The sequence below is a fragment of the Rhinichthys klamathensis genome, unplaced genomic scaffold (genome assembly GCF_029890125.1).
Source record: "Rhinichthys klamathensis goyatoka isolate OS25496 unplaced genomic scaffold, OSU_Roscu_1.1 h1tg000386l_1, whole genome shotgun sequence".
In the NCBI taxonomy this organism is placed as follows: Eukaryota; Metazoa; Chordata; class Actinopteri; order Cypriniformes; family Leuciscidae; genus Rhinichthys; species Rhinichthys klamathensis.
Window position 1 is genome coordinate 1,546,001 of NW_026606890.1, and position 144,179 is coordinate 1,690,179.

At 38.6% G+C, this 144,179-nt stretch overlaps 3 protein-coding genes across 3 annotated transcripts; all 3 read right to left on the reverse strand.

The window, feature by feature from the left end:
• Positions 1-21,296: 21,296 nt before the first annotated feature.
• LOC130069844 (interferon-induced very large GTPase 1) lies at positions 21,297-27,178 on the reverse strand. The gene is made up of 2 exons (XM_056233987.1): positions 26,407-27,178; positions 21,297-26,015 (listed from the first exon to the last, which is right to left on the reverse strand). Exons 1-2 carry the CDS (start codon positions 26,860-26,862, stop codon positions 21,348-21,350), a joined length of 5,124 nt encoding a protein of 1,707 aa, XP_056089962.1. The 5' UTR covers positions 26,863-27,178; the 3' UTR covers positions 21,297-21,347.
• Positions 27,179-27,181: 3 nt separating this feature from the next.
• LOC130069870 (GTPase IMAP family member 9-like) lies at positions 27,182-28,336 on the reverse strand. Its single transcript, XM_056234020.1, has one exon. The coding sequence runs from the start codon at positions 28,334-28,336 to the stop codon at positions 27,182-27,184; it is 1,155 nt and encodes a 384-aa protein (XP_056089995.1).
• Positions 28,337-54,843: 26,507 nt separating this feature from the next.
• On the reverse strand, positions 54,844-72,691 carry LOC130069843 (interferon-induced very large GTPase 1). The gene is made up of 6 exons (XM_056233986.1): positions 72,644-72,691; positions 71,897-71,956; positions 70,696-71,394; positions 69,579-70,208; positions 63,667-65,051; positions 54,844-59,647 (listed from the first exon to the last, which is right to left on the reverse strand). Exons 1-6 carry the CDS (start codon positions 72,657-72,659, stop codon positions 54,950-54,952), a joined length of 7,488 nt encoding a protein of 2,495 aa, XP_056089961.1. The 5' UTR covers positions 72,660-72,691; the 3' UTR covers positions 54,844-54,949.
• Positions 72,692-144,179: the final 71,488 nt, after the last annotated feature.

Below are 144,179 nucleotides of genomic sequence, written 5' to 3' on the forward strand. Positions count from 1 at the left end.
CAATGTTCAATGATCCTACAAATAAGTTGCAGTTAATTTTAGCCATTATTGGACTTCTTATCCTTTGGCTCCCTCTAGTGAGCAACCTTTAGTGATTGGACACCTAATAATAATAATGCTTAAAGATGTATAAAAATGACAAAAGGGACACCCTATCCTAAATGGGTCTGGTGGAGGTATGCACATATTTCAGTGTTTTAATTAGCACCTTTTGTGCCAATAAGTTCTGCACATCCAAGACTGATCCACACATGGGATCAGCACAAATGTCCCAGTAGTTACACTTTTTACTCATAGTTGACTCTTTCCAATTTACCATGGAAAAAAATGACCGTCTGTTTTTCCATTCAGCTTAGTCCTGGACTGGATGAGGTTGCCTGTGAAAAATAATTCCTCCACATTGAGTATTTACCATTAACTCCCATAATCACTTAGGGATGACATGGCTGATCTCTGGCTGCGGTGTTGTCATCTTGAGACACTTTGTAAAAATCTGCCTGCAATCCAATACAAAAACACAGTTACAGGATGCCATGCAAACCAAGTGAAAATAATGGTGTAGATACAAAAGCATAATCTATAACAATTTTACCAAACCATCCCATTGCACAATAAAATTCCTAAAGGGGTCCTGTTATGCTATTTTCACTTTTTCAACTTTAGTTTGTGTGTAATGTTGCTGTTTGAGCTTAAAGACGATCTGCAAGGTCACAAAGCTCAAAGTCCACTCCAAAGTGTGTTATTCTCTTTAACAGAAAACTTGTTGGGACTACAATGCACTTCTTCCAGATCTTAGTCACAATGTCGTTCATTTTAATAATCCTCGCCCACAGAATACAAATTAAAGGGAGGACGAGGCCTGGTTGAGCTGTGCTAGAGAAGACAACGACCTGTGTTAGTAGTGTGTCTTTGCCATGTCGAAGAGATGCTGTTTTTTCCACCCCGGTTCCAAAATCCCTTTGTTTGGCCTTCCTGAGTTGGACGACCTTAAAATTTTTAACACTGTTTCTGAACATTATAACCTCAACGTTCAGCTTCCAGAACCTAAGAGAGTAAAATACCAGCTATGCACAAAAGCTTCACAAAAGATGGGGCAGTTCTCATTTTGTAGGGACAATTAGTTGCTTATGGATCACAACCTGTAACTATTGGCGCTTTTCCATTACCAGTACCAGCTCAGCTCGCCTCGACTCGCTTTTCGCTCCGTTTTCCATTACAGATAGTACCTCCGCAATAGTACCTGGTCGCCATAGCGACGCCACAGGAAACTGCCGTGACAATCTTCTACGCGACACACACCCGCTACCCACACACACACAGGACAATGGAGGAAATCGAGTGTATGCTGTTTTAATAGTAGTAATGGGTATATCACGCAATCTCTGGCCAAACTATTTAAAAATGGCGGGGTTATTCAGGATACTCCGTCTGGCGAGTGCAATGATGACGCAGTGAATAGTGACGATTCTCTCTGACCAATCAGCAGTCTGCATCGTTTTCACGTCACATTTTAGTATCGCCTCAGATCGCTCAGAACCTCGCCGGAGTTGAGTTGAGTTGAGTTTTGTTGAGTTTTCTATTAACAGTTCCGATTCTACATTTTTATGTTGTTGCTACGATGTAAACAAAGGGCGACGCTGTTTTGCTCCACTAGCCTACTAGCTAACATTACAGTGTTGATATAGTGTTTAGCTACAGGGCTCTCACTTTTGGAAGACTGTTCACCAAACTTTAGGAACTTACCACTCTGAAACGTCCTGTAAAATCAGTGCTTGCAAAGGTTCTCCACAACCCTCTTGTTTGTTTGTTTAAACATTCTCAGGATCTGAAGCGGGGCTTGAATTGTATGGCAAAACCATACCTGTCAACATTTGGTTTTCAAAATCCGGGATATGTCTCCGGCGGGGGGGGGGGGGGGGGGGGGGGTTGGGGTAAATGTACAACTTGTAACGACTGGAAATAAGGTGTGGCCCCTTTAAGATCTGTGCGCTCCCTGCAGTATTTTATTTTATTGTATGTGCCTGGGCCTCGAACACCTCTTTTAAAAGACAGTAATTACTGTCTGCGAACACCCCATGTATGCGGGTAATTTTTGTTCGATGCTAATTTTTATCTTATTTTGTTTAACGATGTGGACGGTAGAACGTGTGACAGACAGTTAGGCTACACGAGTTCGATTTGGGAATAAAGTGTGAGTTGTGAGATGCCAATCGCCTCCGTGTGTCTGTCTGGCCTCTGCATGCAATAACTTCAGTTGTGAGCTATCCCTAATCTTCCTGAAGCAACGCGTTACAAACTGTACTTCAGTTTCATTGCGGGGACACCACCTTCACCTGCCATCATGTCTATCGGCTCGCTTTCGGGTTAAACTTTTCGCGACTGCGCAACTGTGTTATAGGTTGCCAGGTTGAGGTGACAAACGGGTTGAAATTGTAAATGGTCTGTGGATTGTGTGAATATAATGCATTTAATACAATCTGGTAACTGGTCAACATTAGACAAACATATTGGTCCGATTATTCATAAAGGAGTATGTTTGGGCCATGCAAATTACGGGAGTTTCCCGGGAGAAATAACAAACCGGGAGGGGTCCGGGAGATAGGGCTAAAAAAACGGGAGAAACCCGGGAAAAACGGGAGTGTTGACAGGTATGGGCAAAACACTCAAAGCAGAATGAGTGTTTCCCAGAAGAATCGTTAGCCAACTATGGTTGCAAGTTCCCTCGTTATCAACATAGTTCAACGAGTCTGTGTTTCCCGAAAACAGCTCTCCACATGTGGTTAGAAGCAGTTTCTTGTTTGCAGACATGTGGACTCAAACCCTTATCTTGAGCAAAATATGTAAGCTGACATTTAGCACCATCTACGTATTTTATTTAGAATACATACAAATGTCATTTACGTCTTTTAGTTTGTCAAGAGATTTAAACCGTTGTTTTTGAAGAGTGCGCATGTGTGAACGGTCTCTACTACGTAAGAACAAGCCTATGATTTAATCTGGAAATAAAGCAAAATAAAAATGAGAAATTGTCCTCAGATGCCAGTCTGTAAATTATAGCAAAACATCTAAGATTAATTCGATCTCAAACAGATTAATTCAAATAAGTTATTACTCCACCACGTGCATGACATCATTAAACAACGTGGTTGAACGACCAATTCGCGACAGTACGGTTTCGGGAAACAGTCGCGACTAGCTAGTGGATTTCTTCAGCGATGCATCGTAGTATAGTTAAGCAGCGAGTTACGTTGTTGTATGGGAAACACACCCAGAGTGTTTGAGACAGACTGGGAAGAGAGGTGCTGCAACATTGTAAAATATGTGAAAAATAATAATAAACTTATTCTAGTACACCCCAAAAACAAAATCAAGACTTCGTAAAAGGGCATAATAGGACCTCTTCCAGGAGAGAAACAAGTTTTTCATGTTCAGTGTTGTCATTACTTGACAGATTTAGATAAACTGGTCTGTGATGATACTTGCCTTCCTGTTTTTCCAATAAATGACAGCAATGATGGCAGCAGTGATGACCACAGGGATGCCCAGTACAGCTGTGGTTATGCCAGCTGTGAATCCTGTACTGTAGATGGCAGGTGGTGTTGCTTCTGGGCTGACAGTACTGGATGGAGGCTCTGTAAAAGACAAACAGAACAAAAACGACTTTCAAGTGAGTTTCTGTTTAGCGTGAGACTAGATGTTTGATCGGATACTCCTAAGCAATCCGGATAAAAAATAAAAAAAAATCAATGGATCTATCAAGCTGTCTATCCATCCATCACCAAGTCAGGCTTACAACAACGTTTGTCTTGTCTAGTTCACAGCTACAATTAGATATTGCTGCACAAACTTTGGCAATGTAATTTGTACAATATTTCTGAGCAACGCAACACGAACAACAAGCTTCTTGACTGTCCTCACCTCATGACGCACAAGACATCACGATAAAGGTCATATGGATGGGTCATACAGAATGTTAGTTGAGTAAAAACTGTCTTCGTTATTCTACTTTTACTGCTAATTTAAACGTGATGTATACCGTACAGGTTCAGGTGTCGTTTTAGTTTACCGAAGACAAAAAAACTTTGCAATTGTGTAAAATGCATGGAATTGCATTTAATTAATTCCCAACGTTTTTAGATGCCCCAAAATAAATAAAAATATTTTTGATAACTGGAATAAACCTCTGTTACTGTCCTTTTATTACTGTGGAGTTCAGATGATGCAATACCACAATGTATTTCATCAGAAAAATCGAAGACATGCTTGTACTTACTATTCACGGTAACGTTGTAAATCTTGTTTTCCGGCTGTGTATCGCCCAGTTTGCAGACTTTGTAAAGCCCCGTTTGACTGAAGCTGACGTTCATCAGGATCAGTGTCACATTCTCTTCATCAGATATCAGTGAGACGCCAGAAATCAAGCACTCGATTCCACATGTTTTATTATGACAAGTTAGCTGTGCTATCAGATCATGTGAGGAGTCTTTGAGACGCGTAACCAAAACCTGAGGGTCTTCGTCCCACCTCTTAATATGAATAGAGATGGTGAGGTTTCCTCCTTCAGACACCGTTAGCGATTCGACACCATCATAATCACCATCAATAACAGCAGCAACAACAGCAATGCCTATAAAATATTTACACCGTAAATATACACTGTTTGCAAGTAAAGCAGATCCACTCACAAATTATACAAAAAATAAATAAATAAACCGGCACATGACTTACCAATAAAAAACGCTACAACGAGCAGCATCTTCCTTATCTTAGACTGAAACGTCTGGATTAAATGTAGCCGTCCTTTGATATGGCGACATATAGATTACATTTGGTGTTTTGTCGCTGATGGTTTACGCGAATTCCTCGAATCAGATGAAACCACTTCTTTGGAACTTCCTTCCATGTTCAACCACAGACACACCTCCACAGACACACCTCCACAGACGCCCCAACCCACACACACACACACACACACACCCACACACAACACACACGTGCCTGCGCAACCAATAGACATTGTAGGAGATAGACCGTTATTAACGCATAAGGAAAGATTTGTTTAACTGCTTTAAAACAATACATTTGGTAACCAAATGTCCTCAAAATGGGGATGAGGAATTGAAATAAATTACACTGAAACGATTATAAATGTTTGCTAAAATTCTTAGGCTACAATTAATCTGGTAATGTTAATAATAAAAATGATTTCATCAGGAAAATTATTAAGTAGTGTTAGTTTGGTTTAAAATACATTCCCCTTTCTGTGTGTCCCTTAAAGGGACAGTTCACCCTTTAGACAAACAGTCAGGTGCCCCACAACTGTTTGGTTATAATCATTATTCCTTTGTGTTCAACTGAACGGAGAAATTGATACAGGTTTGAGGGTGAGGAAATGATGAAAGAATATTTTTTTTTTGGCCGAACTATCCCTTTAACAATGTGTTAACCAACCACAGAAACTGTAAGTGATATTTTCTGACATTGAATTTCTGTAACGTGCTGGAGAAAGCAGGCGAAGCTCTAAATGCAAGGTTTTTTAAAAAAAATAATGTAACAAGGTAAATAAAGTAAAACAGATAATGCAGAACTCAAGGGAACAAAACCACGAGGATCAGAGAAGCAACTATTATAAAACAACTGACAAAGTAACAAGTGAAACACACGGCCTATAAATACACAGGGGCAAACAAGCTTAAGTAGGTAATGAAGAAACCAGATACACCTGGGGAGACGAATCAACATGAAAAACTACATAGGGCCACAAAACTTGGCACAAGACAGGAAATGACAAAAGTACACACAAGACAAGGGGAACACAAGACAGGAATCATGACAGTTTCAAGCTTTCGTTTGCACACTGTAAACACAAACCTATAGAATCAATAAAACTGAGGTAACAATTTGCACTCAATTTGTTCGGGTACAGATTCATCCTGCGTTGAGTAAAGACCTAGATTTAACAGCTATGGCACTATAACAAATTAGGTAAAGTATAAAGAGTATTATGATTTTTTTAATATACATGCATTTAAAATATAACTGCATAGCAAATGTTTGAAATGAACAAGAAGTTTGTTGTTTCTGCACTGACATTAGCACAGCTATTGCTCATTGAGTGGAACACACACTATAAACTTAATTCATAGCCATCCACAAACTAACCACAAGCTGTATGGATCACATGTAGCATCAAAATGCTAACTGCAAAAACTTCAACACAAACTAATTTAAATGTCACATTGTCAGTGAACAATAACATGACTTTACTCAAAAACACAAGGGTGAATTAATTTAATCAGAATGAGTATCCCTATGCCCTACTCACTCCCCTGAAATGGGGATTTTGTAGTAATGTGTGTATATATATCCAAAGCATTATGAACAGTCACAGGTGAAGTGAATATCTTTGACCATGTCTTAACAAGGCCACATATTAATGTCTGGGTAGGTTAGATGGTCAGCAAACAATCAGTTCTCGTAATCAACATGTATGCAGGAGGAATGGACAGGAATAAAGATCTGAGCGACTTTGAAAATAAGGGCCAAATTGTTATGGTAAGGCGACTGATCAGAGATTCTCTGAAACGGCAAGGCTTGTGTCAGTGGTGAGAATTTACCAACACTTTCTGAAGAGGGACAAACCAAAAACCTAGGACAGGGTGTTGGGCGCCCAATGAAGGCCACCCCATCTGGTCCGAGACAACAGAAGTTTTACTGTGGCACAAGTTGCACAAAATTTGAATGATGGTTATGGGAGGAATGCGTCACAACTGTATGGAGCTGGAGACCAATTAAAGTGCCTATGATGACCCTGTAAAGTTGTCAAAAAAGACATTTAAAAATATGACGATACCAGCATTTTCCCTCTAGTATTTTGAGTGCTGTTGAACGGATTCTTAAGCACCTCTGATTGGCCATTGCCTTTGTAAGGGTGGATTTCCTGCAGGGGTTCAGGCTGCAAGACTGCCGAATGACTAAAGAAACGTTGTCAGCAAGATGGTAGAAAAATGTACATATCTTGTCTATTACCACCCACTGCTACTTATACCAACAACGGAAATAAGCGCAGTTACAATAGTTTAATATGAGGGAGAGCATTGCTATAGAGAGTGACAAAATTGTATTGCAATTGGTAACACTTCAAATTCAATACCAAATCAAAACTAGTTAGCACATTATTTGTAATTGAAAATTGAACATTTGGTTATGGTTACACTTAAAATAGTTACAAAAATAGATGTTTGAGATACTCCACTTTTTTTGGAAATAGGCTCATTTTACAACTCCCCCAGAGTTAAACTGTTGAGTTTTACCGTTTTTGAATTCATTCAGCCGATCTCCGGTTCTGGCGGTACCACTTTTAGCATAGCTTAGCATACATCATTGAAGTGGACAAGACCATTAGCACTTCTCAAAAAAAAAAAGACCAAAGAGTTGTGATATTTTTCCTATTTAAAACTTCACTCTTCTGTAGTTACATCGTGCACTAAGACCGACGGAAAATGTAAAGTTGCAATTTTCTAGGCTGATATGGCTAGGAACTATACTCTCATTCCTGCGTAATAATCAAGAAACTTCACTGCCGTACCATGAGTGCAGCAGGCGTAAAGATATGACGCAGCGCCTGAAAACCTAATTTGCCGACTGAAACTACACAAACTCCGGTCACGTTGGAAGTTACCGAGCTGCCGAAATGCTAATGGTCTTGTCCACTTAAATGATGTATGCTAAGCTATGCTAAAAGTGGTACCGCCAGAACCGGAGATCGGCTGAATGGATTCAGAAACGGTAAAACTCAGTTTAACTCTGGGGGAGTTGTAAAATGAGCCTATTTCCATAAAAACGTGGAGTATCCCTTTAAAGTGATATATGGTGATTTATTGGAAACTGCTGGCAAATGGAGAGAAAGATGAAGATGGAAGAGTAATCCTTAACAGACAGCAGCAGATGATAGATGGTGTGGAAGTGGTGAGCACACACTTTGGGTTGATCGGGATAGCGTTGGCAGACACAGAAGAACCAGGAAACACTCTGGGAGATGACTGGGGAGACACAGGAGACCGGGAACGTAAGTAAGCGATAACTTCCGACCGATATTCTGTAACACAGGAAAGTAGTCTTTACTCAAACGAGACCAGACAATAATGAAGCTCGAGGTGTGTGCTTAAATGCTGTGGTTGATGATGATGAATGACTAGACTGGAATCAGGTGTGCGTAATCAGTACTCTGGAGATGGCGCTCTTTATGATTGGCTGCTGATTGAACCTGGTACGTCTGTTACAAAGAAAGGCACTCAGGGCATATAAGAGACAGAGCATCAGTTACAATCTTCTTTTATCCTGTCCCTGACCATGTGACTATGACCCAAATGTAAGATGTTGACTAATCAGATAATTACAACTTTCCCCACCGTACTACAGGTGAGACAATTCATAGACCCCCGAAGTACACACATCTTACAGGCCTTGATCACTATCAGCCCCTCTGTGTCTTTAGGAACTCCAAATGGTCCTTGTGGTAGAAAGAGGAGATGGAAAACAGTAAAGCAAATGTCTTTGTTCATTACAAATATCTTGGATTATTTTCAATCCTACACCTTCACACGCTCAAGTCTGTGATTTGCTACAATGATCAACAATGACATCTTTGACGCTCTTCACCGAGCGCTTACACAGATACACATGGGAGCGTTTTCAGCGGATCCCTAATATATCCACTGATAAATGCCGCTTTCAAACGCTCCCTTGTGTATCCATGTAAGCGCTCGGTGAAGAGCGTCAAAGATATGTTTTTGAAGCGTTGATCGTTGTAGCCAATCACAGACAGACTTTTGGCAACTCTATGACCCTTGTCTAAACCTTGCAACTGGACCTTGGAGCAACAGAAGAAGGTCATCTGGCCGATGAGTCCCGTTTTCTTCAGTGATGCACCAGGATCACTGTGGGACGAGACAGGCTGCGTTCCAGTCCACTTTTAGACACGCACTTGTGAACTTCCCTAAGCACTTCCCCTCGGGAGAATCCCTGCCGCCATTTTGAAGTGCGTTTCACTTCGTGAAGTGGACGAGGGAAGTTTATATGGACAGACCCTTGCTCCCTCGAATTTGACTGAGGGAGTGAGTCTACTGCATAAGTACACTTCAGGCAGCTCCATATATTACAATGCAACGCGATTGTGACGTCACAGCAGATCTTGTCTAATCATCACTATAAAAAACTCTATGATACATAATTATATATTTTTTATTTTAAAACAACCTAGACACACCTATATACATTTGGATGCTGCATTAAACAAATTCTCAAAGGGAAAACAAATTTAAATAATAAATCAACTCCATAGCTGATTCTAAGTGATCAAGGGCTTAGCACGTTCCAGTTCAGCCCATTGCAGTTTCCGCCAGTAGTGGGCACTCGTGCAGCATAAGCAATGACGTACATCCGAGTGAACGAGACGGAGGGAAGTTAGCGAGTGAAGGGCATGACAATTTTGGATTGGAACGCAGCCCCGGTGGAGGGAATGTGATGCTCTGGACAATGTTCTGCTGGGAAACCCCTTCATGTCAATGGTGTTCCCTGGTGGAAGTGAGCAGGATAATGCACATATTGTTTATCAGTGGATTGAGGAACATGATGAAGAGTTCAAGCTAGGTGTTGCCCTGACCTCCAAATTCCCCAGATCTAATCTAAGCATCTGTGAGACGTAATGAACCAACAAGTCCGTGCATCTGTGGGTCGGCGCTGTTTTGGCGGCACACAGAGGACCAACAGCATATTAGGCAGGTGCTCATAATATTTTGGCTCATTAGTGTATGTGTAGGCAATTGAGTTTTTAAGAAACACTCTGTGGTAAATGCCTTCATTCAGAACAGTCTAACAAAATTGATAGTCTTCAGTAAAACTTCATATAAAAAAAAAAAATTCAATAAAACAAACAAACAATGCTTCTAATGAACATGGAAAAAACACAAATCGTATAATGCTTCTCACAATTTGTTACAACAACAATAAATATAGCAGCAAACAAAATTATCTTTAATTGCAAAACTAAAAGCTTGTGTAAATAATTAGTTTATATAATTGCCTTGTATCTCAGAATCAGAATCACAACAATCTCCTTTGATAAGTTATAGGTTTGATAAGTTATAGGTTTTGATTGTCCCGAAAGAAGCAGCTGACTTTCAAAGAGAAATCATTCCCTCTTAATGTAAAAAACTAAAATAAATTTTTAACTCTAATAAAGTTATATATAAAAAAAAAAAAATTAGCTCATTACTAATTCACAAAAGCTACAGAGAGTGACTCGTGTGCTGTCGTTGCTTGTTGACAAGATGCAAGCGAATGAGCTACAGTGTCTGTATGAATACTTGAAAGATTAAAATAAATTAAGTTGCCCATTTATGTGCAAAAACACAAAATAAGTGTACTTTTACTGACATACTATTCAATACAATATATTAAAAGAGACATAAAATAGTCTTCGCTTTAATCATACAGCAAAATACAAGCATGTATGGCAACTTAAAATATGTTAATAAAATATAATATATTTTAACATTTAATGATCTACAAGAATTTTGCAGGTATATATTATTGTTATTACATAACAAGCTAATTATAAAAAACAAAGAAGATATTGTAAGTGTACAATGTTCCTAAAAGTAGTAGTTATTTAGCATGAATGTCAATTCAAAATTAGTGGACTTAACAGGATTGTTTATTGTTTGGCTCCCTCTAGTGAACAACCTTCAGTGCTCGGACCCTAATAATAATGCAAAAAGAGTCATAAAATGATAAATAGAACACATTATTGTCTCATGGAGTTCAAGAACATCATTAAAACACCTTTGTGCAAATACACTCTTAAAAATAAGACTTCTTTATTGGCATCGATGGTTCCATAAAGAACCAGTTCAACAAATGGAATCTTTCCATTGTTTGCTTATTCAAATGTTCTTCACAGTAAGAAAAAAAAAATAGTTCTTTAAAGAACTGTTGACCTGAAAGATTGTTCTGTGGCACAAACATAGACTCTTTATCCTCTTACAATCCTTGCCATTTTTGGGGATTTCCGCCTGGATTTGGCCTACCCAAATTAAAAAGCTTCCCATTCCCACATACGTTGGCCTAAATACACAGTTTTGGTGTCATTTTACAGTAAACCCTTTGCACTTTCATAAAACAGTGCTAAAAGTGATAAACATTTAAGTATATGTTGTCTGAGCTTTAATGAACACCAAAAAAAAGAGGCGCTTTTTAATTTTTTTATTTTAAATTCATTTTTGAAAGTTTATAACTCAGGCCCTGTGGGCTCTAGCTACCTGCAGACAAGTATGGCTATTTCCTCTAGATGACAGCAAACACTGGAAAAAAGAATTTTTTCTCTATAAAAAAAAAAGAAAAAGATATTCAAATAAATCTGAAGGGAGGAATATTACCTTTTTTTTATGTAATTTCCACCTACCCAAATCTAAACTCTGCTTATAGCCATACCCAGTGGTCCATATGCAATATTCCAGTGTAATTTGACAGAAAACCCTTTGAAATTATATAAAACACTGCTGAATGTGATTAATATTATAGTATATGCTGTCTGTGCTATAGTAAACAAAAAGAAAAAAATAGGCGCTTTATGATTTTGATCATTTTATTCTTTCAGAAGATACAAGACATCATTTGACATATTATTTGCCTAAAATCTGTGGTCTATTACAATCTAGAACAGGATCCTCATCCTCCAGATTTATATCATTCATTATATGGGCATCAGTTTTGACACCTGTGTTGTGCATCATCTCAACATCACCGGCCAGCCTCCTGGAGATGTGATGCCAGCTGTGCCAACACTGTGCCAACAGTGCCACATCTTCAATCTCCAATAGAACCTAAAACAAAGAAATCACTGTTTATACATAGTTTCTGCAGTGTAATAATGTCCATTTCACAATATCAAAATGTAGATTTACTGAAATGACAATTTTATTCAACTTATGCAAACTTGGAAACGATTGCGCAATCATACTTTCCATTTCCAATACATTTGACATTTATTTTCAAATAATAGTTTATCAGATTGGTTGCTGTGCTTTCACATTTCAAATTAACAATAACTTTATGTTAGTAAAAATGTAATGTAAAAATGTAAACGTAAATGCTGAAAACCAGGGTGTACACTTACCCAAACGCAGTCTTGAGAATGCGCACTCTCCAAAGTCCAAACTTCTCCAAATGGTCAATTTACAAACCAGTTACACATCCAAAGATCGCTTTTATCAATGCCATTGATGCTTTTATCTTTCTAGATGCAATTATAGAAATCAAAACAGTTCATATAAACTATAATAACACACGCGAACTCGCAGATTCTTTGTCAACTTTGTCGAGAGGCATCCAGCTGCAGCCCCGCAGACTCACTTCTCGCTAGACACCAGTGGCTGGACACCAGTGGATGGACAGCCTACGTCATTTCCGTATCGTCATTCACTTTTCAAATTTGACGCGCCATGCAGATGTCAGCGGTAAGAAAAAAAATATATAAACTGTCGATGATTTATAGGTCATGTCAGAATTCAAATGCACAAACTAGCTAGTTAAAAAATCGTCTTGTTTTCAAGGTACTTTTTCGTGTTTTTTAAAGGTATTAGTGCCCACATAGCAAAATTCAGTTGAATCAACGTTGAAATATGGTTTGGCAGAAATGTTGAAACTACGTTGAGGCCTAACATTGATCCGATGTTGAAAGTGTCCCCTCTACTTTTGTGTTGAATCAACATCGGATTTTCAACCATACTGACATTTAATCAATGGTGATTCAACCATCATCTAAATGAGAATCTACATTTAAATTTCAGTTGATTTTATGTTGAAATAATGTTACTTAATCAATGGTGAATCAACCATCATCTAATGAGAATCTACATATCAATTTAAGTTGATTTTATGTTGATTTTATGTTGAAATAATGTTACTGAATCAATATTTGTTCAACCATTATCTATGTAACGATCAAGTCCACTGGAAGCAAGTTGAGGTGAGAACCCAAACGCAATTTATTCCAAAAACAAGATAAACACAACAAAAGCATGACAAGGCATGGAAAACTCTAAACTAAAACAGGAACACAAACCAAGACTAGCGAACAAGATACTGGAGCCTGGGCATAGAACAAACAATACTCGACAAAGACACAGGGCAAACATGAGAGTTAAATACATACAGGACTAACGACGAGACAAGGGACACCTGTAAACATTTAAACAATCAACCAATGACAACATGACACAACAGACAAGGGAACACAAGGCAAGATCACATGACTAGAACAGGGGATCACATGACAGACAAGAACAGGAACAAGACACAAAACCCACACCGTGACAATCTAAAAGTTATAAAATTAATTTATATGCATTAATATAATATATATATATATATATATATATATATATATATATATATATATATATATATATATATTAAAATGAGTGATGGGCATTGTATCTTGCAGAACAATCAACATCAACCTCCATTGAAAATACACTCTATTTAGCAGTAGGCCTAAGACTGCCACCAACAATAGGACTAACCGTATAATAACAACAGACACATTTTGGATTCATTTAGTTATATGGATAAAAACATTTATTAGATATTTTTAAGATTTTTTTTTCTTTTTTTTTAATGCAACAAACAAAACATGAAGAACAAGGGGGTGATGCTATGTGTGTGAGTGGGCTTGTATGTGTGCAGGGCCATAGCACATCTGAAGAGGACACTGTGGGAGAGAAGCAGAGACAACATGTCAGCACTCACGATGAAACATTTTGCAGAGCAACTTATGCAACAGCTATTTAGTAATATTAGGAATATCAAATTCACTTACATCTAATTTTTCTTTAAGCCTCCTGCACGCCAAGGGGCGTAACGTAGCCAGTTCTTCACGATGTCACTGAAGGCCTGCTGTGTGAGCTTCCTGTCACACTGCCGAGAAGCAACTGAAAGACATGAATCCAAAATGGTTGTTTAAGGAATGATAACATACTCATTGCATCAGTTGGGTTGAAATAACTTGTTGCCAGCTGAAAACAGCACAAGGAATATTAAGTTAAACTCACCAAACATGCAGTCTTGCAGGCAAGTGTCCCTAAATGGCAGCTTGGCCTCACTGTGTTTGTACGCTTTCACTGCCCAACTAAATTTACAGGCCAGGCCGTTTGTTAAGGCTGCTGCCAGCATCCTCCTGATCATGCAGGTCGAGCTGGTGCCTCCCACCATGGCCAAGCGGACAATCTATTGAGATGTGAGGAAAAATGGATTTAAGTACAATTCCAGTTTGCCTGTTGATGTAACTCAATTGGAACACTGGTGTTAAAGGTCCGACCATGCGGAACATGGATAAAAAACAGTGAAATGTTAAAATGTTGAAAATGTAGAAATGTTGGGAAATCCATTACAGGAACATGACTCTCCATGAGCTAGGGGAAGGTGTAACATCTGTCTTTGCATGTTTAATAACATCTAGAGGACATAAGCTTTCAGAAAATGTAAGTTTTGAGTGGTATATTGGATTTCCCTAAATAGTAGAGTCTAAAATGTAAAGTCTTTCTACTTGATTCACAAGGCGAATCTCGATAATGACCGGCGTTCTATACATTATCCCTTACTTAACATTCTGATCAATGTTCAGCATGGTCAGACCTTTCAAAAACAATTGGTTTTGTTGGATTATGGGGTAGGGGGTGGGGTGCCCAGTAAGGCCCAACAGCACCTGGTAAGGCCCCGCCTAATATGCAGAATGTCTCATTATGCAGCTCAGTTTATCAAACAAATTACCATCTTTTGTCGGACTGCCTCTGTTTTTAAGAGGGCTTCGGCCTCATTAAAGTCCTCCTCGTTTGTGATAGGCAGCTGGACGGGGAACGGCTCTCGGCTTGTGGCTGGTCCACTAGCTGGGGTTCTACCCTCGGCCATTTCCCACATGATGAACTGCACATCTCGTGAATGTTCCTTCACCACCACTAGCACTTCGGCAAGCATCCCTGTCATCTTTTGGATGGCGAGGTCTTAAACAAGGGTAAAAACAAATTGTCATGAGATAAAAATGTGCAAAATACTTCTGTGGTTACATAGCACAACATTTTCTAATAGACTTGCCTTTCAAAAGCTGCCAATTTTCACCTTGTGGGGCACGAAATGGGGTGTGCATGGTCCCATACGGTGATATACTGGCACCTGCAAAACAAAGATATTAATTTATATATTGGGACCATCAACAAAACTTTGAGAGAGCAGATTGTGTTGTCAGCTACCAAAGGACGTCATTTTATGTCATGCTATGTCAATTTCATTGTGGAATTCTGTGTCCACGGCTGTACAAAAAGTGTTGCTGGAAGTATGGCATCATACCCTCTCTCTGTGGGACCTGCAGCTGGTGCGGTCCAGCGCCACCCTCCTTCTGTGGGACCTGCAGCTGGTGGTACGGCCCAGCGCCGCCGGCGGATGCTGCCATCATTTCTGACACACACAATAAGGAATGCAAAAGTCAGTGAATTAAATTATTTTACAAAAGACACATACAGAGGCTTATATGACTACTGGCCATTATTTGAGAGCTTACCATGGTGAAATTGTGCTGATGCATTTGATGCACTGGCACCTGCAAACATATCAAGGGACAAAACAGTTGTGTGAAACATGATTAGTTTTTGCACAACTCTCAACCTAAAAGCATGATCTAATTCTACAATACATTCAATTCAATGGTGTTTAGAGCCACCTGGGTTGTATGTTACAAAGAGGTAGGGTCAGTTACAGGGCAGAAATACATGTGACCTACCATTTCTTGCCAGTTGTGACCAGGATTCTGGAACTCTGACATTAGGCGGGCGTAAAACCTGTGGTATCTTCACCTCGCCAGATGGCTCATCAGAGTCAGAATCCATATACAGTGGATTTGGCCTGAATAAAAATAAACACATCAGTCCATTTTATATCAAGCGAGGCATCCAGCTGCAGCCCCGCAGACTCACTTCTCGCTAGACACCAGTGGCTGGACACCAGTGGATGGACAGCCTACGTCATTTCCGTATCGTCATTCACTTTTCAAATTTGACGCACCATGCAGATGTCAGCGGTAAGAAAAAAATATATAAACTGTCGATGATTTATAGGTCATGTCAGAATTCAAATGCACAACCTAGCTAGTTAAAAAATCGTCTTGTTTTCAAGGTACTTTGTCGTGTTTTTTAAAGGTATTAGTGAACTCTGGTGTGCCTCAATTCTAGAGCTAGGTTGCTACAATAGAACACTTGTACTCTAATATAGTTAAATATAAACATGCTCATTCTAATCATATTGTACATCTGTTCTTGCTTTAGGTGTGGTGAATGTCAAAAAACTGCCCCAGGCTGTAAGAGACATGTGTGTCCCTTTTAAAATTGTACAATGCAGAAATTGCAGATGTTCTTTCAAAGACTGGGTGGGGTAACGTTACCGTGGAAACGGAAGACGTGGAGACCTGCGAGGGTTTTATACAGACCCTGAATTTCCTGAGCATTGCCCAGACTGCCAGTTTTAGGGGGCAGGAATGAGGTGTGGTGTGTGCAATAGTTTATTTGGTCTATAGTCTATAGTTTATTCTCTTGAAATAGGGACTTCCCCCACAACCTTACAGGCCTGACTGTGGCATCTTCATTCTGATGGTCAGATTTGACTAATTTTACTAATTAGATTGTGTAATTTCCAATAAATATTGCAAAACCATGAAGTGTTAATTTGATCTGGATTGTTTGGTTAATTGTCTGAACATGTGAATCTACGTATATTTTAAAAACAGAAGTGGTTACATTTACAAAAAAGAAAAAAAAGAATTGAATATCCAAATGGGCAAGGCAAAAAACTGTGGTCAATTAACATGTACAAGTCTGTTGTATTGACACAACGTTATAGTCCATTGATCTAGGCTGAATTTAAGTCACAAAAAATAGTGATATGATCTGAACAATATATATTTTCAAGGTGGTTCTTGTGAATGCAGTTTGCATGAATTATTGGTGTTATAATATTAGGTATATAATTGAGAATTGTTTTATGTAAAGAGATATGATGAAGATCATATTTCAATTTGCACACAGCTTTTATATTATATATTTTAAGTCATAAAAGTAAAATGACAATACGGAAAAGACGTGTGCAATTAAGCTTGCAAAGAATGCTGTCTATCCACTGGTGAAAACAGAAAATAAATATGCTGTCTATCCACTGGTGAAAACAGAAAATAAATATGCTGTCTATCCACTGGTGAAAATATAAAATAAATATGCTGTCTATCCACTGGTGAAAACAGAAAATAAATATGCTGTCTATCCACTGGTGAAAATATAAAATAAATATGCTGTCTATCCAGAGGTGAAAACAGAAAATAAATATGCTGTCTATCCAGAGGTGAAAATAAAAAATAAATATGCTGTCTATCCAGAGGTGAAAACAGAAAATAAATATGCTGTCTATCCAGAGGTGAAAATAAAAAATAAATATGCTGTCTATCCAGAGGTGAAAACAGAAAATAAATATGCTGTCTATCCACTGGTGAAAATATAAAATAAATATGCTGTCTATCCAGAGGTGAAAACAGAAAATAAATATGCTGTCTATCCAGAGGTGAAAATAAAAAATAAATATATGTCTATCCAGAGGTGAAAATACAAAATAAATATATGTCTATCCAGATGTGAAAATATAAAATAAATATATGTCTATCCAGATGTGAAAATATAAAATAAATATGCTGTCTATCGAGTGAAAACAGAAAATAAATGTCTATCCAGAGGTGAAAACAGAAAATAAATATATGTCTATCCAGATGTGAAAACAGAAAATAAATATGTCTATCCAGAGGTGAAAACAGAAAATAAATATGCTGTCTATCCAGAGGTGAAAACAGAAAATAAATATGCTGTCTATCCAGAGGTGAAAATATATGTCTATCCAGAGGTGAAAATATAAAATAAATATTTCCACTTTTAAACGAACAAATTCAAATCGAAAGCAAATACCTTCTGATTATGTAATCCATATGAAAGGTGCATTTCTCTCTAAAGGCGCATCCGCTTTACAGTGGAGATGAAAATATGTTTGCAGTCGGCACTAACACTAGTTTATTAATAAACAATTAAAATGCCTCGTTATTGTTTCAGACACATTTATTATCATTAGCCTATAATCACCTGTAAATCACCTCTCTGTAGGCTATGGTTCCAGAGACATGGCTCTTCTTATTCAGCACTGCGGAAAAAATATCATCGGGTTCTAATTTGGCCTTAGAAAACCAGTAAAATCAACATGTTTTTCATATTAATTTGTGAATATTTAAAATGTTTAATAAAGGGGCAAAAAGTCATAAACAAAAATCTGAAAATTCGTCTATATTTTTTTTTTTTTTTTGCGCAGCATTTGGTGTGTAGTAGGCTACAGTTCAAATTGAAAATTTGTTGTTCAACTTTGCGCTTTAAAAATACAACAACCGTTCATTTTTCGTTTTTCACAGAGTGGCTGAAGAGTGTGACAGTGAAGGGCATCCTTTCTCCTTTATAGTCTTGACTCCCAGAATGTTATCTTTCTAGGCCAATGATGGTATTTCAACCATATGTGGAACATTCTTAGACTTGTTCATCATATTGTATCCTTGAGTGGAGGCATGTACCAACACTCTTTACCATTCCAATACAATTCCATACTTGAATAAGGTTTGTGTGTGCTCTTTTACCGTCATATGATGCTCACACACATCTTACGTAAGAGTAGGAGAGAGTAAAAAATAAGATGGGGGGGGGGGAGGGAGGGCGGGGGACCACAAGCAACATTAATTACCAGTTTTGGAAATGTTGTTTTGAATTTATAGCACCAGTGTGTAAGACTATGTTGTAGTGTGTGTATTTTTGAGGGCTTGTGTGTCCTGTCTGAGGGCAAAGTTTGGTTTTTCAGCAAGAGTGAATGGTTTTGAGTGTAGAGCTTCATTTTGACCTGAAAATAGGATGTTTGGGGAATTGGGTGAGACGTTATGGATTTGTGTTTACTGTTTTGAGAATACGAGGCATAGTTTCAAGAAATGTGTTTAAGCAATCGAGAAAAACTGTAATAATAATAATGTCTTGTGCGGTGGCTGCACGTCTATTCACATGTGCTATAAACCTACAAACGTCCAAAATCGCATAACATCGGTTAATGGAAACGCCGTCATTTCGCAATAGCTTTTTATCGATATTTAGAAAAAATCGCAAAAGTTTTGCGCAAATCTGTAATGGAAACGCGGCTAGTGTCAAAGTGGTTACATTCTTCATAGAGATGAACTACTGTACCATTTAATTACTTTGACTCTTTATCATTTAAAATTGACTGCATTTACATGCACCCTCATAATGTGAATCTTAATTGAATAAATTATTTATTATGAAAATTGTTTGTGAGGACCAATTTTTGTTGTTGAAATGAACTGAAATAATGAGATTAAGGCAACATTGCAATTAAGATTTACCTCGTGTAAACACAATGCTTTGACCAAACTGATGCGATTAAACTCAATCGTAGTAAAATATATGGTGCATGCCGATTTTAATCGCAATAAACAGGTAAAGACTTTAATCGCATCTATTTCACTCTGACCAAAGTGCGCATGTGCCTGTGAAGAACACGGATGATGTCGTCATATGCAGATTCATCAACAAAGCAGAGATGAAGAACACTTACATTTTTGAGATGCTGAAGAAACTGAATCCATGTTGACAACGTTGCGTGACATGCTTATAATGCAGTATATTGGTAGAAAACACCAAATTGAACACATTTTTAGTTGAGCTACCGGAAGAAGAAAAATCCAATGCGTCCATATAAATGTGTTTTGCATTTGACATAAGTAGAACAAAACCGTAAGCAGTAACACGTCTACTCTGCTCTACTCCAGGGGTATTCAATTAAAGTTTCAAGAGGTCCGGTCTCTATATTTCCTTCCCAGTGGAGCTCCAGACAATACTTTTTGGAGCAGTTATACATTTCCATCCGCAGCCGTAGTACTTTATAAAAGAAAAAATCCTAAACACTCAAAATAGTCATCAGAGATGAGAATCAGTTGGGAATCAGAAAGCAGTTCTCCCAACTGAATATGAATATTAAAAAAAGTTAGATCAGATGTTTTTTGTTTTTTTTTACATTTAGACACCTGTATGGCACATAGAAGAGGGACTCGGGACTGAGAAAACACACTAGGGGTTTACCTCTTAAGAAAACCATGGACCATTTTATAATTTGCACAAAGTAATATACAACATATATAATCTAATAATCAAAACTCTCATGAGGACAAAGCAAAGTTAACTTTCAAAGTTTTTTGGTTTTCCTTTGCCATCTCTAAATAATTTTCCAAATTATACCATTGTTTATTATGAAATACTCTTAATTTTCTGATAATATGGTAAACAAGAATGTCTAAAGGTGCCACGCATTAACTTGTCACAATCCTGGTTTAGTTTAATGGTTGTTGTCATCTTAATTCTATTATCTATTTAATATAATCTATAATGTATTTTAATATAATAAATAATTATATTTGCTGCATTCTCGTTTTCTGCAGCATTTTATCAAAAGTATCTATTTCCCCCTTCAATCAGGAATGCACAGGCGTGAGAAGAAACAGACACAGAAGACAGTGTCCATGTTTAAGCTTCTTCAGAGATTTATTGTTCAGATATAAGTATATATAATCAACACCAAGAATACATTAGTATAAAGAATATCATGAGCTAGCAGGCAAAGAATGTTTAAGCATCACCAGGAGAGGACGTCTCCATAGACGAGGAGCAGGGAGAGGGAGAAATGTATTGTATGTTAAGAGTAATGGACAGCCAGTACTTTACTATTTAACTGAGAACGGAGAGCAAGTTTTACTCTCAGAATGATGTATAATTTTCAACTCTGCATGCTTTTGGTTACTTTAATATAGTAAAATGCATTTTGTCATAGCTGCGAGTCTGAATAAATGACATTTGTAAAGCAGAACAATACATCTGGCAATACATCCACAAACTAGTGTAAAAGTAAATTAATGAAATAAAAATGTACATATTATATTCTTCAAATATCTACTGTCTTTAAGTATAGATCAGTTTCTGCTGTGTTGAACAGAACATTTTGATTATCTTTCTTTTAAAATGTTGAATTTATTCTGTGAACTCCTTCTATGAGCAGTTTTAATGTGCTATATTTAGTTTAGTATATGCCTCGCTCACTCACTGAAGTATGGACCTAATCTCATTTCAGCTGAGTATTGTGTATCAGAGTCCTTGTTAATTGTTTCATTAAATGTATTTATCCAGACTCTCAATAGCTTCATCTTGAGAGTATCTTCTCCATTCAGCTGGAATCTTGCCTTGTCCCTGATAGGTTTTTCCATAGTGCTTTTCCAGATCTTCCTGGAATTCACACACAAACCACTTCCAGTACGGCAGCTCAGAGAGATCAGGGGTGATACTCCATGCAGAATATTTAGGACCTCCTTTTCTGTATTTCTTCCAGAGGACTGAATCATCTGAGCTATTTGGACAGAAAGATCGATCACTGGCTACTGCTGATGTGCAGATGCTGAGAGATAGGTTTATTGTTCCTCTGTAAAACCACCCATTCAGTCCATTATTACGATGGAAAGGAACACTGTGATCTCCAGGATGGTCTTCTATTGTGTTTGTGCAGATCGCTCCACAGAAAGGACACTGAACCCAACAGCACTGACAGAGGTGATCGATCAGAAGCTCATCTGGTCTGTCTGTGTGTTCCAGCTTTACTGGGAACGTTTCTGTGCTGAATTTACTGCGTATGTCAGATATTATAGAAGGAAGTTCTTCTCTAATCACATCTTCTAGGAAGCTGACATTAACATCATCATGATTCACTCCAGTGAGGTTATTTAGAGAGAATACCAGCACACCAGAGAGTTGGAGTGCAAATTGACGCAACCATATATCAGCACCTATATTAAACAAATTGGTGAATTCATGTGCTGCGTTTGTGATCTTCTGCTGCAGCTGTTTAATGCTGTTTTCCATCTTGGGTCGAACACTGTCTTTAAATCTTTTAGAGATGTATTGACTGACTTCATCTCTGATGAAATTCTTGAAGTGTTCTTTGGGGTTTTTAATGTAGGTCATATAAGCTTTGAAATCATGTTTTTCTGCCAGTCTCCTCAAGATGTGTTTCTCCAGTTTTGATCGGTTCCCATTTAGTGATTCACAGTTTGTTCTCATTTCATCTGCTAAAGCTCTGGCAGTTTTTTTGTAGATATTCTGCTGAATGGGCTCTTTAAGTTTATTACAAACAAATTCACCAAAAACAGCAGTTGATGATGCTCCTTGACAGTATTTCTGGAAAATCCTGTAATACTCTTCTCTCTTTCTCTCAAAATAAAGAACAGGATCATTGGCTTCCCTGAACATTTTGTATTGATCAGTGAATGTCTTGTTTGTTCTGTGACATATGAAAAGTACCAGATCCACAAAGAATTTACTCTTAAACACATATTTCACTTTTGCTCCTTCCTCATGCTGTGTTAATCTTGCCTTTATGTAATCTATGAGTTGTTGAATGCAGCTGTTGCTGTAGCCCATCTTTGAAATGTTATATGACAGAATCATTTTATCAGTTTGTTCAGCGATGTCTGTGATTAAAGATCTTATCTGGACTTCATCCTCTTCAGATAAAACAAGACCAATCATCTCTTTAGCTCCTTTGTACATATTTTTTAAGGGTGCTGTATATCCACTGGATTTCTTTAACTTCACATATTCTGAATAGCTTGGCAAATAGATCATATCTTTCTGCTCACTGCTCTCTTTCATACGGTCTAAAGGGAGACTTTTATAGTTCTGAATGAGGATGTTTTTCACATCTCCTAATATATCAATATCTTTGACTGAAGGAGTGTCTCTGATGATCTCAGCTGTCTGTTGTTTCCAAAAAGAATCAAACTGTGTTTTCATGAAATTTTCATCATTTCCTTGTTCTTTGAATTTTAAAGCAAGTTCTTTGCTCTTTTTAAAGAGTGTGTTTTCATGATGTGTCCTCTCAGCATCCATCTTTTTCTTCAGGTGACGCTGCTGAAGAACCCCATTTAATTTCCTCTTAGTTTCTCTCACAATGTTTTCTTGAAGCTGTTTGATTTTTATCTCAAAGAAACCTTTCCACTGACTCAATAAAGTTGCGTCTCTGTCTTTCTCAAAGAATACAGCCATGGTCTTTTTCACTTCTTCACTTTTGGCATTCAGTTCTGTTTGAAGATCGGCTTCCTCAACACTATGAATTGCTTCATTTTCTATTTTGTTGTGAAGCTTGTGTTCAATGTCCAGCATGGCACTCCGAAGGCTCCATGTCCACTTGCTGTATTCAGTCTCTAGTTTCTTGTATGTTGCGATTTCCAGGGAATTTTTGAAGCTGAACACAAATTGTTCATTAAGCAAAGCCTCCCACAGATCTTGAATACGGTCTCTTAGGTGTGTCAGCATTATGCCATCTGATGTTGAAGCATGTGTTTGGATAGTTTGCTTCAGTTCTTGAATGTTCTCACAGTAGTCTGGGTTTGGTGGTGCCATGGGTGGGCTGCCCTCCCACAGCTGAGCAAAATACTTCACATCTTTCTGTACATCAAACGCAATCACATCACTGAATCTTTCTGCATCACAGATTTCCTCTTTAGCAGCGAGTTTTGTCATATCATCCAGTTTCTCCAGCAGTCGTCTCCTTCCCTCCATGTTTTTCTCTCCAGCTGTGATATCTGAGACATTCTGATGAACAAATATGCAGCTGGGTTTCAGTCTGACGTTCTTCATCCTCATGAAGGCCTGAACAACAATCTGAAGGATGTCCTGCATCTCAGATGGGTTTTCTCCAAAGATGTTGATCAGGGTCATATTTCCAAGACCGACAAAAAATGTGGCCATTTCATTGTCACGATGTGTTGTTGACCTTCCAGCCAGTTCTGGTGCACGAAGTCCTTCTGTATCAACAACCAAAATATAGTCAAACTTCAGCTCAGTTTTCATCTCCTCTGATATTTTGACTAGATGCATGAAAGCTCCTTTAGTGCATCTTCCAGCACTGACGGCAAACTGCAGTCCAAACATGGCATTCAGCATGGTGGATTTCCCAGAGCTCTGAGTCCCTAAAACAGACAGTACAAAGACTTTCTGGTCTCCCAGTTTCTTAACAAGTTCATCTAGAACAGCAGTGACCCAGGTCAGGGGAATATGAGCAGCATCTCCATCCATCAGCTCCATTGGAAATCCAGAGGTCATCATCTCTGCTGCAAGACTCGGGAGAGAACAGAAGTCAAACTGCAGATTGTTTTTCTTGTACTTCTTCACAGATGAACACGATTCATAGATCTGACCAAACTCTCTCAGGATGTGCTCAAAGCCAAAACATGTACTATTGATTTGCACTGATATTTTTTCCAGGTTTGTTTGTTCATGCTGCAGTTGATCTAGTTTGTCAGGCTTTTTTTTTAGTGCTGAGAGTTCATGCCATTTCTTGTCATACTCTTTATGAAGATCAAAGAGCTTTTCTGAAGTGTAGTCATCCAACAGTTTCATCATCCATCTGAGGAAATAGTTTTTTTCATTGTCTCTCTGTGATTTCATTGTTTCAATAAATGTTTTCATGAACTCACTCAGTCCTTTGGCCACTTGCTTTTCTCTTATTTCTCTCATGTTCTTGAGTTTGGTACTTTTATCTTCCTCTAGATTTTCTCCTTCTAGATGATGCAGCTCTTTGTTGATTTTACACCAGTCATGCCACAGTTTCCCCTGACAGGGCAGGATTGTTTCTTTCACTGTTGATGGATCCTTTCCTCTTAGTAATCCCATGATCTGGACCGCTGCCTCTTTCCCTATCCGACACTCTGGATCCTCCTCATCTACTCTGATCCCTGTGTGTTTGGCCACATCTTCAAGTCTGAAGGTCATTTTCTGCTCAGTCAGAGTCATTTTGATAGTCTCTCTAATCTGATTAGATAAATCAGATTGGTTTTTGTCCATAAGACCAATTATGAATTTTCCATTCCCCCGTTCAGTTTCATCACAGTGATTGTCAATGAGGAGACAAATGAGAGGCTGGGGAGATTTGAAGAGTGATCTCACCAAATTCTGGTAGTGGTTCTTCTTTTCAAAATCTGGTAAGAAGAGGACGTTTACTGAAGCCATGCTGGTCAGAATCTCATATTGTTTCTCATTGGCTGCTGCATCACCATGAAGATTACAGAAAGCAACACAGTCATCAAATGAATCTGTCTTTTTCCCAGAAGGGCAGTACCAGGCGATCTCCACCACTCCGTCCATCAGTAATCTGGTTCTGCTGCTGCCTGAGCAATTCCTGTGGAAGAACGTGTGGTTTCTCTCATTGATGAGGCCGTTTATCAGCTGAGACTTAGAGGAAGACACTGAACCAAACCTGAAGAAAGCCACCATTGGAGTCTCAGCCTTGTAGACCGGTTGAGTTTGACTGATGAATTCATTATTTGAGTCTTTCTTCTTCCAGCTCTTGTTGATTTGTCTGAATGTCCAGAGAGGAAACTCAATCTGTTGTGTGAATGGATCAGGAACAAGCAGAGGCAGTGAATACTGACACTGTGAGAGTTTAGTCACTATCAGCTGCTTCAGGAGACCATCGGCACAATGAAACACGGCCATCTGAACATCCATTGGGTGAATATCAGGGTTTGCACTGTCTTTCTTTCTGTGTTTTATGGCTGTGTATCTTGCTCTGTAGTTCAAGTTAATCAGCTTTTGTAGGAATGAGTTTACCAGTTCATTCTCTTCCAGTGGCTCCTGAGACTGAAATGAAGACTTGGTGATTTGAAGAATGTCTGCCGTTTTCATTTTATCTTGACGTTTTTTTGTCAGATCTAGATTATCATAGAGATCTTTGAGCTGTTCATTGGGTTTTGGTCCAAGCTTTTGGTTTTGACGAGTTTCTTCTTTCTGTAAATACATTCACATACAACAAATAAATGTAATTTGTTATTGTCACTTTAGCAGAGATAATAGCCTCATACACAGATTAGAAAGAAAAAAATATATTATAATGAAGAACTACGACAGTGAAAATTTAGATAAGAAATAGTTTTGCCATAAGTATTTTGGAGATTATAAACAAAATTAATTAAACCTGTCCTTTGAAAGGGATGAAAATGTAATTCTCTGTATAATATATTCGCAGGTCCAGTGTGTAGAATATGATTGTAGGTTGTAAATGTGTAGTATTGTCCATACAGAAAAAAAAAAGTGAATGAGGGAATCTGAACTCAACTCTTAATGGTTATACTGTAAAACCTGTAAATGCTCCTGACCCTTGATTTACATGGACACTCACCTGTAGAGAAGAGGCTGTTTGAGAGCAGATTATCATGTTCTCCATTTCTTTTCTTCTGTCTTCTTCATAGTTTGAAGGTTTTGCTCTCTTTAGTTCATCTTGCTTCTGTTGTTCTATTAACTTAATTTTGTCTTCATAAATCTTACATTGTTCTTCCTCCCACTTCATCCTCTCATCTTGCATCTGTTTTAGCATTTCCTCCTGACGTTTCTGCATTTGTTCCTCTTTTTCTTTGATGCCTTTTCTATATCGTTCTTCTTTTTCATTCAATTCTTCCTCTCTTCTCCTCCTCTCTGTGTCATGATTCTGTCTTTCTTCCTCCATGATCATCTTCATCTTTTCTATTCCTACTTCATGTTTGACCTGAAGATCTTCTTTCTCTCTTTTTATTCCCTCAATCTCTCTTTTGATTTCATCTCTCTCTTCTTTAAGTCTCTGATAAGATTCATCCCACATTTTATTTTCTTTCTCCCTCCTTTTCTCAAATTCTTCTTCTCCTCTGTTTTTCCTCTTGTATCTTTTTCTCCCATTTCTCTTGTTCTATTTTAATTTCTCTTTTGTATTGTTCTTCATTCACTCTGATTTCTTCTTCTCTCTTCCTCCTCTCTATGTCATGATTCTGTCTTTCTTCCTCCATCATCATCTTCATCTTTTCTATTCCTACTTCATGTTTGACCTGAAGATCTTCTTTCTCTCTTTTTATTCCCTCAATCTCTCTTTTGATTTCATCTCTCTCTTCTTTAAGTCTCTGATAAGATTCATCCCACATTTTATTTTATTTCTCCCTCCTTTTCTCAAATTCTTCTTCTCCTCTCTGTTTTTCCTCTTGTATCTTTTTCTCCCATTTCTCTTGTTCTATTTTAATTTCTCTTTTGTATTGTTCTTCATTCACTCTGATTTCTTCTTCTCTCTTCCTCCTCTCTATGTCATGATTCTGTCTTTCTTCCTCCATCATCATCTTCATCTTTTCCATTTCTACTTCATGTTTGACCTGAAGATCTTCTTTCTCTGTTTTTATTCTCTCGTTCTCTCTTTTGATTTCATCTCTCTCTTCTTTAAGTCTCTGATAAGATTCATCCCACATGTTTTGTTCTTTCTCCCTCCTTTTCTCAAATTCTTCTTCTCTTCTCTTCTTCTCTGCATCATGAATGTTTCTTTCTTCCTCAATCTTCATCTTTATTTTCTCTTTCTCTTCTGCATGTTTGGCCAGCAGTTCTTCTCTCTCTCTCGTCAGTTCGTCCATTTTGTCCATTAGCTTCTTCATTTGTGCTTCTTGTTTCTCTCTTTCCATCTGTCTGAACATCTTACATGAGTAGTAACTCCCTCCATTTGCTGTCACCATGTCGTTGATTTTCTGCAGTAATGTAGACACCTGCACACGGTCTCCAGTCGCATTATTATTGAACACATGATATCTGTTTCCACACTGTCCGATGAGCTTCATCAAAGCAGATCCAGGTTTATCCAGATACTCTTCAATGGTCTTCTTCTTCAGATTATCTCCTCTGGTGAAGAGCACAATAGTGTACATCAGGGAGTTTTCACCAAAAGTCTGCTGAATTTTCTTCACTGTGTTTTCCTCCTCCTGAGTGAATCGTCCCAGTGGTATCAGTAACAGAAACACATGTGGTCCAGGCAGAATCATGGAGATGCAGTTGCTGATTTCTCTCTGGATCTCTTCATGACTAACTTTAGTATCAAACAGTCCTGGAGTGTCAATCACAGTAATGAGTCTGCCATCAATCTCAGCCGTCTCTCTCTGACACTCTTTAGTAACTGACTCTTGAGACATGTCTTCTTTAAATGCTTCTCTCCCTAAGATGGTGTTTCCGGTTGCACTCTTCCCAACTCCAGTTTTTCCCAGCAGGACAATCCTCACATCATCTGAATCCTCTATTGCATCTGAAAAAGAGAAAACTGCTTGAGTCATTCTGCTAGTCTTTTAAAGTCATGTCCCACAAACATTTAGGAGCAATCTGTCCGAATTATTACTAATACAAAAGACCAAACTGAAATTGAATTTGACATAATTATGTGAATGTTTTATTGTGACATTTAGAAAATGTATCCTTGACAATTTCCTGAAATTACTTCTCAAACTAACATTTCTTTATGGCTTACTGAAACTGATTTTAATTTCTGTTTAATTTCTGTTGAGATCTGATTCCAAAACAATTCTTTATTGAGCATCATAACTTAGGTGGACCATAACCAAATTCTGCTTAAAGATTCTCCATATAAGCCATAAAGTCACTGCAGAAAAGATGAAAAAAGAAGGTTATAAGGTCTGAGTCTGTCAGGGTTCTGTCACTTCTGTCTAGTCTATTTTGTGATAGATAGAGCCCTGACACTCCTGTTATGTCTTGTCTGTGTTTCATGTAGCTGTGTGCTTTCATGTTGTCATGTTTTGTGTGAACACGTGGCTTATGAGTTTTCTCATTGGCTACATGTTCATGTCTCGTTTTGTGAGCACATGGCTGGTGATTTGTTTTACTGGCCATGTGCTTGTGTTTTTGTCATGTTTGGCACATGGCTTGTCATGTTTTATTTATTTATTTAAACAGGAAGAGACTCATTGAGATTAAAAATCTCTTTTTCAAGAGTGTCCTGGCCAAGACAGGCAGTAGTAGGCCACTATACCACACATACAGTACATACAAACATAAAATATGCAAAAACACTAGAAACATAAAACAACTGACACAGCAAATCTTTCAAAATCAACCACAATCCTAAAAACACGTTTGGTAAAACATCTGCAGCCAGATGTGGCTGCCTCCATGTCAATCAACAACCTCTTAAAAGCGACCAATGAGACGAGCTCAGTAAGTTTCATGGATTTCTGTAAATTGTTCCAAGCAGAGGGAGCCACGGAGCTGCTGCTACTACCAACAGTCGCTTCAGGTGCTTCACTCTCTTGCTGAGCTCCATCTCAATCTCAATCTCCCCCCTTCTATGTCATCTTTTTAAAGAAGCTTCCTATTTTTGGTAATTTATTAATTAATTTGTCAAATTCCTCTTTTCGTTTGCGCTTTTGAAAGCTACTTTTGTGTTTGTAATTTGCCGACTCCATATCTGTCTCAAGTTCAAAGTTTATTACTGATTTGCACGCAATACATGTTCACCCGGGGATTCCCCAGTCCCAATTCGAAACAAATGACACCCAAATCCATCATTGTTCATTTCAAACATGTATTTAATGATCAGTAAAATATGTTGTTGTCATTATTTATTCAAATAAATTCGCTAAAAATTTAAATGCGATCAGACTAAAAGTAGTAAAATGTGATAGGGGGCCCCGCCCCTGGCTGTCAATCAATATCTTCCAGTCACGCGGGCCCCTGATTGGTCCGGGCCCGTAAGCATCCGCGTACCCTGCTTACCAATAGTTAGGCCTATACGCCTGTGAACATCACCATAGTCAAGTACATACATAAATGTGTCAGCGACCAGCCTATTTCTAGATTTGAACGAAAGGCAGGATTTGATTCTGAAGTAAAATCCTAATTTAAGTTTTAATCTTTTTGCTAGCTGCTGAATATGAAGGCTAAAAGAGAGAGATTCATCAATTAAAATACCAAGATATCTGTACTTAGAAACACGTTCAATTTTCGTACCCTGTGAAGTAAGGATTGACGGGAGATTTGACTTAGATTTTGAATTTGAAAAAAGCATGACTTTAGTTTTATCTGCGTTTAAAACAAGTTTTAAATCATAAACATTATGTTGAAGCGTATTAAAAGCAAGTTGTAACTGGGAGAGGGCCCGGTCTGCGGTGGGTGCAGAGCAATACAATACAGTGTCATCAGCATAAAAATGAAATTTTACATCAGACACGTTATGATCAATGTTATTTATATAAAGGATGAATAGTAGTGGCCCCAGGACTGACCCCTGGGGCACGCCTTTTGTTATTTGGAGGTAGCGAGAAGTGCAACCCTCTGCCTGCCATGTGCTCTCCTGTCGATTGTCTAGCCCCTCTCATCTTGTTACCTTGTTATTAATTTGCCCCACCTGTCCTCCTACGTTACCTGCTTTGTTTGCTCTCCCTATTTATTCTCCTTGTGTTTTCAGTCCTGTGCTGGTTTGTTGTCTAAAGCAGAGGTCTTCAACCCTGCTCCTGAAGGACCCCCAACACTGCACATTTTCTTTGTCTCCTTAATCAAACACACCTGATTCAACTCATAAACTCATTAACCCATGTGATAATGAGCTGATGAGTTGAATCAGGTAGTGGTGGGCAGATCGAGGCTTCGTGAAGCAATGAAACAGTTGAACCAAATGGTCCATATTTTTTCGAGGCTTCGAATCAATCCGACACCCGTCTCAACGGTGACACCTAGTGGTCACTCGCAGGTGTTGATCTGAAACAACCTTGACGAGCCATTAAAAAATGTGTTGTTTTTTTATGTGAATCTTGTAACCTACAGTATAGGCTCCTCACTGTGCATAATGTTATTTTGGTCCTGCAAAATGAATATTAATAAAAGAAATCAAGCCACAATGTCTCACTTTTTTAGAGATTTTTATACAAAAATATTAATTTCTCTGCTGTTGAAGGACTTAGCCTACTTCTTTTTTTTACAGATAATTTCTCCAGCCTTTGAAAAAATCCTCTCACAAGGGACACTTGTTGCTGGCATGCAAAGATATTTTTTTAGCTAGGACATACAAATGAGAAAAGATTACTGCTCTCTCTTTCCAGTAAGTTAGTGGATCATGAGTTCTGGGCAAATATATGAATCTATCTATCAATCTAGATATGTATCTATTAATGTGTCACTATATGTATACTCTGTCTGTCTCTAGCCTATCAGTCGTGTTGTGTAAATTTAAATGTAAGCCTAAATAGCCTATAACTAATCAAATCGCACTATGTCACTATATCACCAAAATCCGCTATCTCAAAATCAAACTCGATCCTCTCACAAAAACCCACGAGGTCAATATGCGTTGATTTCACTTTTATAAAAGATGTGCGATTGTGTGGTCTGTTCCCGACCGTGTCAATCAAACGCTGATTCGGCGGATCACACCTGATGAAACAGTGAAACACTTTGAGGCTTCGTTTGGCCATAGTCACGTGACATAGGTGTTTTGAATCACGCTTCGGATCAGTGTTTCGAAACATCTGCGTTTCGGGATCTCGCAAAGCTTCAGAACGACTGTTTCGCGTCAGCCATCCCTAGAATCAGGTGTGTTTGATTAGGGAGACAAAGAAAACGTGCAGTGTTGGGGGTCCTTCAGGAGCAGGGTTGAAGACCTCTCTGGGGGGTCGCCTCCTCTGCTGCCTTGGCAAGGGGTGCCCCCTTGCAATTTGTTTGTGATGTGGCAGGCTGGTCCTCTCTGCACACATTTATAAGATTTTATAGTTTGGATGTTCATGCCACTTCGGGCTCTCACGTCCATGAGTCGACATCACAAGCTAATGTCTAGGGATTTCTTGCGTTCTTGTGAGCACACCTGCACAACCGTAAGGAGTCCAGACACCTTCAAGCACGGCGGTGTGGGCATTATCGTTCCCAATGCGCTAAGAAGCGCCGCTTTGATTGTAGCTTTTAAAAGGGAATGTTCCGGGTTACTTGACTGTAACCCTGTTCCCTGAAAAAGTGGAACGAGATGCTGTGCTGCATTGCCGTGCTGATGATGTCCCAGGACTGCTCTTCAGACAAAATATCCTGACTTTGCACCTGTGGCTCATCTAATTATAGCCTCGTGTCGCAGGTGCACGCTGATGACGTCACCGACCGAGGCTATATTACCTCCGGGTCGATTCCATCGACGTGTTTACACACTATATTCACAGCAGGTCACGATTAAAGACGTTCCCAATGCACTAAGCAGCACAGCATCTCGTTCTGCTTTTTCAGGGAACAGGTTTACAGTCAAGTAACCCGAAACATTTAATTGCAATAGGCTAATTTATTCAACAACAAAAAATGAATTTCCTTTCGACCAAAAGGTGGCGCTCTTCCGAAACCTTTTGAGTACATTCAGGACATGGTGATGAAGACACATACTGAGTTTCGTAATGGTATACCAATGCATTCGTAAAGTGTAGCATTTAATATCATGATATTATATTGTACCATTTGCTTGTTTTGTTCTATTATAACACCATCAAGAGGCAAAAACACAAAAAAAATTGTGTCCTCAGAGTGTCATGTATACATGATACATGTGTCAAATTTGGTGAAAATATCTAATTTTGTTTTGGAGTTATAGATATTTATATTTATGAGAGCATAAAAAAATGCCCCATGGATAACTTTGTTTGCATTTTTTTGCGACATTATGTGGCTTAGTAAATATCACAGTAATATTTAACTTTATTAACTTAAGAAAATCTCTGAATATCATTTACTTGATTTTTTTAGTTAAACATACTAAAATAATTGACAAAATCCTACAGTTAATTTTATCTCAAATTTACAGAGATCTTTAATTTTTTTCACTAAAAGAATTTAGTATTTGACTAACCAAATATTTGTGAAATTTCTATCAAAATATTTGAGAATGGAGAATTAAACTGATCTGTTTCAAGAACCACAAATATTACTTAATTCAAATCAATATCATTAATATATTTAACACACTCTTAAGAAATTGAGTAAGTTTACTCAATTAAAACAATGCTCCCCTCCCCCCACCCTCTGACGGTTGAGTGAGCGGGGGCTGTTTGAACTCTCTCCAGTCTCCAATCCAGGGGTGCGTTTCCCAAAAGCATAGTTAGCCAACTATGTGTGGCAGGATAAGTGATGTTGCCCTCCTATTGGCCCTGGTTAAGTGTGGCTTTGGCAAACCAATGAGGTGGAAGCGGCCGCAATATTTAAGGACCTTTATTTTGATGGGTGTACGGGTCCTCGTAAGTCTGGGTTCTTCCCTTCCTGGCATTCTCGTCTCTTCAGAGTCTAGTTAGAGCGTGTCTGGCGGTGTTGGCATTGTAGCGGAGTTCACTCTAAGGTATGTTGATATTTGCACAAAATTTGGATTGCTTGCATTTGGGGTAGGCCTATTTATGATATGTTCAGCAGTAACAACACGTTAGCAGGTGTGTGAACGCTGGCCAGTAGAGAGAGCCGCAGCACCTGTTGTGAGTAACCATGCAGCTTTGCGTTTTGTGGTTGTTCTACCTAAATCGTAAGTATGGCTGCGTTCACACTTAATGCTCAATTCCGATTTTTTTTTTTTTTTTATTCGATTATTATTATTTTTTTTTGCAAGGCCGTTCACATTTCCAATTAAATGCGACCTTTTGTGATCTCCTGTGTGAACGTGAACGTGAATGTGAAATGACCCAGAAGTGACCCGCAAGTGTAACGGAGGCCAGCTAGTAGTTGCTGTGCGAGTAAACCTCACTCCTCTGATCTCAATAGGCGCTCTAGCGACAGATGCTAGAGGCTGCAGTCTTTAGCCTTCTTGTTAGAGCGCCTGACTCTCACGCCCGAGACCCGCTCAGAGCGGGGTGAGAAGGACCCGGGTGGAGGGGTTACACATGCGCAGAGTACTCGTTGTTTGCGGAAGTAGCTAAACATGGATGTCAACAGTGGAGCTCGTTTAGTGATAGGCTATTAAAGTTTTTTTCCCTTAGGAGCCAGCACAGTTACAATTCTCATTCCCGCCTACTTCAACGCAGAATTATGACGTTTGTCGCATATCAATGACGTGCGGGTCGGATATATGTGACCTGGCCGCTCAGACTGAAGTCGCATTTCAAAAGATCGGATACGTATCAGATCTGGACCACATACCCAAGTGGCCTGGGTCGCATTTGAAAAGATCGGATCTGTGTCGTTCAGACTGTCATGAAAGGATCAGATACAGGCCGCATAGGGGCAAAAAAATCGGAATTGGGTCGTTTCAGCCTGCAGTGTGAACGTAGCCTATGTCTCTCCCTCGTTCACATTGGGGGTGCGGTTTAGTTTGACTTGTGCCTTTTTGTTGAAGGTAAATGGGGAATGGAACATCACTATCTCTCTAAGCCCGGCCTAACTGAAGACGCTACATGTGACACCGCTGCTGTTTTGCTTCCCGGCAACATTTTCTTTGTTTTGCTTTTTGGCAACATTCTTCTTTTTTTTTTTTCTTTTTTTTTCACACGTGCATCTGTGCTAGAGCTTGGTTAGTTTTGCGGGTCGCTTGGACTGTTATTTTACAGGCATTGCGTTCGCCAGGCTGCATACCAGATTCATTTTGCTTTGTTTACAAAACTAGTTTAGTTGGTTTCTTTTTGTTTGCGCTGGGTTGTTTTCAAAATCTTTTTTTTTTTTTTGTGATTTTGGTTTATTTTGCTAACAGTGGGTTTATTTTGTTGCTAATTAGTTCTGTTTTTGTTTTATTCTTTGTGGTTATTTCTTTCTGTGACGTATTTTGATTTTCTTTCTTTCTGGTGATGCATTTTATTCTAAATTGTTTATTCCTCTTTCATCCCTGGTCCTGTTAGTCTGGTGCCACTTAGGCATGGATTATCTGCCTTTGCTGCAGGGGGTGCTGTCAGGTGGCCTGAGTGTTATAGCCGCCATAATATTGTGGCTATATTAAATCAAAACATCTGTTTGAGATCGAATTAACAGCGTTAATTCGATCTCAAACAGATTCATTAAAAGAAGTTATTACTCCACCATGTGCCTGATGTCATAAACCAAGGTGGTTTTGCGACAATATGGTTTCGGGAAACAGTCGCGACTAGTTAGTTGATTTCTCCAATGATGCATTGAACTATGGTAGTGAAGCAGTGAGTTACATAGTTGTACGGGAAATGCACCCCGGACCAGTTCTCTCTTCTCAGCGTCGCAGAATGAGCTATATGCACGCATAACTTCCGCGTTTGATGCAAGGATGCTCTTGCGTTTCCGGTTGGGGAGATTTAAAGCGGAGGAAAACCGAGGAAAACGGGATTATAGCAGAGTCTTCAAAATTTACTGTCCTCTCGTCTTTGAAACGAAACTTTAATACGTTTAGATGTAATTTTATATATAGTTATGTTTAATTAATATAATAAACAAAGAAGCATTTAAACAAAATGAGGGGTGTCTGTTTTGTCTGTTTTTGTGACTAACGTTTCTTTAGTATAGCAATAGAGTATAAAAACCCATATAAATTCTCGGTATAGCATTGGACTCTACGATCGGCGGAAGTAATCCAGCATCCTTAGACCTTCACCGGAAATATCGCCGTGCATAGAGCCCATTGGTGCATTTCCTCTGTGAAATTCAGGTGTGTATGTGTTTGAGATCAGGACTAGGGAAATGGGCTGACTCCTGTACTTCATTTACATGCCACATGTAAATCCCTGCCACCTCTATATAAATCCCTCCCCCTTGAAAGGTAAATAAACTACACTGCAAAGGCCTGTTCACACTGGGACGAATTTTGCGCGCGATATTCGCCGACGTTTAACGCCTCGTGACTAAACAAAGGGCGCCAATGTGAGTGTGCACACCGACACGAAAAACCCACGCATAAAAGCGTAATTTTTTAAAAAACGCCTCGGGTTTGTTTTTTTGGTTTGACGCGCCGCGTCAACAACTATCCGACCAATGAGATTGGAGCTTTTGCTCACGTGTCTGGAGCTTCTGAAGTTACAGTAAAACACAACTTGGGGGCGCTCAAACACAAAACGGTCTTTCCGAGCACACATACGTAACGGCGAAGAAGATATACGCCAAGTAGCGTCTACACTGCCGGGAAGAAATAAGACGAGGAAGATGCAAGGTAAGATGAATGTAGAGCTGCTGGTCTCGTTGGTGTCGGAACATAAAGAACTATATGACAAACGCAACAGCGACTACAAAAATCTTGATAAAAGAGAACTGTTATGGAGTGGTATTGCAGAGCAAATGGGCCTTGATGGTGAGTTTCATTTCACTTTTAAATTGGTCTTTCATGTACATAGGCTTGTAACTTTTTATGTTTTACATTAAGCGCCATCTAATGTCAGGGAATGAATTTGCATGTTCACTCGGCTCATCGTCAGCGAAAATCGCTTGGGTGTGAACACAAAAAACGCGTTGAAAAACGCTGGCGAATAACGCGCGCCGATATTCGTCCCGGTGTAGGCTCCTTAAAGTTCCCTTAGTTAGACTTGGATGACTACAGCGACACACAGCGAGTTCTCAGGTCTCTGCTTCGACGGAGGAAAAGTTTTCAACAATACCCTCAATATTTATATGATTTAATGGTTTGTCACTTTTGACCAATAGGTTGCGCAGTTACGAAATTGATGTGGTGTGGTCAGAGTGAGGTGACAATGACATACAAAAGCCTTATTTAGACGGTAATTGTTTCTCAGGGGGACGCATGGTATTTTCACCTTTTACAGGGGTTAGTCTGATTTTATTGCCGTACGAATCCAGAATGTCAGTATTTTTCTGCCACCATCCACGTAAAAATCCCCGGCCGAAATACCTACTGTTTTTTGACAAACACCAAGATCGTGTGGTGATTTAATTGCCGTCCGAATCCACATCTCTGAGTTTACAAGAAGAAATTCACTGTTTAAATCCTTTTGGGCCACTGCAGAGCACCGTATGATAAGTGTTGAGCTTCGCTGTAATTTGCACGCATTTTATTTACACATTTATTACAGAAATGTTGGAAAGTTTTTACAAAACCAATATTTCATCACCGCTCCACCACAGCAGCGGGAAGATGTTAAGAACAAAAACAGCCAAAGTTACATCTCAATTTTCAGCCATTGAATTAATGCATACATTAATTAAATAATTATATTTTATTTACAGACAACAATATGAAACATGAATAAATGAGTAAAAGAATGAATAAAAGCAACCATCACAATGAATAAATGAATACAACACATGAAACAAAGCTTTATTCAAACTTATTCAAACCATCACATATTTACCACATCCTACTGCTCTCTACAGATGTGCCAATTTTGCAGCTTTATTCTGATGAATCAGCTGACCACCGTGCCCACCTTCACCTGTCTGCTGTCCATCATGTCTGCATTCAGACTGGAATCTGATCATGGGGAAAAGGACATCGAGGCAATCCTTGTCCCTGTAACATCCAGACAAGATTCACGTTACCTCTGTGATTTATGTGCTCAATACTACATTTACATGTAGAGGAACATTAAATGTTCCTCAGTTTATCAACAGTACTAATGGACAAAAAGAAGAGATAACTTTGTGTTTAGTTACTTTATGTAGATTTGTTTACATTACTTGCATTCATGTAATGTAAACCGTGTTAACAACAGTGAACTATATATATTAGCACACATACAGATGTTTACTTCACATCTATTAGATGTAATTCTTCTCGAAGATTTTCCAGCCAGATATTAAATAGACATTTAAGCTAGTAATCGTATTTGAGATATATATGGTTTAAAATGTGTGTAAATCCATTTTGGAGACGTAAGTGCATGTGCTTATAGAGCTCCCCTGTTAGCTATACATAATAAAATGTGTTTTTACTGGAAAATCACAAATATACTATTCTATTTCGCGTTACACCTTAAAAAATTCAACAGTTAACTCTACAGTAGTTAAAACAAGTAACCGTGTTTTTGGTGTGTAATACTCACATTTGAAAACACCCACTTCGCCGTTCTTCATCATGTTCGATTATGACGTTTCCTGTTCTTCTTCTTTATTACGTATCCTCTCCCGTGGCCTCATGGGATAGAAAAGTATCGCTGTACGAGCTCTTCAGAATCGGGGTGGAAGCAGTAAGCCAGCCGGGAACATCTCGCCTACTCTTTTATGAGTACTGAGGTTTCGCACATACTACTCCTTTCACGTACTGTTTTCTCCTACTATATAGTAGGAAAGTAGGAATATTCGGATGCACTATTAGTATGTGTACGTCCGAATCTTGTGAGAATTAGTACGTCACACTCACTATGGTAATTCTCACCTACTCTTTTATGAATACTAAGGATTCTGACACACTTATTCGCTCGCCTACTGCTTTTTCCCTATTAAATATGGGAAGTATGCGGTTTCAGACGCAACCAATGAACACATGACACATTCACAAGAGGAACACGTGGCAGGATCACATGAGGGTAAGGGAATCACATGACAAGAAGTGAAACTTGACTGACATGAAACATGAACCAAAACAAGACAATCTGCTGCTTTTTACAATATAGTTACACTATTATAAATCAATTACAAAATACTATCCCTATGTAGCCTATATGAGTGTTGTAAAGATAAAATGCTACACCATTTGAAGAATTTAAGTTAATTAAATGTTACTGAAAATTGTGCTATCGTATGATTTCACATGGTGACACAATAATAATAACTCATTATTATTAATTAAGCTTCACATTTACCACATGCCTCACTGCCTTAATATTCAGTGCAATTTGAAAGAAAATGTATGCAACTGCTTCATTAGATTACAATAGAAGAAAAGTGCATTTCCGTAAAGCAGGACTTTATCCTACCTGTACCGACATTTTCCAAAATTTATTAGATAAGATTTTATTCTTACCTGAACTGGACGCCATTACATGTTCGTAACAAAATCAAAAGAAAAAGTTTGTTTGGTAACGTTAGACGAATGATGGAGAAGAGAACATGCCTGTATGTGTCGTGTTGTGTGGGTGTGCTCTTTAATACCCTCCACTCCACCCTCAATACTCGCAAAAGTGGTTTAAAGCTTTCATATTTAATCTTTTACACAAGCAGTCGTTAAAATTATCTTGTTTTGTCTGATCGCGCACATATCAGAATGAACTTCTATGACGGTGCCGAAAACTTTAAAACACGCCTTTAACATAATTACGCCATAATTATCTTACAAAGGAGCACACGATGTTTCCCAATGTTTTCCCAAATGTTTTCAATGACATTTAAGCTAGTAATCGTATTTGAGATATATATGGTTTAAAATGTGTGTAAATCTATTTTGGAGACGTAAGTGCATGTGCTTATAGAGCTCCCCTGTTAGCTATACATAATAAAACGTGTTTTTACGGGAAAATCACAAATATACAATAGCTTGGTTTCAGTCACGTGATTATGATGACGCGCGAAATTCAGATGGAGGGCAGGGAGTGAAGAGCGCAATGGACGAGATGGAGGAAAGTCCGTACTGTACTACTTTACACGCTATTACAAGAGAAAGATATAAACAAAAAATCAAATATATGTTGGACGTGATCCTTACGTTATGAAGAGGAGCGATTTTTCAACTGAATTGAAAGATTTTCCTGCCATCGAGGCGGTAGATATCAGCAACTACCTCGTCTTACAGACATATTTTGACTTTACAAAGTTCGGAAACGTTACACGTTACACAAACATAGCCACTTAAGTTGTATTAACTCACCTTTGACGAAGTGATCACTGCACACACGGGCATTTTCCCATTCGGCTCCTCCTGACCGCAGACGTAGGTTTGCAAGCCGTTTTTCCGGAGTTTTTCGGTCAATTTCTTGCATTTCCCCCCCTTATGAACAACAACTTTTGGTACACGATAAAAACTCCTCGTGGTTTGATCGATTTAAGTAACCATAAACGACGCAAAACATAGGCATTTTGAGTTTGTTATAGTGCTTTCTAAATACAGCAAATCACTTCCTGCCCTCCATTTGCATTTCGCGCCATGGCAACGCAGTGGCGTGACGTCATATGAAAACAAGCTATTCTATTTCGCGTTACACCTTAAAAAATTCAACAGTTAACTCTACAGTAGTTAAAACAAGTAACCGTGTTTTTGGTGTGTAATACTCACATTTGAAAACACCCACTTCGCCGTTCTTCATCATGTTCGATTATGACGTTTCCTGTTCTTCTTCTTTATTACGTATCCTCTCCCGTGGCCTCATGGGATAGAAAAGTATCGCTGTACGAGCTCTTCAGAATCGGGGTGGAAGCAGTAAGCCAGCCGGGAACATCTCGCCTACTCTTTTATGATGAGTACTGAGGTTTCGCACATACTACTCCTTTCACGTACTGTTTTCTCCTACTATATAGTAGGAAAGTAGGAATATTCGGATGCACTATTAGTATGTGTACGTCCGAATCTTGTGAGAATTAGTACGTCACACTCACTATGGTAATTCTCACCTACTCTTTTATGAATACTAAGGATTCTGACACACTTATTCGCTCGCCTACTGCTTTTTCCCTATTAAATATGGGAAGTATGCGGTTTCAGACGCAACCAATGAACACATGACACATTCACAAGGGGAACACGTGCCAGGATGACATGAGGGCAAGGGAATCACATGACAAGAAGTGAAACCTGACTGACATGAAACATGAACCAAAACAAGACAATCTGCTGCTTTTTACAATATAGTTACTGTCAGGAATCAATCAAGCTCAGCTCAATCCACCACTCAGCGTTCACTCTCACCGGAATACTAATCACCTGCACCTGTTAACAATCATCAGTCAGCTCTATAAATACACTCATCTCACGATCAGTCTTTGTCAAGTCTCCAACAGGAACAGACCATTACCCTTGTCACTCTCAAGTCTCTGATGCATCCAGTACCCGCAAAGTAACGTATACTTACCTGTGAAATACTAACCTCTGTATCCTTGTTCTGATGTCTCCAGAATCCTTGCCTGAATCCAAGTATCCTGAGATCCAGTATTCCTTTGAGTATCCTGAATTCCTCCTGAGTCTCACTTACTAGTGATCGCATCTGAAAAGAGAAAAGACAAGTATTACCGAACTGAGATTGTTTGACAGAAACTAACCTGAAGAGGATCTGCTCACCTGTGATCTTCCCCGCATTCAGTAATCTGCACCGAATCCACTTCTGAACTCTGATTACTTACCTTTGCACTTATATCACTTAAATAAAACATTGTTTGGATTCACTTACCTCTGTCTCCGTCCCTGTATCCTGACAGAAGACTTGACCCAAAAGAAAAACAATAAGGGGAAGAGTATGGTTCCTACGCAATCTGCAACCACCTCAGCGAATCCTGTGCAACCCACCGCCAGCACAAACACCGCTTCCTCTCTAGTGTGCTTCGCTAACCCAGCGTCCCGTCCAGCGCCATTCTCCGGTCGGGCGGAGGATTGCAACGGGTTTCTCTTGCAATGTTCACTTGCTTTGGAGCAACAAGCCCAGCTATATCCCACTGAGAGATCAAGAGTTGCTTTTATTATCCAGCAGTTGTCCGGAGCAGCTTTGAGATGGGCTGAAGCTTTGTGGATGCAGGAATCTACGGTGACTACTACCGTTCAAGAATTCGTGAAACATTTTAAAGAAGTTTTCAGATGTCCTGTTGATGATTCATCCATCAGTGATAAATTGTTACAATTGCGTCAAGGGAAAAAATCAATTGCTGAGTACTCCCTGGAATTTCGCACTCTGGCTTCTAACAGTGGGTGGAACGAAACTGCTCTCATTTCTGTCCATCGACGTGGTCTTAATCCTGCCCTCCGTCTTCAGCTCGCGATTTATGATGAAAGTCTGGGGGTTGAGAAATTCATACAGCAAGCTATCCGTGTGCATCAAAGGTCTCAGGGTTGCTATCGTGAAATTCCACCACCCAAGTCACCATCTAAAATTCCTGCTGGGTATTCCTCTGAAGAAACTGCAGAGAAGATGCAGGTGGATACCCATCACATATCTCAAGCTGAGCGTAATAGACGACACGAGTTGAAATTATGCCTGTACTGTGGTATGAAGGGACATTTTCTTCGTTCATGTCCAACCAGACCTCCGAGAATGCTGGTGAGCTCAGTCGTCACATCCATCAATGTGTCAGCCCCGTTAACGATACCAGTAATTCTGCTACAGCCATTGTGGACTCAGGATCCGCAGGAGATTTCATCTCTGGCCAGCTCTGTCAAAGACTCCAACTCCAAAAGTGTTCCACTCCGAAACCTTACGCCATCCATGCAGTAACAGGAGAAGTCATCAATCAGGGGTACGTAAATTGTAAGATCAACCCTATCTTACTCTGTGTTGAAGACAATCATCATGAACTGTTTGAACCATTTGTCCTTGAGAATAGTCAGTCTGATCTTATCCTTGGTCGTCCTTGGTTGATACGACATCAACCGAATATCAACTGGAAATCTGGGAAGATTTTGACTTGGGGGTGCATGTGCTCATCCGTAAAGGAAGAAGTTCTAGTCTCGTCCAATGCCAACCTACCTGATACCATCCCAGTAAACTCTACTTCCATTGAGAGCCCCATTGAAAATCTCTCTGTATCCATCCCATCATGCTATTCTCAATTCTCCGACGTATTCAATCCTGTCGAAGCAGCAAAGCTACCCCGCCATCGAACCTGGGACTGTGCCATCGACTTACTTCCTGGTGAATCCATCCCAAAGGGTCGAATTTATTTTTTGTCAATCCCTGAACAAGACGCCATGAAGCGATATATTGAAGAAGCTCTAGAACAGGGATATATTCGACCTTCCACTTCACCCGCCGCTGCCAGTTTTTTCTTTGTCCCAAAGAAGGATGGGGGTTTACGACCTTGCATTGACTACAAAGCCTTAAATAAAGTTACTGTGAAGTTCAGCTATCCGCTCCCATTGATTCCTTCGTCACTTGAACAACTTCAAGAGGCCACGATCTTCACCAAGCTGGATTTAAGGAGTGCGTATAACCTCATTAGAATCCGAGAGGGCGATGAGTGGAAGATCGCGTTCATTACACCAGCAGGGCACTACGAATATCTGGTTATGCCATATGGATTGGTAAATGCTCCTTCTGTATTCCAAAGTTTCATGGATGAAATCTTCCGAGATTATTTGAATCAGTTTGTTATAATTTACATCGACGACATCTTGATCTACTCAAGGGAAGAACACCAACGACACGTCTCCCAGGTACTCCAACGATTACGAGAATTCTCCCTGTTCCTGAAAGCGGAAAAGTGCTTGTTCCATCAAGCTTCAGTGGAATTCCTTGGTTATCACCTCAGTGCGAAAGGAGTAGCAATGGATGATCGTAAGACAAAAGCTATCACTTCCTGGCCCATTCCACAGTCCATTAACCCCCGGAGCTGTGTGGAGCACTTTTATCATAGATGGATGCACTTTTATGGACTTCGAAACAGAAACCGGCCATTCACTGCCATTAAAAAGCTTGGGAGAGCCAGGACTTTTTTTTTTATATAACTCTGATTGTATTCGTCTGAAAGAAGAATGTCATATACACCTAGGATGGCTTCAGGGTGAGTAAATCATGGGCTAATTTAAATTTTTGGGTGAACTATTCCTTTAAACTGCATAATATCAGCATCATACCATATGTATAAATGCAGTTATAATAGTCATTACAATTAAAGTCTTATCATAACTGGTAACACCTGAAAGCCAAAGAAAAAAAAATATTGGTATTTTTTACTTTCTTTAGACAATATATAACATCACTCAATATTATTTTAAATACTATGGTAAATTGGTAATGCCGTAAATGCCTGTCACGACATTACCTTCGCTGACTTCTTTTATAATATAACTTTTTTTAACATAGTAAAATCTATATCGTTCTCAACAAAAGTATTGTTTAGCGTAAAATATGTTGAAGATTAGCGAACAGGCTGTCGATTACTTAAATGATAAGGTGTTTCCTCACAAAAGAGGTTTATTCAGTGTAGTGATGCCTCCTCTCCATTGACATCCATTAAAAAACAGCCTCTGCTCTCCTTCCCTGCATAACAAAGTTAGCATTTTGCAACGCATTCTCACCCCAAGGCGTCACTAAAATGACAATTTTGACCATGCTTCAATATTCGACGCTTTAGGCACCCTTTAGCGTCAGTTACATGACGCGATCCTAGGGCGTCATCTTACTGACGCTTTACCTAAGCGTCAGTTAGATGACGCGGGTAGGTTTAGGTCTGGGGTAGGGTTAGGATTAGATAGCGTCATCTAACTGACGTTAAAGGTAAAGCGTCAGCAAGATGACGCCCTAGGATCGCGTCATGTAACTGACGCTAAAGGGTGCCTAAAGCGTCGAATATTGAAGCATGGTCAAAATGATTCCCAAGGCGTCAGTTTCATGACGCCTAGGGATGAGAATGGGCTGCATTTTTGGATAAAGGTTGCAGGCTTGTCATCTAATGGCTTTGGCTCAACCATAGACTGTAAAAAATAAAGCTCAACGCTAGAGAATACCCATAATGCACTGTGAGAGTCGAGCTCTGAATGAAGTCCTGCGTCTGACCAGGAGATGAACCATCCATTTCCAAACCACGCTGGCCCAGGTAGCCTATACATTTCCCTTTTTAACTGATTATTAAATTAATTAAGGTATATGCTAGTTTCCATGTCAGAATTCAATATAAATATTTTAATTGCTACCGGAGCTGCCAGTTTGCTAAGTTTCAAATGACTATTATTAAACAGCAAGGACAAACTTATGCAATATCTGCAGCCCTTCCGGCACACTCAGTATCCGAATTCACTCACTAGTTTTCATTCACTCCTTCAAGTGGACTATATTAAAGCAATGTAAGGGGATATTGAATGAGGGTATATGGGGCGATTTTGAACCTTTACTGTCTATGTTTCGAACACAGCATCAGTTCACTCAGAATGGAGACACAACTACAAAATGGCCGACACCTGACATCGTACAGTGGATAGGGAGCGAACACAGCTTCGTGTCATCTCATGAAGCAGATGGAGTGTTTTCGACTGTACGTTACCACTTCTATTTCGGCAGCACAAGATCAGAACTCGTTTTTGATCATTTCTTCGGTCAAGAAAGATTCAGAGTTTGGACACTTTCCGTCATGTCATTTGAGTATCCGACATGCGCACTTCAAGCTGACAGAACACATGCTGTTTTTATATGCCGGTACTGTGAGGAGCCCGGAAATAGGGCAAAAACATGCTGTTTCGATCGATTTATGCTTGCTTAAGCCGCTTATGTCATTCTCAGATAAAGGGAAACGGGTTAACACATTGACAGGACCACACGCTTTGTCGATTTATTAAGCATAATCGGGTTAAGAACGTGCATGCAGACGGGGCTTAGCATACAGCTAACCCGTTAACTTAGCACGTTCTATTTTTCACAGTTCTTTAATTTTAGCACATTCTTTTAATCACAGATTATCTTTCGTTTAATCGTTTAATTCTGAACGCCCAAATAATAAAGCGCGAAACAATAGCCTACACTGATCTATAGATCAGTGGAAAAATAAACCATATATATTTAATACTATTACAATCATTATATTTTTTTAAACAGCCTCGTATGAGAAATGATTTTCCGTAAAAAAAAATACATTTTGAACACTAGTCTTACCTGCAATGAGATATAGCGTCTTATAAATAAACATTGTACTCTTGTTGTGGCAGGATTGTTGATGTTCACTGCTTCACTTGCCGAATCAAAAAGACAGCGCGTATAAAGGTGAGCCTACCTGTCAGCAGCAGAACCTTCCCCACGTATAATGTCAGCCTATACCTGTTTGCCGGAAGTGATTTCCTAACTAAAATGTATGTTAAAAGTAAGTTTAAATATATATATATTCATTTATGTTAACTTTATTTGTTAAATTAACTGTTTGTCGTTCTAAAAGTTTTTTTTTTTTTTTTTTATTGTTTTTATGTGATCGCGAATACATTACTGCTGTAATTGGATCCAGCCCATGGCGGACGTGTCGCGAGGTTCCAGAATGTAGAAAGATCGCAAAACTGTGTTTTATGACGCTTTAACAATGAAATTATACTCTTCAAGTTCGCTATCCATTCCGTCGTGATAATAATTTATGTTTTTGTTGTCTTAGACTATGTTTTGTAAAAGTAGATTTAATGTAGCAGGCCCATACCTGTCTCTGACATGGGCTACAGGCACAACTTACCACACATGAGCTCATAGGCTACACCCTTTTACCCCGCTGTAACCTATAACTCTTAAACACTCAAATACACTCGTCTGTCTGCTGTACGAGAGCTGCTGTTCACTGCGGGTTCCTCCCTTGCTTCCTCTCTGCAAACTAGTTTTTATGTAAATAACACCACAGCGCATTTTCCTTTTTTTCCACCTGCAATGTTGATGCGATACTCACCTAATTATTGACTCAGTGCTCAACATTGTCTCAGTAGTGATCAACAGCATAAACGCAAATATGTTCCTCTTATACAAATTACACAAGAAATTGGCATTTTGAAGTTTGCCACTTTATATTTTATAGATGCTTCACAGTAGCTAATACAGCAATCCAATAATCCAAGAATTCAAAATTAATTTTGTTGAATGTGTTCTGTCATTTAATGAGAAACACTGTAAACATACAGTGACTAGAGAAGAAAATGTGATCGCACTGTATTCTTTTCACAAACTTTTGAACAAGTCGATTTCAGATACTTAAGGTAATTTAATTAATGCATTACCAAATAAGATTTTCTTTCCTAAGTCTTTCCAAACACGTTTTACTATGAAAATAAATTTAAACATTTTACAAAATGTAAACGCTCGTTTGACTAAATGTAGCTACCATAAGTAGGCCTACATCAAAAGTACCGTAAGGTACATACAAAATATAAAATTTGTGCTTATGATTTGTCACAATTTTCAACATCTCCTGAAACCAAAACAGTTTTGTGTGAGGAATTAAACCAGAATTTAAGTTAAAGCATCATTAAGGCTGACGAACGATAATGGTCTTTTTATTCAAAGCACGCACGCTTGAATGCTGATCCACTTCAGCACTATCCCATAAACACACACACACACACACAAATCACAAAGCAATTTGACTGGTTTGTGTTGTTACAAATTTGGAACACAAAATGAGAAAAAAGTACAAAAATAAAAGCTTTAATGATATTAACATGTCATTGAATATGTTTTTGCTGTTCTTGTTGCATTTACATGTCTTTTACCAGCAGATGTCCTCAGCATGCTACGTTTCGAGCGCATCTAAACAGTGGATCTAGCTAGTCTATAGAGAACTAGATGTGCATTTAAAAATAAAATAAATAATTTAATAAATGGACACAAAAGTATAGTTTGTTTTGTTTTGTGTGTGTCTGTGTGTGTGCGCGCGTGCGTGCCTGCTACTTAATCATGGAAATCACATGTTTTTATTGTTTCACGTGTCATTATTCTTTCTTTTTCAGATTTCAGAAAACCCAAAGGAAAAGAGGTCGTCCGATGCCAGCCAGATTTTTAAAACCTGACCCGTTGGACCGCTTGTAGTCACAATGACATCAGACTTCTAAAACTAATGTTATTTTTAAAGGTTTTAATGCTTTTGTCCGTCTTGTCCCAGTTTTTTTTTTTTTTTTTAAGAATGATCTTTTAAATCTTTTTGTTGATTGTGTTAAACTGATAATATATAAATAAAATGGGTGTCATTTATATTTAACCAAAGGTGTCATTTATATTTAAAAGATTTAATGAAATGTCATCATTGTTTCAACATTATTTATGAGTGCAAAAATTGATTTCGAACCAAGATCACTTTCTAATGTTAATTCAATGCAAGCGTTGACGCATTAACATTGACTCAACATTGTTTCAATGATTACATGCTATCTGGGTTACTGGTTGTCCTTCATCCTCAATAAACAAGCTACAATTAGTCCAAAATGCAGCTGCCAGAGTTCTTACTAGGTCAAGAAAATATGATCATATAACACCGGTTTTATCTACACAAAGTATTGCTACTGACCTGTGTATTGTATTTAACTAATATTATATTGCCTTATAATCCATCACGCTCTTTAAGATCCCAAAACTCTGGGCTTCTGGTATTTAGCATAACTAAGTCCACTAAAGGAGGGAGAGCGTTTTCACATTTGGCTCCTCTGGAATAGCTTTCCTGATGATGTTCAGGCTCAGACTCGCTGTCCCAGTTTAAAGACGCATCTCTTTAGCCAAACACTCACATAATGCATCTCTAACCTTATCAGTTATATCAGATCAAATGCACATGATTATATTTTGACTGAAATCTTATGAACAGCATCTACACGTCCATCTGAAGTCTATGAAGACTTCAGATGATCATAACTCCAGTGAAGACTTCAGATGATCATAACTCCAGTGAAGACTTCAGATGATCATAACTCCAGTGAAGACTTCAGATGATCATAACTCCAGTGAAGACTTCAGATGATCATAACTCCTGTGAAGACTTCAGATGATCATAACTCCAGTGAAGACTTCAGATGATCATAACTCCAGTGAAGACTTCAGATGATCATAACTCCAGTGAAGACTTCAGATGATCATAACTCCAGTGAAGACTTCAGATGATCATAACTCCTGTGAAGACTTCAGATGATCATAACTCCAGTGAAGACTTCAGATGATCATAACTCCAGTGAAGACTTCAGATGATCATAACACCTGTGAAGACTTCAGATGATCATAACTCCAGTGAAGACTTCAGATGATCATAACTCCAGTGAAGACTTCAGATGATCATAACTCCAGTGAAGACTTCAGATGATCATAACTCCAGTGAAGACTTCAGATGATCATAACTCCATTGAAGACTTCAGAAGATCATAACTCCAGTGAAGACTTCAGATGATCATAAATCCAGTGAAGACTTCAGATGATCATAACTCCAGTGAAGACTTCAGATGATCATAACTCCAGTGAAGACTTCAGATGATCATAACTCCTGTGAAGACTTCAGATGATCATAACTCCATTGAAGACTTCAGATGATCATAACTCCTGTGAAGACTTCAGATGATCATAACTCCATTGAAGACTTCAGATGATCATAACTCCAGTGAAGACTTCAGATGATCATAACTCCTGTGAAGACTTCAGATGATCATAACTCCATTGAAGACTTCAGATGATCATAACTCCAGTGAAGACTTCAGATGATCATAACTCCTGTGAAGACTTCAGATGATCATAACTCCTGTGAAGACTTCAGATGATCATAACTCCATTGAAGACTTCAGATGATCATAACTCCAGTGAAGACTTCAGATGATCATAACTCCTGTGAAGACTTCAGATGATCATAACTCCATTGAAGACTTCAGATGATCATAACTCCTGTGAAGACTTCAGATGATCATAACTCCTGTGAAGACTTCAGATGATCATAACTCCTGTGAAGACTTCAGATGATCATAACTCCTGTGAAGACTTCAGATGATCATAACTCCAGTGAAGACTTCAGATGATCATAACTCCTGTGAAGACTTCAGATGATCATAACTCCTGTGAAGACTTCAGATGATCATAACTCCTGTGAAGACTTCAGATGATCGTAACTCCTGTGAAGACTTCAGATGATCGTTACTCCTGTGAAGACTTCAGATGATCGTAACTCCAGTGAAGACTTCAGATGATCGTAACTCCTGTGAAGACTTCAGATGATCGTAACTCCAGTGAAGACTTCAGATGATCGTAACTCCAGTGAAGACTTCAGATGATCATAACTCCTGTGAAGACTTCAGATGATCATAACTCCATTGAAGACTTCAGATGATCATAACTCCTGTGAAGACTTCAGATGATCATAAATCCAGTGAAGACTTCAGATGATCATAACTCCAGTGAAGACTTCAGATGATCATAACTCCTGTGAAGACTTCAGATGATCATAACTCCTGTGAAGACTTCAGATGATCATAACTCCAGTGAAGACTTCAGATGATCATAACTCCTGTGAAGACTTCAGATGATCATAACTCCTGTGAAGACTTCAGATGATCATAACTCCTGTGAAGACTTCAGATGATCATAACTCCAGTGAAGACTTCAGATGATCATAACTCCAGTGAAGACTTCAGATGATCATAACTCCAGTGAAGACTTCAGATGATCATAAATCCAGTGAAGACTTCAGATGATCATAACTCCAGTGAAGACTTCAGATGATCATAACTCAGACTTCAGATGATCATAACTCCTGTGAAGACTTCAGATGATCATAACTCCAGTGAAGACTTCAGATGATCATAAATCCAGTGAAGACTTCAGATGATCATAACTCCAGTGAAGACTTCAGATGATCGTAACTCCAGTGAAGACTTCAGATGATCATAACTCCTGTGAAGACTTCAGATGATCATAACTCCTGTGAAGACTTCAGATGATCATAACTCCTGTGAAGACTTCAGATGATCATAACTCCATTGAAGACTTCAGAAGATCATAACTCCAGTGAAGACTTCAGATGATCATAAATCCAGTGAAGACTTCAGATGATCATAACTCCAGTGAAGACTTCAGATGATCATAACTCCATTGAAGACTTCAGATGATCATAACTCCATTGAAGACTTCAGATTATCATAACTCCTGTGAAGACTTCAGATGATCATAACTCCAGTGAAGACTTCAGATGATCATAACTCCTGTGAAGACTTCAGATGATCGTAACTCCAGTGAAGACTTCAGATGATCATAACTCCTGTGAAGACTTCAGATGATCATAACTCCAGTGAAGACTTCAGATGATCATAACTCCTGTGAAGACTTCAGATGATCATAACTCCTGTGAAGACTTCAGATGATCATAACTCCTGTGAAGACTTCAGATGATCATAACTCCTGTGAAGACTTCAGATGATCATAACTCCTTTGAAGACTTCAGATGATCATAACTCCATTGAAGACTTCAGAAGATCATAACTCCAGTGAAGACTTCAGATGATCATAAATCCAGTGAAGACTTCAGATGATCATAACTCCAGTGAAGACTTCAGATGATCATAACTCCAGTGAAGACTTCAGATGATCATAACTCCATTGAAGACTTCAGATGATCATAACTCCTGTGAAGACTTCAGATGATCGTAACTCCAGTGAAGACTTCAGATGATCATAACTCCTGTGAAGACTTCAGATGATCATAACTCCTGTGAAGACTTCAGATGATCATAACTCCAGTGAAGACTTCAGATGATCATAACTCCTGTGAAGACTTCAGATGATCATAACTCCTGTGAAGACTTCAGATGATCATAACTCCTGTGAAGACTTCAGATGATCATAACACCTGCGAAGACTTCAGATGATCATAACACCTGTGAAGACTTCAGATGATCATAACTCCAGTGAAGACTTCAGATGATCATAACTCCTGTGAAGACTTCAGATGATCATAACACCTGCGAAGACTTCAGATGATCATAACTCCTGCGAAGACTTCAGATGATCATAACTCATGTGAAGACTTCAGATGATCATAACTCCTGTGAAGACTTCAGATGATCATAACTCCTGTGAAGACTTCAGATGATCATATATCCTGTGAAGACTTCAGATGATCATAACTCCTGTGAAGACTTCAGATGATCATAACTCCTGTGAAGACTTCAGATGATCATAACTCCTGTGAAGACTTCAGATGATCATAACTCCAGTGAAGACTTCAGATGATCGTAACTCCAGTGAAGACTTCAGATGATCATAACTCCTGTGAAGACTTCAGATGATCATAACTCCATTGAAGACTTCAGATGATCATAACTCCAGTGAAGACTTCAGATGATCATAAATCCAGTGAAGACTTCAGATGATCATAACTCCAGTGAAGACTTCAGATGATCATAACTCCTGTGAAGACTTCAGATGATCATAACTCCTGTGAAGACTTCAGATGATCATAACTCCTGTGAAGACTTCAGATGATCATAACTCCAGTGAAGACTTCAGATGATCATAACTCCAGTGAAGACTTCAGATGATCATAACTTCAGTGAAGACTTCAGATGATCATAAATCCAGTGAAGACTTCAGATGATCGTAACTCCAGTGAAGACTTCAGATGATCGTAACACCAGTGAAGACTTCAGATGATCATAACTCCAGTGAAGACTTCAGATGATCATAACTCCAGTGAAGACTTCAGATGATCATAACTCAGACTTCAGATGATCATAACTCCAGTGAAGACTTCAGATGATCATAACTCAGACTTCAGATGATCATAACTCCAGTGAAGACTTCAGATGATCATAACTCCTGTGAAGACTTCAGATGATCATAACTCCTGTGAAGACTTCAGATGATCATAACTCCTGTGAAGACTTCAGATGATCATAACTGATCATAACAGTGAAGACTTCAGATGATCATAACTCAGACTTCAGATGATCATAACTCAGACTTCAGATGATCATAACACCTGTGAAGACTTCAGATGATCATAACTCCTGTGAAGACTTCAGATGATCATAACTCCAGTGAAGACTTCAGATGATCATAACTCCAGTGAAGACTTCAGATGATCATAACTCAGACTTCAGATGATCATAACTCCTGTGAAGACTTCAGATGATCATAACTCCAGTGAAGACTTCAGATGATCATAACTCCAGTGAAGACTTCAGATGATCATAACTCAGACTTCAGATGATCATAACTCAGACTTCAGATGATCATAACACCTGTGAAGACTTCAGATGATCATAACTCCAGTGAAGACTTCAGATGATCGTAACTCCAGTGAAGACTTCAGATGATCATAACTCCAGTGAAGACTTCAGATGATCATAACTCCAGTGAAGACTTCAGATGATCATAACTCCAGTGAAGACTTCAGATGATCATAACTCCAGTGAAGACTTCAGATGATCATAACACCTGTGAAGACTTCAGATGATCATAACTCCTGTGAAGACTTCAGATGATCATAACTCCTGTGAAGACTTCAGATGATCATAACTCCTGTGAAGACTTCAGATGATCATAACTCCAGTGAAGAGATGATTTCAACTCCTGCGAAGACTTTAGATGACGCAAACTCTGAATCTACATGCACCACTGAAAAACAATTCTATATATATTAATCATTTGTAAACAACATGTATATATTACTTGAATAAGCTCATTGTTTTTGTCGTATTTCTGAAATACATAACTTGGACACAGTCACCGTAACAGATCACTCTAAATTGTAATTTAGAAGCATTCATTTTCTGTAAAGCTGATTTGAAATGATTTGTATTGTGAAAATCACTTTACAAATAAATGTGAATTGTTTTGCAGTGTGTCCTTTTATTATATTTAACTATAATATTTCACGAGTTCACACTTACATCAATTAAACAGAGTAAAGATTATGCGTATTTGGCGTGCTGTCCGGGGGGAGGGCTCCGAGCTCGGAATTTTGCCCGAACCCAGAGTACTCCCCCCGTTGTTGTAAGAGTATTAGGACTATAAGTGAGGAGATGGGGTGGTGGAGGGATGCTGTTAAACTGTCAATGAACGGAGGTAAGTTTGCTGTATATATACACAGCGCTTAACTCGTTGATTAAGCACCACTCGTGTCTAATTAGGTTTGATTATCTAAATGTGCTCCACGTGTGTTTAATTAGGTTTAATTATCTGAACGTGCTCCTCCCGAACTTTGTTAATAAAACATCATTTAACTTTAACCCTATTGTTATTTAAGTAGAGTAAATACAGTCAAATCTACAGAATATAGAGTTTTTCAGGAATGTCTCAAAGGAGGCAGTTAAAAAAAATTATGCATAAAGCTAAATATATCAGCTCAAACCAGCAGTATTGGAGATTTTTTTTACTTATTTCTTTATATTCTACATACATATTTTAACCATTTGTTTATATCCTGCATTATAAACATAGTAAGTCTTGCAGGTACTTTCCAAACCAAGCAAATTGCATTCAAGCATTTGTTTATGGCATTTGCTTATATCAAACACAAAGCAATATTTTGTCCTGCTTAAATCTATGCAAAAATGAGTACTTATAGTTTAAACTAGGCAAATAGTATTTCTTACAACAGGGGCTTTCACACCACAGCATTTGGAGCAGAAATGAATCTGTTTCGGTTTATTTGGTGCGAATGCATTTTTCCAAACCCAGTGCTCACCATCAAGTCCACTTGAAAAAGTATAGGCTGGGGTTCAGTTCATGTTAAATCTGGTGGTTTGAATGTAATCTGCCATGAACCACAGAAATGAACTGCTCTTGATGATTGTGAGGTTATTTCTCAATGCCCCAAATATTCTCAGCTCATTTAATCAGGAATGCACAGGCGTGGGAAGAAATAGACACAGAAGACAGTGTCCATGTTTAAGCTTCTTCAGAGATTTATTGTTCAGCTGGGTATATACATACTAAACACCAAGGATACATTAGTATAAAGAATATCATGAGCTAACAGGTAGATAATGCTTAAGGAACACCAGGCAAGGGTGTCTCCATAGATGAGGAGCAGAGAGGAGGAGAAATGGTATAGTATGTAAGAGTAATGCACAGCCAGTACTTTTCTAATGAAGTATAATCTTCAACTTTGCATGCTTTTGGTTACTTTAATATAGTGAAATGCATTTAGTCATAGCTGCATGTCTCTGAATAAATGGCATACAATACATCTGCCAATACACCCACAGGAGACAAACTAATGTGAAAGATAATAAAATAAGAATTTACATTTTCGGTATATTCTTCAAACATCTACTGTCTTTAACTATATATCAGTATATCAACATTTTGATTATATATTTCTTTAAAATATTGAATCTATTCTGTGAACTACTTCTTTGAGCAGTTTCAATACGCTATATTTAGTTTAGTATATGCAACGTTCACTGAAGTGTGGGACATAATCTCATTTCAGCTGTGTATTGTGTATCAGAGTCCTTGTTCATTGTTTCATTAAATGTATTCATCCAGACTCTCAATAGCTTCCTCTTGAGAGTATCTTCTCCATTCAGCTGGAATCTGGCCACGTCCCTGATAGGTTTTTCCATAGTGCTTTTCCAGATCTTTCTTGAATTCACACACAAACCACTTCCAGTACGGCAGCTCAGAGAGATCAGGGGTGATACTCCATGCAGAATATTTAGGACCTCCTTTTCTGTATTGCTTCCAGAGGACTGTATCATCTGAGCTTTTTGGATAGAAAGATCGATCACTGGCTACTGCTGATGTGCAGATGCTGAGAGATAGGTTTGTTGTTCCTCTGTAACGCCACCCATTCAGTCCAGTATTACGATGGAAAGGAACACTGTGATCTCCAGGATGGTCTTCTATTGTGTTTGTGCAGATCGCTCCACAGAAAGGACACTGAACCCAACAGCACTGACAGAGGTGATCGATCAGAAGCTCATCTGGTCTGTCTGTGTGTTCCAGCTTTACTGGGAACGTTTCTGTGCTGAATTTACTGCGTATGTCAGATATTATAGAAGGAAGTTCTTTCTTTATCACTTCTTCTAGGAAGCTGACATCAACATCATCATGATTCACTCCAGTGAGGTCCCTTACAGAGAATACCAGCTCATCAGAGAGTTGTTGTGTGAAATGACACAACCACTGATCAGCTTCTCCATTAGTCTCTTTAACATGTTTAGTGGATTCATGTGCTGCGTTTGTGATCTTCTGCTCCAGCAGTTTAATGCTATTTTCCATCTTGGGTCGAACACTATCTTCAAATCTTTCAGTGATATATTGACTGACTTCATCTCTGATGAAATCCTTGAAGTGTTCTTTGGGATTTTTAATGTATGTGATGTATGCATCAAAATCCTCCTCTTCTGCCAATGTTCTCAAGATATGTTTCTCCAGTTTTGATCTGTTTCCATTTAGTGATTCACAGTTTGTTCTCATTTCATCTGCTAAATCTCTGGCAGTTTTTTTGTAGATATTCTGCTGAATGGGCTCTTTAAGTTTATTACAAACAAAATCACCAAAGATAGTAGCTGATTTAGCTCCTTTACAGTATTTCTGAAAAATTCTAATGTACTCCTGACTTTTCCTCTCAAAATAAAGAACAGGATCATTGGCTTCCCTGAACATTTTGTACTGGTCAGTGAATGTCTTGTTTGTTCTGTGACATATGAAAAGTACCAGATCCATGAAGAATTCACTCTTAAACACATATTTCACATTTGGTTCTTCCTCGTGCTGCATTATTCTTGTCTTTATGTAATCTACAAGTTGTTGAATGTAGCTGTTGTTGTAGCCCATCTTTGAAATGTTATATGATTGAATCATTTTATCTGTGTGTTCAGCGATGTCTGTGATTAAAGATCTTATCTGGGCTTCATCCTCTTTAGATAAAACGTGACCAAACATCTCTTTAGCTCCTTTGAGCATATTTTTTAAAGGTGCTGTATATCCACTGGATTTCTTCAAATGTACATATTTTGAATAGCTTGGCAAAGAGATCATATCTTTCTGCTTACTGCTCTCTTTCATACGGTCTAAAGGAAGACTTGCATGGGTCTCACTGAACAGCATTTTCACATCCTTTAATATGTCAATATCTTTGACTAAAGGAGTGTCTCTGATGATCTCAGCTGTCTGTTGTTTCCAAAAGGAATCAAACTGTGTTTTCATGAAATTTTCATCATTTGCTTGTTCTTTGAATTTTAAGACAAGTTCTTTGCTCTTTTCAAAGAGTGTGTTTTCATGATGTGTCCTCTCAGCATCAATCTTTTTCTTCAGGTGACGCTGCTGAAGAACCCCATTTAATTTCCTCTTAGTTTCTCTCACAATGTTTTCTTGAAGCTGTTTGATTTTTATCTCAAAGAAACCTTTCCACTGATTCAGTACAGCTGCGTCTCTGTCTTTCTTAAAGAATTCAGTCATTGTCTTTTTCACTTCTTCACTTTTTGCATTCAGTTCTCTTTCAAGATAAAATTCGTCAATGTCATGAATTGCTTCATTTTCTATTTTGTTGTGAAGCTTGTTTTCAATGTCCAGCATGGCACTCCGAAGGCTCCAGGCCCACTTGCTGTATTCAGTCTCTAGTTTCTTGTATGTTGAGATTTCCAGAGAATTTTTGAAGCTGAACACAAATTGTTCATTAAGCAAAGCTTCCCAGAGATCTTTAGTACGGTCTCTTAGGTGCGTCAGCATTATGCCATCTGATTTTGAAGCGTGTTTAAGAATAGTTTGCTTCAGTTCTTGAATGTTCTCGCAGTAGTCTGGGTTTGGTGGTGCCATGGGTGGGCTGCCCTCCCACAGCTGAGCAAAATACTTCACATCATTCTGTACATCAAACGCAATCACATCACTGAATCCTTCTGCATCACATATTTCCTCTTTAGCAGCGATTTTTGTCATTTCATCCAGTTTCTCCTGCAGTCGTCTCCTTCCCTCCATGTTTTTCTCTCCAGCTGTGATATCAGAGACATTCTGGTGAACAAATATGCAGCTGGGTTTCAGTCTGACGTTCTTCATCCTCATGAAGGCCTGAACAACAATCTGAAGGATGTCCTGCATCTCAGATGGGTTTTCTCCAAAGATGTTGATCAGGGTCATATTTCCAAGACCAACAACAAATGTGGCCATTTCATTGTCACGATGTGTTGTTGACCTTCCAGCCAGTTCTGGTGCACGAAGTCCTTCTGTATCAACAACCAAAATATAGTCAAACTTCAGCTCAGTTTTCATCTCCTCTGATATTTTGACCAGCTGCATGAAAGCTCCTTTAGTGCATCTTCCAGCACTGACGGCAAACTGCAGTCCAAACATGGCATTCAGCATGGTGGATTTCCCAGAGCTCTGAATCCCTAGAATAGACAGTACAAAGATTCTGGTCTTCTTTCCCAGTTTCTTAACAAGTTCATCTAGAACAGCAGTGACCCAGGTCAGAGGAATATGAGCAGCATCTCCATCCATCAGCTCCATTGGAAATCCAGAGATCATCATCTCTGCTGCAAGACTCGGGAGAGAACAGAAGTCAAACTGCAGATTGTTTTTCTTGTACTTCTTCACAGATGACCACGATTCATAGATCTGACCAAACTCTCTCAGGATGTGCTCCAAGCCAAATGTTGTTCTATTAATTTGCTCTGATATGTTTTCCAGGTTTGTTTGTTCATGCTGCAGTTGATCTAGTTTATCAGGCCTTTTTTTCAGTGCTGAGAGTTCATGCCATTTCTTGTCATACTCTTTATGAAGTCTTAAGAGCTTCTCTGAAGTGAAGTCATTCAACAGGTTCATCATCCATCTGAGGACATAGTTCTTTTCATTGTCTCTCTGTGATTTCATTGTTTCAATAAATGTTTTCATGAACTCACTCCGTCCTTGGGCCACTTGGTTTTCTCTTATTTCTCTCATGATCTTGAGTTTGGTACTTTTATCTTCCTCTAGATTTTCTCCTTCTAGATGATGCAGCTCTTTGTTGATTTTACACCAGTCATGCCACAGTTTCCCCTGACAGGGCAGGTTTGTTTCTTTCACTGTTGATGGATCCTTTCCTCTCAGTAATCCCATGATCTGATCCGCTGCCTCTTTCCCTCTCGAACACGCTGGATCCTCCTCATCTACTCTTATTCCTGTGTGTTTGGCCACATCTTCAACTTTGAAGGTAATTTTCTGCTTGCTCAAACTCACTCTGATCATCTCCCTTATCTGATTAGATACATCAGATAGGTTTTTGTCCAAAAGCCCAATTATGAATTTGCCATTCCCCAGTTCAGTTTCATCACAGTTATTGTCAGTGAGCAGACAAATGATAGGCAGAGGAGATTTGAAGAGTGATCTCACCAAACCCTTGTAGTGGTTCTTCTGTCCAAAATCTGGTAAGAAGAGGATGTTCATGGTAGCCATACTGGTCAGAATCTCATATTGTTTCTCATTGGCTGCAGCATCACCATGAAGATTACAGAAAGCAACACAGTCATCAAATGAATCTGTCTTTTTCCCAGATGGGCAGTACCAGGCGATCTCCACCACTCCGTCCATCAGTAATCTGGTTCTGCTGCTGCCTGAACAGTTCCTGTGGAAGAACGTGTGGTGTTTCTCGTTGATGAGGCTGTTTATCAGCTGAGACTTAGAGGAAGACACTGAACCAAACCTGAAGAAAGCCACCATTGGGGTCTCAGCCTTGTAGACCGGTTGAGTTTGACTGATGATTTCATTATTGGAGTCTTTCTTTTTCCAGCTCTTGTCGATTTGACTTAATGTCCAGAGAGGAAACTCAATCTGCTGTGTAAATGGATCAGGAACAAGCAGAGGCAGTGAATACTGACACTGAGAGAGTTTAGTCACCATCAACTGCTTCAGGAAACCATCAGCACAATGAAACACGGCCATCTGAACATCCATTGGGTGAATATCAGGGTTGTAGCTTGCTTTATTTTTTTTACCTTCTTTCTTTCTGTGTTTTATGACTGTGTATCTTGCTCTGTAGTCCATGTTAATCAGCTTTTGTAGGAATGAGTTTACCAGTTTATTCTCTTCCTGTGGCTCCTGAGACTGAAATGAAGACTTGGTGATTTGAAGAATGTCTGCTGTTTTCATTTTATCTTGATGTCTTTTTTTCAGATCTAGTCTATCATAGAGTTCTTCGAGCTGTTCATTGGGTTTTTGTCCAACCTTTGGGCTTTGACCAGTTTCATCTTTCTGTAAATAAATGAATACATTCATATATAAAAACTAATTTGTTATTGTGCCACAAAAGAAGAAGAACTACAGTAATTCAATTTTAGATAAGCATGTTATAGGGCCTGTTTACACCAGGGCTTAAAAACGAGAAGAAGAAAAAATCGGTTCACTCAGAGCAGAATCCTTATTTTAAAGTTTCTGCTCTGTGTCCCTTCTATAAATTTGCAGTTCCGAAAATGGTTTGATTATAAAAAAAATCCGGTTAATAAAGTTTTTTTTTTTTTTGCCTATACTTTATACCAGAACTTGAATAGAACTGTATACTAAATAGCTTTTTACTAGAGCTTGTGACTAAACTAAAGATCCTCAAGTCGGCAAAGTTGATAAAGCAGCTCCACCCCCCTCAATCGTGAATGAAGTCCTGCTCGCATTTTGGAGAACGTGTCTGCTTGTTTGCAGTGCAAGGGTAAATAAAGAACTAGGTCTTTGAAAAAGTAGGCCTACAGCGTTTTCATTATTCAAGAAACACAATGTGTGTAAATCCTAATGTTTTATGTATTTGAGTAGCCGAGAAGAGTGTCAGTCTGGTATTTGTCCTCTAATACAGCCTGTGCATAGCACTTTTGGCCAAATGTATTAAACGACAGGAAAAACTGAGTACCCACATAGCTTCAATAAACTTTTTGCCTGTTAGCGAGGCACTCTGTTTCAACGCCTAGGAGGGAGCAATACCCTTACTTAGGAGGAGCTCACCACCCAGGTGGGCAAGTGCACCTTAGGAAAACTTTCACCGTAGTGGGCCAACCTCTGCTTTGAAACAGCCTTCCCTTCTGCTGGTTTCTGTATCAGACAAGAGCCGGTCTGAGGTCCAGGCTTTGCATTCTGTGCGCGTAAAACCGCAATGGAGCGGACAGACAGAGAAAAGCCAGGGCTGGGTCAGCCACCTGAACCTCCGCGTCCAGTTTTTGAACGCGGGTGCCATCACCCCGTCCCTGAAATGTATTCAGGGGAAGCCAGGAAGGCTGTCGAGGAGAACTAGGTCTGGTTGGGCTAATAAGGGGCAACTATCAAGACCTGCTCCTCTCCTGACTTAGCACAGTAGGTGCAAGTGACATGCGCGCACAAGACAGGAGCACTGCTATACACTAGTGTGAAGATCACTGAGCTTCAGGAGCATCTCTGCTCAACACCTGAGTGTGATAAAATTCACTGAGCTTCAGGAGCATCTCTGCTCAACACCTAAGTGTGATAAAAATTCATTGAGCTTCAGGAGCATTTCTGCTCAACACCTGAGTGTGATGAATTTCACTGAGCTTCAGGAGCATTTTTGCTCAAAACCTGAGTGTGATGAAAATCACTGAACTTGAGCAGGCGCCAAGCGACAATGAATCGCATATCCGCATTCTTAGAAGGCTCACTGGGGAACGCATTTCTGCGGAGCCCCGAGGTCAGCTGAGAGCCAGTGTCTGTCCAAGGTATGTCCGCTTAGACAGAAACACAACTGGCAGAAGGACGAGTTTGGAGAGGCAAACAGATGTAACTGTGCGGCCCCGAAGTGGTCCCTGCCCATTTGGACCGCCAGGGGATGGAGTCTCCACTCTCCCTGGCCACAGCTGTCGTGAGGCTCGTTGGCGGTACGATTGAGCAGGTTGGAAGAAATAGTGGAATGAAGCGACCTCAGAAGCTTCTGACTCCAAGGAGGAGGTGACGGGCGAGTTGTAATATGCGAGGGAAGCTTAGCGCAATGGTCGCGGTGTTGTCTTTTCAGACCAGTACCAGCTCGCTGAGCAGTGGTGGCTCAAAGTGAGGTGAACTGCAACAACTCGAGGTAACGTATACCAATGAAGTAGGAGGTCGCCCAGGCCTGCGTTAAAGCATGCCCTTTGTACATGGCCCCTCAGTCGGTGTTAGTGGACCTCGTTCTAGGAGCGGTTTGGCCCATAGAAACCAAAGGTCTGAGGGTTTGGCGTGCCGCTCTGCCACGGTCACTTCGGGACTCGATCATAAAGCTAGTACTGAAGCGGTCTTCACATGGAGGAAGCCATAGCGACTGTGGCTGCCATTTGCCTCAGGAGCCTCTGAGAGTTCTTTCAGTGGGACCCTTTCTCACTTCAAGCACCAGCTGAACACACTCTTTTTGAAGAGACGTGTTGGGCTGAGTTCTTCTCCTGAACTGAAAAAGAGATACTCAGCCCGTGGGCGAGATTACTCTCCCAGTTGACCTGAAAACCCAACTGGCTATGGAGCACTCGAATGGTAGGACTTGTACTGATACTTTGCACCTTCGAACGCAAGAACACAGGGGCCAGGGAACCACAGACATACCCGAGGTGGGGCAGCGAGGTGGAGGACAGGGACCCGGCTTGGAAGGCCCGGACGCGGCCCGAAGCAAGGTCTGAGTGTGGTGCACGACACTTACCTGTCTCCACGAGAATGCCAGGGATGAGTGAGAAGGAGGATGACCGGGTCCTCGAACCGCACCCAGCTGCCATGCTGGTGAACAAGAGGGGGCTGAGGGGTGCAAGGCTTTACAGGGTCACACACCGCCAGACTTGCCCTCTTGGGACCCAGGAACAGAGGAATTTTCTCTTTATTTGAAGTGTGGGTACCGCTTGCTCCACTTCTTTTGGGAACCAGTGGTGGAGCAGACACACACACAAACAAAGACTCCATCCGGCCCTCACCCGGGGGGAGGGAGTGGATCAGTGACCAACTCTAAGAGCATCCTCCTCCATTCCTGAGCAGCCCGCTCCGGAATACTTTCGCTGTCGCTTGCCACCTGGCTTGGGAGTGCCTGGAGCGGGATGTCCCGGATGGCCTCCATCTGCGCTTGGGCGGCAGAGAACTGTTGGACCCAGTTCTCCGCCGCATCGCCGACCAGCCCAACCTGGAAAATTGGGGAGACCAGGAACTGAACCTTGTCCGCATCCGCCATATCAACCAGGCTGAGCCAGGGATGGTGCTCCTGGACCATTAAGGGGACATCGCCAGACCGATCGCGCACGCCACGATACTCGTGCCCCAGAGGGCGAGGTCTGAAGCACTGCGGTGCTTGTACTGATGCACAGGTCTGAAGCACAGGTGGTGCTCTCACCTATGGGCGCACGGTCTGGGCTACCCTCGTGCATGTCCACGGGTGCCCTGGCATGTCCATGGGTGCCCGGAACGGACGAGAACTCACAGGCCTTAGGGGGAAGACTAGGATCCCCCCAAAAGGCAGCGGCTGCCCGACACAGGTGCAGTTTCTGGCAGAGAAAGGTGCCGTCCACAACCTGGTAAGCTCTCCATGCACTTCAGGAAAGAAAGGCACTGGGGCGGCAAGCTGAGAACCAGCGCGGCCCGCCCCGAAATACCTATCCTCCAACCGAGACCGTGGAGGGTTCCACGGTGGAGGGTACCACTCGAGCCCGGCAGCCTGGGCGGCCCGTTTTAGCATAGCTGACATTTCTGGATCTGGCTCGGACAATGTTACACTTCCAGAGGGAGATAACACAGCCGAGTCGTCATCTCCAGAGGCCAGCTCACCCTCCGATGATGCAATCGACATCTTATCCTCTGGGGGAACCCCAATTGAAACGGCTGATCGATCCATTACAGAGGGACCAGCACGTTTAACAGGAATTCCATCGGCTGCGGTGTGATGGAGGAGTGATGTGCCCACAGGGAATGGTTACCGGGTGAGACATCCATCACTATCCTTCGATCACCCATCCCATACGGCACCCGGGGGTGGGGCGTGGTCGTGGGGACTCGCGCTTCGCTTCCCCTCCCATCTCTTTATGTGACACTCCCACTTTCCCCTTGTCCATCCCATGAATGCATATGCATGACACGAAAAGCGCATTTTGCCATTTTCAGTTCCCGCGACAGGCAGTCTGCGCTTTCATCTCGGTGCATCCCATTCGTACATACGTCGCCATGGTTTTATGCGCACTTTGCGAAACAAATACGCCTAAAGTGGGCGCAAAAGCGTTAGTATATCTGGCCCTAAGTCCTCTAAATGCTCCTGACCTTAGTTGTAATTTACATTGACTTACCTTTAGAGAAGAGGCTGTTTGAGAGCAGCACATTTTCATGTTCTCTATGTCTTTTCTTATGTCTTCTTCATTGTCCGGTGGTTTTAGTCTCTTTAGTTCATCTTGCTTCTGTTGTTCTATTGACTCCATTTTGTCTTCGTACATTTTACATTGTTGTTCTCTCAGAGATTTCTCATGCTGGATTGCCTTTGAGAGCATCTCATGTTGTTTTAGCATTTCCGCCTGATGTTTCTGCATTTGTTCCTCCTTTTCTTTTATCTCTTTACTGTATCTTTTATTTTTTTCACTAAATTCTTCCAATTTTCTACTCTTCTCTTTGTTATGATTCTGTATTTCTTCAACCATCATCTTCTTCATCTTTTCTATTTCTACTTTATGTTTGTCCTGAAGATCTTCTTTCTCTCTTTCTATTTTCTCCTTTTCTCTCTTGATTTCCTCTCTTTCTTTTTTAATTTTTTCATCACATTCATCCCTTAAGTTTTGTTCTTTCTTCCTCCTTGTCCCATCCTCTTCTTCCCTTCTCTGTATTTCCTCTTGTAGCTTTGCCTCCAGTTTCTCTTGTTTTGTTTTGTATTGTTCTTCAATCTTTTTAAATTCTTCTTCTCCTCTTCTCTTCTTCTCTGCACCATGATTCTTTCCATCTTTCTTCAACTTCATCTTCAATTTTTCATTCTCTTTTTCATGTTTGACCAGCAGTTCTTCTCTCTCTCTGTTCAGTTGTTCCACTTTGTCCATTAGCATCTTCATCTGTGCTTCTTGTTTTTCTTTTTCCATCTGCTTGAACATCTTACATGTGTAATAACTTCCTCCATTTGTTGTCAAGATATCATTGATTTTTTGCAGTAATATAGACACCTGCATACGGTCTCTTGTCTCATTATTATTGAACACATGGTATCTGTTTCCACACTGTCCGATAAGGTTCATCAAAGCAGATCCTGGTTTTCCCAGGTAGTCTTCAATGGTCTTCTTCTTTATATCATCTCCTCTGGTGAAGAGCACCATAGTGTACATTAGGGAGTTTTCACCAAAAGTCTCTTGAATGATCTTGACAGCATTTTCCTCCTCCTGAGTGAAACGTCCCAGTGGTATCAGTAACAGAAACACATGTGGTCCAGGCAGAATCATGGAGATGCAGTTGCTGATTTCTGTCTGGATCTCTTTATGACTGTGTTTAGTATCAAACAGTCCTGGAGTGTCAATCACAGTAATCTGTCTGCCATCAATTTCAGCCGTCTCTCTCTGACACTCTTTAGTAATGGACTCTTGAGACATGTCTTCTTTAAATACTTCTCTCCCTAAGATGGTGTTTCCTGTTGCACTCTTCCCAACTCCAGTTTTTCCCAGCAGGACAATCCTCACATCATCTGAAACCTCTCTTGAATCTGAAAAAGAGAAAAGAGTCATGCTGCTAGTCTTTTAAAATCAAATCCTACGAACATTTAGGAGCAATCTGTCTGAATTATTACTAATACAAAAGAACAAACTGAAATCAAATAAATTGTGAATTTGAATAATTATGTAAATGTTTTGAGTTGCATGAAGTAAATGTATTTAATACATCATCCCTGACAGTTTCCTGAAATTATTTCTCTAAACTAACATTTCTTTATGGCTTACTGAAACGGGTTTTAAACTCTGTTTGGTGGGTGTTGCGATCTGATTCCAAAACAATTATAAATGCATCTAAATTTTCCAGCAACTGTGTAGGGTTGTAAGTCTTTATTGAGCATTAGTTAGGTGGGCCATGGTCAAATTCTGCTTTAAAATACATAATTCTACATAAAAGTCATAGAGTCACTACAGAAAAGTTGAAAACAGATTATGTTTAGGTCTGAGCCACAGCCTCTCCTGGTCTTTTGGAGATTTTGTGTGCAATGGTCTGACTGGGATTATGTGCACTTTATCCCCATTCCAGTAGTGAATGTCTCCTTAACTACTCCCAGATCCACATGTTTTATCATTTCACGAGGTTGTGATAGGAATAGTTAGAACTAGAAGTGAGGAGATGGGGTGGTGGAGGGATGCTGATAAACTCTGAGTCAGAGCCGAGCGTAACTCTGAGTCAGCGGTGGTCCAGCAGTAGTGGCAAGGGGACTACGTCCTCTGTTCCCTCCTTCAGGGAACGATGGGTTGCATACGCAACCAGGACGTTCCCTTTCAGTCGAGAACGTCAGACGTAGTCGACGTCGACTGAATGGGGATCAACCATTGAAAGCGCCACTAAAGCTGCCACCTTCAGTGCCTAGACAAAAGCCTCCTGATCCCCCCACAATTTAAGGCGGAGAAGGGACAGGGCTTAGGCCAGGGAAGTCACTGCTGTTCCTACAGGACCACTGGGAAAGCGTTCCTTGAACATAAAAGGAAGGGACGCTGCGGAAGCCACATCCTGCCCGAAGGAAGGTAACATGGAGAATACACATATGAACTGGGCGGAAGACCGGGCAGTACAAAATATGGAATGTCACTGGGGTGGCTCCAGCCTATGACAGGGGGAGACTCAACCGGACAGTGACGGCAGAGCAGGCTCTGGCAAGGGAAGACACAGGCTCGCCGCATGGAGCCGTACCGTGGAAGAATACATATATGGGATCACCGTAGGGATCGCAACATATGGACCCAGCCTAACACAGGTTCCACAATGCTTACGAGTGATAGGCCTAGCACCGGATGCTCCGCCACGTCCAATGATGAAGGGATGTGGAGGAACTCAACAGGGTTCGGTTAAAGGGAACTTAACTGGAGCAGAATTGGCGCACGTATCCAGTCCATAGGAGGGGAATGGCGCAGCAAGCCGACACTTCGAATCGGGCTCACGGTGAAACTGGCTTCATGAGAAGGGAAGCCCACAGGAAGCAGCGGTTTGACTAAGGGTGTCACCCAGCCCCCAACTATAGAATCTGTCAGAGAAGCACTCTGTGTCAACGCCTAGTCGGGAGCACACACTCACTCAGAGGAGCTCACCACCTAAGTGGACACGTGCATCTTGGGATTTTCACCAAGATGAAGGCAGCCACCATTCAGTGGGCCAACCTCGCTTGGAAACAGCCTTCCCTCTCTGCTGATTTCCTTTACAGATAAGAGCTGGTCTGAGGTCCTAAGGCTTGCGTTCTGTGCACGTATCACCGCAAATGAAGCGGACGGACAGAGAAAGCCAGGGCTGGGTCTGCCTCCTCCGGGGCAGCGCTTACAGGCTCACTACCTTATCCCACCTTTAGGGAGAGGTAGGAACCTTGGGCACATATCCAGGCCGGGGTCTCAGCTCGTGAGAGTTAGTCGGCCCGAATTCCAGGCTCGTTGACCGAAAGCGAGCAAGTCCCTACCCTCTAGTAAAGACCACGCGAGCAAGAGAACTGTTTCAAAAAAGAATTTTTAACTCACTGTCTGCAGTGGCTCAGGGGCGGTCTCTGCAGTGCAGTAGCACCAGAGATAGGCCCAAGAGGATAAAGAGGGGTGCAAGGCAGATTCCCTTGGTCCCTAAGGACCATTCTTCTGCATCATGATGTGCGTCAAGAAAAACAGAGGCAACATCATTTTGAGGGTGGAGGAAAACAGCCTACTCCAACCCATCTTGCAGGAAAGAAAGAACTGAAATGACCGAACGCCTTCAGAGAAGACTCACTTAACGAATAGCTTCCACTTCTATTTGCCGTAAGCACAACTTCCTTTTTTTAGGGAGTGCTTGCAGAAGTGATGGTAACTACCACATAGTTCTATGGTAGTCACCTGAACCTCCGTGTCCACTTTAGGACCGGCCTGGAATCTCTCCAGGGGTCTGAACGCGGGTGCCATCATGCCCCGTCCCTGAAATGTATTCAGGGGAAGTCAGGAAGGGCTGTCAAGGGGAACTAGGTATGGTTGAGTCAATAAGGGGTAACTATCAAGACCTGCTCCACTCCTGACCTAGCACAGTAGGTGCAAGCGACATAAAACATGCCCTTTGTACATGGCCCCTCAGTCAGTGAGGGTTTGGCAGCAGGCCGGGATGATCTGTTGTCACACAGGGCGTGCTGCTCTGCCACAGTCACCTCGGGACTCGATCATGAAGCTAGTACTGAGGCGGTCTTCATATGGAGGGAGCCAAGCGGCTGCGTCTGCCAGAAACGCACAGGTGAATGCACGGATCTTGAAAAAGACGAAATTGCTCTTTCAGGAAATAGGACCCGTCACCAGTGCCGGAGCACACAGGGGAATGACCACAACAACACTGAACAGTGAACTGAAACAGTGAAGCACTCACTTTTCCTCCCTCTAACCAGCCGTCAACAAACACAAACATATAGAAATTTGTTGCTGTTAAAACAGCAGTTAAGAGCTCAAAGCTCGCGATCACCGCTGCACTGTGCTGTAGAAACCACCAACACTGGGAGAGTCTTCCAGAAGAACACGACACACTCACTTGTTGTAAACAACAGCACTCTTCAGAGACATCAAACGATCGGCTCCAAAGTGAAAGGCAACTAGTGCGTGCATCCACTTCCGTATTTATACCCGCGCCGCGGGGGCGGAGTGTGTGATGTAAATCACACACGCCAATTGCATTGGCTCATTCAATAGTACTCGAAAATGCAAAGAAACGAAAAGCAGGTCCCAGGCACTCAGTCAAGTTTTCAATGAGGAGAAGGATAAAGTTAAAAAGCCTTTATTTAGTATGGCTTAAATCATTTTAAAGGTACACAAGCCAACATGTTTCGACCAACCAGTCGACGTCGACTACGCCTGATGTTCTTGACTGAAAGGGAACCTTGCATATGAAACACACCTTTTTATTTTTTTAAGCAGTTATCTGTCTATGGGTTGTTGCTTTACTTACCTATTTATGTTTGTTTTATTAGATAAAGATGAAGTGTAATGGTAAGATTACATTTTTTTAATACATTAGTGACCGGAAAATTGCGTGTTTGAATTTGTCCTTACCATTATGGAAGCTGTGGTTTTAAGTTACTTCAAAACAGAAATACATATTAACTTTAAGTTCCTAAGCGATTTTTCTGATAAATCGCAGGACAGTGATGACAATAAGTTCTGTGTACCTTACTGATTCTGTGTGCGACTTTGCGTGCGAGCAACTGTGTGTGTGTGTGTGTGTGTGTGTGTGTGTGTGTGTGTGTGTGTGTGTGTGTGTGTGTTTAAGCTACAAGGAAGCAACGACAAATCACTTGTACAGAAAACTGTTAAAAACGTGTATTCCCCAGATCAATATTGATCCTAATGGCATAAACTGTTAAAATAAAATTTTACCAAGGACAGAAAACGAGAGGGATTTGCGCTGTGCTCTCACAGGTTTGAGCCGACAGGGGTGGAGAGCGTGAGCTGATCGGGACTGAATCTGCTGCGGTGGCCTGACACTGGAGGAAGGCCTGTTCCTTTTTGGGAAGATGGCGGCATTGCCCGAGACGCGAGTTTAGTGCTCGATGGGCCTTATTGTCCCTTTCTCTATGGCAGAGATAATTGAATGGGCGGGATTAGAGAAAGACGCGGAAGGAAATCACGGATGTTTCCCCCTGCGTGGGTGGGTGAGGGTCTCGGTGTGCGGGGACATGTTTGTTTGGCTGATGCTTGCGAGATAACAGCAAGGGATCGGCGGCGGTGATAGGCAGAGGAGAATCGCTCCTTGAACTGGAGGTTTTGCGGCAGTTGATTCCTCCAGGATGAAAAATTCTTCATCGGACGGGAAGAGCTTGATTTCGGATATGTTGGGAACTTAGGGCGGGGCCAAATGCTGATAAACTGTCAACGAACTGAGGTAAGACTGCTGTGTGTCTACCTCTTTTGTCGTTAATTAAGTTGATTTACTGAATGCGCTCTTCTCGTTTTAATTAGGTTAATTATCTGAACGTGCTCCTCCCGAACTTTGTTAATAAAACATAATTTAAAGTGGGTGAGAGACATAGACATTTTCTGATTATTACCTTGCTGTTGAATCTGTGTGTCTAATGAGATTATTTTCTTACTCATTTCTTCAAATTTCTCTATTTGTGCATCCAAAAATGTTTCTGTGGAAAAACTAATTCCATAATTTTCTTCCATCATCTGCTCCAGTTTAGTCACCAACACGGACACTTGTGGGTTTGGACCAAGGAAATTATGTCTTCCCCCAAAACACTCAATGACAGACTTCGTTGTTTCATTCTGTTCTTCTGTCTCATGCTCTGACTTCTGGATTATGAGGACCATGGTGTGGATGTTGATCTTAGAGCTGAATATTTTTTGGATCTTCTCTGTTTCTGTTTTGTCTTCATCAGTAAGTGGACCATCAGGAATAATGAAGAGGAAAACATGAACTCCAGGATCACAGAGAGACACACAGCGGAGAGCCTGACGCATCACTTCCTCCTGTGAGAGTGGAGTCAGAGCTGGAAGCTCCACCAGAGAGATCAGACGTCCATGAGCTTCTCCTTCCAGCTTCACACACTCTGAGATGAGCTCGGGTCTTCTGTCTCTCCGGTCCAGGAGAAGGTTTGATATGGATGCTTTTAATCTTCTGTCACTCCCACACAGAACCACATTCAGCTTCGGCAAAACATTGACACTCTCTGCCACTGAAAAACAAACATGGAAATAATTTAGTGGGTTAATTACATGAGTTACATAAAAATTGCCATGTGATTTATACAATTTATTAATTAGAATTGTATGATCACCTCTTCAATAATTATTAATAAATCTTCAACAGCCATTATACAATGTGCAACACCATTTAGCTAATGTACATTGAAATAGGAAATTAAGTTTCCACCCTAATCTGTTAAACAGTATAATGATGTTTATTAAAGTTTTTTTTTTTTTTCAGTTTATCTTTTCCAAATCTCCCCAAATGGATATAAGCAGTAAAATAAAAAAATATTTAAAAAGGAGTATCTAAGTTTATTGTATGAGTTTGTTGTAGATATTATAAAATGACAGTACTGTTTTTGTATTATCATTTATCATTATAAACCAATTTTTATTTTCTCAAATTAGTCTTTCTCTTGAAGGGAGTGATGTGTATGTGCGGGTTAAATTAACTTTCTTGCCAACAATACTTACACAAGTTATTTCTTTGGAAAGCAACTTCCTTTTTCTCTTTGTTGCTCTGTTTGATTTTTCCATCATCTTCAAGATCAAGATCTCCCTCTTCTTCTGCTGTGACTGAACTTCTAGATCTGCTCTGCTCTTCATCCTCTGATGCTTCTCTTGCTTCCTCATACAAGTCACAGATAAGAAATTGGACCTGGTTTTCTTTGAGTATCTTCTGAACTCTTTCAAGTACCTCAGAGTGCAATCCTGATTTTCTTTCATCGAACTGAAGATGTCCACCTCTGCACTCTTTTATGAATTGATGAATTGTGTCATTGTGTATCTCTTCATCATTATTCAACACTATAGTGTGTTTAAGAGCCTCATAACTGAATACATTCAGCACATATTTCACTCTGTTTCTGTCATTCTTACTGAAGTCGTTCTGCTGCAGGACAAGTATGATCACATGAGGTCCAGGAGCAGACAGATCCACACACTCTTTCACTCCCTGTGTGATCTGAGAGACTGACAGATTTGGTTGCAGCAGTTGAGGAGCGTTGATGACTCTGACGTCTCTGTCCTTCAGTTTTCCTCTGTGTTTCTCTGTGTGCAGCTCTACATCAGCAGGAGTTTTACTCTCAAACGCTGCTCTTCCTAAGATGAAGTTTCCCACTCTGCTGTTTTCTGCTACATTCTTCCCCAGCAGAACAATCCTCAAATCACTCACTGGAACAGAGAAGACAAATAACAGTAATACTCAACCAAGTCCATGAACATGGCAGATTTCAGATTGTATACTTCAGTTCCTGGACCAGCCGAGTAACTGGCATTGAGAAGAGTTATGCTAACACATTCTTTTCTCTAGGTATAAACCTCCCTGATACACAGTTTCTCAAGGATTTTGATTATATTTGCAGCATTGATTATTATGAATTATCATATAATTGTTGACTTAATATCGGGTCGGTCAAGAGATGGTCCAAAATAATGGTAATTTAAAATTTCACAAATTCTGTTACCAAATTCTATTTTCATTTTTATTTATTAAAGAAATAATTCACACAAGAAGAACAATTTGTCAACATTTATTATTCCACCTCTGTATTATACTCTTTCTTTCATAAAATACAAAAGGTGATTGCCTGAATGGGGATAAGTAAATTACTTAATTTTTTTTTCAATACTAATTACATCTGAACAATAGGTTTTTGTTGTTGTTGTTTTTTACCACCAGTCATGATAATGGCTTCCTTGTCTGGGGGATCTTTGTTTTGTCTTTGAAGGCTCCCTGCAGATAAAACAAAGCAAAATTGAACACAACATTGACAAGTGGGGGGAAAATTTATAAAAATAAATGAAACTATCAATATATTTTATTGGTCGATTGGTCGCATATTGATGGATAAATATGCTTGTTTTTATTTCTAGCTTTTATTTCTATTCAAAATGCTTCTATTTTTTTTTTTTGTGGCAAATGAGTGGGTGGATCACTTTTTATTCTGCCAAACATACTCCAAAGGTTTTAAAAATGAATCTGCTTCTTTTTACAATATGGGCAAAATACTAGCCCTATAGCCTACAAGTGCTGTGAAGATAAAATAGTACACCATTTGATGAAGTTGGTAATTTAATTAAATGTTACTGAAATTGTGCTAGCCTACCGTATGATTTCACATGGTGACAAACTTTGCCTTATTATTATTAATTAGGCCTATATTACATTTACCACATGCCTCGCTGCCTTACTATTCACGCAATTTTAAAGAAAATGTATTCGATCAAACTGCGTTGCTCCATTACATTGATAGGAGAAAAGTGCACTTCCATAAAGCAGGCCTTATCCTACTTGTACCGACATATTTTCCAGCATTAATAGGCCTATATTTACTGTATTATTTAATAAAATACTATTTTTCTGTAAGGATTTCAGTTTTAGTGTGTTAAACACATTTATTTGGTCTGATTTTATTCTTACCTGAACTGGACGCCATTACATGTTCGTAACAAAATCGAAAGAAAAAGTTCGTTTGGTAGAAAATGGAGAAGAAAACACAGCTGTATGTGTCGTGTCATGTGGGTGTGCTCTCTGATACTCTCCACCCTCAAAAATACTCGCAAAGGTGGCAATCCGTAAAATTATCTTGTTTTCTTAAACGATGTTTAGTCTGATCGCGCACAGATCCGCCCGAGCTTCTGTGACGATGCCGATAACTTTATAAATCAGCCGTTAACATCATTACCCCGTACATCTTACAATGGAGCACATGATGTTTCCCGAAGTTTTCTATTTAACGTTATAAAGGTTGATTCTTGTATTACTGTCATTTGGTTTTGAAACACCTGCTAGCACAACTCGGCACGATATGAGATTAATTGCGTTGTTTTACTATTCAAACAGAGACCAGATTTCATAACAAAAACGTTTCCACTTTTCTAATCCACCACAGCAATTTCAATATTAATCAAACATATTCAAATACCCACGTCTGAACTACTGCGCATAATTTGAAGCCTTACCGTATGTAAACAGCCTCCTCTGATGACCTTTTTCGCGTGATGATGACGCATTTTAACGGTCATCAGCATCTTAAATCCTTAAAAATAAAAGTATTTTATTATTATTATTTTTACCTATGTACATTTATAACACTGGGCTTTTATAAAATAGTTAAGCCCTACTGCTGTAAGGGTGTTACTAAGCGGCTGTGGGAGTGATGGACGGTATAAAGTTGACATCTTTCTCTCTTCTGAAGTTACTTCTGACTGCCATTATCAATCAGAAGAGAGCTCTATTTTTTTCTTCATCTTTTTGAAAGTTCTAAAAACACAATTGTGGAGTTTTTCTTTTGCTATTTGAGCAAAAGGGAACACAGAAAAATACATTTATGTTGTCTCTCATTCACCATAGCCTATATGGAGTTTACCCATATGACGACTTCCGCTTCTGAGAAACCTGGAAATTTGAAAAGGGTGATAACGTGATCATCAAACATTAAACAGTGTGTAAATCAAAACTGCTTAATGTTTCCAAATGAAATGAAGCATAACACATGAAGAGAAAACGACTGTGAAGCTTTGGGGGTGTTGGACTCGATCTACTCCATCTGTGTTTTGATCATTTTTCTGAATCTGATCAAGGCGTACTAATGCCGCATTCCAGGCAACCTGTAACCCGTGTTTTTCCAACCTTATACCCGTGAAAGTGCACTGGAACGGCAGTCAAACCTGTGACTTCCCACCCGTGAACTTGTACTAGATCGATGTACTCCCAGTTACGAGCTCTGACGTCTCTCTCTGACACTCTTTAGTCAGTAACTAACCCTGCCTGGAACACGGCATTAGTTTTTGACAAAAATGAGATTTTCTCAACTTTTTTGTTTAAAATGTTGCCTTTCTTTATGAAACTTAGCAACTTTCAAGTGTTGATAAAAAAGGATGCATGAAGCAAAAAAAAAATTTTTTTAATTAAAGTACAGTTAAAGGTATTTTTTCAAGTAGGCCTACAAAAAATAACATTTGAACATATAGTAGCCTATAAGTACACTCTACTGCAAGTGCAAAAATAATATACAGGTCCTTCTCAAAAAATTAGCATATTGTGATAAAGTTCATTATTTTCCATGATGTAATGATAAAAATTAAACTTTCATATATTTTAGATTCATTGCACACCAACTGAAATATTTCAGGTCTTTTATTGTTTTAATACTGATGATTTTGGCATACAGCTCATGAAAACCCAAAATTCCTATCTCAAAAAATTAGCATAGTTCATCCGACCAATAAAAGAAGTGTTTTTAATACAAAAAAAAAAAGTCAACCTTCAAATAATTATGTTCAGTTATGCACTCAATACTTGGTGGGGAATCCTTTTGCAGAAATGACTGCTTCAATGCGGCGTGGCATGGAGGCAATCAGCCTGTGGCACTGCTGAGGTGTTATGGAGGCCCAGGATGCTTCGATAGCGGCCTTAAGCTCATCCAGAGTGTTGGGTCTTGCGTCTCTCAACTTTCTCTTCACAATATCCCACAGATTCTCTATGGGGTTCAGGTCAGGAGAGTTGGCAGGCCAATTGAGCACAGTAATACCATGGTCAGTAAACCATTTACCAGTGGTTTTGGCACTGTGAGCAGGTGCCAGGTCGTGCTGAAAAATGAAATCTTCATCTCCATAAAGCTTTTCAGCAGATGGAAGCATGAAGTGCTCCAAAATCTCCTGATAGCTAGCCGCATTGACCCTGCCCTTGATAAAACACAGTGGACCAACACCAGCAGCTGACATGGCACCCCAGACCATCACTGACTGTGGGTACTTGACACTGGACTTCAGGCATTTTGGCATTTCCTTCGTCCAGACTCTGGCACCTTGATTTCCAAATGACATGCAAAATTTGTGAGAAGCAGAAGCAGAAGTCCAGTGCTGCTTCTCTGCAGCCCATCAGGCGCTTCTGCTGCTGTTTCTGGTTCAAAAGTGGCTTGACCTGGGGAATGCGGCACCTGTAGTCCATTTCCTGCACACGCCTGTGCACGGTGGCTCTGGATGTTTCTACTCCAGACTCAGTCCACTGCTTCCGCAGGTCCCCCAAGGTCTGGAATCGGTCCTTCTCCACAATCTTCCTCAGGGTCCGGTCACCTCTTCTCGTTGTGCAGCGTTTTTTGCCACACTTTTTCCTTCCCACAGACTTCCCACTGAGGTGCCTTGATACAGCACTCTAGGAACAGCCTATTTGTTCAGAAATGTCTTTCTGTGTCTTACCCTCTTGCTTGAGGGTGTCAATGATGGCCTTCTGGACAGCAGTCAGGTCGGCAGTCTTACCCATGATTGCGGTTTTGTGTAATGAAACAGGCTGGGAGTTTTTAAAAGCCTCAGGAATCTTTTGCAGGTGTTTAGAGTTAATTAGTTGATTCAGATGATTAGGTTAATAGCTCGTTTAGAGAACCTTTTCATGATATGCTAATTTTTTGAGATAGGAATTTTGGGTTTTCATGAGCTGTATGCCAAAATCATCAGTATTAAAACAATAAAAGACCTGAAATATTTCAGTTGGTGTGCAATGAATCTAAAATATATGAAAGTTGAATTTTTATCATTACATTATGGAAAATAATTAACTTTATCACAATATGCTAATTTTTTTAGAAGGACCTGTATAAATAGTAAACTATAAGAATAATGTTAAGTTCAAAGAAAACTTGTAGTATAAAACCACTAAACTAGTAGTTTATTGAGAGTACACTAAAAGAAAACTTGCATTTATACTTGCAGTATAAATCTACTAAACTATAGTTTACTGAGAGTACACTAAAAGAAAACTTGTAGTATAAAACTACTAAACTAGTAGTTTACTGAGAGTATACTTCAAAGTGTACTTTCATAAACTAAAAATGTTGTATTAAAATAGTAAACTACTACCCATAAGTTCACTTGCAATGAGTAACGTAATTATGAACTTAGTTGTGCACTTAAAGTTTACTGTTACACTTATAGTTCACTTAAAACATATTATATACTAAAAGTGGGCCAATTAAGTCCCAAGCGGTATTAAAGTCAGGTCAGTGCTGCTTTATTTATTTTGTTATAGTTACAATTATCTATCTATCTATAGCCTGCCTACAGTATGTATATATATTCATTAATTTATTTGACATTTTTGAAGGTTTTGAAACTCGCGAAAGCTCAATACAACCAAAGATAAATATCCATATATTATCAGAGAGGTGGTATTAACATTGTTTAATTCTAATAAACTTAACATTAAGTGTAATGCTAATAACATGGCATAAATAAATAGTGAATGTTATATTATGAAATTGAGTTTGAATCACTGATAAGTCAGAAAGAGAAAAGCTGTGATTAATTGTTGAGAGGTTTTGGTGCCATCTAATGGATTCAGTAGATTCATCATCACCCGTGTCACTTCCTGATGAAACTCAGTTACAATCTCTGAATGTTCATCAGACGAGCTCGAGCTCCAGGTGCATTATCAAGATTAATAACATCACTTATATTAATATCTAATGCCTGTTCAAATGTGGGTTTACATCATGTTTTTCATCAGTGTGGATGGTAAGGTATTTTAAATCTTATATTGTTTCTATTCTTCTGTGGTCACGGCTGCATAACTAATACTAATAAATTTATAAATTTTATAAAAAATGTAATAAATTTGTCTAACATGAAATTGTTTGCAACATCTCAGAAAGTTATTGTTAATTCAGCTGCTGTGCTACAGAAACCTGTTTATTTTTATCAGTTACACAAACTTTAAATTGCACACCATGACATATTTTTAGTAAATGAGATGGATGGAAAGATTAGATAGATAGATAGATAGATAGATAGATAGATAGATAGATAGATAGATAGATAGATAGATAGATAGATAGATAGATAGATAGATAGATAGATAAATATAAATTAGATAGATAGATAGATAGATAGATAGATAGATAGATAGATAGATAGATAAATAGAAATTAGATAGATAGATAGATAGATAGATAGATAGATAGATAGATAGATAGATAGATAGATAGATAGATAGATAGATATAAATTAGATAGATAAATATAAATTAGATAGATAGATAGATAGATAGATAGATAGACAGATAGATAGATAGATAGATAGATAGATAGATAGATAGATAGATAGATAGATAGATAGATAGATAGATAGATAGATAGATAGATAGATAGATATAAATTAGATAGATAGATAGATAGAAATTAGATAGATAGATAGATAGATAGATATAAATTAGATAGATAAATATAAATTAGATAGATAGATAGATAGATAGATAGATAGATAGATAGATAGATAGATAGATATAAATTAGATAGATAAATATAAATTAGATAGATAGATAGATAGATAGATAGATAGATAGATAGATAGATAGATAGATAGATAGATAGATAGATAGATAGATAGATAGATAGATAGATAGATAGATAGCCACATCCTGCCTCAAGTAGGCCTATTTCCTTTGTGGTTTCTGCATAATGTAGGCTACTGCTAAACAACATCTAGTTTGGATGGCAATAGTTTTTTTAAATGTAACTCAAATCAAACCCGTGTTCATGTTGTTCAGTGTGTGGACAGACTGATGTTTATAAAACAGTTCAAGTGAAGGAGGGAGAAGTCCTAAATCTACATCCAGAAGTTGATCTGACGGACAACTTTCAAATATTGTGGTCTTATGAAAGAGACGATCTAAGTACTCGTGTCGCACAGATGCATCAAGGGAAAACTTACACACATTATGATGAGAGATTCGCTGGCAGAGTGCAGATTGACCAAACCACTGGAGCTTTATCCATCTCAAACATCAGGACCAATGAATCTGGACCCTTTCAAGCATTCATTATCAATACACAGATCTCAAAGCGGAAATTCAATGTGGCTGTATATGGTAAGTTTTATTTGTAATAAACAATACTAATGCAAGAAGTGTCAGATCTGGTAATATTGGCCTATTAAATATGTGTGTTTCATCTCGTCCTAAAGCACCCGTCTCATCAGTTACTGTACAACAATCTACAGTCCTTCTGTCCGCCTTATTCTCCACTGATGATTCAGAGCAAGGTGAGACCTACTTTTGTGTTTGTAGTCTGACAGACCAATAGACAGATAAGACTTTTAGATTTGAGCCCATGTTAAGTCTATAAAGACTGTTTTGCCTTTGAACTGTCGACAGGTTCATCACCGACGAGCAACACGACCAGCAGCAACCAGACGAGAGCGCTTTACCCTCCAAACACAGGTATAAAACACGACCACACGAAGCTTCCGGCCACAATACCCTCTGTGCAGCTTCTGTCTCTACAAACACATGTAATAACAGATGTTTATGCATAAGTCTCTTCTGTTTCAGACTGTGCAGAGCGCTGTGGAGTCACTGAGGCTCTGGTTCGACTAGTTCTGTCTGGTCTGGTGGGAATCGCCACTGTTTTCTTTCTGGTTGATCATGTGAGGTCCTGTTAACCTCTGTGTGATGATGATACTTTCATGAAATGTCATTCAACTTTGACATTAAAGTGAGTTTGCCGGAAGGAATTGCCAATTGATAATGTTATTGACTGCCGGCCCATAAAGAGAAACAATTAATATGAAATCACAATTATTAGATTGTCGCACAACACATTGTATAACAAGATGTTTCTCTGGCATTTCCTTGTAAATTAAAATAAAAAAACATTTTAGATTTGTGTTTGTCTTCCAGAAGTTCTGAAATGCCAAACCATATGAAATATGTTGCAGTATATACAAACTATAAGAGACACTGCTTTTACTTTCCTGCACAGTTTATTTTAAATCAACTTCTTAATCACTTTATCATATTATGGGTGGAGCTAACAGGTCTTTCTCAATAATTGTAACCCAAAACAAACTTGCGGTCACGTTGTTTCTCTGCATGTACTCGATGTTATAATACCATAATATTAGAAAGTTAATTTAATATAAACCGTATTAAACTTTTGCAACTTTTTATTTACTTGTCCCATTAATTTGTTTAAAGGGATAGTTCACCCAAAAATGAAAACTCTGTCATTAATTTCTTACCCTCATGTCGTTCGTTTTTAAATGTTCTTTCGTTCATCTTCAGAACACAAATGAAGATATTTTTGATGAAATCTGAGAGTTTCTGTCCCTCCATTGACAGATACACAATACCACTTTTAACGCTTCAAAGACTTTGTAAAGAGATTTTAAAACTAATCATGAATAATTAACATATGAATTGAGCGGTTTAGTCCAGATTTTCTGAAGAAACATGGGAAACAGTTTATATGGGAATAAAAGCCTAAATTCAAAGGCCACGTCTTCAAAGTTTGAGCCGAGTGTCGTCGTTTTGGGGAATCAGGAAACAAAAAAGCAAAAGTTTATTGAATAATCTTAGTTGACTTAGACGTTCAACAGGTGTTGAATAAAAAAGCAATAAAAAGGCAATAACACATTTCTGCTTTAATGCAAATGCCATTTAATGCAAAGACATTTCATAAAAATATATTTTGACAATTAAATTGTTTACAACATGTGCAAAAGTTTACAAAAATACTATTAAGTCTTCTTCCATACATTTACAACAGACACACACACACACACACAGCATTGAACTGGCAAGACAACAACCTAACCTGGTGGAAATTTTAGCGCCAATTAGGATTAGCGCTAACTAAAAAAAAACAAAAATAAACTCATTATGTGAGAATAAACTCTCATAATACATTTTGAAGGATAAATAATTGAGAATAAAATAAGTTTGCTGAGTAATTAATAAATGACTAACTTGGACAATAAATCACTACAAAAGTGACTTTGTTACGTTAAAATGCTACAATTAAAAAAAATCAGCAGCAGAGGAAAATATTTATAGATCTTGCAACAGTTCAATAGAATCTATTTTATTTGTTTCTCACATATTATAATCAAAGGTGGAAAGAAACATTTTTTTTTGTTTTGTTGGTTTGTTCCCAGAGACTAATAAACAAAAAATAAACACTCGATCCCATGCAGACCCCCCCTCCCTCTCTCTCTCTCTCTCTCTCTCTCTCTCTCTCTCTCTCTCTCTCTCTCTCTCTCTCTCTCTCTCTCTCTCTCTCTCTCTCTCTCTCTCTCTCTCTCTCTCTCTCTCTCTCTCTCTCTCTCTCTCTCTCTCTCTCTCTCTCTCTCTATATATATATATATATATATATATTTTTTTTTTTACTTCATGTTTAAATAAGCTAAAAAAGTACTACATGCACTTTTTTAACCTAGTTTTAACCTATTAGCTACGGTTAGGTTAAATCATAACATTAGCAGTAGCTATGGTTGGGTTATAACCGTAGAAGTAGTTATTAAAATTATGCCAATGCATTAAATGATCAAATATCAGTAGACGTTTGAAAAAAGCAGGATTTTTTCCCCAGTTTCCACCTTTGATTATATCAGATAAAGTTATTTTTAAAAAAAATCATTTATTCTATTTATTCTATTCATTTGTTGTTTTCTGGCCAGCTTATTTACATAAGCAGTTTAAGTGATTTCAAAAGATCAACTAAACCAATAAACCATTATTTTTTCTGATATTTATTTTTTTGTCAATTTATTTTGCCCATGTTACTATTATTGGTTCGATTGGTTATACATCAATATTGGTAGAGCTCTAATAATTTCTTTATCTAATGAAGTGCAAATTTAAAAAAATTAAAAAAAAAACAGCATAAACATTAAATCAATAAAACTGCATTGGCTGCATATCTCTTTATAAGATAAAATACATTAATGGAAACACTTTATTTTCATGTTACTCTGGACCCAATTTACTCAAAGTTTGCAGTTATTAAAAATCAAAAAATGTTTTAGCTGATCTATTAATGTGGTCTATTGAGGATTGCGCAATTCATGTGCGCAAAATGGCACATACTATGTAATTGTTTGCAGATCTCTGTAATATGTAATTTGGATATTCCTCTGTTTGCACACAAAATACAGGGAGATGTCAATGCAAATAGAGTATCCGATCAACAGCTGACATTAAATAGGATTTGATATGTCAAACTGTTTTATAAAGTATAAATATATTTTTCTGCAAGTATTCTTTGACAATCATCCACTATACATCCATAACTTGCACACAATTAGGTTGATCAGTTAAAGTGCGGAAGACACTAAGTCCCCTTTATTTGGCATCTTAGTAAATCAGAGCCTAAGAGAAATAACTTCAACAAGCTCCAAAATGGAGGACAGAGCTTTTTTCACAGTGTACTGTAACTTGCATCCTTCATAAGAAATACGAATAGACGAAATGTAACTTCATATTTAAAAAACGCTATTCCACATCATAAAAAGAATAAATAGAAATAAATGCTTTAGGTTAAAACACAGGAATCATGTCACCTGTGAATTTGTAAACTATTGCACATTACTGTATTGCACCGAAGGACAGTGTTGTTCTGCACTTCATGGTCCCCAGTACATCTACATTTAGTCATTTAGCAGACGCTTTTATCCAAAGGGACTAAAGTCAAGTCACCGTGAAGAGGCAAACACAACTCAAGAAGTGCTTAAAATACAAAGTTCAGGCATTGCTCAGAGTAGCATAAACCAGACAAGGAAGGATTTAAGAAAAGGAAAAAAAGTCTCTTCGATGTTAAGTGGTCACGGAGGAGATGAGTTTTCAGCTGCCGGATAGGGATGGGAAGATCATTCCACCAGCGTGGAACCGTGAATGAGAACGTTCTGGAGTGATTTTGTGGCTCTCTGTGATGGTACCACGAGCCGTCGCTCATTGACCCTCCTACATTTGGTCTTCTTTTTCTCACACTTCATCTGTTATGAGAAAAATTACAAATTATCAAACAAAATGTGTAATTATTGAATTCAACAATTTGTGAGGATCTTGTACGTAGAGCTAAGGGAGTAAAACGTCCTCATTGATATGAAAATATCATGCAACATATACTCCTGGGTAGTGTTGGACCAGCCATTCGTAAGTTCTAACTTAAAGGTGCTGTACTGTAACTTTTTCCCTCTACTAAAGCATAAAAATACCATAATATGTTTGCATATATTGAGGAAACATGCTATGTTCACATACTCGTTTCTCTGAAAAACACTTCTACAACCAGTTATTTTACTTTGGAATGTGCGTTTCCAGGCTGGAATGTTTGTTTTTGTTTTGGTCTGTGAAACTGCACGTCTCCAATTTTCATTGTCAATTGCGCTCGTTCCTGTTGCGTGTGCTCAAACTGGCGACCCGTGTGAGCGTCGAGTCTGAGGAGGCGGGAGAAACGTCGATCTCCGATATTTTGAATTGGACTGCAGTATCTTTTGACCACTAGTTCATTCTTACAGACTGCAGCTTTAAATTGGAACGTACTAAAAGTCCACACTATAGGCTTAGTAACTACTTACTAGTTTGTAACTAACTCTGAACTTTATTCACATGCACCATTAGTTCTTATGTCAGAAAGTCATAAACTCTCAGTAAAGTAATGCTTAGTCGCATAATATGCCGTTTATTCTCAAATGATCCAATAGCGGCCTTCAAATACATGAGCAGAAGTTGTTTAAATGTTGTGAATTTCAGCTTATCCTTTAATCTAACTATCTTTGCCTCACGTAACTAACAGTAAAAGATAATTTCATTAAAAATTTCCATTAAAGACTAACATCATGACTATCATAAGAGTCTGTATATGTAAATAACATTCAGAAACTGTATTTTAAACTAAATTATTGAGTAAATTGATGTACACAGAGTAGGACGGGTTTGTGTTGTAGAGCCACTAACAAAGCAAGTTTATTCTTCATAATGTTCTCTCTCTTAAAATATTGTCGGGTAAAAGAGCTTATCGATGCAGTTCGCTCTGTCTGCTATTTTATTCCAACAGTTCTCCTGATCGGAGGCTGCCGTAAATATTTTCTATATTATACGTAGAGTTACGCATCAGCAAAGTTTAACCCTTGTGTTCTGTTCGAATTCTGTGTACACCCCTTATGGACCGGGTCAAATTGACCCTAATTGGATTCAATACAATTCCTCAAAAATCACACTATGAAAAACAACAAAGATTTAGATACAAACTGTAAACTTTTAATATCAACATTTGTCAAACATTAGAAAAACATTATATCTGAAAATATGATTTATGAAAATGTTTTTAAAACATTTTTTAAAACAGTTTTGTTTTGACAAAACTGGAAAATAAACAGTATACTGATTTTTTTGCATATATTTTTTGTTACTTTTTTTTTTTTTACATTTTGTGCTTTGAACATCGTAACTGAACCAAAAAAAACTGGCTGTATAATGAAAATTTTTCATTTTCCTAAGTTAACTTTCCCTAGTTTCCTAAGACCTATTTTCCTAGTTTCATTATTCACTCACTGGGAAGTGAGAAACCAAACATAACAAAAACATAAATCAAATAAATGTTTTTTATTTATTTTTTGGCTCTGTGAAGCTGCCTTTGAAAATCCTACATAAAAGTTTTGGTTAAAAGCTAGGTATTTTAGATATTTTGAATATTGAAATGAGAGCTTATTTTACTATCTGTGTCTGACAAAGATTTTCATCTGTAATTTGCAAATAATTCTGAACACTGTAATCTTAGCTTTTTCAAGTGTGTTTGGTTAGGGTTAGAGCACTTTTAGATGCACTTGCACGTTAGAACTGGAGTTGAAGTGCCCTGACATACAGAAATAAATGTTTTTTTTTTGTGTCTGTACAGTTGCTTTTGAATGGCTGTCTATGAGGGTCAAATTGACCCGCGAACATCACGAACGTAACAGTAATTTTGTTTGTATATGTCAAAACACATCAGCATGTTGAAACTTTGCATGGATGGTCATCATGATAAATGAGAAAAAGTCACAAAATATCAAGCAAAAAAACAAAGGTTAACCAGTATTTCCAACAACTTGAAAATCGAAACGGGTCAAATTGACCCGCAACATAACACAAGGGTTAATGGTGCAACACAAAAATATTTAGTAGTGTGTAAGTTGTGCTCATTTACATCAAAACTAGGCTAAGTTGTTACTTAGGAGCATCAGCCGGATGTAAACTTAGACTGGATGTAAAACATCTACGCAGAGTTAATACCCGTTTCACCTTCTAGACGTCGTGCTGCCTCTGTTTTTATGTTATTTTAACTAATGTTTAAGTTATCTTAACAGCTTTGAAATACATGTTAAAACTGTTGAATCATTTTACTGTAATAAAAAGATAATATTGTACGGTACCGCATAATTACAAAACCAAAGTGAATAACTGTACAAATTAAGTTATAAATTAAGCAGAAATCTGAATTCAGATTTCATAATGAACACTTTTATATTTGTAATACATTAGTTAGGGTCTCTCATCCGTCCACTGATCTGATATTTCCTACTGTAATTAAGTTGAATGCAAGTCACTCACACTTTTAATACGCAGGAAATAATAACCTAACAACGTGAACGGCGTCTATCACTGCTGTAGATTGGATGGATGAGCACATCTAGATGCAACAGGTGTAAACACTGATCACAAGGCTGGCAGTAGCTGAGCTTGGCTTATGGCTTATAGCCAACATTACTTACAAGCTGTTTTTATGCCCCTGATTTGTAATTCACAACTGCTTAATGAAACATACTTGGGTTTGGCACGAAAACGTCCATCTCTCGGGGATTTTCCACCTGCTGGTCTGGCTCTCGGTTGCAAAACTTCTGCAAATCAATCAATATTAAAATGTATTTAATTATTGTGACAAATAAGCACTTCAAAAAGAACAGCAAGTGTGACTGTTCAAGTGTATATGATTCATACTATATTCAACAATAAAACATGTGAACACCAGTGAACTCTGAAAACAGCTCATTAAGACATCTGAAGTCATATGATATATAGATATATAGAATACAGATGATCTCAAAGCTAAAACACACGGACTAAAAGCCACAAAATATGCCAATCCAGTTAAAATAATAATAATAATAATAATAATAATAATAATGCAAGCAGCAACATAAGCAATGTTGTTACGCAAATAAACCATGGACAAAATGTTTAGGACACTTATAAATGATCCTGTAATTTATTTTCTTCCTAAAGAAAGTTTTAAATGAGCAAAGCAAACCATGTTCCTGCTGTGATACTCACCCTTTGGAGAGATCTGAAGGCTTCAGTTATTGCATCTCGTCCAGCTCTTCTAGCAATTGTAAAAACTAGTGCAGCTACAAGAGCTATAGCTCCTATAATTCCAAAAGCTATGCCCACTTTAGCTCCAGTAGACATAGACAGTGCCTTTCCAGTGTCTTCAGGTATTTTGGTAGTGTGGAACGGCTCTGTAAGGTACAGCAAGAACAAAAACCATTAAAGGAGTTTAAAAAAACATTTTTCAACTTTCTTCAAATGTTGTTCTCATGATTGAAGACTGTCATAAAAAAAATGTATGACCTCTAACCCTATTATGGCCTCCTGTACCACCTAGAATACTCCTAGCAATTATGAATAGCACTTCCACATTTAGGAATGTGAACAGTAACACAGTGTTTGCATTAGATGTGAGTAACATGGAGCGACACATCAAAAGACCCTAATATAATCAGTAATGCAGAAACACTTGATGTGGTGCGCTGTGATGCGATGAGCCACCAACACCAGTAATATTTATATTTCTGACATACTTCATGCATATGCACTACTTCCGATAACAGAACAAATGTATTTGGAAGATTGACCTCGTCCAGGTTAACAGCCTTAAAGGATTAGTTCACTTTTTAAAAAACTTTTGCTGATAATTTACTCACCCACATGTCATCCAAGATGTCCATGTCTTTCTTTCTTCAGTCGAAAAGAAATTAAGGTTTTTGATGAAAACATTCCAGGATTTTCCTCCATATAATGGACTTCACTGGGAACCAGACGGTTCAAGGTCCAAAAGACAGTTTCAGTGCAGCTTCAAAGGGCTTTAAACGACACCAGACGATGAATAAGGGTCTTATCTAGCGAAACCATCGGTCATTTAAAAAATAAATTTAAAAAGTTTAAGTTTTATAAGCACAAATGCTCACCTTGCTCTGTTCTGTGATGCGTGTTCGTGACTCTCCTGTTCGAACTCGTTCATCAAAATGAACAAATCTTTTTTTCCGAGTAATTTGGTTCGTTGAATGAACCAAATGACTCGAAAAAAGATTCGTTCATTTTGATGAACGAGTTCGAACAGGAGAGTCGAGCAAGGTGAGCATTTGTGCTTATAAAACTTAAACTGTTTTATTTATTTTTGAAATGGCCGCTGGTTTCGTTAGATAAGACCCTTATTCATCGTCTGGTAGCGTTTAAAGCCCTTTGAAGCTGCACTGAAACTGTCTTTTGGACCTTGAACCGTCTGGGTCCTGTTGAAGTCCATTATATGGAGGAAAATCCTGGAATGTTTTCATCAAAAACCTTAATTTCTTTTCGACTGAAGAAAGACATGGACATCTTGGATGACATGTGGGTGAGTAAATTATAGGCTAAAGTTGTTGTTTTTAAGTGAACTAACCCTTTAAGCTGCTGCAGTGCGTGTGGACATGGAGTAAAACATGTGACATGATCATGATCTGCAATATCAGTGATATAAGATCAGCTGCTGAGTTTAATCAGTACCGTTCTGTGTGACGCTTGGGATGTCGGTTTCATCTGGCACAGCAGTTGTTGTAGGGGTCGAGGAAACATCTGAACCAAGAACACAGGAAGAGTTATTCATTAAAACATTATTTACATTGCTAAGGATGGCAATAGTACCAGTATTTAAAGTTTATACTAAAAACAAAAAAAATTACAGTTTTTTTCCCCATTTCTAAATGTTAACCGGTACTACTTATACCTGAATATTTTTAGCATTGTTTACTTCAATTAGACTGTTTATTTGAATTACTTGAGAAAACCTGAAGCTTTTTACTTGTTCATATTTCTAATAATATGCAACTTTTTAAATGAGTGTGTTTAAATAGCATATTACGTTTTGCTAAATATCAAAATTGTTATTGAGAATTGTACAAATGCACTGGTAGTATTGAAGGGTATATGGCTCTCTTATAATCTAGTATCTGTAACGTAATTTTTTTGGTTGAATCTGTCAGATTTTCAAAATGCTCACCTTCAACAAGAGTGAAATTCTGTAGAGGAGATCCATTCAAATACATCAAATTGAATCCATTTAGGTATGCATCATACCGATACAAGTTACTACTGTTGTACAGAACCAAATATCCTGATTGATTTTTGAAGCAATTCACACAATAACTAATTGTGCAGATCCCATCGACACAGAAGTATTGTCCAGCAATCTCATTTGTGCCACTTTTTTGCACAATCAATTGATCATCCTTTGCCAGTTGATCCGTTTCGATGAGTTTCTGGCTGTAGGTTTTGCCCTCACTCGTCCCAGCACAGGTCCAGGGGAGCAGCAGCCCTGTAACAAACACACACAGATCAAAACCTCACAAAATCTGCAAAGTAAACTAACAGACATGCATGTGGTATTAGTGTGTCATGAAACACCTGATTTCGGTAATCTTTTACTCAGTTAAGAATAGAAACCAATAGCAACCAAAACTTTTTGGTTTGAATCCCTCGTGATATTTTTTTAATTTGTTTGTTTGTTTATTTATTTATTTTTGCTAAATGTCTTTTGTGGTCTCATCCACACATGCACATTTGGTTTATAACATAACTGCAATAAAAGTGATAGCCTAGTTAAACATTACTTGTTTAAATATATATATATATATATATATGATGCATTTTATTTGATCAGTTTGACAGAATTTTTTTAATCAAAGTGCCATGGTAGGTCAAACTAACTTTACTGAAAATGTTAATTTCATGTCATATCTGAAAGCCAGGTTATGTTTTTCCTAATATATGTCATTATTAGCACATTTTACACATGGGGAAAACCAATTGCTTAGTCAATAATTCAAGAAAGTCCAGACTTTAAAGCTCTTGCTAACTTGTACTTGGCCATATGAAAAAGTATTATAGTTCTTGTAATTGTTTAACTGTGGTATTTGTTAAGGATATAATTAAAGGTAAGACCACTGATGGCTCCTCATTACCATGTTTAGGCCAATGATTAAAAAAATGTCTTTAGTGAAAAAAATCTATTCCCTTAATAAATTATCAATGATAAATTCAGGTTAGTCAAAAATTAAATAGGTGGTTAGGAGTAGTTTAAAAAGCTTTCTGATTTAAGTTGGTGCAGGATGATATTTTTAACTTTTTTTAACAGGATGAACGCTGGCCATCGACTAAAATAACTAGCTTCCGGCAGAAGGTCGTACGCATCGATTTACGCCAAAAGAGTAACCCACCCTTGAACTTGACGTACAGCGTAAATCGATGCGTACGGCCGTCTGCCGGAAGCTAGTTATTTTAGTCGATAAAGTTTTAAATATGGATATTTTTCTTACACGAACGCATCGCTTCACTTCAGAAGGCCTTTATTAACACCCGAAGCAACTTTTATCATAGATGGATACATTTTTATGGACTTCGAAACAGAAACTGGCCATTCACTGCCATTATAAAGCTTGGAAGAGCCAGGACATTTTTTAATATAACTCTGATTGTATTCGTCTGAAAGAAGAATGTCATATACACCTAGGATGGCTTCAGGGTGAGGAAATCATGGGCTAATTTAAATTTTTGGGTGAACTATTCCTTTAAACTGCATAATATCAGCATCATATCATATGTATAATGCAGTTATAATAGTCATTACAATTAAAGTCTTATCATAACTGGTAACACCTGAAAGCCAAAGAAAAAAAATATTGGTATTTTTTACTTTCTTTAGACAATATATAACTTCACTCAATAATATATTAAATACTACGGTAAATTGGTAATGCTATAAATGCCTGTCTGTCGCTACACATTACCTTCTCTGACTTCGCTTATAATATAACTTTTTTAACATAGTAAAATCTATATCGTTAGCATTTTTGGATAAAGGTTGCAGGCTTGTCATCTAATGGCTTTGGCTCAACGCTAGAGAATACCCATAATGCACTGTGAGAGTCGAGCTCTGAATGAAGTCCCGCGTCTGACCAGGAGATGGCGCCGCAGGTGAACCATCCATTTCCAAACCACGCTGGCCCAGGTAGCCTATACATTTTCCTTTTTAATTGATTATTAAATTAATTAAGGTATATGCTAGTTTCCATGTCAGAATTCAAGATAAATATTTTCATTGCTACCGGTTTGCTAAGTTTCAAATGACTATTATTAAACAGCAAGGACAAACGTATGCAATATCTGCAGCCCTTCCGGCACACTCAGTATCCGAATTCACTCACTAGTAAAGCAATGTAAGGGGATATTGAATGAGGGTATATGGGGCGATTCCGAACCTTTATTTTACTGTGTGTTTCGAACACACACAGCATCAGTTCACTTCACTCAGAATGGAGACAACTACAAAAATGGCCGACACCTGACGTAGCCTAGTGGATAGGGAGCTGATAGGGAGCGAACACATCAGCTTCGTGTCATCTCACGCAGCAGATCGTGTTTTCGACTGTACCACTTCTATTTCGGCAGCACAAGATCAGAACTCGTTTTTAATAATTTCTTGGGTCAAGAAAGATTCAGAGTTTGGACGCTTTCCATCCCGTCATTTAAATATCCGACATGCGCACTTCAAGCTGACAGAACACATGTGCTGTTTTTACATGCCGGGTGCTGTGAGGACCCCGGAAATAGGGCAAAAAAATGCTGTTTCGATCGATTTATGCTTGCTTAAGCTGCTTATGACATTCTCCGATAAAGGAAGACGGGTTACTGACAGGACCACACGCTTTGTCGATTTATTAAGCATAATCGGGTTAAGAACGTGCATGCAGACGGGGCTGAGCATACAGCATAGGCCTACATTCTTTCACAGTTCTTTTTAGCACATTCTTTCAAATACAGACTATCTTTAATCGTTTAATTCTGAACGCGCAAATAATAAAGCGCTAAACAATAGCCTACACTGATCTATATAGATCAGTGGAAAATTAAACCCTATATATTTAATAGGCTACTATTACAATTTATATATTTTTTTAAAACAGCGTCGTATGAGAAATGATTTTCCACAAAAAAAAAAAGTCTTACCTGCAATGATATATAGCGGCCAATAATTAAGCATTGCACCCTTCTTTTGTTGTTGCGATGTTCACTGCTTCACTTGCCGTATGAGCCTATCTGTCAGCACGCTTCCCCACGGCATGATTTTTCTTTCCCAAACCACTTCAGCGGAAATCCCGCCCTGCAACCGATTTCATTGGTTTAGGTTGTTACAGTGACGGGGAGGTTTAGGGATCAGTGTTTGGTGTAGGCAATCAGTAGGCTACAGTGATTGACATCAGGCCCGGATTGGCCATCTGGCAATTCTGGCACATGCCAGAAGGGCCGGTGTGATTTTCTATTGTTTTGGGCCGAGCTGACCACGTTGCTGCACCTTTATCGCAAAAAAGTTTTTACGCTGGCATGAGGAGGTTTTTCAGGCAATTCGAAAAAGGAATATTTCGTAAAACTGCAATGGAAACAGTTTTTGCGCATTTACAGTCACCTGAAGACGCGGTGTGTTTGGGGTCCGTGATATACGCAAATAATAGGCTAATAAATATCATCATTATTATAACAGTTATTAGGCTACATATTTAGAAGACGCTTTTATCCAAAAAAAGGAACAAAGCAATTCGTCAAATGTCATTCATAATGGTTAGACAATAATAATACAGGGCTAAGATTATCACAAATAAACACAAGATTTTGACGCATATCCAAGTGTTTGCTGAGCGCGCATGGCACGGAGGCGCGGCCGCGAACACTTGCTTTTTCCTATCAACAGTAGAAACAACTTAAAATAGGCCTACTCTATAATTTCTGGTCATACAGAAAATAATAATACATTATTCGCCACTATGATTTTATTTGTGTAAACTCACAATAACAAGAAAACGTTGTGCTTTTGTAAAATAAAATAAAACAATCATGCGCGCTTTCATGATCTCCGTGAACTGGAGCGCGAGAACTGAAACAAAGTATAGCCTATGTAGGCTAAAGCTTGAAGTGTCCACTTTAAAACGAACAAATTCGAATCGAAAGCTAATACATTCTGATGATGTAATCCTTATGAAAGGTGTATTTCTCTCTAAAGGTGCATTCGCGCGGCGCGCCTCAGCGGAGATGGAGATATGTTTTTAGCCGACACTGATTTAGAAAACAATAGTTTATTAATAAACAATTAAAATGCCTCGTTATTTTTCAGACAGATTTATTATCATTAGCCTATAACTCACCTAAATCACCTTGTGGTTCCAGAGACATAAATATGGCTCTTCTCATTCAGCACTGCGGGAAAAATATAATTTCCAGGTTCTAATTTGCCCTTAGAAAACCATTAAAATCTACATTTTTTTCGTATTAAGTTGTGAATATTTTAAATGTTTAATAAAGGGGCAAAAAGTCAAAGAAACATCTGAAATTTAGTCGATATATTATTATTTTTGCACAGCATTTGTGTACAGTTCAAATTTAAAAAAAAATTGCTGGTTAACTTTGCATTTTAAATTAAAAAAATCACCGTTCATTTTTCGTTTTGCAATACGGGTTAAAAAAGGAAAAACGAATGGACACAAATGTACACTGACCGTTTGGACAGAGTTCTTTATTAAATTCATAAAATAAACAATAATTAGGCTTCAGGAATACTGGATTCTAAACCTCAAAGAAATGCCACAATCAAGACCTCGGGGGAGAAATGAGAGAGAAACACCCAGAAACTCCTTAGCAGTATGCGTCTTTCCCTGCCATTAATGCTTGGATAACACACCACGTCTCATTCCATTAATAATAATAATAATGTCTAGTGTGGTGGTGGCTGATAGACCCGTTGCCATGATGTTTAAATGACTTATCGCGAGAGAAAAAAAGGACGTTGTATCGCATAACATCAGTTAATGGAAACGCCGTCATTTCGCAATAGTTTTTTATCGACATTTAGAAAAAATCGCAAAAGTTTTGCGCAAATCTGTAATGGAAACGCGCCTAAATTGCTGCCTTGTATGGTGTGTCTCAGTGGGAAAAATGTTAAGATTCTGGGGACGTTTTTTAACGTCATCAATTAGTTGGGCCGGTGAAAACCACAAATGCCAGGGCCGAATTTTGGTCCCAGTCCGGCCCTGATTGACATGACCAATGAAAACTTTAGAATCAGCTGCAGGGCGGGATTTCCGCTGAAGGGGTTTGGGAAAAAAATCACGCTTCCCCACGTATAACGTCATAGCCCATAGACATGTATTTATTGGGTGCTTCTCATTTCTTATTTGTGCATCCTCGTTTCCTTTCCTCGCTTCCTTTCCTCGTGTCTCAGCTCCACCCCCTGTAGGACGCGAGGGAATGCTGCAAGGAAAAAAAAACGAGGACGGAGGAATTGAATGAAAGCTTTTTTATACATTGGAATACTTGATCACTCGAGCGTCACTTCACTGCGTCATCGCAAGCCCGTAGGCAGGGGGGGTTCGGGTGGTTCGAACGAACCCCCCTCACTGCCAAAGGTCCAGAATTTAAGTCGTAAAAAAAAAAAAAAAAAAAAAATGTTTATGTGATTATTGTCATCATTGTTTTAATCAATGCTTGTGACAAATATTCTTGGTTGCTGTTTCAAATTAATATGATTATTGTGTAGCTGGACGTGTGTGTGTGCGCCGCGCGTGCAGTTCAGAGAGCGTTCTCGCAATACACTTTTCAAACCAACGGCGAAGAAGCATCGCATCTGAATGATAGGGCTGGGGATCGACTCGAGTCCAAAAAGAATCGATTCCTCGATTCCGAGGCGTTGGGAATTGAGAGTCGAATCCAAAGGTTGAAAATGCAATGGTTGGAATCGATTCCGGGGAATGATCTTACTCGTTGTAGTTTAGGACAAGTAATAAATCTGATTTATGAAATCAATCGACAAAAACAATCAAATTAACTTTTAAGTTATTAAATTCAAGTTCACGCAAACGTTTCCGTCTGCTGCGGCTGTCTGTCATTCATTCTCCATTCAGCGTTCAAACAGCGCGTTGCGTTCAGTTACGACAGTCAACATGATGAAACTCCCTCCAAGATGATTCACTGTTACTATTATTAGGCTATACTTGATCTGTAGATAAAGCTCTATGGTTTTGCATAAAATGACTATATTGCTGGACTGCATTGCTGTATCTTAACCATGTTCCTTTGTTAGAACACAGGAGAGCACTATCATTCTTCACGCGCACAGTAACTGACATTTAAAACTGTTAAAATAAAAGGCTCAATAAACTATTGTATAGATAGACGGCAAAAAATGCATCTCAAAATGCATCAGATTGATGCTTTAAAATATGGAATATTTAAAATTTTCTCACGGGGGAGGGAGCCCCCGGACCCCCCTAGAGGGGTAATATCCTTCTCACCTGGGGGAGGAGTTATATATATACTCATTTACATTTATCTGACGCTTTTATCCAAAGCGACTTACAATTGCTATAGGCCTATATGTCAGAGGTCGCACGCCTCTGGAGCAACTAGGGGTTAAGTGTCTTGCTCAGGGACACATTGGTGTCTCGCAGTGGATTCGAACCCAGGTCTCTCACACCAAAGGCATGTGTCTAATCCACTGCACCATCACCACCCCTAAATAAATATATATATATATATATGTATATATATGTATATTTATTTTTATTTATTTTATTAAAAGGATTTCTATATTTTATCCACTCAATAGACTACAATATAATAGCCATATAAACGTAGAGTAATTATAATAATAAAATATTTTAGGTGCATCAAAAAGCGTGCTCATTAACCAGCAGACAAGCTAATCCAGCACAAATTAGAGCATAAAAGGTCACCAAAATTAAGTATTTGAACCTCATAATTAAATACAAAAGGAGGAAAAAAACTGCAAAAATGTCCACTTTTTGAAAAAAAGAACCCCCCCTTTCAATAGGCTGGCTACGGACCTGCATCGGCAGTGCTCAAAGGATCTGCCCTTATGTTGTTAAGGTTTGTTTATTTAAGAAATTCATAATAAATAATAATAAAGCAAGATACCTTGTTGAAATATGTGAGTTGTGTGGTTTATGTAAACTACAAAAGTAAAGTATAAATTCGAATGATTGTGACAGATGTGAAGGGGGAGGAGAATCGATACGTGCGTCATGTTTAGTCGATAAAACTCTTCCGCAAAGGGTACACCTGTGTATCTCTGGAAGCCTCCTCACTCCCGCTCACTCCTCGGTCCTCGCCTCCTCGCGGTGCAATTAGAGAATTGAGATGTCCTTCAAGATGGCTGAGCTCGATTGGTTTCCGGGTCATAGGATGGAGGACGGAGGAGCGAGGAGACGAGGAGGGATATTGAGAAGCACCCATTATGGCTGCGTCCGAAACCGCATACTCAATGAGTAGGTACTTAATTTCAATGAGTACTTACTTAACGAGCGCTAAAAGAGTAGGTACTTTATAGCCAAATCTCGTTGAGTATGAATGCGATCCGGACATCATCCGCCATGTTGACGTTATCATGTGACCTACGACGCGTTATCACAAGCGCAACAACTTAAAAGATGAACGACACGTTTAATTAATCTTTCTGTAAATATCTTGATATTGATGAAACTTGCTCATTGTGTGATATTGTTGAAGAAACAGCTGCCAATTTATTTTGTGAATACATTTAGGGTTGATTTAAGTTGTTATATTTTAAACCCGACTTATATGTGACCCACAGTTTTATCCTTATAACGATATTTTTTTTCTTAAGAAACCCCAAAATCGTCATCTCTCGTTGTTAATTTCTTTATTTTATACCCAAAAAGTTTCTCCTTTAAGTTTTCCTCTTTTCTTGATGAATTTACCTCTCGTTTCATCCCTCATACTTATAACAACAAAACAATTTTTAATGTATTATGAAGAACTATTTAAAGATATTTAGCCTTGTTATTGTTCTTTTTTCCTGTGTATAAATATCATATTATGATGTACACAAACCAATGATCTTTGTTTTCTGTTTTGTCATTATGATTGTTCATTGTTAGATACAATGGTATCTTTCCATGATCTTTTTCTTTATGTAATAAGTTTAAATTATATGAGCGACAGGTGCACTAACACTTCATAACATCAGTAACCCGACAGCACAACCTAGAACAGTTTTCCTCGGCGTTTGTAATGTCTGCACAAGGAGACGGGCCGATGCTCGAAGACCTCTCCTGTGGAGAAAACTGTTGACTTTATACTCGAAAAATGTAAGTATCGCTCCTTAAAAATTAATATTAGCCTACCTCAGAATGAATCGCATTGTTAGCCCACCCCAAAACTTAAACAAAATAATATTAAATGCTGACCAATACTTAATTATATTACTTTTTTTTATATACTAAATTATATAATTTAATTTATAAGTTATTTGAATACACGCGAACATCTCAATTGTAAGTCAAGCAATGAATTAATTAAATAAATATATTTCATATACTGACAACAATAAGAAATATGCATAAATGAGTAAAAGATCAAATAAAAGTAACCATCACACAAAAAAACAAATGCATATACAATTCAACAACACATGAAACAAATCTTTATTCAAACTACAAGCATGTATTTACAGGCGCTGAACCCTACATCTACTGCCATCTCAACACAGCGGTTCCCATTCTGCGGCTTTACTCTGATGAATTCACCAGAGGTGAGCGTGCCTTCGTGCCGGAGCTTGTTGCTGCGCTGCGTTTCACAGTCTGAGGCGATAAGGCCGGTGGAGAGATGGAGGGACTCATCCATGGCACCGTTTCAGGATTCAGCTCTGGGCTCCTCATCCTCAGTGCTCACACCAGTCTGAATAAAAACACGATTAGTTACTTTATAGATTTGTTTATTTACCTTATTTACAGCACATTTGTCTAATGTCAACACCCTGCTGAAAAAAACAATAGAAACCATTACAGAATTCCCAATGGTTTTAATTGTTAACGGCTGGTGGTTTGTAATGGTTTTGTAGTGGAAACCATTAGGAATTCTGTAATGGTTTCTATTGTTTTTTTCAGCAGGGCAGTGTTGACAACAGTGAATTAACGTTATCCTATAATGCCACACATACATCACTCAGATGTCTTTTTCATGTTGTGATGTGCTCATCTGCAATATGTCATTACAATATTTTCCTTTCAGATGTAAATAGACGCTTTAAATAAGCGTGTTTAAGATGTATATGGTTATGTAAATCCACTTTAGAGACGTTACGTGTGCTTAGAGCTCCCCTGTTAGCTAGGTATACAAAACATGTTTTTACAGCAAAATCACAACTATACTATACTGTCTAACTACTTTACACCTTCAACAGTTAAAACGTTTACTCTATAGTAGTTTAACACGAACCGTGTTTACTCACATTTGAAAAACCCCGCGTCGCTGATCTCCGCGATTGTTGATAATGACGTATGCTCTCGCGTGGCCTCCTGGGATAGATGAGTATCCACAGTATCCATCGGTTGAGCACTCAAAAATCTGGGCTGAAGCAGTAAGGCATCCGGGAACTTCTCGCCTACTCTTTTATGAATACTGATGTTTCGAACGTACTGCTTCCTTCACGTACTGTTTTCGCCTACTATATAGTAGGAAAGTAGGCATATTCGAACGCACTTAAGTCGGAATCTCGCGATAATTAGTACGTCACCCAGGTAATTCTCGCCTACTCTTTTATGATTCGTACATACTTTTCGCTCGCCTACTCTTTTTCCCATACTATATAGTAGGGAAGTATGCGGTTTCGGACGCAGCCAGAGTCTAGTCACAGCCTACCTGTTTGACGGAAGTGATTTTCTAACTAAATTTTAAGTTAAAAGTTTAAATATTTGTTTCATGTTACATTTTATTTATGTAAAATTAACGTTCTATTATTTATTCGTTATTTATAAGTTCTATGAATTATTCGTTCTAAAAGTAGGCCTAATTGTATTAATTATTTGAAATGTTATGGCGAATAGGCCTACATACTGCTGTAATTTGATCCAGCCCATAGCGGACGCGTCGCGAGGTTCCAGAATGTTCTAGAAAGATCGCAAAACTGTGTTTTATGCACTGATCTATATAGTATGACATTATATAGATCAGTGGTTTTATGACGCTTTACCAATGAAATTATACTCTTTAGGTTCACCATCCATTTCGTCGTGATAATAATTTATGTTTTTGTTGTCGTAGCCTCTTTTGGCTTTAATATAAGTTTAATAAGTAAGTTTAATATAGCAGGCCCAACTGTCTTTGACACTGGGCTAAAGGCACAACTTAACACACATAAGTTAATATATATGCTTACACCCTTTTACCCCGCTGTAACCTATTCTCTTAAACACTCAAATGCACTCACCTGTCTGTCTGCTGTAGCCTACCAGAGCTGCTGTTCACTGCGGGTTCCTCCCTTACTTGCTCTCTGCAAACTAGCTTATAACACCACAGCGCTTTTTCATTTTTTTTTCCACCTGCATTATTGATGCGATAGGCCTACTCGAGTTATTGACTCAGTGCTCAACATTGTCTCAGTAGTGATCAACAGCATAAACGCAAATATTTTCCTCTTATCTGCAAATTACATAGCCTATAGGAAATTGGCATTTGGGAGTTTGCCACTTTATATAGATGCTTCACAGTAATACTACAGCAATCCATTAATTCATAATTAATGTGTTCTGTCATTTAATGAGAAACACTGTAAACAGCTACAGTGACTAGAGAAGAAAATGGGATCACTTTCTTTTCACAAACTTTTGAGTCTATTTCGTAAATGCTTAATAAATGCATTACCTCAAATAAGATTTTCTTTCTTAAGTCTTTCCAAACACGTTTTACTTACTTTCTTCCATGAAAAAAAATTGAAACATTTCACAAAATGTAAAAGCTATTTGACTACCATAAGTAGGCCTACATCAAAAGTAGGCTACCGTATGGTACATAAAAAAATATATAAAATTTGTGCTTATGACTTGTCACAATGTTCAACATCTGAAACCAAGACAGTTTTGTGTGTGGAATTAAACCAAAATTTAAGTTAAAGCTGCACCATTAAGGCTGACGAACGATAATGGTCTTTTTATTCAAAGCACGCACGCTCGAATGTTGATCCACTTCAGCACTATCCCATAAACACACACACACAAATCACAAAGCAATTTGACTGGTTTTTGTTGTAACAAATTTGGAACACAAAATGAGAAAAAAGTACAAAAATAATAGCTTTAATGATATTAACATGTCATTGAATATGTTTTTGCTGTTCTTGTTGCATTTACATGTCTTTTACCAGCAGATGTCCTCAGCATGCTACGTTTCGAGCGCATCTGAACAGTGAATCTAGCTAGTCTAGTGCAGAGCCATAGAGAGAAAGAGTTGCGACACTCCCATAGGGAACTTTGGAATGCGGAAGTAACGCGTGTCGTGGAGCAGCCAATAGTTCCAAACACTGATAGTTTCTCCATTGAACCCCATTCATTTTCAATGCTTCCGAAGTACGCTCGCTGGTAAATTAATGAATTTACTGTATTTTTTTTTACTTTTACACACATTAGCCGACCTCTCGTGAATCTAGTCTGTAGTTATATTTTATGTAGCCAGTTTTAGTAAATGTTTATTGGAAGATAATAGGTTAATTGCAGCGAAAGCTTACGTGACCCACACTTCACTAACGTTAGCTAACTGGTAACCTGATGTATATAATATATAATATTTTTAATAATATTTTATGTGTATATATATACACTCACCGGCCACTTTATTAGGTACCCCATGCTAGTAACGGGTTGGACCCCCTTTTGCCTTCAGAACTGCCTCAATTCTTCGTGGCATAGATTCAACAAGGTGCTGGAAGCATTCCTCAGGGACTTTGGTCCATATTGACATGATGGCATCACACAGTTGCCGCAGATTTGTCGGCTGCACATCCATGATGCGAATCTCCCGTTCCACCACATCCCAAAGATGCTCTATTGGGTTGAGATCTGGTGACTGTGGAGGCCATTTTAGTACAGTGAACTCATTGTCATGTTCAAGAAACCAATTTGAAATGATTAGAGCCTTGTGACATGGTGGAAGTAGCCATCAGAGGATGGGTACATGGTGGCCATAAAGGGATGGACATGGTCAGAAACAATGCTCAGGTAGGCCGTGGCATTTAAACGATGCCCAATTGGCACTAAGGGGCCTAAAGTGTGCCAGGAAAACATCCCCCACACCATTACACCACCACCACCAGCCTGCACAGTGGTAACAAGGCATGATGGTTCCATGTTCTCATTCTGTTTACGCCAAATTCTGACTGGATGTTTTTTCTTTTTCGGACCATTCTCTGTAAACCCTAGAGATGGTTGTGCGTGAAAATCCCAGTAGATTAGCAGTTTCTGAAATACTCAGACCAGCCCTTCTGGCACCAACAATCATGCCACGTTCAAAGTCACTCAAATCAACTTTCTTCCCCATACTGATGCTCGGTTTGAACTGCAGGAGATTGTCTTGACCATGTCTACATGCCTAAATGCACTGAGTTGCCGCCATGTGATTGGCTGCTTAGAAATTAAGTGTTAACGAGCAGTTGGACAGGTGTACCTAATAAAGTGGCCGGTGAGTGTATATATATATATAGCCTATATATAATATTATATACATACACACACACACACACACACACACACACACACACACACACACACACACACACACACACACACACACACACACACACACACACACACAATTCATTTATTTAAATGGGTTAGGGTTATGCATGTGCTTATATGTATTTAGGAACATAGTTAATTCACTCATTAACTATCTCTCCGGTTTAATTTTATGAAGAATATTTTTCGGTTGAATATTTACCGAACATTGCTGTATAGTCGTTGCTTTCTACGTTATGGGAGCAGTCTATTTCCCTCCTAAATCATTCATTTGTACATGCACAGCGTAATTATTTATATTTTATGTTGGTTGGAGTTCTGAACGGACTGCAGACCTCTTTGCGTGATCACGAAGGTAGGCTAATGGCTGAATCGGAATTTATAAGCAAGATCACGGGAATCAATAGCCTAATACAGCCCAGTTGTGCTAAAATAAATATCATGAGACGTCCATCATCAGATGAATGACATGGAAAAGTTAAGTTAGAGCCGCTAAAGCCAGTGCTACTACCCATGCGAACATGAACACTAAGCTTTTCCCTCCAAAAATATAGCCTAAAACGTATCTTAAGTTGTCACCCTGCCTCTCCAAATGCAAAACTGACATTAACAAAATGCAATAACAGCTTAAAAAGTACTTGGGTGTGTGTTTTATTTTATATTTACCGTTTAATAATGCAATCGCTGCTGTCTGTCCATAGAAGAACATGACAGCCCGCGTAGGTTTTGGAACTATTGGGGCTTACATGAACCACGTGACAGCCGTCGCGGTGACATCAAAGCGTGTCGCAACTCTTTCTCTCTATGGCTCTGGTCTAGTGTAATCTGTCTAATCAAACAGTGAATTTAGCTGACGAAGTCAATAGTGGAATAAAAACAACGCCTAGTCAACACTTTTATTTATATATGTCACAGGTCGGGGGGGCCAAGCCAGACTGCACCCACCCCTCAGACCCAGGACCACCTTGAGGAGCGTACCAGAGACCAGACAGACAAGTGGGATTAAAATAAACGATCTTTATTGAATAATAAAAAGAAGATTAAAAGTCTTGACGTGCGCTGGTGTCTTTGTCCAGGAAGGGGGACCTGCCCTTGGACCCTGGAGAGCAAGAGGTTCAACTGCCGTCCCAGCAGCAGGTAAGTATCTGGGTAAGTCAACCTTCTCGGGTGCGATGCAGGCGGACAGATGCCCGGACAGGACGGGACCGGGACCAAGGACTAGAAGGGGACTCTTCCACCGGACAAGTAAGTGGCGGGTACGTATACCTCTCAGGAAGGCCAGCGGGCAGAGGGGCCTCACTGGAGGACAGGTGGGTGAATAGGTCAGATGCTCTTGGGCCGTTGGTCGTTCCGAATATGGTCAGCACGGGGGCAGTAAGCCAGGATGAGTCCTTCCCTCAGTACATTCCAAATACTTTGGAAGACAAACTAAAACCAAAAAAAAGGAAAAATCCAAGATGGCGGCATGTATGGTCTGATGTGTGTTTGTCCCCTTTATCTATACTCATTTATACTCATTTTTGTTTGCTTTTATACTCATATATGGAGTAAAAAAATTTAGCAGTTTCAATGATTGAGCTCTTTGGTTTTTAGATGAAATAATTTTTTAGTAGATCATGGACTACTTCGCTGCAAAAAAGCTTCCATCTCCAGGCTCTACTTGGATCCTGAGGCCTTGTTAGCCTCTCTAGGCCCTAGCAGTCCAGCTACCATCTTGAGACTCCAGGCTCTGCTTGGATATTGAGGCCCTCCTAGCCTCTCCAGGACCTAACAACCCAGCTTCCATCTTCAGGCTCTACTTGGATCTTGAGGCCCTGGTAGCCTCTCTAGGCCTTAGCAGCCCAGCTACCATCTCTAGGCTCCAGGCCCTAGCAGTCTAGCTACCATCCTCCTTCGCTAGCCCAGCTCTAACCCTGCTACCATCTCTAGGCTTCAGGCCCTAGCAGCCCAGCTATTGTCTCTAGGCGCTGTTTGGATCCTGTGGACCTGCTAGCCCTTCCAGGCTTCACTTGGATCTTGAGGTTCTGCTAGCTTCTCTAGGCCCTAGCAGCCCAGCTAACATCTCCAAGCTCTGCGTGGATCCTGAGGCCCGGTCAGCTCCTTCGGGTTTTGCTAACATCTTCTGCTAACATGGCTCTTCTTTTAATGTTGCTTTGTTCATTGTTTGTGCAAAATCTAAGATCAAGTGATTTACACTGGGTGAGTACATCTTACAACATTTGTGGCTCTTTGGACATAGCCGGATTCAACTGTTCAGCCTTTGTGCATTCCCCTCAAATGCCAAAAGAGTTGGCAGAGGACTTAAATTTAGCCTGGTTTCTACCCAGAGATATTCTTCAGCTTCAAAATCTTTTGATTTTAAATTACTATTTTGCATTTGATGACAGACATTTCTGGGACTCTCATTTTAAAAACTCTACAGATCTTTCGTATACTGATGGTAAACAGAGATGGTTAATATTTTTATTGCTGCTTTTATCTGGCAATGTGCAGCCAAATCCAGGCCCTGAGTTGCAGTGCATTCCATTGCCATCTGATGTGAAATCCATGTCTGGTTTGAGTGTAATTCACCTAAATGTTCGCAGTTTGTTACCCAAAATGGATCTGCTTAGAATTTGGGTGAATTTAACAGATTCAGATATTGATGTGCTATCTGAAACCTGGCTGACAAAATCAATCACTGATATGGACATTGGAATGGATGGTTATAACGTGTTTCGTGCTGACAGATTAAGGAAGGGTGGTGGGGTTGCTATTTATGTTAAATCTAAATTTAATGTGAAGTTAGTCCATTCAGAATCAATCGGTAAGCAGCTGGAATTTTTGGCAGTGAAGGTGGAGTTGGCCAAGGGCCTTTATGTTACTGTTGTTGGGTGTTATAGGCCTCCCTCTGCCCTGAGTACTGCATTGCAGACTCTTATTCAACTCTTATCCAGATTGGACTACTCTGAAATTATTTTAGCAGGTGATCTAAACTGGGACTGGCTGAAACCTTGTTCAGATGAATTTAAGTCATTTTGTGATTCTGTCAATTTTACACAGTTAATCAATTCTCCCACTCGTTTAAATCTTAAGTGCCATGAGAAATCCACCTTAATTGATTTAATTTTGACTAATGTCCCGCACAAATTTTCTGCTGTTGGTGTTTATTGCAATGACCTAAGTGACCACTGCGTTATTGCTGCTGTAAGGAATACTAAGTTGCCTAAATGTAAACCTCGCGTAATATGTAAGAGGAATCTCAAAAAATTTAATGAACAGGGCTTTTGCCATGATTTGTTTAATTGTGATTGGAGTAGAATAGAGCTGATTCCCGATGTGGAGTCAGCCTGGATCTTTTTCCGGGATAGTTTTCTGCAAGTAATAAATAGACACGCCCCACTAAAGAGATTCAGAGTTAAGGGGCGGAATAATCCCTGGTTTTCCTCTGAGCTTGGAGATATTCTTCATGACCGCAATTTAGCTTGGGCCAAAGCAAGAAAAACGGGCTCTTCGTCTGATTGGCTTGTTTTTAGACAGCTAAGAAATAAATGTTCTTCTTTTATTAAGAAAGCAAAATCTGATTTTTATCTGTCAGCCACTACTAACACCTTAAATGACCCCAGAAAATTCTGGAAGGCTATAAAATTACTTTCTCCAAACAAAGATAGTATTAATGTTCCTTCTTCTATTATGAAAGAGTCTGTAGTAGTTTATGATAAGCTGGAGATATTGAACCATTTTAATGAGCATTTTATTCAGTCGGGTTCTTTGTTTGACACTGCTTGTCCTTATACTGTGACACCTTGTAGAGATGTACCAGTCACTACAAGTGTCTTCAATCTCACTCCATTCTTAGTGGCTGACGTTCAAAAAGCCCTAAAAGGACTGGATCCTGAAAAACCACCAGGACCTGATCTTATAGAACCCTATTTCTTAAAAATAGCTGCTGATTGTGTAGCACAGCCTCTAACGTACCGTTTTAACCTTACTTTAAAGAGCAACACTATTCCCAAAATATGGAAATCTGCATTTGTTTGTCCATTATTGAAAGGGGGTGACCCGTCAAACCTAAATAATTACAGGCCAATTTCTAATTTGTCTGTTTTGGCCAAAATGCTTGAATCCCTGGTGAGTGATCAGATGAAAGACTTCTTGCATGCACAGGACATTTTATCCCCAGTTCAGTCAGGTTTTAGAAAAAAACATAGTACCATCACAGCTGCAATGGAGGTGATAAATGACATCTCTGTTGCTCGTGACAAGAAGCAGCACTGTGCATCACTTTTTATTGATTTGTCAAAAGCTTTTGACACAGTTGATCATGATGTTTTAAAGATTAGGCTTCTTAATTCGGGATTTTCAAAGAAAACTGTCTCTTGGTTCTCAAACCATCTTAGTGACAGAACTCAGTGCATTAAGCATGATGGTGTTCAGTCTGGTATTTTACCAATCCTTAAAGGGGTTCCACAAGGCTCTGTATTAGGCCCTCTTTAATTTAATATTTATATAAATAATCTTAATCGGCATGTGTTTGATGCAAACTTTAATTTTTATGCAGATGACACAGTTATTTACTGCTGTGCACCCTCTCTTAAACAAGCCATTGCACATTTACAGAATGCCTTCAATGTGGTCCAAAATACTTTGCTACAGTTGAAACTTGTGCTCAATGCAGACAAAACCAAATGTATGCTTTTCACAGGCCTTCGGAATAGACCACTAAATGTTCCCTCAGTGATTACTCTTGATGGACGTGAAATACAGACTGTTACAACTTATAAGTATCTTGGTATTGTTATTGATGACTGCCTATCATTTAAGCCTCATGTTCACTGTCTAGTGAGAAAGTTGAGGCTAAAATTGGGTTTTTACTTTCGAAATAAGCTGTGCTTTTCTTTTAATGTTAAAAAACGGTTAGTGGCATCCACTTTTTTTATCTGTGCTGGATTATGGTGATATATTATATATGCATTCATCTGCTCAATGCCTTCACATGATTGACGCAGCCTATCATGCATCGTTGAGATTTATTACTAATTGTAAAGCTCGCACCCACCACTGTGAGCTGTATTCTCGTGTAGGGTGGTCTGCTCTGACAACACGGAGGCTTTGTCATTGGTATACATTTATATATAAGGCTATTCTTGGTGCGCTCCCATCCTATTTATGTTCACTTCTTATGAAAAAAAGTGTTGGTCATTACTCTCTCCGTTCTCAGACTGTTGTCTTGTTTTCTGTCCCACATGTCAGTACTGAGCTGGGTAAAAAGGCCTTTGCTTATTCTGCTCCCTTTACATGGAATTTGCAGCAGAACAACTTAAAACTTAGTAAATTGATTCCTTTGAGTGTTTTTTAAGTTAAGAATGAGATGCTTTGAGTTGGACTCCCTCACATGTCAATGTTTTCATTGAGATTTCATTGTAAGTGCATAATTGGATTTCATTTGTGTGTCTTTGTACGTATGTAATGATGTGATGTAATTTTGCTGCCTTTCTTGGCCAGGTCTCCCTTGCAAAAGAGATTTTTAATCTCAATGGGTATTTCCTGGTTAAATAAAGGATAAATAAAATAAAAATAAAAACAGGCCCTTCAAGTGGCTGATGAGGATAATAAGGAGGATAAGGAGAGAAATTAGTGAGTGTAGCGGACTGTGATAAGCAGAACTAGGCTACTTTCAGTGTAGGAACCCATTACCCAGTTACGCATTATTTCCACATCTGCATATTTGACGATTACGCATTTTACTACAATTGTAATAAGACGCGTTTGTAAACCATGTTTTCCGCCAAAATAAAAGCTTGATGCAGTTTCCGTCAAAATAAAAGATCATGTGTTCATCTCTTTCAAGTATAGAAATTAGTACAATACTAATTATGAAAGTTTATTTTATTTTTTCAGTGCATTTGTTTTACAATATATGGCTATTACTGTCATGGGATTAATATTTTAGCTATTATGTTAAGTAGTTTAATGTAGACAGACAAGAGTTTTGAGTTTCTTTGTTCAATTTGCACACTGAATATGGGTTGGAGCTCTTAATTTTGAACTCTCAAAGTGCACCAGATTAATGAATTTACCATTAAAAAGCACAAATCGGGTCAGGGGGTCAGGCTGGGTCTGCTCTGCACACAATGGCTGTGTTGCAGGCTTATCAGGCCGACCTGCTGAAAGAACTGGACCAGGGTCAGGGGCGGTAACACTAGAGAACTTGCTCTCTGTGCCACCAAACCCGGGATCGGCTGATCGATGGTGGCCACGGAGAGGAATCTCTGGGTGAACCTAGCAAACACAGCAGCCAAGGGTCTTCATCCCACTTCTTGATATGAATAGAGATGGTGAGGTTTCCTCCTTCAGACACCGTTAGAGACTCGATCGCATCGTTAGCATCGACATCAATAGCAGAAGCAATGCCTTTAAAATATTCGCACTGTAAATATACACTGTGTGCAAGAAAAAAAAACAGATCCACTCTCAAATTATACAAAATATAAGCGGTAGTCGTTAAATAAACGGCACATGACTTACCAATAAAACACGCTACATTGAGCATCATCTTCCGTATCTTGGGTTGAAACGTCTTGATTGAATTTGGCCGTCCTTTGATGTAGCAACACATACAGATTATATTAGGTGTTTTGTCTCTGATAGTTTCTGCAAATTCCTTGAATTGGATTAAGCTCACTGTAAAAAGTAATACCTAGATCTAACTTATAAAAAGTAAGGCAAGTGGCTGCATTGGATGTTTTATGTTGATTCAACTTGCAGCCTTTTTTAAGTATATTGAACACTTTAACATTACTTTATACAAACGCAACAAAATCAAGTTGAGTTAACTAATAGTACTAGTATTACTCAGTTAGATAAACCTACTTTTCTTGGTACAGGTAACTTATTTATGGGTTGCTACTTTTAATTAGGTTTTATGAACTTTATTTTCTTAGTAAAATTAACTTAATCATATGTGAATAAACATTTTAATATATTTTTTTTAATTGTCAATAACAATTACAAATTCAATTGAAGAAGAAAAAGATAAGAAGATAGATTGAAGACAATATTCAATTTATTCAATGTCAACCAGTGTCACTTTTAACAGTGACTACAAAACAGCAAATAAATGTGGCCTCACATGTACACTCTAATATAAAACAAACACTGTAGAAGTGTATTTTCAACCTATTCTGAACAGTACAGTAAAATATCCAAACTGCCCAATCTGAAATGTTTGGATCAAGGTAAATGTGAGCCATAACATCACATTGTATCACACTGGAACTGCGATGTCAAAAATGACATGATGATGGTTTAGGACGCACAGGGTCCAATCCTACAAAAAGCCTCTGATATATCTCAAGTATACACCAGTTTTGAGGGATACTTGAAGTCGAGAGCATAGGTAAGTTCAAACAGGAGGCAGCATGCTTTCGACAGGTTTGGCACACCTCTGACCACGGGCTGTCCTTATATGATAATCCCAATCGTGTCGGGGTGATGGCACATGTACATTTTCAGTGGGCAACTGCCAAGCTCAGCGTGCACCTCTGTTTCAGCCCGACTCTATTGGTGGAGACAAAAAAGAAACAAGAGTTTGGTCAGACAAATAGGAAATGAGATGAATATAGCAGACAGGTAGAAGAGATAAGACACAAAGTCCAAATTGTACTTTTGTTGCTAAAGGTGGTGGATACAAGATGGATACTGTGACTAGAACATGTGACCAGAGTGAAGTCTACCATGACAATGCCATAGAGTGTGGGTACTAAAATATCATGATCTACTCTAGCATGAGTGTTGTATTTTTCTGGTTCAAAGCATTCATTACAATAAAACAAATCCAATTGTCCTTGCCTGTACCTGATTGGTCATCACATTACTGTTAATTAAGCTACAGAGTTTAAATATCTTTCAAGAGCAAACGTAATCACCCCATATCATCACAATATTAATAAACCCACTAAGCAAAATTATGTCCAAAAGACATCTTTTCAACGTCTTTGTCACAAAGACGTACATTGAAAAGACGTCCACTGAGGAGCCAGAATGAACTTTTTACGACTTTTTTTGAGGTGTTCTGTAATGAACATTCACGGAAGCTCCATTCAAGGTTGAAAACTAGTTCAGATGTGGACAATTTTCAACATCATTTAAGGTCTCATTTGGACAATTTATACTTATTCTAGACCAAATAAACACTCTCAGGATATATTAAATTAAAACTCACATTTATTTCAATGTAATTTCCATGTGTAATTGCAAAGCAATTCACAGACAGTGAAGTTTCTTTTCATGATTTTTGGACAAACACGCACTGACACCTTTAGACAGCTTAGCATCTGTAATTTATACATATTTGGATCGTGAGAGAAATCAGATTCGAACCAGGGACCTTAAGCTGCCTGCCCTAAGTAGACAGTAATGATTTCATGATTTTTGGACAAACACACACTGCCTGTGAGTTGCTTGGCAATTAGAAATTACGTTGAAATAAACATGTGTTTTAATTTAATGCATCCTGAAAGTGTTTATTTGGTCCAGAAACAGATTAAATTGTCTAAATGAGACATTAAATTACATAAAATATGTCCACATCTGAACTAGTTTTTAACCTTGTATGGAGGTTCCCTGAACGTCTATTGGACTTACAGGACACGTATAATCTGATCAAATTGTAATTGAATCTATTCTGAAGTTTGTCTTACCTGGATGTGAAGCTCGAAGACCCCAGGTAACAAAAGTGCTTGGGTATCTAAAGACCAGGAAAATGTTAGATGTTAGAAATAAGGTTAAAAAATCAGTTGTAAATGTAACTTCTTTAAGTAATAGGTTAGAAATAGTTTAAAAATCTAGACCAAAAATCTGTCATTAATTGACTATGCAGCATTAAAATAACGTGGATCAAATCTCTAAAATCAGACAGACTACTAAACATACATCTCTACAGTCTAATCTGTGCATCTGCTTTAGTAATGCAAAAGTATAATAACATAATCTGTCAAATCTGAGTCCTGTCAAAGACACACAACACACAAAACAAAGTGTTGTCCATAAAACACCACATCTTACTTTCCCTTATTTGCCCGCACAACTATTGCCTGAAGGCTCGAAATTGCGACCGTTTCGATCGCATATGATCCCGAAATTTAATCTGTGCAATCTAACAATATAACTGAGGGCATTTGTGCAAATTATTACATACGTAACTTGTATGTGTTTTTAAACACTGCTGTTGTCTGCCGATCGACCACACTGTGCAGCCTTAGCTTACCATGTGTGCAGGATAGCTAGCTATACAATTAGCAAACCTAACCTCAGCTCCCTATAGTGGAGTAAGCGATTTTGCGTCACTTTAGTTTACATCACCAGTCATTCGGCTAAATTTGCTCAACTTACCATGTTAATCAGACCCTGAAATTCAGATCTGCTGCAGCAACCAAACAGTTGAAGTGCTGAGGAAGATATTGCATCTGCCTGGAGTCCCCGCCAGTGAAAAAGGGATAATGCCAACTTATAAAATTTAAAATATTTACGTTTGATGAACACACCCGTCACATCGACAGCTGCTCAAATAAATTGTGCATTGTCAACTCACTTTTATAACATTTATTGTACACAACAACCACATACACATAACTACCCAAATAAATTGCATGGGTTTTATTTAAAATATATTGTTATATAAAAACTGATATATTTTAAGTAGAGAGGAAGTATTTTGATACTTTTTTTGTATAAAACCAATAAAATAAACTAGATTACAAATATTTAAAATATATAAAACCTACTTTGTGGGTGTAGCACTTTTTACAGTGCTGACACTCACCCACACACACCAAAGACATTGTAGGAGATATTCCCCAACAATATTCAGATTAGCTCATAAGGAAAGAGTTTTTCAATTCAATTCAATTCAAATTTATTTGTATAGCGCTTTTCATGATAAAGAAGTGATTTAAAATACACTGAAACCATAATAAATGATTGTTAGTGTTTTCTGAGTTGGCTTCAAAGATGAAGATGCTGATATCTGCAGTATAGTGAACACGGGCGCGCCTATAGAGAGAAATGCACCTTTTATTTGGATTACATAATCAAACTATTTGTTTCAAATTGGTTTGTTTAAAAGTAGACATATTTAATCTTCTTATATAATCTTCTATAGGCCTATTTCTCATGTCTGTGAGGCAAGTATCATATACACTGAGTTTTGGTTCATTTGTGACGCACTCCAGTTCTTCTTGCAGTCGAAGATGGAGCAACTTTCTGCTCTCTGTGCGCTGTTAAGTGCTTCATCAGATTTGTCATGTTGCTGGTCTTGGCAGCAATCATCTTATATATTGCATAAAATATTGCATCACGCACTGCTGGCATCGAGTCTGGTGAAACGTAGCTACACTTTTGGGGCCCTATCTTGCACCCGGCGCAAATGACTTTGTACACTGACGCATGTATCATTCCTATTTTGCACCCGCGCAAAGCGGGCTTTTCCCTCCACAGACGCACGTCGGTAAACTAGGAAATGAACTTGCGCTCCCTGGGCGGGTCGGCGCAAAAAGGAGGCGTGTTTCGGCGCAAACATTCCCTAGTGCTATTTTGCAGTTCCAGAAAACAATTCCGCCACTGACCAGAAAAAGCCTAGTCTAAAGTCAGTGGCGCGTTGCGCGTTGTTCATAATGCTATTTTAAGCGCACATGCTTGGCCATAATGTAGCGGGTGCACATCGCGCATACACTTTGATTCTCTCAACAACACAGATGCAGCAGTTTTTATTTTTGCAAATCATACATTATAACGGGAAAATATTAACATCTGAGGGAAATCCTTGTGGTGTCCATGAAGATGTAAAAAAATGTAGTTTTTTTCCTCCCACGCCCGTTTAAGCGACGCTGATTTGGGTGGGTTTCTCCCATCCCCATACAACGTCACTTCTCTGTCTTTCACGGTCCTGACAAGAACATCGGTCTCCTCGGCTGTGAACCGCTCCTGGCGCGCGCTTGGTAAATTCGCCGTTATAATAACAATCCGCCATGCAACATGCACATCTACTCTTAAAGGGTATGTTGGACGACGCTCTGATTGGTTTATTTCACGTTACGCCCAAACCACACCTATGAATAATGAAGCTACTTCAGACCAACCCCTTTTAGATTTGCGCCAGGCGCAAGAGGCATTTATCCCGCCGGGAAAATAGCAACAGCGCCGGGATCCGCCCACAAAGTTACTTGAGCTTTGCGCTTTGACACTTGCGTTTCAGATCGTTAAAATAGGGCCCTTGATCTTTTCCACATATTTTCCTCTATGTGGGTTGGGGCTCTCACACTCCAGCCTCACGTGGGAGCCACGTCTCTTTGGACAACCGTGTAAACTAGTGTTTCCGCCACAGGCAATCATGCTACATGCTTATTGGCTCACTGACGTTGATGAAATTAACCCCGAAAATTTGGTACCGAAAGACATGTTTCGATACTCTATAATATCGAGGAAATTCGGTTGGTACCTAAAAAGTATCGAACCCGATACCCAGCCCTAATGTCGACACTATCATCGGAGATATAAATCTGCAGCAGTCAGGTGGTACAGGTCAGAGCTCTTTAAGTTGTTTGTGTTCATTATTATTGTAATGTGGTTTGAGACCTCAGCTAGTTTAACGCAGTCTCTCGTCACACTTTTGTTTGCTCCCTGTTGTGTGCGTTCATGTGTTTTGAAGGAGGTGTGGCTTTGGAAAACTCTGAAGAGAGGGTGGGTTATTATGCTTTCAAAGCTATTCAAGGGGTGCTCACGTTTAGCTGCTCGGCCTTTCTGGGCCTAATGGGTGGAGCTTAACATGATTAGGTTTAGGGATTGGCTCTGCAGTGCACTCAATTTGTTTAGTCGAATGCTGCATCCATGCCATGTCTTGAATACAAGATGACAACACCTGGTGCTGTACTCAGAGCAGTTCTCGGACTCTGAATTATACATTTCAATGGCAACACTGTCAACTTCAAAATAAATATGCAGCAGTCATGTAGTGCAAGTTGGAGCTCTTATAAAATTACGAGTTTACAAGTTTTTACAGGTCGGAATATCTTAATTATGGCAATTATGTGTGAACACACTTCTAGATTTCATTCAATGTGTTGCGTAAAGACTACTTAGACATAACAGTAATTTTAAATATAAATTTTACTACCAGGTGGCAACCTAATAAGATGACATATGGAAATAGTGGATGTTACTTATACGTGAAAGTGAGTTTTTAAGAATATAACTTGGGGAGTCTCAGTGGCTGAGAAGCCAGAAAGGGAGAAAAGCAGTGATGAACAATTGTTCATTGTTGAAAGGTTTTTACCACCCATCTAGCAGGTAACATCAGATTCTGTGGTCAATGTGTCACTTCCTGATGAAAGTCATAGAGACTTTAAATCTTCACTGAATGTTCATGAGATCAGGTTGAGGTTCATCATCAAGAGCTACAACACAACTTATAATAATACTAATCGTTCATAATGTCCATCAGCATCTGGATTTTCATTGGGTTTTTCATCAGTGTGGAGGGTAAGATTTAAAATCTTAAATGTTTTCTAATATTTTTGGGGTTGTGGTCACTGTGTAACTTGAGACACTCGACAAGGCATACTGTCATAAGTCCTTAAACACAATTAAGGATTTTCACATAATTGAAGTTGTCTACATGTAATTGTTTCCAAAATCTTAATTGTAAACTCTGTTGTTATGCTCTGAAAACATTAGTTAATGAAACTTGTGATGTTGTTCTGAGAATACAGAAGACCGGAAAACTGGCAAAAGTTTTAAATTTTTTATATAAAAATATAGATCAAGATAAATATAAATATATAGACAGAAGAATGCGCAGTCCAATATAAATATATAACCACATCGGGTATTTTCATTGTGGTTTCTGTATACAGTGCTAAACAAATAACAGCAATTACATTTTTAAGAACATGATATGAAGCAACCATATTAGAATAAACATTTTAACTGAATTATTTCTTATAAGACTTTAGACATTATATTAGGCTGGGCGGAGCATGTAACTTATTTTTCAGCTGTTGTTGTTTTTTAATTTTTTAATAAACCTGTCTATATGTAACCCAATCAAACCTGTGTTCATGTTGTTCAGTGTGTGGACAGGCTGATGCATTTGAAACCGTTCAAGTGAAGGAGGGAGAAGTCCTAAATCTAGATCCAGGAGTCGATCTGAAGGACAACGATCAAATTCAGTGGTCTTATGAAAGAGACGATCTAAGTACCCGTATTGCCAAGATGCATCGAGGTGAAACTTACACACATTATGATGAGAGATTCACTGGCAGATTGCAGATTGACAAAACGACTGGAATTCTATCCATCTCAAACATCAGGACCAATGAATCTGGACCGTTTGAAGCATTCATTATTATCAATACACAGATCTCAGAGAAGAAGTTCAACGTTGAAGTACTTGGTAAGTTTTAGCTTCAGCCAATACAACAATTACTTGACATTAGGGTCAGAAGTCTGGCTTCATGGTGATTGTTTCATTGGAAGTAAAAATGTGAATGTTTTCTCTTGTCCAAAGCAACGGTCTCTGGTTACTGTACAACAATCTAGACGTGAGTCTGTCTTTACACTGAGCTTATCATCTGATGTTTTAGAGCATGAGAGAAGTAAAAGCCTCTTATAGGGTTTCACGTCAAGTTGACTTTACTGCTAACTCTTCAATTTGATTGCACCATTACTTCTTAAGGCAAGACTCAAACTGTGTTCACACTACCGACGACTTTGGCGGTGAGGTCACTAGTGGGCGTTTCCATTACTGGTTGCCTAACGTTTACGGATGACATTCACGGGTGTTACTCCATTTCTCTTGTCATTTTTCTTACCACCAAAGACAAATATTTTGGAAGAAAAAGACTAAATATAAATATGATTTAGTATGTAAAATGTCTAAATTTAATAATGAACGAGAAACAGTGAGAGCTTTGTCATTGCGGCTATTGACCTGCAGCGTTTCTGGGTTCATGAAACCATTTAGCTCAGAGTCAGCACAGCATGTACCACTGTATGTACACAGAGACATATCATAAATTATAGGAAACTTGCTCACCGCTACTTCACTCCTATAGTGGTGCAGGGATGACGGAAATCTAGGCCCTGTCCCAAATGGCGCACTTCATGCGGACTTTCGGTCTTGTGGACTTAAATTGCGCGTGCTCGCCGAGTCTACGAGTCCGTAGGCCGTCCCATTTAGCATTTTAACGCTCTGAAGTGTGCTCAGCAGCGCCCCCTTTGTACGCTTGCTTGAAGCGGTCTTCCGTGAAGCCCGCATAGATGCAGGCTCCACGCACTTTAACTACCCAGGAATCCTTGTGAAATGCCAATCAGAAAACGGATGGGATTTCGCTCACGGACTGTAAACATGGCTGAGAAGGGTTTTTATGACATAGGTGTACATTTTACCAGTTGTTATTTACAGTTTATACAAACATTATCGACCAGTGGTTGATAGGCCCTATCTCAAACATAATAACAGCGTGTTAAATAATACGATCGCATTATGATTCATTACATAAATAGAACCGAATGTCATGGCTTTACTGAGTCATATAAACGTAGTATGAATATTGAAACCTATACATTTTTCTTAAAGGACAACTCCGGCGCAAAATGAACCTCGGGTGTAATAACACATTGGTACAGACTAAATCGTTCCCTGAGATTTGTTTTCATGATAATCGAATATAAAGAGTTTTATCTCTAAAAACAGTTTAGCTTATAACGCTAGTATATTGGGCATCGAGTAAGCAAAAAGAGATCGCTAGTTAACACCATTAACAAGGCTCAAATTAGCCCCACACTAACACGTTAGCATAATGAGTGTCCTTACATGCAAACCGAAGCATTGAGAACTTTGTAAGTGTATAGACAGTTTAATAAGAAGATACTTTACACAGACAGTACAGTTAGCGCATACAGACAGCAGCCATCTTGGAAAACAGTCTCGATCAAGTCTTGATCACACAGCAATTGGTATACAACAATAAAACATAATGCCATAGCACTGGTTATTAAAACATAACATCATAAAACATATAACCATACAGCCATACAACTATTAGGGAATTAAAAAAGTAACCATCTATCTGTCATACAAATACCATAGGTTACAGGATAGCTTAAGTATAGAGGCAGACATATACATTAATTATTATGAAAGGTGTTCACATTTTTGTGTGCTCAAAAGCCAGTCCTTAAGATGGTGCGAAAATATGTGGTATGAGGTGGAATTTCTTATGTCCACTGGCAATTGGTTCCATAGTTTAGAGGCTCTCACAGAAAAGCATAATTGGCCAAAGGAACTGGACCTAAGAGGGACTACACAGTCCCCTCTTAAAGGCACACTGTGGAACTTTTCAACCTTTATAATATATTACCAAAACCCATTGAGATGGTACATCGACTTACAATAGGTGAATGACACGTCTGCCGAAGCCTGAAGGTGTCTGTATCGCTTTTACTAGCACTATGTAACTTCGGGTTTCGGGTAGGAACCCGAGCACAAAAAGAACTACAAAATTCAACCGCTTTACGGCATACGTCACTTCCCCCACCACCCACAACTTCCTCAGATTCTGACGTGAGAGCTCAACTCGCGTTTGATTGCCGTCTGTATGTTTTCGTCATGGCCGAACCAACAGCTACAAGGAAGAAGGCAAAGGTTTTGTCAGAGGACACTAAAAAAAAGAAAAAGGCATAGTGACAAATGAAAAGCCAGGACGAGGATCACCATTGGTCCAGCGTTCGCTCGCTGGCGTGAGCTACAGGAGGAGGATGGGTGCCCGACCGATGCTGACGCTTGCCTGCACGTTTCCAAGGTGACCCAGATAAATCATATAAGCAGTGTAGTATTTTCTGGTATTCCAGGCCACAGCCGATGGTGTTATGAGTGTAATAAAATGCCCACAGCCCATTGTTCATTTCTACACACAAACACAGCCCGCCACAGTGCAGGGCTCGAACAAATAAAATCGACTCATGTCAAATGTACATTAAATGTAGTGAACGTGCCCACGACTCAGTGCCCACAAACACTACACACAACATGTCCCACGGTTTCTGTAAAACGAAACCAACACACATAAGTTACAGTCAGCTCAGGCCGACGGTGTTTTTAGTGCAGTAAATGTGCCCGCCGTCCCGCGCCCACATTCACTCACAGACATGTTAGCACTAAGCCCCACGGGGCTCGCCCCGCTCGCTCTCTCTCAGCAGACTGCTATAAGGGAACCGAGCGCGGCCAGGCTGCCCGCCTCAAACACTACAAGCCCACACAATATAAAGACACGGGAGGCTGACCCACTGTCTATGGGCTGACCGGTTGACTTTTGCGACAGTGCTGCGGAGCTTGTGGCCTCTAGGGACGCTAGACGTGAAAGTTACAGGTCGAGCGCCACTAGTGGCCAAAAGTTCCGCGGTGTGCCTTTAAGGCAGACCTTGTGGTTCTGCTGCTAGATGACTTCTGCTGTATAAAAGTGCACAGAGGTGGGGGAGCCTTCCCATTAATAATCTTAAAAATTAAGCATGCATCACTGTGTTTTAAAATATTTTCCCAACTGAGTAGGTTATATTTATTAAGAATGTTACAGTGGTGATACAGTTTGGGTTTTTTGTCCAATACTTTAAGTGCTTGTTTATGAAGTGATAAAATAGGCCTTAGCGTTGTGCCACATACCTGGGTCCAGCTAGTCATACAATATGTTAGGTGAGGAATTATCATAGTATTCATGTATAGCTTTGCTACAGGTGTTGTCAGACAGTTCCTTATATACCTAAAGTTCGCTAGGTTATATTTGGTTATTTGCACTACCTTTCTCACTTGATGTTTAAATGATAGAGTAGAATCAAGAATAATGCCTAGATATTTAAACTGTGTAACTGTTTGAATGACCTTCCCAGACACACAGACATTGGGTTCACAATGAGATACAGTGTTGCTTTTGCTAAAAAAACATACAGACTGTCTTCTTAACATTGAGACACAGCTGTGAGCCAGTAAGCCATTTACATACATGTACCATTGTATCGCTGAGCTTGGCAGCAGCTTGGGCTTTATTTTTCGCATGAACATATATGACTGTATCATCAGCATACATCTGCACCTCACATCCAGTGCACACTAATGGCAGGTCATCTATGTAAATGCTGAACAGAATAGGGCCCAGGACAGATCCCTGGGGTACACCCAGTTCATTCCTCAGGGGTGGTGATGTCTCACCATTAACTCTCACATACTGTACTCTATTTTTCAAATAAGATATCCAATCAGTAACACTGGTAGAGAAATTAAAATAAGACATTTTGTGGATGAGTATTTCATGGTTGACAGTGTCAAACGCTTTTTTCAGATCTAAGAAAATAGCTCCAACTACACCTCCTTTGTCCAATTTAGACTTGATGTTTTCCACAAAGAAACAATTTGCTGTCTCAGTGGAGTGATTGGCTCTAAAGCCAAATTGCATGGAGTGCAGTTTAAAAGGGCTACTGTTAAGATGTTCAGTCAATTGCTTAGCCACGCATTTTTCAGAGATCTTAGACAAGACGGGTAAAATACTAATTGGCCTAAAGTTATTCATATCAGTTGTATCGCCTGATTTATAGACTGGCACAACAATGGCTGACTTCCAGTCGTTTGGAAATTTTTCCTCCTTAAAAGAGGTGTTTATGATTTTAGTAATAGGCCCTGTGAGGGAGGCAACATGTTTCTTTAAAAACATGGAATCCAGTCCAAATATGTCTTTTGATTTGGAATTCTTAAAAGAAGTAATTATAGACTTAACCTTAGGTTCAGAAATTTCAGTCAGAGAGAAGACTGGCTTTGATACATCAATTGGTGAGGAGTGTAGTGGACCACTTATAGGACTATATACAGTTAGTCTCACAGAATTAACAAAATGGTTATTAAAGATAGCCGCAATTTCCGCTGGTTCCTTATATAGAGTACCATTATCTTTGATCTCCAGCTGCTTTGTTGCCTTATGTCCTTTCCCTGTTAGTTTATGCAGACAGTCCCAGATTTGTTTATGATTACCCTTTGCACCCCGTATGAGGTCAACAAAGAAGTTAGATTTAGCTGCCCTGATTTCCTTTATTACTCTATTTCTCAAGGACACAAATCGATGCCTGTCAGTCAATGATTTGGACTTGAGAGAGAGCTTTAAAGCATTATCTCTCTCCTTCATTAATCTCCTTATTTCACTAGAGATCCAGGGGAAGGTATATGTGCTATTCCCTTTAGATTTGCTTTTCTTCAAGAATCGCTTTGTTATTTTTTGGATTGTGGACATAATGACATTTGTGTCACTATCCACATCTACACCAGTTTTGATTTGATCCCAGTTAATATTTTTGATTTCTCTGTCAAATTCATCAACATCACACTTGGGTATTCGTAACTGGCTAGATTTGATGTTAGGTTTTAAATGAAAACGGGATTTAGTGAGCTTTCTGGCTATAAGAGTGAGGTTATGGTCAGACATTCCAGTGACCAAGTTAAAGGATTTTGACACCCTTTCAGGTTTGTTGGTGAAAATCAAGTCAATTTGAGTTTTTGAGGACGAGGTTACTCTAGTGGGCCCTTTAATTAGTTGGGTTAAATCAAATTTATTAGAGACCCGTTGCAGTGCTTTACTAGTGCCTTTGTCCTCCCAATTAACATTGAAATCACCCATTAATAGTATTTCCTGCCCTGACCTGCATTCCTTTAGAACAGTTTCTAATTTATCAAAGAAAATAGCTTTTGCAGATGGAGGTCTATACACTCCAATTAGAGAAAAGGACATTTGTGGTGAAAGACTAATATTAAGTCAAATATACTCAAGTTCATTCTCAACTGAGCATTGAACCTCTTTACATGATATATGGTCTTTGGTGTATAACAGTAACCCCCCACCTTTGCCAACCTTTCTATCTTTCCTAAAAGCATTATAGCCAGGAATATGTATGGCTGCGGATGGGGAGTTTTTATTCAACCAAGTGTCAGATAAGCATAGGAAGTCCAAGTTAGAGTCCACAAGAATATGTTTTATCTCATCACTTTTAGAAATCAAACTACGGATATTCAGATGACCGCCCAGTAGCCCACTGGGTTTTATTTGAGGGTCCCACAGAACTTTGGCATTGTTCACTGATTGAAAAAGGTTGAATTTACGCAGCTTTATAATTGCTGGATTTAGTCCTGCGGCTCTCCGTAGAGTGGTACTAACTCCCAAAATACGTAATTACAAAGACTACAAACCCAAAAGGCGCACATTTTGTCATTGTTTCTATAGTCTCGCGTTATAATCGTAGCGTTACGCCGTCATGCCTGAGTGTTTTGTACCAGACTGCACACACACGAGCAGCGGATCTCACTCGTTGTTTCGCTTCCCGGGAGATGTAGTTCATTGAGCGATTTTCACATAAAACGAAATGTTACTCTTCTGTTTTATGGTAAACTGTGACTTTCTTGACTTTCATAATTATCTTTTAAATTGACAAACATCATGTGTAATTCAGGGCACAGTTCAGATGGAATAAAAAGAGAAGTTGTCTCTCGCCATTGACTATCATACATATTTTGAGCCGGAAGCGGAGGGGAGGGGCTTAGGCTCTCTATTAAGTTAAACATTTCTCAAATTTGTCACGTCGCAGGACACGCCTACGTCCTTTCGCCAACGGTCACTCTTGCCGGAAATCGCTAAAACTCTTCATGTAAATTAATGGGATTGCGTTGTTCCCCGTTCACACTACAAGCGACTTTGTCCCTGCATGTCGCCAGTGGCTGGCGATGAGGTCGCTAATGGGCGTTCCCACTACTGGTTGCCTAGTAATGTTTATGAATGACATCCAATGAGCGGAGAAGGATCACGCGTGCTCCACTCCTATTGGTTGTCGCTCTCGAAAGTCGCTCTTCATTTGCATAAAGTTAAACAGATCTCAACTTTGTCACGTCGCCAGACACGCCCCATCTGGTCGCGAACGGTCGCTGTCGCCGGAAATCGCCCGCTCCAATTAGTGTGCCCTAATTGAAATGAATGGTATTGTGTCGCTTTGTCACTTGTTGTGTGAATGGGGCTTTACTGTATGGTTGCTGCGACACGCTGGTAGTGTGAACACAGATTGACAGGCCTCCTCCTGTAAGTTAGAATAGCTGCATAATATGATGTCTGCCTTCATTGGTCCGAAAATAATTACAGACCCTTTTCACACACTGTGATGGAACATTTCCACAGTGATTAATATTGTACATCTATAAGTTTTGTATATTTTAATAAATAAAATATTATTAAAGTATTATACTTTGTTTCAAACATTACATCTTTTTATGTTTTTGAAAGAAGTCTTTTGCTCAAAAAGGCTGCATTTATTTATTCAAAAATATAGTAAAAACAGTACTTTTATAAAATATATTATTACAAATAAAAGGAAAGGTTTTATATGTGAATATATTGTATGCAATTCATTCCTGTGATCAAAACTGAATTTTCAGCATCATTACTCCAATCTTCAGTGTTACATGATCCTTCAGAAATCATTATAATGAGGATTTGCTGTTAATTCTCTGATAATCAGAGCCATTGCTGGCCAAATGTGTGCCCTAAGCAGAAAAGTTAATAATTGGTTCAAAGAAAGTATCAAAAGCAAGTAATACAACACTGTTAAAATACATTATGTAATATATGCTATTTTTATTATTATTATCAATGCTGAAAACAGTTGAACTGCCTAACATTTTTGTGTAAATGGCAATAGCTTTTTCGGGATTCTTTGATAAATAGAAAGTTCAGTGAACAGCATTTATTAAATAATTTATTGAATATAAATCTTCTAACATTATAAATGTATTCTTCACTATCACTTTTGATCAATTTAATGCATCCATGATGAATAAAAGTATTAATTTCTGTTTTTTTTTGTTTTTCTTACCACAAATGTTTGAATGGTATCACTTTTTCCACAAAAATGTTAAGCAGCAAAAACTGTTTTCAACATTGATAATATTACTAAATTTTTTTAGGCAGCAAATCCGCATATTAGGATGAATTTTATTTATATATTTATTTTTAGAATGATGCTATATTTTCTCTTTTTGAAAGTCGTGGAACGCTAGAGGATTTTTGTTTTTTCTTTTAATATGAGCAAATGGGAATGGAAAAAGTTTACGCAATTAGGTTAACTTTTAACACAGTTGTTTCAAAATTGTGCCTCACGTAAACAGCAATAAATTACATTTACATTAAAACATTACACATGTAATTATGAAAATAAACAATTCAAAGTTATTTTACAAGAAAATACTATTTCAGTCTTTCTACTTAAAACAATCACTTTTAACTTACTATGTTACTTGCCCTTTCTTTGTAATAATTTCTGACTGGAAATCTTCCACATAAATCGTATATACCAAATTGTTCCAGTGTAACATGTAGGAACCATAGTTCAGCTCTCATATGGTTTCAAACATTTTTATCTTTATAATATTATCTTATTCCCCAGTGCCTTGCTTTCAGAACTTTATGATGTAGTGTATTCTGATGGTAATGATGATGGTTTTGTCATTCTATAATCTACTGTTCACAGTATCATAAACAAACTCTAATGTTTTTCAAGAGAAGTCCAAAAAGCTGTCAAGTCAGAACCAAAAATGTCAGCTCTTCTGTACCAGGTACATCGCATGGAAACACCAACACCACCACACATCCACAGAACAGCAACACCACCCCCCATCCACAGAACAGCAACACCACCCCCCATCCACAGAACAGCAACACCACCCCCCATCCACAGAACAGCAACACCACCCCCCATCCACAGAACAGCAACACCACCCCCCATCCACAGAACAGCAACACCACCCCCCATCCACAGATCAAAGACTTCTGCCCTCACAATGAAGGTATGAAAATAAAGATGTACCACAAGCTTTTTCCTGCCACAGTTTCCTCAGAGCAACTTCTGTCTCTACAACAAAGCTGCTAACACAATGAATGTTTCATTTCTGAAAACCTCTCTTTTTAATCCGCCTTTTTCCAGATTGTCCGGCGCACTGTGGTGTGACTGAGGTCGTGGTCCGATCGGTTCTGTCAGGGCTCGTGGGAATTGCAACTGCCGTCATTCTGGTTGAGCACTTGTGTTGCTCAGTTCGTGGAAGAATTCAATCTTCTGTGTGATGATGATGATGATGATGATGATGATACTTCCATTAAATTTTACAAAGTGCACTTACTTTGACATGTAAGGAATTAGGGAAGTGCAAATTGATAATATTTTACAAACAATATACTAGTGATATTTTAGTATCTTATATACTACTATAGTTTTTATTGACATTTTAAATGATTTAAAATGTATTTTAGTTTTGGAAATTTAGTTTTATTTTAAAGTCTACATTAATATCTACATAATTGTTAACAGCTTTAGTTATTTTAGTAAATCAAGTTAAACTAAATGAAAATGAGAAATGCTGAAAAAAAAATGTATAGTATATTTTATTTCAGGCAACAAAATGTTTTTATGGTTTTAGAATTAGTTTCAATTAACTAATAACCCTGCAATATACAGCATATAAAGTTTAGCGCATTTACTTGGATTTCCTCTCATTTACTCCTCATTTTTCCCACCAGCATTTTTTTTTCTCAAGTTGCCAGACACCACCAACATTTTTTTATCTTTCCACAAAACTTTCATGGACCCCAGAATATTCTTGTATGAGAATCTGAACATAAAATATATATTATAAAAGAACAGTATCTGGATTAAAATATAATAATGAATAAATAAAACAAAAAATATATAATAATTATAGTAAATAGACTCACCTAAAGGATTATTAGGAACACCTGTTCAATTTCTAATTATCTAAATCAACCAATCCGATGGCAGTTGCTTCAATGCATTTAGGGGTGTGGTCCTGGTCAAGACAATCTCCTGAATAGTAGGTATAATAATAATAATAATAATAATAGGTGATTTTAATATTAATTGGGATAATAAGAAAGAAAGGAAAAACCTTAAACACACAACAGATTATTTTAATTTGTAACAATTAATCAAAACGCCAACTCGAATAACTAATCGGTCCAAAACAACAATAGACCTAATTTTTACAAACAAACCTGAAAGAATTATTAAAACCTACAATCTTCTAACTGGTTTGTCTGATCATAATGGAATCTTTTTTTCACGAAAATTAACTAAAACACGATCTTGTAATTCCATTGTTTCAAATAATTCTCTGTTTCATAATATTATCCCTAAATGCCAACATCAAAATTTGGAAATAGCCCTGAATGGGCAGGATTGGACTTATCTAATCGCAAGCGAAGATATCATAGACAATAGCGTCATGTTTCATAGCAAGGTTAAAATGGTTATGGCATCATTTATAAAAAAGGTGAGGCATAGAAGAACGAAAGACAATGCCATACCATGGCTTCATAATGATTGTCGTTTGCAAATGAAGAGAAGAGATCAATTATTAAAAAGAGCGATTAATACTGGCCTTACCTCAGACAGACAACAATTCACTTCAGCAAGAAATAAAGTTATACAAATAATGCGGAAGGCCAAATCTAATTTTTTTATGAATATTATTGACGGTGCAAAAGGGAATGGGAAAAAAATATGGCAAAGCATTAATAAACTAACTGGCAAACAGAATAAACAAGATAAATTAACTGAACTTAAAATTAATAATGTAGTGGTGAAAGATCCACTCACTCTAGCGTCTGAGTTTAATTCATTTTTTAAAAATTCTGTCCAAGATATATCTCAATTATTCATTACACCTAAATGTGTCTCTTCTCCTGTAAACCACTCACAACCTACACTCACCGGCCACTTTATTAGGTACCCCATGCTAGTAACGGGTTGGACCCCCTTTTGCCTTCAGAACTGCCTCAATTCTTCGTGGCATAGATTCAACAAGGTGCTGGAAGCATTCCTCAGGGACTTTGGTCCATATTGACATGATGGCATCACACAGTTGCCGCAGATTTGTCGGCTGCACATCCATGATGCGAATCTCCCGTTCCACCACATCCCAAAGATGCTCTATTGGGTTGAGATCTGGTGACTGTGGAGGCCATTTTAGTACAGTGAACTCATTGTCATGTTCAAGAAACCAATTTGAAATGATTAGAGCTTTGTGACATGGTGGAAGTAGCCATCAGAGGATGGGTACATGGTGGCCATAAAGGGATGGACATGGTCAGAAACAATGCTCAGGTAGGCCGTGGCATTTAAACGATGCCCAATTGGCACTAAGGGGCCTAAAGTGTGCCAGGAAAACATCCCCCACACCATTACACCACCACCACCAGCCTGCACAGTGGTAACAAGGCATGATGGTTCCATGTTCTCATTCTGTTTACGCCAAATTCTGACTCTAACATCTGAATGTCTCAACAGAAATCGAGACTCATCAGACCAGGCAACATTTTTCCAGTCTTCAACTGTTCAATTTTGGTGAGCTCTTGTAAATTGTAGCCTCTTTTTCCTATTTGTAGTGGAGATGAGTGGTACCCGGTGGAGTCTTCTGCTGTTGTAGCCCATCCGCCTCAAGGTTGTGCGTGTTGTGGCTTCACAAATGCTTTGCTGCATACCTCGGTTGTAACGAGTGGTTATTTCAGTCACTGTTGCCCTTCTATCAGCTCGAACCAGTCTGGCCATTCTCCTCTGACCTCTGGCATCAACAAGGCATTTCCGCCCACAGAACTGCCGCTCACTGGATGTTTTTTCTTTTTCGGACCATTCTCTGTAAACCCTAGAGATGGTTGTGCGTGAAAATCCCAGTAGATTAGCAGTTTCTGAAATACTCAGACCAGCCCTTCTGGCACCAACAATCATGCCACGTTCAAAGTCACTCAAATCAACTTTCTTCCCCATACTGATGCTCGGTTTGAACTGCAGGAGATTGTCTTGACCATGTCTACATGCCTAAATGCACTGAGTTGCCGCCATGTGATTGGCTGCTTAGAAATTAAGTGTTAACGAGCAGTTGGACAGGTGTACCTAATAAAGTGGCCAGTGAGTGTATATTTAGGATAAAAGAAATCACGGAACCAGATGTGTCATCCATCATTGATGAGTTAAATAATTCCAAAGCCAAGGATCAGTTTGGATTGGACACTCATTTTTTTAAACTACATACACTGAAAACCCTAATAAGTTGATTGAACTCAATTGATTTGAGTAAACTCGTTCCCTCAATTTAATTGAGTAATGGGGTCTCCCAAAACTTGAATATTTAAGTTTACTTAACTTGGTGCTTATGTAGACTTGACTTAAATTGTTTAGTTCACCAAACTTGACGATTATTTAAATGTACTTAAACAATTAAGTTCACAAAACTTAGTGTTTATTTCAAGTGTACTTGCATATTTAAGTAAACTCAACATGACAATTGAATTGAAATTAGAATTTAATTCTAAATTTTAAAGTTATTATTTTTGACTGTAAGCTTTGTGCACACTGCACTTAAATAAAACAATGAACAACATATTGATCCTTTGAGTCTTTATTGACCAAAATATCAAATGGAAATGAGTCACACTCTGGTGGCAACAATGTCCAACATTAAGTAGTGCACTACATCAATTGTACAACTCTGATCACTTAAACATTACCTTTAAGTCTCACATTTGTGTTAATGTACTGAACATATAAATGTAATGTACACATTCTTTTTACATTTTACTGGTTTAAGCTTTATGCAATCACAGCAAACTAAAATAAATGACCATACTGACCATAGTCAGTGTCTTTGACCAAATACTTGCACAATATTACAGTACAAACTATACTGTAATTGAAATATTTGTCACAAACACACTGTAGAGGTACCAACAATGGTAACAATATACTACATTAACTACTGCACATTATAGAACTTTGAGCATTTAACAATTTAAACCATTATTCCCTCCATAAATGGATAAAATCGAGGGGAAAAAACAAAACATTGTCAGTGATATTAAAGTCTCAAAGTGACGTTTTTTTAAACAAATATTTACTGGGTCACAAACTGAAGAGGTAGTAACAATGGTAACAATATACCATATTATATCTTGCAAATAATTTGTGGAACATTCTCACAAGTGGTGTTAAAGTCTCACAGTGATGTTTTTTTTAAACAAAAAGCTGGTTTGCCAGAGACTGCAATTTAGGCTTGAGAGAATTCTGTCCCATTGACATTAGCACACGCTGGATGAAATCAAACGTGTTGGCAAGTGATTTTGGGTAATTCAGGTCTAGTGCGTAGATCAGACCGAAGAGGAGACACATAGCCTGTGGGAGGTCCTGCATTTTTTCCATCACCACTTGACCTTCAAGTATTATTCCAATCGCAGAAGTGAAATGCAAGGAATTGGGGGGCTGGAGTTCAGAGTCCTCAAATAAAATGCCCACTGGCACATCAAGGATGGAGTTGCGATGATCAGACACCTAGTGAAAAAACAGGCGTAAATAGAGTATTGTGATCAGGAACCAAATGTTTATCAATGCATGTTTATCAGAACGTGCACTAGAATTATTAAAAACACAAAGCACTAACCCTAATCCCAAATTATATGGACAAGTATGCATTTGACTTTATGAAAATGTACATGTTTCCAGCAAAGACAATACTTTTAAGTATACAGTATTAATGTATTAATTTGAAGACTTGGCCACATTTGTATTTTAAAGGAATAGTTCACCCAAACATGAAAATGCACTCACTCTCAGCCCATTCAATACAATTTTTTTATTTCATCTGAAAAGATTTGTAGAACTGTAGCATCACATCACTTGCTCACAAATTGACCCTCTGTTGCGAACGGGTGTTGTAAGTAAGAGTCCAAAGAGCGAACGTGGATTAATTGTGGATTATTGTGATGTTTTTATCAGCTGTTTGAATGAGTTTGAGCACCTGTTCGCTAAAGAGGATCAATTTATGAGCAAGTGATGTAATGCTAAAGTTCTCCAAATCTTTTCAGATGAAGAAACAAACTCATCTTCATCTTGAATAGTCTGAAGGTGAGAACATTTCCTGCAAATTCCCATTTTTGGGTAAACTATTGCTTTAAAATCAACATGATTTTCAAATGCTTGATAGATGCTTAGATTAATGGGAGCACAGGTGATTATTTTAATGTAAACAGGTTAAGAACAGACGCACTTACTAAACATGACTTGAAGAAAGAGTCGTCATCATCTCCAAGCATGATAGGTAGTCCTCGAATCACAAGGGTTCGGACCTCCGTTGGCTGGGCTGACTTTAGAGGAAAACAAGAAATTCCATTAATACCAGAACAACTAACAACTAATCAATATATTTCAAGCACTTTTATGAGAATATATGATTAAATACTTACAAAATTAAATGCTTTTAAAGGGATAGTTCCCCCAAAATTAAATGCTTTTAAAGGGATAGTTCCCCCAAAATGAAATTTATGTCATCATTTAGTCACCCTCAAGTTATTCCAAACCTGTATACATTTCTTTGCTCAGCTGACTACAAAGGAAGAATATATTTTAAAGAATGTTTGTAACCAAGCAGTTTTGGGCCACCGTTGACTTCTACATGCTAAAAAGAAATATCTTCCTTTGTGTTCAGCGTTAACAAAGAAATGTATACAGGTTTGGAACAACTTGAGGGTGAGTAAAAGTTATCCTTTAAATTATCTTAAATAAGACAAAATTACTAACCTTTATTTGACTTAAAAAGTTAGCCAAGTACCGACCAGGAGTCCCCCTTTTGGCTTTAAACAGGTCCATGAACCGTGGACTATATCTATCAAGGTTCTCGTAGAATTCCTGCTTTAGGTTTTTGCCAGTAATTCTGTTGAACTCCAAGCAGATCTGGGGGGAGACAAGGGCAGGTCACATAATCACATTAGCGATCACATAGAAATGCTTTAAATAATTAGGAAATAAATGTAGAGGCTAAGAAATATTTTTAACATGTTAAAGGAATAGACCACTCAAAAATGAAAATGATCATGTACTCATGCTCAAACAGTTCTAAACGTGCATGATTTTCTTTGTTCTGCTGAACACAAAAAGTAATATTTTTAATAGTGTTTGTAACCAAACAGACAGTTGCTAGTTCCCATTGACTTATATAGTATTTTCCATAGAACTGAATTCTGAGTACCAGCAACAGTTTGGTTTTTCATTTTTGGTGGACTATCCCTTTAAGAAAACCTGAAACAATAATTCACTGATCTCATATGAATGTATATATTTAGGTCTTTCTTCTTTAAATGTGTTCTGCAAAAGAACTCCATCATGACAAATCGACATTGCATAAGGGTGACTATTTGTGGGTGTGCTTTTAATATATTGAAAACAGAAAGGCGACTTACCTGAGCCTCACGGAAGAGAGCAGGCCAACGTTCAAGCACATCACTGACTGCAGGTGTGGTCTCAACAATCTCTTTACGTCGAAGCGCGAAAGTCAGGTCCATCTGTTGTGCCAGAAGAGATGAACTGGGTGTTCTCATCTTCATTTCATCTTGAATTGTTTTACGAACCGATTCAAGGCTGTCATCATTATGTCCTTCTGGAAAGTTTGGCAGAAAGTTTATTTCACATTTCTTTGGCTTCTTTATGTGTTTTCTTGATGGAATTCCTTCAGGGTTGTTTATGCCTCGCTTTCTTCCATTAACGGTTACATCAGGGTATCCCAAGTTTCTCATCTTGGACCGATAGTTTCCCATTTTAAATTTTAAACTGTTCTTCCAGCCCCCCCAGCCCGTAGATGAGCCACTTTCCAGAAGACATGGATGCTTATTTACAAGAGCAGCAGCAACCTGTGCATAGTCATCATTTGTTGGATAGGCTTTGAAGCTGAATATGGTTTCTGCCAATTTTTCCAGGATTTCATGCTTTAGTTCTTTGGTCAGTTTCAGGTATGTGTTGTCTTTGAGGTAGGCCAGGTTGCCCTGTTGCAGGCGGTATTCAACATCAACTGTGAAGGAAGGGATCTCAAATTCTTTTGGCCATTGTTTTTTCCTTTCCTGTGATGAGGTAGAAAGTATCTCAGTGTCAGCTGTGCTTGCAGAGTCATCCAGTTCATTCTCTCGGTCAAGTGGTACTAGTTCAATTATAGGAATGATTTTCAGTGTAGCTCTATCTTGAAGCTCTGATATGTCTGTTAGGTTGCAAAGTGCATTCCCAAAGTCCAGATCTTCATACTGAAGCGAAAAGTTGTAATTAAGCCCCAAACTCTCTTTTAGAGCAAGAACCAAGTTGTCAACTGAGTCAGGTTTCTTGGCAAGGGAGACCTTCCTTATGTCCCCATCTGTAAGTATAACTCTTAGGAGAGTTTTCTCTTGAGAAGACATCTAAAAAGCAAATTAAGACATTAATAATTACTATTGATTGATGTATGAACACACTCAGGAAAATGGTGTCAAATGTGTATTAAATTCTTAGTTCACCCAACAATGTAAATTATGTTATCAATTACTCTCCCTCATGTCGATCCAAACCTTTAAGACTTTCAATCATCTTCAGAATACAAATTAAGATATATAAAAAAATAAATAACACTATTCACAGGGCTTTCTTCTCCAACTTGACAAGAGCATCACAATACATGCATGTTGTGTTGACGTGAGATATGTTACGTATTCTTGTTTTGGATAATTTATAAATGAAGTGGTAAACTGTTATTTTTATTCTCAAACAAAGCACCCGAGTCCCTTCATAAATTAAGGATAAACCACTGACTGCATCATATGTATTGCTCTGATGACGTCTTTACTACCTTTATGGGCTGTATATGGAGGGACATAAAGCTCTCAGATTTCATTAAAAATATCTACATTTGTATTCTGATGATGAACAAAAGTCTTACGGATTTGGAACGGCATGAGGGCGAGTATTTAAAAACAGAATTTTCAATGCTGGATGAACAAACCCTTTAAATTTGGAATGGCTATAAATACCATGAAGTTCGAAGACAACCCTTCAAGACTTTAGGACTTCACTGCAAAACAGAGCAGGAAGAAAATGGGTTAATTCCATGCAAAAACATGAAACACTGATCATTCACTTAGCAAAAGATATAACGTTTAGGTGTTACCACCATCCTGCCTTTTACAATGTAACATGATAGAGGGAAAACCTCATTGAGCTCTGACATCCGAATCACACAGAGGGAAGAGACATGGCTGCTGCAAAGTTCATATGACCGAATATGCTCAATGTACCAAGCTGACATTGGTTTACAGACAAACAGAATCTCAGAGTTCACTGCTACAATCTGTGATATCAGCTTGAATTCTGGGAGACCAGACAATGACCCAGCAGAGATAACCATATCGGCACGATATTCAATTCCATCAGCTGTCACAGAGGAAGCAATCAGAACTGTCTTTAGCTGTGGTGCCATTTGATGGAACACCTGCTGAATGTGATCAGGAAATGATGTAACCAGTGCGCTTTTAACTTTGTTCATTTCAATTGGAGGTCTGAAAAATGAGCTTGAGTCCAGATAGTATGCCATCATTCTCTGATGTTGGACAGCTAGTGTGAGGGCCACATTTTTGAAGTTTTGAGATTCACGAATCACTTTTTTAAAAAATTTGTGTTTGCCCTCAAAACGCATTGTCCAAACATCAGAGAGTGGGCCAAAGGCTTTAATCATCTGGGGGTAATGCTCAACGAAATGATGCTTTGGTTTCAATCTAAAACCAGGGAATGTTGATTGCAGTAGTTCTCTGTGCTCCTTTATTTTGCATCTCAAGAAATCAATGGACTCTTCTGTATGTTTTGATGCCACAGCCAATTCTACTATATCTTTTAGCAGCATCAAAATTTCCCATGAACTATCTCCTTCTGGGACATCATCCCCAATTAAAAGAGGAAGAAGTCTAATCAAGGTCCAATTTTCATGGCCATTGCCACCAATTGTTCGTTTGGTGGCAAAAGCCTTTGGAATTGGCTGAGGTCTGTTTGTTTTATCTGAGAAAGTGTACGCAAAGGTCTTAACTGCGTGGTTCACTGACTCAAGAGATATGTATTTCTTTTCAATCAACTCTGAAAGGCAGAGACATAGTTCAGCTGGCACAATGCCCTCTAGTAGGTCATGTAAAATATCTGGTGGGTAGCCAGTGACAGCATGAAAATGTTGCAAACTATCACTAAGTGGACAGCTTCCTTTCACGCCATACAGCTTACTCAACGAAGGATCCTGTTTAACCTCCTCAACATGCCTGTCATGACTGTCTTTAGTGCGAGGTTCAAAGTTTCTGCAACCTACATCTGTGTGCTGAGCCTCAGTTCTGGTTGACATGCAAAAACGGCAGAACCTCTCCGCAGTAAAACCCTCAAGGAATCCTGCCATAGAATGAGCACCAAGGTTATCGGCTGACACATATAGGACAGTTCCTTTCACAGTTGAGCCCAACTGATCAATGAATAAACCACTCTGCTCCAAATGCACAAGGTCTTTAATAAGTGGTTGCATGACTTTTTCATAGCCATATTCCTTTACTGTTCCAGCATTACAGAGAAGACCAAGTTGGATAGATCGTAATGTTGACCTATATTTCACAGGTATGTTTGCCAACACCCAGTAAACTGCACAAATTTTGTGTTTACCTCTGGATGTTCCTAACGGATTAGCTACCTCAAATTCATCAACATAGAGTCCTAGAGCTATTTGAAATTCTTCACTGTTGAGAAGGCTATTGTCTTTGAAGTAGTCACCATCGTTGTAAGAACTGTACGTATTGGGTTCAGATTCTTGCAATGAAAGTGCTTTGTCCAAAATGTCTGGCTTGTTGAAGATTTTCTGTAGCATAGGTAGGATTGGTACATATACAACAGGCTTTGTTTCCCTATTAATCATGTATTCTACTGGCACAACCAAAGGAAACTCAGCTAAAACATAGGAGTTTCTTCTTTTAATTGTTGACAAACATCCACCGGAGTCACAGCATTTGGAAAACACATTGCTTTCTGAGACAGCATTTACCACCTCTGCAATAAGGGACTCATCAGCATCTGGATGACACCTCTTCAGGACACTTGAAACAGTTTTGTTTAACAGTGGCAGAGACAATTCATGTATCTGATTCATTTGCTGAATGATTTCTTGAACAGAACTTTCTGAAATATGAAGAAGGCTATGCATCTTTAAAAAAAGGCCAGCCAAATTGTGTTCCAACTGATGTGCTAAATCAAAATGAGTTAAATCAGCAGAATCAGAGTTGCCTTCATTGTCTTCTGTTTCAATCTCATCAAAAGAAATCTGTTCTGGTACTTCACTATCACTCTCATCAATTTGGCCAGAAACTATTTCTGGCTTTAGCATTCTCCAGTCATGTTCACCATGTTTCTTACTTCTATGTGAATTAAAAGTCGCATATACACTGCTCTGAAACCTGCAATCTTTGTAGGGACACTGTATCTTTTGATTTTTACTCAAATGTCTACTGCGCAAGTGCTTCAGAAAATCTGCTTCTGTGCAGGGCTCTGAAAATTCACAATGCTGACAATTATATGTAAGTGGTGCTCTTTCCCGATCATGTCCCAAGTGTGTTTTTGCATGAATTTTTGACAGATGAACTTTTAAACTACTTATGGAGTTGAACGTACAAAGACAGTCATTGTGTAGGCATGGAAAAGGTACAGTTCTTGTATGACCACCATGTTTTAAACGATAATGTTTGAGAAGTTCCCCTCTTTTTGCAGAGTTAAAAATGCAACACTTACATTTCCACATGTTCTTGTCTCATATCACCTGTAACAGAAAAACAGTTGAAAATATTAAGTTTTACAAAGTCAAACAAAGAAAATTACATTATAATTAAAATAGTAATCTTACAGTATTACTCAAAATACACCTAAACCAGCAAATAAAGGTCTCTGATTAAAAAAAAGTGACAAGCGGGACATTACCATCTACGAAACATCACTAATTCGTCATAGACTCGTATAACGTTATAGTAACAATGTTCTTATAACTTATAATAGATATAGGCATACTATACGAAATACTACGTTTTGCAAGTCAAAATATCAAATAAGTCGATTTCTCAATCAATCAGAAATGTATCATGAAAATATCGTCAATTACTGGTGAAACTGACAAAGTTTGCCCGGGAAAAATAACCCACATGGTCTAGGCAGTAGCAGCTAGCTGCCATGTTCTTTCTTGCACAGAAAAAAAAGATAATCAGATATGTATCTCACATGTAAAATAAGAAATAAGCTGTTGACATTTCAATAATCATACCATCACAAAATCATGAAGAAAGTATCGTTAATTAATGTCGAGGTTGTCAAAGTTTGACCAGAAAACAAACATCACTAACGTTAACTGGTCTCAAGTAACGTTAGCTGCCAAGTTCTTTTGCCGAGAAATACACGAACACGATTACACAATGATTAAGTTTATATTTCACTAATTACTATTATTAATAAAATAAAGAATCGTTTTATATCGCAGTTATAATATCATCACAAAACCATCAATAAAGTGGCTAACGTTATGTTGGAAAAGTTTGACTAGAAATTATTCTAATTAACGTTATGGCTGCGCTCGCTTTTAATATAGAACTGTGGTGTGCAAGGATTTAAATAAACATATTTCAGTTTTAAAAAGTCACACAACATAACTTTAAATCTTAATAAGTGTACTTACCGAGAATGGCACACAAAGAAAACTCCCGTCTTGAAACTTGCACTGTGTCGACTGTGTGAGCATGTCAGCAACAGACGATGCAAAAATCACAAATTCTGTAATCCACCAATCAGTGCATCAGTTCTCTTGTTGCCAGGCAGAACTGCTTGCTTGGCCAATCGCATCAAAGGAAGACCAAGAGAGACATTTTAATCAAACCGATTTGAAATTAATTTGATTAAACGTTAAACATAATGTGTCGTCGCTGTATTTCTGTTATCTTTAATGAGACTTGGGAGGTGGCTGTGAGGAACTCTTTCATGCATTTTGGCACGTGGCATTTGTGAACGTGCCTGTTTATATAAATGTATGAGCTTGTATTAGGCTACTGTGTGAAAACTGTGCAAGTCCCAGTATTACAAAAACACTTGTATATTGGTATTAAAGTTTATTTATCAAGTTTAAAGTATCAGGTTTTTTTTTAATTTATTTTATAAAAATCAGTTTATTTCCATTATGATCAATATTTGTAATATAATGAAAGCCATTTGTTTTCTGGTAAAATAAGAATGACACCTTGCACTTGAAGAAACAACATTTGTGAAAATGATCTTTTGTAAGGATTAATCATGATTTTGAGCTCACAGCACTTGAAATCTTAAGTTTATGTATTTTGAAGGTAAATAAGTTATTTGAACTTATATTTTTGAGTGACATGGCCAAAATGCACATTTTTAAGTAATGTTTAGTCAAGTACACTTGATTGTTTAAGTAAAGACAACATTAGGGTTTACAGTGTAAAGAGTCGTTAGTATGCCCTATTACCCATATGATTAATTTATCAATCAAACAATCTGCTGTTCCTCCAGACTGGAAGATGGCCACAATCTCACCAATTTTTAAATCAGGGAGTAGATTAGATATAAATAATTATAGACCAATTAGTATCCTGCCAGTTATATCAAAAATTATTGAAAAATGGATAGCAAAACAATTAATAAAACATCTAAATATATGCGGCTCCCCTCTGCATCCAATGCAGTTTGGTTTTCGTGCTCATCATTCAACTGAAACAGCTGTTAATGTTTTTATGGAAAAGGTCAAACATTCATTAGATACTCATCCTGTTGTTGGTGCTGTTTTTCTAGATATGAAAAGGGCATTCGATTCTGTAAATCATCAGATGCTCCTATCTAGATTAACTCATTTCAATTTCTCTGAACAAGCCATCAGCTGGATGAATTCGTACCTGGCCAATAGAATACACTGTGTCTCTATTGACAACATTAAATCTCCGTATTTAGAATGTCCAGTAGGGGTTCCACAAGGCTCCATACTCGCCCCTCTTCTTTTTTCTTTATACATTAACGACCTGCCTACTGTATGCCAAAATATCAATATTTTAATGTATGCAGATGACGCAGTAATTTTTACACAAGCAAAAACTATTCAAGAAGCCTCTCAGTCACTTACATATGCATTGAGCCGTGTACAGGAGTGGCTCATTGAATCATGTTTACTACTGAACCCTAAAAAAACTGTCTGTATGATGTTCTCAAAGCGGCTCATTGAAGTAACTCGCTCAAATATATTTTTAAACCAAGAAGAACTACAGTTAGTAAACGAATTTAAATACCTTGGCATCAGTGGCGATTTCTTTAAGACTGCAAGGGAAGCTCAGCTTCCCCTATAATGTCGAAAAATTAATGGTCAAATGTGTACTATTGTGTTAACATTTTATTGACTAAAAATGCGTTAGAACACGGTCATCTCAAAGACGAGTTCGTTCAGAATCAGCTACATATAGCAGGTCGGCTGACTCATACATTCCCGTAGCGTGTCACAGTGCATTTCCCTATGGCATTTCCCCGTTGAAGCTCAGCGTCCATTGACTTCAATGGAGCTGCTTTGAACAGTTTTTTTTCAGTGCTTCGAAACTAGACGGTCATTGGATAAATGCTGCGATTATGTCCCGCCCACGGACGCTCAGCGTCTCTGGGGTGAATAGGAAAGTGGGCTGGCCTGGCGTCCGGGTGTCTGCGTGATGATTGGAGGACTGCATCTCCTTTTGATTGACAGCGATTTCGCACAATAAAAACAAAGTCACTGACGCGGAAGCTATTCGAGATTTCGAGCTCAGTCTCATCGCAGATTTTGCAAGTCTACTCGGAAGACGAACTACTGTAATATTTCTTGGTATTTGCAATTTTCATCATACATTTCACAGTTTAACCTAATTCCTACATTTCCTCCGTCGATGTCAGGTGCCTTGTTACATGTGCGGGCGTGGTGTTTGAATCACGGCACATCTGTCTAGCGCTAGTTTGGTTTCGGTTTTGTGTCGGGATTCGGACATGCATGCTCTGCGTGTTTGTTTTCTGTTGTGAGTGCACAGGATGAGCTTATGGTCGTTCTCGACTCGTCGTTCTGTCTTGTCGTGTTCGCGTGCGGTTTCGTGTTAGCTCTGTTCAGTGTGTTGTTTTGTGTGTAGCACGCGGTTCGTGTTTACATCGGTCACGTGCTTTCATGTCATGTTTTGTCTTGTGCTGTGTAGCACACAGCTTGTGTTTTACACTAGCTGTGTGCTTTCATGTTGTCATGTTCTGTGGGAACACGTGGCTTATGACTGTTCTCATTGTTCTTCATGTCTCATTTTGTGTGAGCACAATTGCTTGTAATTTGTTTAACTGGCCATGTGTTTGTGTTTTTGTCATGTTTGGTTTGAGCACATGGCTTGTCATGTGTTTTCCTTGTGTCATGTGCTCTCCTGTCAATTGTGTAGACTCCCATCTTGTTTCCTGATTATTAGTTATTTTGCCCCACTTGTCCTCCCTCGTTACCTGCCTTTTTTGCTCCCTATTTATTCTCCTTGTCCTGTGCTGGTTCGTAGGTTTTGTTTGTATTTTTTATTTTATTATTAAAATAAAGCCCATCAACTCTGCACCTGAGTCCTCGCTCTTTTCACCATCCCCACACCTGACAGTCGAGTTTAAAAAAAAAAAGAGCTTCCCCTCTTTGAAAGACCAGCAGCCGCCACTGCTTGGCATTGTACTAGATCCAACACTGTCTTTTAAAAATCATATAAAAAGCTTGTCAAAAACCGTTAAATTTAATCTTGCTAACTTTAGATTCATTAGACCATCCCTGTCATATAAAGCGGCCAGAATGTTTCTTCACTGTATGATCCTTTCTCATCTGGAATATGGTTTTACAAACTGGTCACTTACAAACGCCACAATACTCAAAAAAACGGAGTCACTTTTCAAACAAGCCCTAAAAATTTTAGACCGGAAACCACTCTCATATCATCACTGCTTAATTTTACAAAAATATAACCTACTAAGCTTTGCAAATTTCTTAAAGCTCAAATACGCCTGTGCTATATATAAGACCTTACATGGTCTAGCCCCAACCCCACTAAGTGACTACATTAAAGTGAAAACTACGGATGGAGGCAGTAGTGTAACCAGGGCCTGCACGAGAGGTGATTGTGTGGTGCCTCACAGACGTACAGCTTTCGGACAATATGTACTATCAATTAAGGGGACAGAGATCTGGAACAAATTACCGGTTGCTGTGAGAGAAAGCCCGACCTTCCCCTGTTTTAAGAACCAACTTAAAGAATGGCTTAAAACAAATCAAATATGTGCCCACTAATGATAATTGTTTTAATTTAGATAAATATATACGGTTCATTGTATTACTTTATAAGTGTATGTATGTATGTATACCAAACTAGATCTAGCATTTTGCAGCATCTAATAGCACTTGAAGAATTTGATATAGCACTTAATGCACTTTAAGTAGCACTTTACTATGTATGTGTATTTTGCATGTGCCCGTCATGTATGATTATGCCATATTAGATGCCCTGTTTACCAATTTGTGTCATTTCGTATAGGTTGTTGTTAATCGTGTTTTTTTTTTGTTTGTTTGTTTTTTAAATGTCGATTCATGTTTAAATTAAATGTTTAGCTGTGTTATTGGGTAATGTTTGATGACCTCACATGGGACTACAAATGTAAAATAGCCTGGGGGCTAATTTTGGCATATGTACATTGCTAAAAACTATGTTCATTCATATGCATTGTCCCTTTTAAATAAAAAAAAAAAAAAAAAAAATGAACTCCAAACTGAATGTCAGAATGGGAAAGAAAGCTGATTTAAGCAATTTTGAGCGTGGCATGGTTGTTGGTGCCAGACGGGCCGGTCTGAGTATTTCACAATCTGCTCAGTTACTGGGATTTTCACACACAACCATTTCTAGGGTTTACAAAGAATGGTGTGAAAAGGGAAAAACCATCCAGTATGCGGCAGTCCTGTGGGCGAAAATGCCTTGTTGATGCTAGAGGTCAGAGGAGAATGGGCCGACTGATTCAAGCTGATAGAAGAGCAACTTTGACTGAAATAACCACTCGTTACAACCGAGGTATGCAGCAAAGCATTTGTGAAGCCACAACACACACAACCTTGAGGCGGATGGGCTACAACAGCAGAAGACCCCACCGGGTACCACTCATCTCCACTATAAATAGGAAAAAGAGGCTACAATTAGCAAGAGCTCACCAAAATTGGACAGTTGAAGACTGGAAAAATGTTGCCTGGTCTGAAGAGTCTCGATTTCTGTTGAGACATTCGGATGGTAGAGTCAGAATTTGGCGTAAACAGATTGAGAACATGGATCCATCATGCCTTGTTACCACTGTGCAGGCTGGTGGTGGTGGTGTAATGGTGTGGGGGATGTTTTCTTGGCACACTTTAGGGCCCTTAGTGCCAATTGGGCATCGTTTAAATGCCACGGCCTACCTGAGCATTGTTTCTGACCATGTCCATCCCTTTATGGCCACCATGTACCCATCCTCTGATGGCTACTTCCAGCAGGATAATGCCCCATGTCACAAAGCTCGAATCATTTCAAATTGGTTTCTTGAACATGACAATGAGTTCACTGTACTAAAATGGCCTCCACAGTCACCAGATCTCAACCCAATAGAGCATCTTTGGGATGTGGTGGAATGGGAGCTTCGTGCCCTGGATGTGCATCCCACAAATCTCCATCAACTGCAAGATGCTATCCTATCAATATGGACCAACATTTCTAAAGAATGCTTTCAGCACCTTGTTGAATCAATGCCACGTAGAATTAAGGCAGTCCTGAAGGGGAAAGGGGGTCAAACACAGTATTAGTTTGGTGTTCCTAATAATCCTTTAGGTGAGTGTATATACACACACACACACTCAAGAAATATCATGTTATATTATTTTATGTCCACAAGAGGTCGGCAAAGACTCCCAATGTAAGATATTTTGAGCTGAATTAAAAGGTTTATGCATGAAATTGTGAGTTATTGTGAATTTGAAAATTTGAGGAATGTGCTTAACTAAATTACTATTTATTGATTGATTAAATCTAGTCATTTAAAAGGTAAATAAAATTTCATTCATATATATATATATTATTTTTATTTTTAATCAAAATAAGCTTTCTGGACAAAGAAAATGAAGTATAATTTTAGGGCTTCAGCTCATTATGACCCATGAGGGAAGGATTTGTTACAAAAAAAATCGAGTGAAGGATGAGGGATACACTTGATCTGATGCAATGAAGTTCACACAATATACTGTCACAAAACATGTTTATGGGATAAAATATTTTATTTAAAGTAACAATTGTGCAAATGTTAAGTTTACAACATTATATACAGTAGCAGCAAAGGGGCCAAGCACCACAGAGACAGAACAAGGAGTTCAAAATCAAGGCAGCGAGCATCAGACCAACTGCACAAATAAGTAAAGACATTTGGAGATGATTTTCAGCATAATGGCTGAAAGCTTATAATTAAAAATCACTTGTAATGTGACACATTTGCTTTTTACTTTTGACCAGTAGTAGGCTGGTCCTACCAGACTCTAGTACATTTCATTTGTACAGAGAGTCTGGCCGCTCTCCATTGACAAGCGTTAAGTTCCTTAGAGGCGGGTATTCTGTTGAAGTTTAAAACTATTGGATCTGCCCAGAGTCACTCTGGATCTGCCATAAACAATCGCTAACGTGTGGTCATGACATACGTTAACTAGCGCATGACCTCAACGCCATCGTTCTCAGCCACTCCCTCTGTTCACTGATTGGACCGGAGAAAACCCAAGAACACACCACAAACCCAGACGTAGTACTGAAGGAAAATTAAAAAACGAGCGGAAGTATGTAGGAGGGCAGAGCCAGCCTAGACCAGTAGGAGATGCTGTCACCAAATTGATCTGCCACTAAATTGATGGTGTTAAGTGACAATTACACACAAAGTGTGGTGTCAGTCTTATCTAGAGTGACCAGATGAGATTGGCTGAAATTCGAGACGGTTTTCGGATGACGGCGGCAGGGAGGGGGGTGTGGTTTTTTTTTGTGGGCCATGTCAACGAAACGAATGATTGAAAATGAGCTTATTAATGCTTATCTAAATTTGCGCCTACGATATCTTTGTAGAACTTCAAAAAAAAAAAAAGAAACAAAAGATGCAGCAGCCAATGAGCAGCTGGCGAGGGCTGGCTGCAGGACGACTTAACTACTCAAGATTTTGCTTTAGTATAATTTTCGGGACAATTGGGGCCGGATTCAGGACAACTGCTTAGATTTTGGGACTGTCCTGAATTTTTCGGGACGTCTGGTCACCCTAGTCTTACCAGAGATACAGCCTCAGATGCAGGATGGCATTATGTGATCAAATTCATTAAAACAAAAACACAATGGTCTATGGTCCGAAATCCATAAGTGTTTGTCGCCATCGTGTGAAGTGAAGATGATCTAAATTAAATTTAGCGAAAATAACACAAACGGTCTAGGTGGAGTTTAACAAAGTATGTTTTTAAAGAAAACTTAAATGGCCGACTATATAGTGGTGCAAGGAGACGTCGAAACCTTCAGCATTCAGAAGTTCAAAAATCTGCCATTTTTTAGTTCTCCTGACCACTTGGTGTGTGCTGAGACTGAGCAGGAACCATCAGGCCACGGGGTTCATAACACACCAAGTTTGTTCTGAATATACTAAAGTGTTGCAGAGATATAGCCTCATGTTCATTTTGGCATGTTCTTCATTGAATTTGTCCATGTGTTATTCGAAAATGGTCTGACCAATAAAGTGGAATTCAATTTTCTTTTTACGCCTGAAGATCATCTGGTTCAATTTTTGTGAAAATCGGAGCAATGCTCTAGGAGTTCGAAAAAGTAGGTTTTCCAGAAAATTCAAAATGGCGGAAAATTTTAATTAGGGAAAATGGCAACATAGATGCAATTGAATTGTCTTGAGCCAATGAAGAAGAGGAAATAAATGTTTGCTTACAGTTCAAAAGTTAGTAGCATAAAAATGAGTGCAAATTTGGACAGTTGGTGTTTCGAGATTAATTTGGTTATGGAGCCAAATTTCACAACTTTACCATGGGGTTCTAAAGGCTGCCATGGACTTCAAGAGCAGAAGGAAACTACTAATGATTGCAACCCTTATCAAGTGCTTGGCCCCTTATCATCAAGTGCTTGGCCCCTTATCATCAAGTGCTTGGCCCCTTATCATCAAGTGCTTGGCCCCTTATCATCAAGTGCTTGGCCCCTTATCATCAAGTGCTTGGCCCCTTATCATCAAGTTTCAAGTCAAATGTCTTAAACTGTAGTGCTATATACACAAACTCCTTTAAAGCATATTTACAATTTGACCTGACATGATCTCATTTTCATTTCTATTTATTTCACCTGTTTTCTATTAACCCTTTCTATTAAAGTTCAAAATTAACCCTTCATTTGAAAAAGAAAAAGGAGAAAGTGAAGTGTGCATGGGGAGGAATTTTAAACATTGATCTAAACAGTGTTTCGATAAAAATGGTAGTGTGCACATTGTCAATTGAGATGTTGTTATCCTAGAGACAGTCGCATTCTGTGTTCGTCCAATAAATGACAATAAAATCTACTAATAAAAAGGGTTTAGGAATCTAGTGTGCGTTTTTGAATACCCAGGATTAATTGTTAACCCAGGATAAAATATGACGAGTGTGAAACGTACAGCAAGACTGTTTACCTGTGGTTTAGAAAGACCCAGGGTTAACTATTTCAAGTGTGAACAGCCTTTAAAAGTATGTAATACATGCTTCAAAACTGAATACTTCAGCATACTTCAAAACTTCAGTATACATCAAAACTTCAGTACACTTCAAAACTTCAGCATACTTCAAAACTCCAGCATACTTCAAAACTCCAGCATACTTCAAAACTCCAGCATACTTCAAAACTCCAGCATACTTCAAAACTCCAGCATACTTCAAAACTCCAGCATACTTCAAAACTCCAGCATACTTCAAAACTCCAGCATACTTCAAAACTCCAGCATACTTCAAAACTTCAGCATACTTCAAAACTCCAGCATACTGCATACTTCAAAACTCCAGCATACTTCAAAACTTCAGCATACTGCATACTTCAAAACTCCAGCATACTGCATACTTCAAAACTCCATTATACTTCAAAACTCCAGCATACTTCATACTTCAAAACTTCAAATAACTGAAGTAAAATATCTTCTAAAAAAGCAATTTGAAGCTTCTATGAAGCAAACATTCATTTTCTTCACAAAAATGTCGTATTTCATAAACACTTCATTGAACTTCATTAACAACATCAGGGGTGGACAATACTACATATTCTCAACTAGATAAAAATTAAGGTGCAAATAAGGAATAGGAACCCACTGGATTGACTATTCAATGCTAGCAGTTGAAGCATAAAATTAAGGCCCGAAATTGGCGTCTGAAATTTTTGAACGTTAAAAAATAAATACGACCTCGTATTATGTCAATCACGCTTGCACACTGCCTCCGAAACTTTCATCCATCATAAAAAAAAATCGGATATGGTTCGATTTCCTGCGGTTTTCGCGTCGGTAGCAAGCAGTTTGAATGGTGTTTAGACAATTCAGAGCCACCGAATCACGAATACGAAAAAACGCATACGAAGATTTCTGACATTCTTTCCTTCATTTACGTATATATTTAAGGATATGGATTTGTGTTATTTTTTCATAGTGTAGCATTGTCAGTCAGCAAGTTCATTGTCCACCCTCTGTAAAAATAAATAGAAATACTTCATGATAGGGACAGTAAACTTAACTTTCACACATTAAAGCCGAATTAGGTCTTGCTCTTGGTCAACACTGTTGAGAAACAGTCCTGTCCTTTCTCCTAAATTATGCCTGTAATGAGAAGAATTACAACAGATTAGTGTGACCAAAAGTAAAATATTTATACAATTCTAGTGGAATGAAGAAATTGTGCCATCATATATTGTGATTTAAAAAACGGATGCTACTGTATGCATTATGAATATGAAAATTACAACATGCACATTTAGCTTTTTTTGTGTCTCTCAATTTTAACCAACAAAACATTTTGACACTTGATCACTGTTGTCTTTCTGGTCGATCATTTGAGAGAATTGGTTAAAGGAAAAGCTTCTGCCTGATGGTGACTTTCATGAGACTCAACGGTCTTCAAGTGGCACCTAATGTATTATACTTTCATGTTTGTGTCCCACATTCTTCAGGCTATTTTTCTATAAAAAAAATTATTATTATTAATAGTTTATATTTTACAATACAATGGCATTAATGTAATACTTTACTTCGTTTAAATGAACAAATGAATACTATTTATAATTATTGCTATTATTATATATGCATAATGAATGGGGGGAAATTAGGGCATACTTTACTTTTGTTTGTTATTAACTCAAACATTAACTGTTATTATTTATTGTGCTTTAAAAATTGTAAAAAAAAAGATTTGTAACTAAAAAAAAAAAGAGATGAAAGAACCGTCCTGAGATTGTAAGGAAGGATAAAAAAAAAGAAAAGAAAAAAATATATCTCAAGAGGCCAGCAAAATGACAAATCTTAAAACCGTGGTATGGAAATATTAATTGATCAATAAAAACGAAGCAGTTTTGATTTAAAATATTTGAAAACTTTCCAGGGTGTCAGGGTGATAAACAACAGGCAGGAATATGCTGTTATTATGTGACAAGAAAACCATAAAGCAGGAAATGACATCATAGCGAGGACCCCCGTAGACCCTTATGCCTGTCTGTCAAGGTCAGTATGTTTCTTAACAATATCTGATAATCTGACATTCAAGATTAGTTCTGATTGTAAAATGTCAAATGCCTTAGAAATTGTATGATATTTCAGGGGTGCCAACTTTCACAAATTGTTGTGAGGCTCCTCATGGTGTCCGACTAAATCTGACACAAAATAAAAATGCAAAATAAATAGCTGAATCTGTTCATGTTATTTTCAGACTAGCACTGGATTTGTTGAGTATAACACACTGATCTAAAGATTCTGCAAGCTTTTTATTCTTTTTAAACTTCAATTAACGAGCGGCGGTGTGCAAACAGACGGAGCGCAGAAGAATAGAAGCACACAATTCTGACTAAAATACACATTTTGCTCAAATATTTTTTTTGTTGGAAATTAATTTGTAGGTTTAAAAATATACATGTAAAAGGAGTAATCATATGTATGAGCAGTAACAGCAAAGGCATTATTCTTGGAAAAGCCCATTAATGCAATAAAAGGTTAACTTGCATAAAATGCACACATTTACTCGTCTCTCCATAGTAATTCTAAGTATTACATTTTTTGTTCGTTAC

What these genes read in the sequence shown, in the direction of transcription:
- LOC130069843 (XM_056233986.1), bottom strand. An exon ending in TTTCCAAAGAAATAACTTGT is followed by an intron (nt 70,209 to 70,695) that starts GTAAGTATTGTT and finishes TTTGTTTTTCAG; the next exon opens with TGGCAGAGAGTGTCAATGTT. An exon ending in AAACAGCCTCTTCTCTAAAG is followed by an intron (nt 59,648 to 63,666) that starts GTAAGTCAATGT and finishes ATTTATTTACAG; the next exon opens with AAAGATGAAACTGGTCAAAG.
- LOC130069870 (XM_056234020.1), bottom strand. Translation starts at nt 28,336, where the DNA reads ATGACTCAAGCAGTTTTCTCTTTTTCAGATGCAATAGAGGATTCAGAT.
- LOC130069844 (XM_056233987.1), bottom strand. Translation starts at nt 26,862, where the DNA reads ATGTGGGATGAATCTTATCAGAGACTTAAAGAAGAGAGAGATGAAATC. An exon ending in AAACAGCCTCTTCTCTACAG is followed by an intron (nt 26,016 to 26,406) that starts GTGAGTGTCCAT and finishes ATGTATTTACAG; the next exon opens with AAAGAAGAAACTCGTCAAAA.